The 136,072-nt window shown below is 41.8% G+C and overlaps 1 long non-coding RNA gene across 3 annotated transcripts; it reads right to left on the bottom strand.

The window, feature by feature from the left end:
- Positions 1-15,267: 15,267 nt before the first annotated feature.
- LOC133503764 (uncharacterized) lies at positions 15,268-80,787 on the bottom strand. 3 transcript variants are annotated; one of them, XR_009795831.1, is made up of 5 exons: positions 80,588-80,787; positions 77,513-77,545; positions 36,528-36,682; positions 35,967-35,995; positions 34,907-35,878 (listed from the first exon to the last, which is right to left on the bottom strand). It is a non-coding gene; the product is annotated as an uncharacterized LOC133503764 (long non-coding RNA). The 3 variants fall into 3 exon arrangements; XR_009795832.1 differs by lacking the exons at positions 34,907-35,878; positions 35,967-35,995 and adding an exon at positions 15,268-15,479; XR_009795830.1 differs by having other exon boundaries at positions 34,907-35,995.
- Between the last annotated feature and the right edge of the window lie 55,285 nt (positions 80,788-136,072).

The raw sequence follows: 136,072 nt of genomic DNA, 5'->3' as shown, positions 1-136,072 counted from the left end.
TATGCGTGTGTGTAAATTGACCAGTAAAATGAGAGTTTTGCCTTTTGACTTTGACGAACCCTAACCTTAACCTGCTCCAGTGAGAATTGGAGATAACGGCTTAATGAAGACAACAGAACCACCTCATCTACAAAAATCAGAGATGCAGTCCAGAGGCCACAATACTGGAGTCACTCTATGCCTCCACTGTGCCAAGAAATTTTGTCCATTAAAGTTAGGAATTGAATTGGTGGAAAGGGGAAGCCTTGGCAGAGTCCAACACTCATGAGAAACATGTTCAACTTACTGCTGGCAATCCAGACTAAACTCTGACACCTATAGGACAGGGACTGAACAGCCCAAATCAGGGGGTTCGGGACAAATTTTTATGTCTCTGATCAAACACACTAAGCCCCTGAGCAATCCCTTTGACCACTATGAGCATCATAAGACGTGTCATCCATTGAAGTTTTATCACTTATTAAAAGAATCAGATTACAGCATTTACATTCAGCATTGTCATCTTTTTCCATCCAAGCCTATCTCATCCATCCTCCTCTTTAACACCCACTGTCTTCATGTCCTCCCTCACTACATTCATCAACCTTTTCTTTGTCTTCCTCTCGCTCTTTTGCCTGGCAGCTCCATCTTCAGCACCCTTCTGCCACTATACTCAGTCTCTCGCCTCTGAACATGTCCAAACCATCGAAGTCTGCTCTCTCCAACCTTGTCTCCAAAACATCCAACTTTGGCTGTCCCTCTAATGAGTTCATTTCTAATCTTATCCAATCTGCTCACTCCAAGCGAGAACCTCAGCCTCTTCATTTGTGCTACTTCAAGTTCTGCTTCCTGTTGTTTCTTCAGTGCCACCGTCTTTAATCAGTACATCATGGCCAGCCTCGCCACAATAGACTTTGCCCTTCATCCTCGCGGAGACTCTTCTGTCACATAACACACCAGACACCTTCCGCCAGTTGTTCCAACCTACATGGACCCATTTTTTCACTTCCTTACTACACTCACTGTTGCTCTGTATTGTTGACCCCAAGTATTTGAAGTCGTCCACCCTCGCTATCTCTTCTCCTTGGAGTTTCACTCTTCCTCCTCCGCCCCTCTCATTCATAAACGTATATTTTGTTTTACTTTGGCTAATCTTCATTCCTCTCCTTTCCAGTGTGAACCTCCATCTTTCAAATTATTCCTCCGCCTACTCCCTGCTTTCACTGCAGATCAAAATATCTTCTGGGAACATCATGGTCCAAGGGGATTCCAGTCTAACCTCACCTGTGAGCCTAGCCATTACTACTGCAAACAGGAAGGGGCTCAGCGTGGATCCCTGATGCAGTCCCACCTCCACCTTAAATTCTTCTGACACACCTACGGCACATTTCACCACTGTTCTGCTGCCCCCATACACGTCCTGTATTATTCAAACATAATTCTGCGCCACACCAGACTTGTGCATGCAGTACCACAGTTCCTCTATTGGTATTCTGTCATAGCCTTTCTCTAGTTCTACAAAGATACAATGTAGCTCCTTCTGACCTTCTCTGTACTTTTCCACGAGCATCCACAAGGCAAATAATGCATCTCTGGTACTCTTTCTAGGCATGAAACCATACTTCTGCTCGCAGATACTTACTTCTGTCCTGAGTCTAGCCTCCACTACTCTTTCCCATAATTTCATTGTGTGGCTCATCATCTTTATTCCTCTGTAGTTTCCACAATTCCGAACATAGCCTTTGTTCTTAAAAATAGGGACTAGCGCACTTTTTCCTCCATTCTTCTGGCATCTTCTCTCCCACTGGTATCCTATTGAATAAGTCACCAAATTGCTTCCTTACGTCCACTGGTATGTCATCAGGACCAACTGTCTTTCCATTTTTCATCCTGTTCAGTGCCTTTTTAACTTGTCCCTGACGAATAATTGCCACTTCCCGGTCATTCACGCTTGCCTCTTCTACTCTACCTTCTCTCCCATTTTCTTCATTCATTAGCTTCTCAAAGTACTCTTTCCATCTAATTAGCATACTACTGGCACCAGTCAACATATTTCCATCACTATCCTTAATCAGCTTTACTTGCTGCACATCCTTCCCATCTCTATCCCTCTGTCTGGCCAACCTGTAGAGATCCTTTTCTCCTTCTTTTGTATCCAATCTGGTGTACATGTAGTCATATGCCTCTTGCTTAGTCTTCGCCACCTCTACCTTTTCCCTACAAGGCATCTCAATGTATTCCTTACACCTCTATTCAGTCCTCTCTGTGTCCCAATTCTTCTTTGCTAGTCTCTTTCCTTGGATGAATTCCTGTATTTTGGAGTTCCACAACCAAGTCTCCTTCTCCCCTTTCCGACCAGAAGACACACTAATACTCTCCTGCCTGCTTCTCTGAATACCTTGGCAGTAGTATTTCAGTCTTCTGGGAGCTCTTCCTGACCATGTAGAGCCTGTGTCACCTCTTTCCGAAAGGCCACACGACATTCTTCCTTTCTCAACTTCCACCACCTGCTTCTCTGCTCTACCTTTGTCTTCTTAATCTTCCTACCCGCTACCAGAGTCATCCTACACACCACCATCCTCTGCTGTCAAGCCACACCCTCCCCCACCACTATCTTACAGTTGGTAACCTCCTTCAGATTAAATCGTCTGCACAAAATATAATCCACCTGCCTGCTTCTACCTCCGCCCTTGCAGGTAACTCTATGTTCCTGTCTCTCCTGGAAATAAGTGTTCCCCACTGCCAATTCCATCCTTTTTGCAAAGTCCACCACCATCTGTCCCTCAAAGTTCCTTTGCTGAATGCGTACACAAAGGCTACTGTACCATATATTAACATTCGTTTTCTCAGGTGTTCAAATACTTATTTGCAGCTGTATCACAAATAAATTGTTAAAAAATCATACATTGTGATTTTCTGGATTTTTCTTTTTAGATTATCTCTCACAGTGGACATGCCCCTACGATGAAAATTTCAGACCCATCCATGCTTTCTAAATGGGAGAACTTTCTATATAGCAAGGTGTTCAAATACTTATTTTCTTCATTGTATTTAAGTATTTGGAAACTTACAATGAAAACATCAAACAACTTTTAACTACATAAAAATAGATTGCTAACAAAACCAAGACAACGTAATGTAAACGTAAAATTATTTATTTATTGGGATTAACAATCATATCCATGTCTATTTTTCTTGATGTAAAACTTAAATATGGCTTACACAATTTTTGGGTTTTTTTTGCAGTGCATACTGACAAATGAATGTTTCTTCCAAACTGTTTGATGTTGGAGTGCCCTGGGCGGTGATTCCTGTGAGGGGCATGGCCAGGCCACTTCCCTGTGCGGTGCCACCTCTGACAACTCTCACAGCTGTGTTGCATTTTGGACACTAATGGACCAAGTACTTAAGTGGTAAATGTGTGATAGGTATTGGCCAGTTACTTGCGCATTCTTCACTGCATTCTGGGATACTCAACTACTGTCCGAAAGTGGGTTAGGGTTAGGGTTAGAACTTGCTCAGGGTTCGATGTTTACCAATGTCAGCTCGTTCCTTTTCTCTCTGTCTTTGGCCTTCTCACACTTCTCTTGTTGCATTGTTGAAGCTTCGTGGTGGGAACAATGATGACACAAACCACCAGTTTGCTGCTCGAAAGGCTTGATTTCCTCCTTTGACTACTATTCCCCGGTCGCCATCACGAAACTTTTACTGTACTCACACCTACACGCGCTCCATTTCTCCTCACTTTATGTTTGCTGTACAAACCTGCACAGTCCCGTCTCACCCACATATAGACACACACACCAGGCTTGTTGTCACAATACCTGAAACAAGACCATACTCATTCGAAAAATAAAAAATCTCATCCAGTTTCACCGCTTTTTCTTCTATTCGCACATACTCAGACAGTCAATGTCAGCTACCTTTTGGGAAGGTGTGTCGGTTCAATTCAGCAGGTCTTCGAAGTATTTTCCCCACAGACTCAAAACATCCCAAGTCAAGATCAGCAGCACCCCATCTCCATTATACACAGTGTTGATGCTGCACTCCTTACCTCTCCCCAGACACCGGACGGTAGACCAGAATTTCCTCACAGCCACCCGTAAGTCGTCGTCCATGGCCTCACCGTTTTTTTTAAAACACTGTAAACAGTAAGTGTGACCAAAATGTTTTTTTTTTTTTTTCAGAGCGGACCGCTTTAGAAACAAAACTTTATATATGATTGCAAATTATAATTTTCTTAATTTGTTTGGATATTTGTTTTTGTTTGTTTGAACAATCATGGAAAAGCAAAGGTTTTGTGAAGTGGGGGGATTGAATGTAATTTTGATGTTTTGCTGTTGAATTTTGACAGGCCCCAAATTTTGTTTGCATTGGAAACACTTGACGAAAACAGATATTAACCAGTCTTAATAAATTAGTCATTTGAGTTCAGATTTTGTACATTGTTATTTTCCTCTGAGCAAGCCCGGGTTGAATTTTTTTAAATTAAACCAAGATATGTAGGACTATAGATTTACAGATACACATTCTCAACCTGTACCTATGTTGGATGAAAGGATTGTGTGCAGAAAGAAGGGTCAAGTACCGGCATGTGAAGTGAAGCGGTCCACATTACCACTGCCATAATCTGTATTTCCCAGTTTGGCCTGATCCAGATCCACGGTCGCTCAACTGACTGATAATAAAAGGCAGAGTGAAAGACCGTTTTGTGACAACAGTGTGGAACGTGGTTAAGGGGGAAAGTGCATGACTCAGCGAAATGTGCAGAAGCATTAAAATTAGATTTACAGCTGGTTTCAGACAAATCTATGCACTGGTGGTGTAAGTAGAGGTGGTTCTGTATTTAGAGGACATTACAAATTGACACTCTACGTCTTGGGACTACTGAATCATTTATTATCGCTACCACTACTTTATGCTGTCTACACAATGGCGGCTTTGGCAATGTGCTGTCCACATTTAATTTATTGGCATGAGTCGGCTGTCTTTCCTAACCATCATTTTAAGCATGCTCCTTAAATAAAAATCACAGCTCTTTCAACCACTATTTTAAAGGTTCACATGCATATGCAAGTTTAAAAACATTTTACAGTCAAAGTCCATTGTGTCTGTGTTTGTTTTCACTGGTTTTATAATTGTAAGTCATGGAGGTATTACATAAATATGACACTCATGAGTCCTAAGTGACCTGCAACCACTTATTGACAAAACGGAACACCCATCATTAACCGACAAGGACTGAAAATAGATTGAAATACTGTAGGTGGAGTTGATTCCTCCCTTTTGAGCTAAAAGCTCTGTTATCTTTATTCTTATCTTATTCTTCTGGAACCACCTATTGCAAAATGGTGAAGTGTGTCTTTGGATTATTATTATTATTATTGTTGTTGTTATTATTATTACTACTTCTTCTACTACTACTACTACTACTACTACTACTACTCCTACTATTATAAACGATCCAGAGTAAGATTTGTGCTCACTGATGTTGGATGAGAGGGCTTGGGTCACTGTTTTTTTTGTAGCTCATTAAAATACTTGACACTTAGCTACCTTGAATGTGGCTGATGGTATTCACATGTAGACTGTACTCTATGAACATTTACCATAATGCATTTTCTTTGTTCTTGTATGGTTACTGGGTTTACTCATATATATATATATATATATACACACATATATATACATATAGTGGTATGCAAACATTTACATGGATACCTCCTCTTGTTGTGACCAAATAACATGATCTTCGTCATATGATCACAGTATGTTTTTAAAAAATGTTTCTAGTTTTTCCAGATGTGCTCTTGCGAACCTCATGTGACATTCAGGGGAGGCTTTTTGCGCATCACTCTTTCAATGAGCTTTTCCTGGTGAAATTTACGTTGCATTGTGGAGCGATGAACAGCTACACCATCAGCAGCAATATGTTCTTGTAGTTCTCTGGAGGTGATCTCTGGCTTGTCAGTGACCATTCTAACCATCTTTTTTTCATGTCTTTCCTCTCTATTTTCAGCATACCTCATCTTGCCTATACAAGGACTGTTTTTGTAGCCTTCATTTCTGCACTACAGTTCTGACCTGGAGACAGAGCGATGTCCCGATAACCATATACATTCTTGTACCCTTCTCAGAATTTATAATAATGAATTATCTTTTTTTTTTTTTTGAGTAGAGTGTTCTTTAAAGATCCCATGTTGCCACTCTCTCAGAAGAACCTCGGACAAGCAAGTGATGATTACTTTTTTACGTCTTTGTAACTGACAATCTAACGAGCTAATCAAAGCAATTTTGTGCTGGAGCGTGTCAGCTATAAATCCCTACAGGTCTTGAAATGATTTGGACTAAAACAGTCCCCAAACTTTGTCAGAATCAGAATCAGAATCAGCCTTAAAGGCCAAGTATGTAACATCACACAAGGAATTTGGCTCCGGCAGTTGGTGTCATGGTATGACATTCATGTTGAGTACTGAGAACAACAAACTAACTTAAAAAAAAAAATAGACATTCAGAGATATCTGTCTTTCAATTCTTTCAAACAATTCTTTTTACTGTGAACTTCTGCTAGAAATTTAGAGCAAAGTATCATAAAATCTCAGAATGATTCTCAAACTTTTGCATACAACTTAATGTGTGTGCGTGTGTATACACAAAAATGTAGTGAAGACAACAGTCTCACCACAACTCCAAATGCGTGTTCTTGACTGTGGCTTGTTAAGTGACCACTTTTGAGAGGCATTTGTAGATACAAATATAGCTACTTTAAAAAGGGCATGATGCAGCTGAACAGTTATTAATGCTTCATCCTTTCTTTCCTCCTTTTCACATGACTCCACTAATTGAAATAATTGATAACATTTACACCCGGTGAAGCTGTTGTTTTTTTTGGGGGGGGTGTAGATGAAGTCTAAATGAGTTATCACGTTCATCTCTCCATTCTGTGATTACTGCCTTGTGCCCCATACAAAACATTGTTAGACAATCATGTAATTACTTTGGTTTACATGGTATCTTCGACAAGGAAAGTGATTACCATTATTGAACTCGAGGTCAAAAATAACACACCCACAAACACTTTCATTTTTAAAAGATAGTAGAGATATAGTTGATACAATTAACAATCTTTTTGACCCAAAGGACAACAAAATCAGACCCTGCTGCTCTGGCTGCATGCTTTCAGCATATTTTCGAGCAGAAGCAGTAATTACACCCAGTGCTATTATGTATCTGACTTTCTTATTTCGTTTTTTTTTTTTGTTTGTTTTTTTTAATGTTTTTTTTTAATGTTCAGCCCTCCTCCAACATGAAGTGTATGCAATGTCTAATTTCTAACACAAATTATCTTATCTAGACGAAAATAAATGTTCAACTGTACTATAAAATGCATAACATGTTAGATGTTTTTACCCAAAAATATAAGTTTATGAATTAAAGTCCACAAACTTTAACCTAATTTCCCTTACCTGCAAAACGACTAATGTCATGTGCCTGACTTCCGATGTCACTAGATGTAAACATCCTGTTGCGGGACTAGCATTAGCCTGGAACCTTTCGTATTAACGCCGAAGAAAAACCCATTCGTTTTGAGAATTCCTCAGGGATTGTATGCTAAAACCAGTCTGTAAAAATGGTGAGCACATGTGTGGTTCAGTTTTGTAGCAATTCGATTTATTCTGGTCACAGTTTGCATTATTTTCTCAAAGACCGAAGCCTCAGAAGACAGTGGGTAAGGTTTGTGCAAACGAAGAGGGCTAATTTTTCCAAACATGGTCAGCACTTTGTCATATTCAGTGAACATTTGATCGCAGACTCTATTATTGGTTGACTTGTGTCTGAGATGGGTTTTAAATGTAAAAATAATGTTAAAACCTGGATGACTGCCTGCCATATAGGCAGTTCCAACACCTCAACAGATCACTTTTGCTAAAGGCACAAAACCCGAACTTGGATCGGCCGCTGAACCTGGACACTCTTCGACAAACTCAGCATCTGAAAAGCGTTGGCCTCACAGTGCTGAGGACCAATGTTCAATCCCAGCCCTCCCTATGTGGAGTTTTCATGTTCTCCCCATTCCTGTGTGGGTTTTCTCCGTGCACGCCCCTTTCCTCACACATCCCCAAAACATGCAACATTAATTGGACACTCTAAATTGCCCCTAGGTGTGATTGTGAGTCCAGCTGTTTGTCTTGATGTGCCCTGTGATTGGCTGGCAACCAGTTCAGGGTGTACCCTGCCTCTTGCCCGTTGACAGCTGGGATAGGCTCCAGCACTCCTGCGACCCTGATGAGGATAAGGCGCTAAGAAAATGGATGGATGTATACAAACCATTTTTTTGTATTTGTGCAGGGTTTTTAATTTTAACAAAACTATAGAAGTAAATATGTGCCACTAGGATTTTAATTAAAAATGGCACTGAAAATGTTATGTTGTATTTTTGTATACATATTTTGACTACATTTTAAAATTCATATTGTTATTTCAAAATGATGACATTTTCAATAGCTGTATTTCAGTTTAACTTTTCAATGGTAACAAATTCAGCAAATAAAACAAAAAATCAACCATTCAAAATTCAAACGTAATATTTTCAGATTCCTGAGATTCAATTGCTCAAATTCGCTGTCTGAAATTCAACTGACATCGTGACGCCACGTGACTAAGAAAGTGTAACTGGATTGGCTGGGTGTTGACATCCTTTGAAAATGTCTGTGACTTGAAGTCACCCTGGCTGTTTTACAATGAATTTAGACGTTGAATTTCAAACAGCGAAAATGGAACACATATTTTTCCAACAGCAGAGAGAATACTGCAACATGTATTTCAACCTCAGGTGTTCTCAAAGTACTCGTATTGAAAGACCAAATAATGATTCTTTTGTTCAAAATATATGCATTTAGTTCAATAAAAATGCTATGATTCTAGTTCTGCGGTGTATGTTTACTTCATATACAAACATATACATAAAGTTTTACACAAAGAAAATAAATCGGGATGACGACCATTTAATTTCTGTGTACTCTTGGCCCTCTGGATTAGGAAAGATGTCACAAATCTTTGACTCATGAGGATGTAAGTGGCACGAGGTTATTTCTCCCAACAATTCCCCAACACCATCTCACAAGCTGTCTATAAGCAGTATGACGCATTAACCTGAAAATAAGAAAATATGACAATTTCCCAGAATGGGACTTTGTTTGAACAAGCATTGATTGGACAAATCCTGCTTTTGCAGGAACAATAACATTATAAACAATACTCTATTTTGAAAAATCTTAATTTAAATGGGGCGGCACGGAGGTGCAGCTGTAAAGTTGTAAATCTGGATCTTTGAAAGGAAGCTCAGCAGCTCCATTCATTTGAATGTAGAATGAATTTGAATGTAGATTCCCACCCATGACCCATCTTCAATGCTCTGACTGAGGGAAAGAGGTTCTTCCCCAAAATCTCACAATACATGGCCACAGGCATCATCTTTTTAATACAGTGCAGTCGTCCTGCCCCATGTGCAGAAAAACACCCCCAAAGCATGATGCTAACACCCCCATGTTTCTCAATAGGGATGGTGTTCTTGGGATGGAACTCATCAATCGTCTTCCTCCAAACACAGTTAGTGGAATTATTACCAAAAAGTTCAATTTTGGTCTCATCTGACCACAAAACGTTTTCCCATGACTCCTCTGTATCATCCAAATGGTCATTGGCAAACTTAAGGCAGGGCCTGACATGTGCTGGTTTAAGCACGGGAACCTTCCGTGGCATTCATGATTTCGACCCATGACGTCCCAGCTCTTTTCGGGTCATTGACCAAGTCTTGTCGTGTAGCCCTGGGCTGATTCCTCACCTTTTTAAGTATCATTGAGACCCCACGAGGTGACATTTTGCATTGGGCTCCACTCAGATTGAGATTAACCATCATGTTTAGCTTCTTCCATTTTCTACTGATTGCTCCAACAGTGGACCTTTATACACCAAGCTGCATGGCAATTTTTCCTTAGCCCTTTCCATCTGTGTGGAGTTCTACGATTTTGTCTCTGATGTCTTTGGACAAGTCTTTGGTCTTGGCCATGTTACACATTTGAGTGTTACTGATTGTATGGGCTGGACAGGTGTCTTAATGCAGCTAGCGACCTCACACAGGTGCATCTGATTCAGGATAATACATGGAGTGGAGGTGGACCTTTAAAGGCAGACTAACAGGTCTTTGAGGGTCCAAATTTTAGCAGATAGACAGGTCTTCCAATAATTATTTGCAGCTGTATCACACAAATAAATTGGTTAAAAAAAAATCATACATTGTGATTTCTGGATTTTTCTTTTTAGATTATCTCTGTCACAGTGGACATGTACCTATGATAAAAATTTCAGACCCCTCCATGATTTCTAAATGGGAGAACTTTCAATATAGTAGGGTGTTCAAATAATATGTGCACCATAGGAAGGATGTGACCTTGGGTTGAAAGAGAAATTCTGGAAAGAACTAGATGAAGTAGTCCTGAGCGTCCTAGATAGAGAGACAGTTGTGATTAGTCCAGATTGTAATGGACATGTTGGTGAAGGAAACGGGGGAGAAGTGATGGGTAAATACGGCATCCAGGAAATGAACTTTGAGGGACAGATGGTGGTGGACTTTGGGAAAAGGAGGGAAATGGCAGTTGTGAACAATTTATTTCCAGAACAGACAGGAACATAGAGTGACCTACAAGAGCAGAGGTTGAAACACGCAGGTGGATTATATTTTGTGCAGACGATATTATCTGAAGGACATTACTGACTGTAAGGTAGTGATAGGTTAGAGTGTAGCTCGACAGCATAGGTTGGTGATGTGTAGGACAATGCTGGTGGTGGGTAGGAAGATTAAGAAGACAAAGGTAGAGCAGAAAGCCATGTGGTGGAAGCTGAGAAAGGAAGAATGTTGTGCGGCCTTTCGGAAAGAGTTGAGATAGGCTCTCGATTGACAGCAGGATGACCCAGGAGACATGATACGACAGCCAAGGTGATTAGAGAGACAGCCAGGAGAGTACTTGGTGTTTCTTTTGGTAGGAAAGGGGAAAAGTAGACCAGGTGGTGGAAAATAAAAAACACAGGAAGTCATACAAGGAAGGAGATTAGTGAAGAAAAAGTGGGACATTGAGAGGACTGAGAGGCGAAAGGAATACATTGAGATGTAATGTAGGGAAAATGTAGTGGTGGCGAAGGCTAAACAAGAGGCATATTATGACATTCACACCAGGTTAGACATGAAAGAATGAGAAAAGGATCTCTACAAGTTGGTCAGACACAGAGCTAGAGATGGGAAGGATGTGCAGCAGGTAAGATTGATTAAGGATGGAGATGGAAATGTGTTGAGTGGTGCCACTAGTGTGCTAAATAGATGGAACAGGTACTCTGAGAAGTTGATGAAGGAAATGAGAGAAGAAAGAGTAGAAGAGTCAAATGTGGTGGATCAGGAGTTGACAATGATTAGTAAGGGGGAAGTTAGGAAGGCACTAAATATGATGAAAAATAGAAAGGCAGTTGGTCCTGATGACATACCTGTGGAGGTATGGAAGCATTTTGAAGAATTGGTTTTGAAATTTTTGACCAACTTGTTCAACGGAAGACTAACGAGTGAGAAGATGCCTGAAGAATGGAGGAAAAGTGTGCTCGTTTCCATTTTTTAGTACAACGGTAATATGGAGAGTTGTGGGCACTACAGATCAATAAAGTTGATCAGCCACACAAGGAAGTTATGGGAAAAAGGAGAGGAGGCTCGACTCAGGACAAAAGTATCTGTGAGCAACAGTATGGTTTCATGCCTAGAAAGAGTACCACAGATGCATGATTTGCCTTGAGAATAATAGTGCAGATGTATAAGGTCAGGTCAGAAGGAGCTACATTGTGTCTTTGTGGATATCTAAAAAGCCAATGACAGAGTACCAAGGGAGAAACTATGGTACTGCATGCGTAAGTCTGGTGTGGCAGAGAAATATGTTAGAACAATACAGGAGGTGTATGAGTGCCGCAAAACAGTGGTGAGGTGTGGTGTAGGTGTAACAGAAGAATTTAATGTGGAGGTGAGAATGCATCAGGGATCAGCTCTGAGCCCCTTGCTGTTTGTTGTAGTGATGGATAGGCTGACAGATAAGGTTGGAATGGAATCCCCTTGGATCATGATGTTCGCAGATGATATTTGATACTCAGTGAATGCACGGAGCATGTGGAGGAACAATTAGAAATCTGGAGGCATGCACTGGAAAGGAGAGGAATGAAGATTAACCAAAGTAAAACAGAATATAAGTGCGTGAATGAGAGAAGTGGAGGGGAATGAGTCAGGCTCCCGGGAGAAGAGATAGCACGGGTGGACAACTTCAAATACCTGCGGTCAACAATCCAGAGCGAGAGAGAGTGAGTGTGGTAAGAAAAGTGAAGAAACGAGTCCAAGCAGGTTGGAACAGCTGGCGGAAGGTGTCTGGTGTGTTATGTGACAGAAGAGTCTCTGCTAGGATGAAGGGGAACGTTTATAAAACAGTGGTGAGGCCAGCCATGATGTATGGAATAGAGATGGTGGCACTGAAGAGACAACAGGAAGCAGAACTGGAGTTGGCAGAAATGAAGATGTTGAGGTTCTCGCTAGGAGTGAGCAGGTTCGATAGGATTAGAAATGAGCTCATTAGAGCGACGGCCAAAGTTGTATGTTTTGGAGTCACGAGAGACCAGACTTCGATGGTTTGGACATGTTCAGAGGTGAGACCGTTTTGCTGAGGATGGAGCATCCAGGCAAAAGATGGAAAGGAAAACCAAAGAGAAGGTGGATGTATGTTGTGAGATCAGACATGAAGGCAGTTGGTGTTAGAGAGGAAGATGCAGAAGATAGGCTTAGATGGAAAAATATGACATGCTGTGGTGACCCCTAACGGGACAAGCCAAAAGGAAAAGAAGATAGAACTTGCTCTGATACAACACACCTGACACCTTCCACCACGTGTTCCCACCTGCTTGGACCATTTTTTTTCACTTCCTGATCACACGCACCACTGCTCTGGACTGTTGACCCCAAATATTTGAAGTGTCTTCTCCCTGGAGCCTCACTCTTTTCCCTCCCTCTTATTCATGCACATATAGTCTGTTTTACTCCAGCTAATCTTCATTCCTCTCCTTTCCAGTGCACAGTTCCATCTTCCTAATTGTTCCTCCACCTGTTCCCTGCTTTCACTCCAGGTCACAATGTCATCTTCAAACACCATGGTCAAAAGAAATTCCAGTCAAACCTCATCAGTCAAACTAACAATCACCACAGCAAACAGGAAATGGCACAATGCTAATCCCTGATGCAGTCCCAGCTCCACCTGAAACTGTTTTTGCACACCTATACAGCTCCTCACCACTATTGCACTTTGCTTATACATAACCTACATTTTTCTAAAATACTTCTGTATAGATACTGACCAGTCATGCCGGACTTCCACACACAGTACCACAGTTTCTCTCTGGGTACACCATCACTGGCTTTCTCAAGGTCTAAACAGACATGTGCGGCTCTTTCAGTACTTCTCTGTACTCAACATCCTAAAGGCAAATAATGCATTTGTGGTAGTCTTTCTAGGCATGTCAATACTTACTACTGTCCTGAGTCTAGCCTCCATTAGTCTTTTCCACGACACCATTGTGTGTCTCATTAACTTTATTCCTCTATAGTTCCCACAGAAAACGTAAAAATTTCAACACTGTTTCACCTGAACTTTTGGAGAGTGGAGGATGAGATTTTGAAACCACAAGCCAACATTGAGCTGAAGTCCAGAGCTCATGGGCATTTCTGGAGCTTACTCACAGAGGAAAAGTACCCCAACGTGAGGAAATGAACAACATCCTTGACTTCATTATTTGGCTCCACTTATTTATGTGAGTCAGCCTTTTCCCACATGAAAATCATCTCGTCCAGGTACCATTGCACCATGACTACTGAACATTTGGAAGTGTGTTTGAGGCAAGGCAAGCACACTGAGGCTGGCTGATTCACATCAGTGCAAGTCATCGGAGTAAACACACTTAATTATGCTGTGTTGTGCACGATTGGTGCATGGTAGAGAAAAATACATTGATTTTGAGCTTCATGTTGTTATACCAATCAACCACCAACCTTAAATGTCAATACTATTCATTTTTGTTCAGATTCACCTGATTTATATTTTTTAAATCTGGTAATTCATTTCTGACAGCAACAGGCATGTATTTGAAAATCAAGTTATATATCAAGATCCTGATACAGTCCTGATTTTGTTGGTGCAGTAGATCCCTGTCACCATGTCCCGCAAACAGATTAAAACACAAAGATTGATTTGTAAGTAGACTTTGACCCAGTGTATCCTTACAAGCTCGAGCCAATGCCACTCGCAAATGCCACACTCTGCTGTGAAAGAAAGAACAAGACAGCAGGTAAAAATAAATATTTAAAAATTGTGTTTATATAGAAAGTCCCTTTCTCATACAAGTGAGCAGTGTTGTGTAAACAAGTGTCCATTTCTCATTACGTTGAAGAGGTCAAAGCTTTCCCTTGGGGCTGACATCTAATATTAATAAAGCTTGTTTTGTAGTGCATGTAACTTAATAGGAGTCAGTGGCAGAGCAGTGGCACTGTCACACTTACTGACAATATGAGCTTTTTAACCACCCATGTCAATAGTTTGATTTATTTCAGCCAAAGAATAATACTATTGTTTTTGACAATCCAATTATACTATTAGACAATTTGTTTATCCATTCACGCATCCATTTTCTGAACCACTTATCATGACTACTTACGGATGTGCTGGCGCACTTTGAGTGGGAGGATAGGTACACCCTGAACTTGTTGCCAGTCAGTCACAGGGCACATACAAACAACAATTCACACTCATATTCCCACCAACAAATATTGTAGTATCTTAAATCAACCTACCATGATTGTTTTTCCAATGTGGAAGGCAATTGGAGAGAAAACAAAAACACGCAAGCATGGGGAGAACATGCAAGCTCCACACAGGCGAGGTCATATTTGAACCCGGAACCGTAGAATAGTAAGGCAAATGCTTTAAGGAATTGGACACCAAGCCGCTCACATTTTGTCTTTGAAGAAAAACAAAAAACACAAAAAACAAATGGTTAAACTCATAATCCATAATCCTTTATATGGAGGGCTGAGAACAAAGAGGTCGGGCACGCATATGTTTGTGAGTTCCTAAAGTTATGGAGTTATGAAAACAAACCAAAAAAAAATAAAAAATACAACGACCAGGAGATTTAAAAAAAGGCTCAAATTAATGTTTAACATATGTTGTCATGACCCACTTTTATAGAAGGCAAAAACCCTAAAAAATAATGCAGTGAAAAAATAGCCTTTGAAAACATACAGGAATTACATTCATTTATTCATTTCATATTTACAAGCCGCTTATCCTCAAAAGGGTTGCTGTGGTGCTGATGCCTATCCCAGCATTCATTGGGCAGGAGGCGGAGTGCACCATGAACTGGTTCCCAGCCAACTACAGGGCACATAGAGACAGACAACAGTTGCATTCACAATCACATCTAAGGTTTCAAATTAAAGCATGTTTTGGGGGATGTAGTAGGAAACCGTAGTGGCCGAAGAAAACCCATTCATGCATAGGAAGAACATGCAAACTCATCACGGGTGGACCCAGGATTTGAACCTGGAACTTAGAACTGTGAAACCAGCACTCTACCCATTTCTCCACTGTGTCGCCCAGTAATTGTATATCATATTTGAAAATATAACTACAGACTCTTATGTTAAAAGTGCCTTGAGAGAACCTTATCAAGAAACTAAAGACAAGTGAATGTACAATACAATAAATTATCCATCCATCCATTTTCCATACGGGTAATCCTTACTAGGGTCATGGACGTGCTGGAGCTTATCCCAGCTATCTTTGGGTGAGACGCGGAGTACACCCTCAATTGGTCACAAACAGGACACATATAACATAACACCTGTCAAAATCAAGTTACTTTAAAAAAAAAAAAGTATATAAACTAGTCTGACCTGGGATGCATTTTAAATATCCTGGTGGACACGGGGTCCTCAGTTTAATGTGGGGTTCTGCAAGTATGACGACAACAGAACCCAAATTTGTAGTCAGAAATTCTGTATTTATAAATGAAACTTTTTATCGAATCTGGTAAGGCAATTGAGAGCAGATTATCTTTTGCAATACCATCCTAGCTGCAAACTGCAGAGTAAAACAAGGGCAAAATGAAGGCAAATATAAATACATAGACAACAAACATGCCATTATCCTATAACTTATTATTACCAATCTGCACAAAGACAGCAGTTAAGTAAGGATTACAGTATATAATTGTATGAAAAAGGCTTCATAAGCCCATCCATCCATCCATCCATCCATCTATACATCTATCGATCTTCTACCTCTTTTCCAGGTCAAGTCGCAGGAGCAGTAAGTTTAGCAACGATACCCAGACTTCCCTTTCCCCAGCTACTTCATCAAACTGGAGGGATCCCGAGGCGTTCCCAGCCAAGAGACATAGTATCTCCAGCGTGTCCTGAGTCATCCTTGCGGTCTCTTTCTGGTGGCACATGCCCGGAACACCTCACCAGGGAGGTGAGACAGACACCTTTCGCCAGCTGTTCCAACCTACTTGGACCCGTTTCTTCACTTCCTTACCACACTCACCATTGTTCTGGATTGTTGACCCTAAATCTTTGAAGTCCTCCACCCTCGCTATCTCTTCTCCCTGTAGCCTCATTCTTCCCCCTCCACCTTTCTCATTCACACACATATTCTGTTTTACTTCGGCTAATCTTCATTCCTCTCCTTTCCAGTGCATGTCTCCATCTTTCTAATTGCTCCTCTGCATGCTCCCTGCTTTCACTGCATATCACAATATCATCTGCGAACATCATGGTCCAAGGGGATTCCAGTCTAACCTCATCTGTCAGCCTATCCATTACCACTGCAAACAAAAGGGGCTCAGAGCTGATCCCTGATGCAGTCCCACCTCCACCTTAAATTATTCTGTGACACCTAAGGCACACCCCACCATTGTTCTGCTGCCATCTTACATGTCCTGTACTATTTTAACATACTTTGGAAGCAAATATGAGCACAGAAATTGAAAATGCCCACACACTCCTGCAATGCCCCGAGCAATAATTCTCCTTGTGTGAGTTACCTTCACAAATCATTGTAAAGCTTTCCAGATCACATTTCCACATCCTGAGATTGTAGCCCAGTTGTTGGTCCAGTCTGACAACACTTCATAAAAATATAGCACTGTGGTGCCTCAAAATGCGAGTTTGATTTCAACTCATCTTTCCCATTAAAATGAATGGAAGTTATATAACTTCCATCCTTCTCGAAATTAATAGCAAGAATATTTTGATTAAGAAAAGTAGCAACCCATCATGTTTTTACTTCATAATAAAATACAGGGCAGGACGGTGGTGCAGCTGAAAAGTGTTGTGCCCTGTGATTGGCTGGCAACTAGTTCAGGGTCTACCCTGCCTCCTGCCCGTTGACAGCTGGGATAGGCTCCAGCACTCCCACGATCCTTGTGAGAATAAGTGGTGAAGAAAATGGATGGATGGTTGAATGTACAGATGGAACAGTGGAGGCTTGATACAGTTACAGTTTTGAGGACCAGTGTTCAAATTTGGCCTCACTTGTGTGGGATTTCCATGTTCTCCCTGTTCCTCTCTGGGTTTTCTCCAGATACTTTGATTTCAAACCCCCACCTCCACCCTATAAAAGAAAAAATGCATGGTAATTTAAGTGGAGACTCTAAATTGTCCATTGGGTATGAATGTGAGGTTTTTTTCAACACCGTATGTGTCCTGCTGGTGACCAGTCCATGGTGTACCCCGCCTCTTGTACAGAGACAGCTGGGATGGGCTCCAGCATGCTTGCGACCCTAGTTAGCATAAGCAGTACCGAAAATGGGTGAATGGATAAAAATATCGAGTGATTACATATTTAAATATATTTTTTTTTTAAACTTTGTTTCACACTGAATCAATTGAATGTTGCTTCTTTTAATGTGCACACTTTGACAACTTGGAGGCTTTGAATGACAGATAAATTGACATATTGTTCATTGGGGCATTATTTTGAATCTTTCTTAGGTTCTAGGAAATCCTGCCTGGAATCAGGAGCCAATCATATTGCAGCAGGGCATGTCCTGCCAAACAATCTACGTGGGATTCATAATTACACATTGAGTCACTTCAACTCCTTCCCCCATCTTATCAGTATTGCACCACTAGTCATTCTGAATGAGTGATTGTACAACTATGCAGAATGTTCTTCTTTTCCTTTCAACTTGTCCTGTTAGGAAACAGCGTATCACTCTCCTCTGGATGTGTCCAAACCATTGAAGTATGTGCTCTCTCACTTTGTCTCCATGACATCTAATTTTGGATTTGCTAATTTATGGATCTAATTTTGGATTATCTAGTTTCTAATCCTATCCCACCCGGTCATGCTGAGAGAGAACCTCAAAATCTTAATTTTCCCCTGCTCCAGCGCTCTGCATCCTGTTGTCTCTTCAGTGCCACTGTCTCTAATCCATACATCATTGCTAGCCTCACCACTGTTTTATAAACGTTCCCCTTCATCCTAGCAGAGACTCTTCTGTCAAACGAACACACCTGACACCTTCCGCCAGCCGTTCCACCCTGCTTGGACCAGTTTCTCCACTTCCTTGCCACACTCACCATTTCTCTGAATTGTTGACCCCGAGTATTTAAAGTTGTCCACCCGTGCTATCACTTCTCCCTGCAGCCTCACTCATCCCCCTCCACCCCTCTCATTCATGCACATCTACTCTGTCTTACTTTGGGTAATCTTCATTTCTCTCCTTTCCAGTGGATGCCTTCACTTTTGTAAATGTACACATGAACTGCTCCCTGCTTTCATTGCAGAGTACTATGTAATCTGCAAACATCATGGTCCAAGGGGATTCCAGTCTAAACTCATCTGTAACCATATTCATTACCAATGCAAACAGGAAGGGGAGTTGATCCCTGATGCAGTCCCATCTCCACCTTAAATTCTTCTGTCACACATATGGCATACCTCACCACACAATGTTGCTCGTTCTGACATTTTCTGGACTTTTACAACAAAATCCTCAAGGGAAATATTGCATCTGTGGTATTCTTTTTAGGCATGAAACCATACTTATGCTCGCAAATACTTACTGCTGTCCTGAGTCCAGCCTCCACTACTCATTCCCACGACATCCTTATGTGTCGTTGGTCTTAGAAATGGAAAGTAGCACACTTTTCCTCCATTCTTCAGGCATCTTCTCACTCATTAGTCTTCGTTGAACAAGTTGGTCAAAAATTCCACAGACACTTCTTCAAATTTCTTCTATACCTCCACAGGTATGTCTTCTGGACCAACTGCCTTTCCATTTTTCATCAACTTTAGTGCCTTCCTAACTTTACTAATCATTGTCAATTCCTGATCCACCACATTTCCCTCTTATACTCTTTCTTCTCTCATTTCCTTCATTGATGAACTTCTCAGAGTATTTTTTTCATCTATTTAGCACACAAGTGACAACAGTTAACACATTTACACCTATGTCTTTAATCACCCTAACCTGCTGCACATTCTATCTCTACCCCTCTCTAAAGGTTTTAGATGTCATTTTCTCCTTCTTCAATGTCCAACCTGGTGAATATACAGTGCCTTGTGAAAGTATTTGGCCCCCTTGAACTTTTCAACATTTCGCTACATTTCAGGCTTCAAACATATATATATATATATAACATTTTATTTTTTTGTCAAGAATCAACAACAAGTGGGACACAATCGTGAAGTGGAACAACATTTATTGGATATTTTAAACTTTTTTAACAAATAAAAACCTGAAAAGTGGTGGGTCCAATATTATTTGGCCCCATTGCATTAATACTTTGTAGTGCCAGCTTTTACAATCTGCACCAATCACAACTCTTTCTGTTTCTGAGATGATCAGAACCTCTGTATTTTCCATACAACAATACACGCAGGTAATTGGCCCTGGCCCCTCTATATAGCGTTTTTATTTTTGTCCATACACGAGCCACGCCAGACCATCCAGCAGATGTAGTGTATACAATGCCTTATCCGCAGGACTAATCGGGAGAAATGTCCTGACCGACTCTCCAGTTAAAGGGTTAAGCTACCCCTTTACCCCAGCCGACTCTAACGCCGTGCGTGCAAGAGGACGGGAGCTTCTTCAGTCGGTGTCGAGATGAATTCGCCTAGGTGTACTAACTGCCTTTAGTTTTGCAGAGCAAATCCGGTCTGCCATCACTTATCAGCCCTTGTCGAGTATCCTTACAGAGTAAAAGGGTGACAAAGTGATCACTCCGCTTTTACAGCAGCTTCATCTCTTATGAATCGATTGCACTTGTCATTGACCTAGTAAATTTAGCAATCCTTGTTAGGATCGTAGGGATTTGTTTTATCTTAAGATGGAGATTATCAATGTGTGACTGATTAAAATGGAATTTCACGACTAGATGATGTTTTTGTCGTTGAGGATCGATCTTTAATGAGGTTGAATGGGAATAATGAGACAACTCAATATAAGAATGACAAAGATAGATGAAAATGGAAATTTTAAGTATTTTATAAAATGATAAAAATTGTTCGGATAACATTCATTTCTTGACAGTCTTCCCTGCCAGACGCGCGGTATGATTGTGATGTTTAGGCAAAATTCGATGCTAATTGAACATAAATCAATAAAAGTAAAAATTGTTAAAATGATAATACTGATGGTAAGCAGGATGAGATAAATGATAAAAGTAGTAAAAAGTAATAAAAATGAAGTAAAATTAAAAGCATTCAAAAGCATTAGAAATTCGGGAAAATAGACATTTTTGAGTGAGCCTATGAGGGTTAGGGTTAGGGTTAGTTCTACGAAGCTCGAAGCCTAATTTAGTTATAAGGAATTTTAGGATTAAGGATAGATTGTCAAGCCAACTTGCCCTTCTTATGTAAGCACGTAATATCGCTGGTATTATCCTGCCATTACCTTATTATAGTAGTTGTTTTACTCGCACCCAATCTTAGAGGGAGTAGTCAAAAATAAGCATCCCAAGCTGCTTGAAGACTTCTCCCCGCCAGCTTGCCACACGGCTATTATTCCTACAGAAGGACCTGTCTCTTTGTCAGCAAGAAATAAACAAACAGCCTCGGACTTCCGTATCCAAGGTTTTTATAGCTTTTTGGTGGAACATTCTGGAAGGTTTTGGCTGTATCTACGCCCAGTGGGAAGGGCTCTCTTTGTTATCCTATTGGGCCCCTTTGGCCATCCCTGGGTTCACTTGTCATGCCCCTCTTAGCTCACTCAAATTATGGCCAGGCACCCCTAAACTCAACTGTCATTTCCCCCTTAACCAACAGGTGCATCCTTTAAACACGACCTCAAACTTGCGTTCAGTTTCACTCTAGTTCTTAAGCAATAGCATAAATGTATCAACATTTTTGTGAATACAATTGTCTCATGCATTCTCAGGCTTGTTCTCATTGGTTGCACATCCTGTGTTGCCTTGTCTGAGAGAGACAGTCATACACAGGTTATATTCTTTTCACAAAGCAGTTTCAAAGCATCATATTCTTTACTAAAGGTTCAATGGAAAAACAGTTAAAATCAGTTGTTTGCAAACATCCTGTTTGGTACCTCAAGGGTGTCACAGGCTTCCTGTTCAGCAACTCCGCAATTCTGCAAACATCCTGCTTGTCACTTACAGGCAGGTATGCGTCCCCATTGAAAAACCGTTGGAAACCGCAGGGTTTGAGCAGCTGCTGAAACGCATCCTGTTGATGTCTTAATGTCAAAAACAAGATGTGAATACAAAGATATGGCAATAATTGGCTTGTGGCCCAATCGGGATGCATATAAAGCTATGTACAGTCTAATGTATATATGGCTGTGAGTGATGTTATATTGTCTTTCTGTTGTAAATGAACCAATTGCATTCAAATCCATTGCTTAAAGGGATATGTCACCAACATTGATGGTAAGTAGCATTAGCTGTAAGATACCACATTGAACGGCTTCAATTTATTTAGATTTTAAATGAATATGGTGTAATTCTTATTTTTCATGTTTATCTTAAATGTAAAGTTAATCAGGTTGGATCAAAACATATTGAGGCCACTTTTTTGATTACTTTCTCTCTATTTTGCAAACTGCTGCTTATCTTAAAGCATGTTGAAATGAGTTCACTGCCTCTTGCTTCTCAAGTCTGTGTTCACAAGTCAAATATAAAGTTAAGTAACTTGTATCTCAAGGTACTACTATATTCCAGAGGTAAAAACATGAAAAACCACAACAGATTTACTTTAGGAGATGTCTTTCGAAAGCACTGAGCTGAATGTTTGCTTGCAGCTCGAGCACCCAGTGTAAGGTCATCGTAGACAGCTGTAATTTAAAACCTAAACAGTGACAAATATTCATTGATTAAGAATCAAGTTAGCTGTGTTTTCTAGCAAGGGAAAGTGATATTATTTGTATTGATTCTGTCAGATTATCGTTAAATAAAGGAAATTATGAGAATAGAATTCTGATCTATAACTTCAATTGTTTTCAAGCATATTACTGTAATGAAAGCAAGGCTGATTAGTATGATCGACTGTTTCCATGTGGACCTCTGTTTTTTTTTTTATCTTCTTTTACAATGTCATTGACAGATGAATTTAACACCAATTCCATGAAATTCCACACCAGCAAAAAAGGCAGAACTCTTTGGAGCTTTGCTTAAACGGTTCAGTACAAATAATGAGTGCATCAAATTAAGTTCAGAGCTTCTTCCACTTCCCTTTGTTCTACAAATTAGTCATTCTGTGAAATCTCTTCTCAAGAAAAAAAAAAAGCTGAATTGTTTCCCTTGTATTTCACGAGAATTGCAGGAACAGAATTTGCAGAACACATTTTTTTCAGTAAGTGATTCCACAAAGGCAGGAATATACAACACATCACTGTAATGTATGTTACTGACCAAATGAACATACCAATTTTTCTTCAGTTCTCAGAATCAGAAAATCTTCCATTCCTCCATCCATCCATTTTCTGAGCTATTTATCCTCACAAGGGTCGCGGGAGTACTGGTGCCTACCCCAGCTATCTTAGGACAGGAAGCAGGGTACGCCCTGATATAGCTGCCAGCAAATTGCAGGCCAGATAGAACAGGCAACAGTTGGACTCACAATCAGACCAAGGAGTCTATTTAGTCTCCAATTAATGCATGTTTTGAGGATGTGGGAAGAAACCAGAGCACTTAGAGAAAACCCACGCAGGCACAGGGAGAACATGCAAATTCCACATGGGGGCTGGGATTTGAACCACGGTCCCCAGAACTGTGACCCCTCCACCATCCAATAAGAACCCAAGTGATGTTCTGTTACTGGAGTTCTGTGCTTATCATGGATTGTCCATAACATTTTTCAAACATAAGGGTGTCCACCTGTGCGCTGAGCACCAGGACACCCTAGGTCATATTTCAATGATTGATTTTATGGTCATGTTATTGGTCTTGCGACCGCATTTGTTGGACGCCCGGGTGAAGAGGCTGGAAGAGTTGTCAATTGATTTCCACCTGGTGGTGAGTTGGTTCCAGCTGATGGGTACTGGCACACCAAGTGGGATGCAGCTTTGGTGGTCACCAAAGCAAAAATTCGGATATGGGAGGATTTCGGTGAGTTCATGGAGAAAGACTTTGAGATGGATTTGAGGAAATTCTGGTCCACCAGCCAGCGTCTCAGGAGGGGGAAGCATGCAGCACCAAAACTGTTTATAGAGAGAATGAGTTGATGCTGACTTTGACTCTGGACATTGTGAGTCAGTGGGGAGAATACTTCAAAAATCTCCTCAATTCCACCGACATGCCTTCCCATGAGCAAGCACAGTCTGGGTTCTTTGAGGCAGCTTCTACCAATGGGGTTGAGGTCACCAACTGACATAAACATATTGCTTATAGACAGCTTGTGAGATGGTGTTGGGGAGTTCTTGGCAGAAATTACAGTGTGCCACTTCCATCCCACTTTATGTCAAAGATTCGTGACACCTTTTCTAATCCAGACTGGAAAGAGTACACAGGATTTAAATGGTCTACATCCTGATTTTTTTTCTTTGTGTGAATGTTTATATATATGTTTGTATATGAAGTAGACATACACCAAAGAACTAGAATAACAGCATTTTTATTGAACTGTGTGCTTATATTTTGAATCAATATGTTACATAACATTATGACATAATTATTTGGTCTTTCAAAAAGAGTGTTTTGATAACACCTGAGGTTGAAATAATTATTACTGTATATTATCTACTGTCAAAAAATCTTGAAATATGTTGTGCTAAAGCTTGGGATTTGTCAGAATCAGCATCTGCTGGTTCAATGTCAACCTCTTGTGCAGAAGATGCTTCCTGCAACATTTGTAATTAAAATAAAAAAATAAGGCTCAAAGTTTACAAAATAAGAAAAAATGTACGGATAAAGTACAGGTTAATTTCATTCTATTTCATGGGGCACAAATTATTTCTGATAAGTTGCAAACAGGTCTCCTATTCTTTGAGTGACGGGTATTTAAATCGTGGTTGTTTAAATGTTAGGTACTATTTCATTAAAATACAAACCCATGCCCAAATAAATAACACGCTTGCATCCATTTATCCATTTTCTTAGCTGCTTATCCTCACAAGGGTCGCGGGAGTGCTTGAGCCTATCCCAGCTGTCAACGGGCAAGAGGCAGGGTACACCCTGAACTGGTTGCCAGCCAATCGCAGGGCACATAGAGACAAACAGCCCCACTCACAATCACACTTGGAGTCAATTTAGAGTGTCCAATTAATGTTGCATGTTTTTGGGATGTGGGAGGAAGCCGGAGTGGCCGGAGAAAACCCACGGGGAAAAGATGCAAACTCCACACAGGAAGGGCTGGGATTGAACATGGGTCCTCAGTACCGTGAGGCCAACGCTTTCCAGCTGCTCCACCATGCCGCTATTTGTACACCATGTTATTCTGTTTTTCTAGTTGAGAATGGTCAAATGATTTGTGGTAATAAAATATTTTTCGCTAAGAAACACATATGCTTCTTTCATTCAGTCATGTCAACAGTGTTCAAAGTTTTCAGGAAATTAAAGATTATTAGCATACCTCCACAACTTCGCAACAAAAGATCTTCGCAGTTTTGGTATTTCCTGTGTGTGCGTGGGGTGGGGGGGCTGAGCTTGTTGAACCTTGTCCAGGATTAGCGGCTGATCCAAGTTCGCATTTTTTCCCTTTCGCAACAATGATATGTTCAGGTGTCAGAACTGGCTGTATGGTAGGCACTGATCCGGGTATTAACATTTAAAACCCATGTCAGACATGAGTCCACCAGTAAAAGAGTTCCGGGTGAAATGTTCACTGCACATGACAGACTGCTGACCAGGTTTGGAAAAATTAGCCCTCTTCGTTTGCACAAACGTTACCCACAGTCTTCTGAGGCTTGGGTCTTTGGGAAAATAATGGAAACCATGACCAGAAAAATTCAAATTGCTACAAAACTGAACCACACACTTGTTCACCATTTTTACGGATTGGTTTTAGCTTACAATCACCGAGGAATTCTGGAAACATTATTTTTTCTTTGGCGTACACAAGCAAGGCTCCAGGCTAATGCATTAGATAAAACCTGAGTGATGAGAATTAAGGTCTGAGCTTAAAAAGTAAGGTAGATAAACTCCCTCAGCAATTCTACTTCAAAGGAACTCGAAGATCTACTTCAGGAATTCTATGGCCATCTGGGGCTTTTTACAGTTAACCACCTCACAGATGACCGCCTGGGGTTGTCACCTGGGGTTCTGGTTCCAGATATACATTCATTGATTGTTTGATGGATTGATTGAAAGAAAGGAAATTATTTGGAAAGAGAGGAAAGGGTCCAAGCCTCGTGAGTTGTCACCCCTTAGACTAGAGCTAAAATTCCTTTGTTATATCAAAGTGAGAGACAGACAGACAAAAAAAAAAAAAAAAAAAAACAAGATGTCTATATCCAGCTGTATACACGTCGAGCAGGTAAAAACAACATCACATGAGGAATAGCCTGACTGGGAGAACTCAAACTCACAACAGGATAAAACCTGTTAAAGTTGAAGGTAGACCTAATAGAACTAATATTCAGTAAATATGCCAAACAGAAACCTGCCACACTAGAAATTCAGATAACATTACCAATCTGGTGAAAGTATTATAGGTTATTTGGGATGCTTTTGGCCCATCCGCACAAGCCGGCTGGTCAGCGATTCCTGGTTACAAGATAGATTTTGCCCACGGGTGCAATGCTATTTCAACTGTTAGCAGTACTATTAGTGGCATTGTGTGTTATGTTTTGTTTTTGCACATTATCACATTTGCAACGGTCCTGATCCTTAGATATACAGTACTAGCATTTTAATGTTTGGAGACAAAGCACAGTTATCAGTGTTACAGAAGGATGACTTTGAGGATGAGGAAATATAAATTCAGACCATTGTACTCGATGCATTACAGTGAAGAAAATAAGTATTTGAACATCCTGCTGTATTGCAAGTTCTCCCACTTAGAAATCATGGAGGGGTCTGAAATTTTCATCACAGGTGCATGTCCACGGTGAGAGGGGTAATTTAAAAACAAAAATCTAAAAATCACAATGTTGTAGCGCCAGAGAAAAGTAGTCGGAGGCGGAGTGTCGGACACAGGAACAGAACTTGCTTTATTGTTCGACATCAAAACACTACTCGCATAACGGCGGGAACTCTGTTAACCTTTACTACGGAAGCACAACAAAAACAGTCCATGCAGAACCCCGCACCCCAACTTGAGGTCCCGCGGGTGAATTATGTAAACACCACACAAGCCCCCCCAGAATTCACCCATAGTCAAAATCCTTGTGTTGTGGAGGGATGACGACCCGACCCCGGCGGGTGTGCACTGTAGGGGCCGAGGGGGGCGGGGCCGCACTGTCCATTGAGTCACGGGACAAGGGCCCAGGCGGGGACAAGGGCACCCCGGCAGGCCCAGGGGCACAGGGCAAAGGGGAACGACCCCGGCGCGGGGGGAACCCAACCCCAAAGGCTGGGCAATGTCCAGGTGCGCGGGTTTGACCCTGTCCACGGAAACAGTCTCAGGTCTGCCGCCAATGTCCATGAGCAGGCTCTTATCCCCGTGCTCCAGGACCCTGAACGGCCCGTCGTATGGGGGGCGGAGAGATCCACGGTGGGCGTCATGATGAACAAACACAAAATCCGCAGAGCGCAGGTGACGGGGCAGCCGGGCAGATGGGGTGCCATGTTGCGACGTGGGAACCGGCGCAAACCCTTTTGTGGCCTCCAGCAGGGAGGACCGTTGCCTGGCTGCGGACCAGGGCGCTGTAGCGTCTGGGATGAATTCGCCGGGGACCCGCAGTGGCTGGCCGTAGACGAGTTCGGCGGATGAGGACAACAGGTCCTCCTTGGGGCCGCACCTGAGGCCAAGCATGACCCACGGGAGCTTATCCAACCAGTTGTCGTCCGTCAAGCTGGCACGCAGGGCTGCTTTCATGGAGCGGTGGAACCGCTCGCAAAGACCGTTCGTCTGGCGGTAGTGCGGTGCAGCTTGACCCCCAAACTCTCAGCGACTGCGTTCCAGAGTTCAGAGGTAAACTGAGGGCCACGATCTGAGGAAAGGTCGCACGGGGTCCCGAAGCGCGCAACCCATGTGCCGATGAACGCCCGGGCCACGTCTGACGACGTTGTTGAGGAGAGGGGAACGGCTTTGGGCCAGCGGGTCGTCCTGTCCACCATGGTGAGCAAGTAGGTGAAACCGTGCGAGGGGGGAAGTGGACCTACCAAGTCGACGTTGACGTGGTCAAACCTCCTCTCAGGGACAGCGAAGGGCTCCAAGGGGGCTTTTGTGTGGCGATGCACCTTAGCCCGCTGACAGGCCACACACGAGTCGACCCAGGCCTGCACATCTTTCTTGAGACCGCGCTACACGAACTTCTGAGCCACAAGCCTCACGGACGGCTTCCTTCCGGGGTGGTAGAGGTTGTGGACCGCCTCGAAAACAGCTTGCCGCCAGTTTGCCGGGACCAGCGGCCGAGGCTGGTCAGCCGAGAGGTCGCACAGCAACCTGACGCCCGAGTCACCAACCGCGACTTCCTCCAAGCGCAAACCCGTGTCAGAAGTCTTGAGGGGCCTGCACCCCATGGTCCGAGGCCTGGTCTGCGCTCATGCGGGAGTAGTCGAGACCCAGATGCACAGTGCCGACGATCGCCCTGGAGAGGCAGTCCGCGACCACATTGGATTTGCCGGCGATGTGTTGGATGTCCGTAGTGTACTCCGAGATGAACGACAGTTGGTGTTGCTGGCGGGCGGATCACGGCTCGGCCACCTTGGACATGGCGAAAGTGAGGGGTTTATGGTCCACATATGCCGTGAACTCACGGCCTTCCAATAGGGAGCGGAAGTGGCGAATCGCCAGCCAGAGGCCGAGGAGCTCTCTATCGAACGTGCTGTATTTGCGCTCCCTGGGGACCAGCTAACGGCTGAAAAAGGCAAGCAGTTGCCAGGCGCCAGCGACCCACTGTTCGAATACGGCTCCAACGGCGTAGTCTGATGCATCGGTAGTGAGAGCGACAGGGGCCCCGTGGGTCAGGTGGGCCAGCATAGCGGCACGACTCAGCGCGGCCTTCGTAGCCTCGAAGGCTTCCATCCTCTCGGCCATCCATTCAATGTCCCGGTTGGGGGCCTTGTCTTTAAGAGCCTCATAGAGCGGGCGCATGATGTGGGCCGCCCGGCGGATGAACCGGTGGTAGAAAGTCACCATCCCCAGGAACTCCTGGAGGCCCCGAGCCGAGCGAGGTCGGGGAAAAGCGGAGACGCCCTCCACCTTTGGGGGCGGCGCCGTTCTTGTCTATGAGGTGCCCGAGGAACTGGATAGAGGGCACCCCGAAAACACAGTTCGCCGGGTTGATGATCAGGCCATGCTGCTCAAGTCTTGTGAAGAGGTCGCGGAGGTGCATCAGATGTTCATCCTCCAAGGAGCTGGCGACGAGGATGTCATCCAAATAGACGAACACAAATGGCAAGCCCCTGAGCACAGAATCCATTAAACGCTGGAAAGATTGTGCTACGTTTTTAAGACCAAACGGCATCCTCAGAAACTCGAACAGTCCAAACGCAGTGATTACAGCTGTCTTGGGAACGTCTGAGGGGTGCACGGGAACCTGGTGATACCCGCGCACCAGGTCGACCTTGGAGAACAGGATTTTTCCCGCCAGGTGGGCTGAGAAGTCCTGAATGTGTGGAACAGGGTAGCGGTCGGGCGTAGTGGCGTCGTTAAGGTGGCGGTAGTCACCACACGGTCGCCACCCTCCACTCGGTTTAGGGACGATGTGTAGTGGCGAGGCCCACGGGCTATCCGAGCAGCGGACGATGCCCAGGCGCGCCATGTTGGCAAACTCAGACTTAGCGACTGCTAGCTTCTCGGGGTCAAGGCGTCGGGCCCTCGCATGAATCGGGGGGCCCTTGGTCTCAATGTGGTGCTCGACCCCATGTTTGGTCGTGGCAGAGGAGAAAGTGGGACGTGTCAAGCCAGGGAACTCACCAAGGAGGAGTTGGTACTTGGTGCCGTCCGAGAGCGAACTGGAGAGACCGCCATAAGTCACCTCATTGCGGACGCAGGCGACCGTGGAAAAAGTCAGTGCATCCACCAGACGGCCCCTCTTAACATCCACCAGCAGCCCGTGGGCACAAAAAAAAAATAGCACCGAGGAGAGGGAATGAGACATCGGCAGTGACAGAGTCCCATGTGAAGCGCTGACTCCCGAAACACAAGTCCACAGTCCTCATGCCATAAGAGCGGATAGGGGAGCCATTAGCAGACAGTAGGGGTGGCCCATGAGTCCCGCCAGCGGCGTCCTCTGCAGTGGCTGTCAGGACGCTCCACTGGGCGCCGGTGTCGCAAAGGAATTTGCGCCCGTAAAGGTTGTCTTTGACGAACAGCAGCCGGCTCTTCGTGCCCACGCTCACGGCCGCTGCGAAGCATGGGCTTTGGTGTTTCCCGACGCGTCGTAGTTGCAAGGGGCGCGGAACCTCTTCGCTTTCGCACTGAAACGGGCATTGAAGTAGCACAAGCCTGTGCCAGCTTGGCCGTCGGTGGCAATGGGGCCCCTGCTGGATGCCACCCCCGCGCCCGGAGGCGAGTAACTGCGAGTCGCGGCTAGCGTCTCAGGGGAGAAGTGCTGGGTTGCCAGGAAGAAACGGTCGGCCTCCTCGGCCAGGGCCCGAGGCTCAGTGACAGTACTGTTAGCGAGCGCCGTCTGAAGATGCGGTGGCATATGTCTGAGAAACAGTTCCATGAAAATGAAATTGGGCTCTTCCGTGCCTAGCAGGTTTAGAATCATTTCCATGAGTTCAGAAGGTTTGCTGTCCCCCAGTCCATTAATAGCCAACAGACGTCGGGCACGCTCCGGCCGTGAAAGCTCAAAAACCTTGAGAAGGTGAGCCTTGATCCCAGCATACTTATCTCGGGCCGGGGGAGAGGTGATGAAGTTCACTGCTCTGGCCGCCGTTGAGCTCCCAAGTGCTGAGACAACGTGGTAGTAACGCGTGGAATCATTTGAGATCCCGCGGAGGGCGAACTGAGCCTCCGTCTGTGTGAACCACGCTGCCGCGGACGTCTCCCAAAACTCCGGCAATTTGAGGATGGCGGTTGCCATGTTCGTTTCAGTCTCGAAAACACCGGGACTGACGTCGGGGCCACCAGTGTAGTGCCGGAGAAAAGGAGTAGTAGGCGGAGTGTCGGACACAGGAACAGAACTTGCTTTATTGTTCGACATATTGTTCGAACCCCGCACCCCAACTCGAGGTCCTGCGGGTGAATTATGTAAACACCACAATGTATGATTTCTTTTATTATTTATTCGTGGGATACAGCTGCAAATAAGTATTTGAACACCTGTCTGTCAGCTAGAATTCGGACCTGCAAAGACCTGTTAGCCCGCCTTTAAAAGGTCCACCTCCACTCCACGTATCATCCTGAATCAGATCTACCTGTGTGAAGGTTGTTAGCTGAATAAAGACACCTGTCCACCCCATACAATCAAACTCAAACTTTTAACATGGCCAAGACCAAAGAGCTGTCCAAAGACACCAGAGACAAAATTGTACAACTCCACACACCTGGAAAGGGCTACGGAGAAATTTCCAAGCAGCTTGGTGAAAAAAGGTCCACTGTTGGAGCAATCATTAGAAAATGGAAGAAGCTAAACATGACGATCAAGATCAATTGGGGTGGAGCCCCATGCAAGATATCACCTCGTGGGGTCTCAGTGATCTTTAGAAAGGTTAGGAATCACCCCAGTACTACATGACAGGATATGGTCAATGACCTGAAAAGAGCTGGGACGTCATGGGTCGAAATCATGAATGCCACGGAAGGTTCCCGTGCTTAAACCAGCACATGTCAGGCCCTGTCTTAAGTTTGCCAATGACCATTTGGATGATACAGAGGAGTCATGGGAGAGTGTGTTGTGGTCAGATGGGACCAAAATGAAACCTTTTGGTCATAATTCCACCAACCGTGTTTAGAGGAAGACGAATGATAAGTTCCATCCCAAGAACTCCATCCCTACTGTGAAGCATGTAGGTGGTAGCATCATGCTTTGGGGGTGTTTTTCTGCACATAGAACCGGATGACTGGACTGTATTTAAGGAGAGGATGACCGCAGCCATGTATTGTGAGATGTTGGGGAAGAACCTCTTTCCCTCAGTCAGAGCATTGAAGATGGGTCATGGGTGGGTCTTTCAACATGGCAATGACCTTAAGCACACAGCCAGGAAAACCTAGGGGTGGCTCCGTAAGAAGCATATCAAGGTTCTGGCGTGGCCTGGCCAGTCTCCAGACCTAAATCCAATAGAAAATCTTTTGAGGGAGCTGAAACTCCATGTTTCTCAGTCACAGCCCAAAATCCTCTCCGATCTAGAGAAGATCTGTGTGGAGGAGTGGGCCAAAATCCCTCTTGCAGTGTGTGCAAACCTTTAAACCGCTCAAATACAAGCTTCTTTATGATTAGGACTCAGAGTTTCTGTCGTTGTGAAGAATGAAGGGTTCGTTTGTGGTGAAAATGTAGTGGTCTAAAGTAAATCATTGACACAGTTAAAGAGCTCCTGTACTACGTGTTTCATAGACTGAAGTCTAACATTAATTAAAAGGGGTTTTAAAGTAGTATTCTAAGTGTTCCACTGTCCTTCTCAAGTTGGTAAGTTAATTAAGGGTTTCCTTATGTGTGATGTGGTAAGGTGGTATAATTTGATTGGGGAAAACAAAATTAATAATTTGAAGTGGAAGAAAAGTGGTCAGGGCAGATAAGATTCCAGCAAAATGTAAGTGACAGAAAGTTCTCTCATCATGATGTCTGGGTGTGGGGCTGGGGCTACTGCTCTTGCAAATGCTCCCTTTAATCTCGGGAAAGACTTGAACCACATAACGAAGCACAGTGCAACTGGGTAACATATTGTTTGTGAAAGTTTTCAGGAGGGAGTGGTTCAAGGACTGCAATGTCCATATTAGGTAGCTTGCTTGGGACAGAAGTCCAGGTTGAAGAGTCACCAACCAGGTCCTATCAATCCGACTATGTCATAGTGCCAGATAAAGAAGCCACACAAGAACTTGGACCTAAAAGGGATGGCCCTGGACCACGTCAGGTCACCGAGGAGGAGGAGAGAGAAGCACTAGATGGTCTTCAGCCACAGAGTGCAGGACCGACTGAGAGCAACGTTGCCTCTGCTCACCCTGTTGACCCTGCATGGTCAGGGTGCTGCCAGCGATGGCACAGCCTTTGATAGAGGGAGAAAAAGGTCCAGTAGCATCAACCTGCAACGTGCCCCTGTGGAACTCCGACAGGAACCTGCAGAGCACAGAGAGACCCGAGTCTGCAAGAGGAGTAATGACACAGTCAGTGGTCCAGTAACCCCAACTGAACACAACAAATTTTAGGAACCTCACTTTAACTGTCATGTTTGTGTCCATGACATAATCATATAATGTAAATTATATAAAAATGATATATAATAAAATATAAATATAAAAATGATATTTACTTGCTGTTCAATACCCTGAGAAGATTTGAGGTTAAAGGTGATTGTCCACTTTTTATGCAACAAATTCAAAATATGTATTGGGGACAAAAAACATGTTCATGTATAAGACAGAGGTGAAAGAATACAGGAGACTTCAACAAGTGGTTGAATCTCGATTACAAAACTTATATAATTGACCTGATAGAAGACAAAAATCAAAAATGGAAATCCTATAAAGGACAAACAGATAAACCACGTGTAACATCCACCAACGATAGAAAACAACAGGGCTCCATCAAAATTGAATGACAAAAGGACAACAACCGATTTGACCATTCAGTGGAAAATTATATGGCATCCCACCAAATAATTGTTATAACAGTGAGGAAATGGATGGGAGATATTTTCCTGGCCCAAATTCTCCCTGAAAATTGGTAAAAAGAATAACTTTAATAAAATGGCAAACTAAATTGAAAGCTTTTGGTTTTGACTCCTTGGCAATACAAAGTGATGTCCTTTGGGCAAATAGACATATGTAGTATCAGCTTTATTTAATGACTTAATTGTAAAAGGGAAAAGTACCCGTCAGACTCTCAGGTCTTAATGACTACAGGCATTTTGCTGGACCTGATATTCCTCTCTGCTTCCTTCTGTTCTGCCCAGGGCACCTACACTGTGGGGTGGGTGCAGGAGTGGAGGTCAGAGATTGTGCTGGCCTGCTGAGCAGACAACAGTCACTTTGCACTTCTGCAATCGGTAGTTTTATGTAAAAAAACCAACGTTTTGCAAATGTCAAGCAGAAATACTTTGGATTTGGTGCACAACTGGGTGTAAATGCGCGATGGAGACAAACAGACACACTCAGTTCCTGGACAAAAAAAAAAAAAAAAAAAAACAATAACCCCATTGTATATGGAGAGAGGAGCCGCTGCGCGTGCATGTAGTGCCATCTTGGTCATAACAGACTGAGGAACATTTTTTTCAGAAAGCCATCCATACCCTGACCTCTCATTTTTTCTCTAGCCGTTCTATTAATGTGAAGGCACGCTGAATTATTGTGCAATACATTTTATGCATTCCATTTTGCACATCCATCCACCCATCTATCCATTTTCTTGGCTTCTTATCCTAACAAGGGTTGAGAAAGAGCTGGAGCCTGTCCCAGCTGTCATTGAGCAGGAGGCAGGTTAAACCCTGAACTGGTTGCCAGCCAATCGCAGGGCACATAGAGACAAACAGCCGCCCTCAAAATCACACCTCGGGCAATTTAGCGTATCCAATTAATGTTACATGTTTTTATGATGTGGGAGGAAACCACAGTGCCCAGAGAAAACCCACGCAGGCATGGGTAGAACATGCAAACTCCACACAGGGAGGGCTCGGATTGAACCCGAGTCCTCAGAACTCTGAGGCCAACGCTTTACAGCTACTCCATCGCGCCACCCATTTTTTATTCATTTTTCATCCTTTTTTTTATTTATTTTCTCCTTGGTTTTATGTTTGTACTGAACAAGGACAAGTTCTCCTATCTCAGGGTACATGAGAATAAATGGCATTTAATTCAATATTTGGACATGGACATACAACATAGCTTCCTTGGTAAAGAAGGAAGAATAGTAATTTTATTTCAAGAGAATGGTCAAGAAGAGCAAACTGTTAGAACAACTGCTGATGTCATTCTATTGTGCAATTTAGAGTGCCTTCACCCATGTTATCCTTGTAAAGGGTCTAGAGAGAGGAGTTAAGACTGCACATAAAAATTCACACACAAATCCACACCTAGTTTCGCTTGAAGAAATTTTTGTCTGTAAGACCTGAAACATCCTAACATTCATTCCACCATGTACAGTACATCCATTGCTTGAAGAGTGGTCCTCAGCCAAATGGTACTGATCTATAAACGCTTACAACACAAAAAACTATAACAGTATCTGTACCAAAAAGTCATGTCTGGACTAAAATATACTTTAGCGAAATAGCATGTGGGATGATATAGAGTACAATCATGTGCATTACATTCACACATTTTGTAAATAACATTTGCTACCTTTATTACAATCTGTAAACAATCCATATTTGCATGCACACAATGTGCTTGTTCATTTGTTTACATACAACAGCTAGCAAGAGGCGTACTTTACCTTATTGTATAGGGTACATGAGGCAATATCTATTTTAAAGTAGAACTAGGGATATTTATTAAGATTAGTGTTCTGAAAATGTGGGTTTTATCATGTATTTGATCATCCAGCAGGAATATTTGAGTATTAAAAAGAGTACAATATTCTTTCATTCATTTTCTATTCTCATTAGACCATAGCCTATTTCAAAGAGCTGAAATATTTGTCAACCAGCTCAGTATACGTCTCTCATCATTTAAGAGCAGTATCGCTACGAACACAATTTTTAGCATTTAGCAATTTTCAGGGTGTGACGTTTTCATGCAGATACATATTCTTTATTCTGGTTAATACAAATTCACAGATATATTTTTGCTAAAAGGTTTGCCACTAATTTTTGCTGACTGAATTTTAAGTGGTCAGGAGAACAAGTAATGAAGAAGCAAAGAATGGAGGAAGGTGAAGGTAAGCAGTGTGAGAGGAACAGTCTATCCACAGGGGCTCCTGTTAATTGCCTCGCTCATGAGTTTGTGGAACATTTTAGTTGGCTCTGGATAAGGATCTAACTCTGCCGCCCCAGGAGTGTTGGCATCTTGGTTCACCAGACAACAGCGCCGTATGATATGGATCCCCCCAGCCCTCTCACAAGTCACCGTCGCTTTTCTTCCCTGGAGGTTTGCCCCATCATAAGTAGCTAAACCATGATGCCAAAAAGTAAACTCCACACAGGCGAGGCCAGATTTGAGCCCGGATTCTCAGAACTATGAGGAAGACATACTTACCAGATGAACACTGTGGCATGACTTAGCACCTAAAAGAAATAATTTGTGAATTCTCACTTGTTCCATCTATTTCAAGTCAAAACTAGCTTTAAAGAATCAAAACTTGTCAAAGATGAGTTCATTTTGACTTGATGAATTTTAGTTTTATTTGAATTTTGACTGGAAATATGACAAATATTCCCAGTAAGCATTTGAGTTTTTGCAGTGTGGCCTTCGAGAACAATTGCAGACTCTCACTCTGTTTAACATGGCATCAATGTATTAAATTCACTTTTGTAATTTTAAATGCTATTTGCCCATGCATCAGAATCTCATTTGTCTGGTTGTACCACCAGAGACTTGCTGTTGGACAAATGTGTAGGCAACTTAAAAAAAAAAAATCTGCTCAGGAAAAATAAATATCAGTCATGGCTCTGATTTTGACAACAGTTTAAGGGAAGTCAAACTCATTACCAGAGATTTAAAGTTAAAAGAAAAACTTTATGACCCATCATCCTCATTAAATATTTAGTTTAACAAGAACATAAATAGTTTCATTTGATCTGAAGACCCTATACTCACCTCACGCAATACTTTCTGCCAGTTTGACAATAAATAGCTGCTCTCCGCTAGCTAATTGTTAACGCTGTGATGATGCCCTCTGACTTTGCTCATTTCCATCCAGATGTCAGCATTGATTAATCACCTCAGTGCAAGCCCTTTGCCTGGTTCTGCATCTGTGAAGACCAGACATGCCGGTGGACTTTGAAAAAAGACTATTTCCACTTGCAGACACAAAGCTGAGAAATAGTAAGTGTGGGTATTAAACGATTGACATAAAATGGAAGTCTAACTTGAATTAGTCCTTTTATTTCCTCAATTTTATTGATTTTTCCGTCACATGTCATGTTGTAATAAACATTTATCTTTTTCTGATCAAAAGCAAATTGTAAAACAAATAACTTTCTTATATTCGGAAATTGCCTTGATTGTGTTTTCTTGACAGGTCACTGAAAAACTCATGGATCAAATTTACTGATGAAATAGTATACAAATAGTAGATGGTTAATCTGTGCAAAATGCCAGTCAAAATTATTTGTTTCTAAAATTGTCTTCTGTATTATTATGATGACTGCATCATATTGATCCCCAGGGTCCAAGTTGCTGAGGTGGTAAAAAAAAAAAAAAGCTCTCCTTTGTATTCAACTCAGGGATGGATGAGATCTGTCTGCAGTTCCTAAAGGCTCTAGATTTTGCGTTGCCATCTAGTTTGACTTGTTTGGTGAAAAGCTAGACTTTTTGGCTTAGGCATCTGGTTAGGGTGCCTCCTTGGTGAGCTCTTTGGGGTGTACCTGTAAGATTTAGGACACGTAAATAAAAAGTAATAAGCTATATGTGTCACTACGTGTAAGAACGGGTCACCAACCTTTTAAGACAGAGCTACTTTTTGGGTACTGATGAATGTGAAAGTCTACCAATTTGATACCTGCTTCTGAAATAATCCATTAATGCAATAGTTTTCTCTTGCGCAACATTAATCTTATTTTTCTTTCGGTTTGTCCCGTGAGGGGTCACCACAGCGTGTCATCTTTTTCCATCTAAGCCTATCTCGTGCATCCTCCTCTCTAAACACCCACTGTCCTCATGTCCTCCCTCACAACATTCATCAACCTTTTCTTTGGTCTTCCTCTCGCTCTTTGCCTTGCAGCACCATCCTCAGCACCCTTCTCCCAATATACTCACTCTCTCGGCTCTGAACATGTCCAAACCATCGAAGTCTGCTCTCTCTAACCTTGTCTCTAAAACATCCAACTTTGGCTGTCCCTCTAATGAGTTCTTTTCTAATCCTATCCAACCTGTTCACACCAAGCGAGAACCTCAGCATCTACTTTTCTGCAACCTCCAGTTGTGCTTCCTGTTGTTTCTTCAAAGCCACCGTCTGTAATCCGTACATCATTGCCGGCCTCACCAATGTTTTATAAACTTTGCCCTTCATCCAAGCGGATAGTCTTCTGTCACATAGAAGACCAGACAGCTCCCTCCGACTGCGACTGTTCCATCCTGCTTGGACACGTTTCTTCACTTCCCTACCACACTGACCATTGCTCTGTATTGTTGACCACAAGTATTTAAAGTCATCCACCCTCGCTATCTCTTCTCCCTGGAGCTTCACTTTCCTCCCTCCGCCCCTCTCATTCACACACATATATTCTGTTTTACTTCGGCTAATCTTCATTCCTCTCCTTTCCAGCGCGTACCTCCATCTTTCTAATTGTTCCTCTGTCTGTTCCCTGCTCTCACTGCAGATAACAATATTGTCTGCGAACATCATGGTCCACGGGGATTCCAGTCTATCCTCGTCTGTCAGCCTATCCATTACTACCACAAACAGGAAGGGGCTCAGCGTGGAACCTTGATGCAGACCCACCTCCACCTAAAATTCTTCTGACACACCTATGGCACAAGTCACCGCTGTTCTGCTGCCCTCATACATGTAATGTGCTATTCTAACATATTTCTCCACCAGACGAGACATTCGGATACAGTACCACAGTTCCTCTTTTGGTACTCTGTCATAGGCTTTCTCTCGGTCTACAAAGATACAATTCCCTGATGCAGTCCCACCTCCGCCTTAAATTCTTCTGTCACACCTAAGGCACACCTCACCATTGTTCTGCTGCCATCATACATGTCCTGTACTATTTTAACATACTTCTCTGCCACACCAGACTTGCGGATGCAGTACCACAGTTCCACTCTTGGTACTCTGTCATAGGCTTTTTCTAGATCCACAAAGACACAATGTAAATCCTTCTGACCTTCTCTGTACTTTTCCACTCGCATCCTCAAGGCTAATAATGTATCTCTGGTACTCTTTCTAGGCATGAAACCATATTGTTGCTTGCAGATACTTATTTCAGTCCTGAGTGTAGCATCCACTACCCTTTCTCATAACTTCATTGTGTGGCTCATCATCTTTATTCCTCTGTAGTTTCCACAGTTCTGAACATCGTCTTTGCTCTTAAAAATGGGGACTATCACACTTTTCCTCCATTCTTCTGGTATCTTCTCTCCCACAAGTATTCTATTGAATAAGTTGGTCAAAAACTCCACAACCACCTTACCAAATTGCTTCCATACATCCAGTGGTATGTCATCAGGAACAACAGTCTTTCCATTTTTCATCCTGTTCAGTGGCATTCTAACTTGCCCCTTACTAATCATTGCCATTTCCTAGTCGTTCACGGTTGTTTCTTCTACTCTACCTTCTCTCACATTTTCTTCATTCATTAACTTCTCAAAGTACTCTTTCCATCTACTTAGCGTACTACTGGCACCAGTCAAGATATTTCCATTGCTGTCCTTAATCACCTTTACTTGCTGCACATTTTTCCCATCTCTATCCCTTCGTCTGCCCAACCTGTAGAGCTCCTTTTCTCCTTCATTCGTATCCAACCTGGAGTACATGTCGTCATATGCCTCTTGTTTAGCCTCCGCCACCTCTACCTTTGCTCTGCGACACATCTCAATGTATTCCTTACGCCTCTCCTTAGTCCTCTCCGTGTCCCACTTCTTCTTCACTAATCTCTTACCTTGGATGACTTCTTGTATTTTGGGGTTCCACAGACAAGTCTCCTTCTCCCCTTTCCTACCAGAAGACACCCTGAGTACTCTCCTGCTTGTCTCTCTGAATATCTTGGCAGTAGTATTCCAGTCTTCTGGGAGCTCTTCCTGACCATCTATAGCCTGTCTCACCTCTTTTCAAAAGGTCACACAACATTCTTCCTTTCTCAACTTCCACCACCTGATTCTCTGCTCTACATTTGTCTTCTTAATCTTCCTACCCGCTACCAGAGTCATCCTACACACCACCATCTTATGTTGTCGAGCCACACTCTCCCCCACCACTACCTTAGAGTTGGTAACCTCCTTCAGTTTACATCGCCTGCACAAAATATAATCCACCTGCGTGCTTCTACCTCCGCTCTTATAGGTCACTCGATGTTCCTGTCTCTACTGGAATTAACTGTTCACTACTGCCAATTCCATCCTTTTTGGGAAGTCCACCACTATCTGCCCCTCAAAGTTCCTTTGCTGAGTGCCGTACTTACCCATCACTTCTTCATTGCCCCTGTTTCCTTCCTTCGTTGCTTCTAGAATTTCGAGGTCATAACCTACCGATGGGGCATAGCCGCTAACCACATTATACATAACACCTTCACTTTCAAGTTTCATCATCATCACTCAATCTGATACTCTTTTCACCTCCAAGACATTCTTAGCCAACTCTCTCTTTAAAATAACCCCTACTCCATTTCGCTTTCCATCTACTCCATGATAAAATAAACCCTGCACCTAAACATCTAGCCTTACTCCCCTTCCACTTGCTCTCTTTGATACACAATATATCAACCGTTCTCCTAATCATCATGTCAAGTAACTCCTGAGCTTTGCTTGTCATAGTCCCAACATTCAAAGTCCCTACACATAGCTGTATGGTCTGTGCATTTCTTTTCTTCTTCTGCCGACTCAGCCGCTTTCCTTCTCTTTTTTTTCTTTGACCTACATTATCTGAACTTCTAACCTGTGCATTACAGATTAACATTTCTGGGTGCGATGCATTAATGATCAATAAATTATCCATCCATCCATCCATCCATTTTCTTTTCTGCATATCCTCACAAGGTTCACGGGAGTACTTGAGCCAATCCCAGCACACAACAATCACATTCACAATCACACCTAGGGGTAATTTAGAGTGTCTAATTAATGCATGGTTTTGGGATGTGTGAGGAAACCGGAGTGCTAGGTTATTTTTGTAGTGTTGTCAGTTACAAATTTACACCAAAGCAAGTGTGTATCAAAAAAGATTAACAACAAAAAAGATGCAGCTGACTGGTAAGTGGTGCGCTTTTTCTTTTCGAATGGGGCCAAAAAAAAAAAAAAAAGAGAGAAACATCTCGCTGGCAGTAGTTTTTGAGAACACTGTGGGTTTATTATATGGCCCTTGGAGGGTACCTGGTACCTGCAGATCCCATGTTGGGGACCCCTGATCTCTATTAACATATGGACGCTCCAAACTGTGGACACATCTCTTACCCTGCCAGCTGATATTTACACATCATCTGATGTTCCCCGGGAGCAATGTAGAGGTCCAGTAAGACCATCTGCTCTTTACTAAATAGGATACAACTGACTCTCTCCTCACCCATTTTCAGTGAGAGATGAGGCAGCTCAGACTAAGAGCAAAGCAATGTGAAATGTGAAGTGATCATCATTCCTCTACACAAGTTTCCGATTGGTGACAACGTAACAGAAAAGTTACACAAATCTTACTTTCATTAAATTGCAGAATACACAGGCAAATCTAGATCCTATTAGATCTTTAAGATTACCGTGCTCCAATTGGCAGGCGACCAATTCAGGGTGTACTCTGTCTCCCATCCGAAGATAGTTGGGATAGGGTCCAGTACAGTGGCAACACTCATGAAGATAACGTTGAATGCATGAATGAATAAATGAATGAATGAATGAACGAACAAACGTTTGGAGTTAATACCTTTGCAGTTCGCATTTTAGTACTATTAACTAATTCTTTAATAATGATACAGCCATCCATTTGTTTTCCAAAATGCTTATCCTTAGCCTATCTTAACTGACATTCAGGCAGGATATACCCTGAACTGGTCACCAGACATTAGCAGGGCACATTCAGACAAGCAACCATTAACTCTCAGATTCATACGTGAGTGCAATTTAGATTCTTCATTTAACCTAACATGCCTATTTTAGGGACGTGAGAAGACATCAGAGTATTAGGAGAAAACTCATGCAGGCACGAGGAGAAGATCTAGAATCTACACAGGAGATGTCAGATTTGTAATTCGGACTGTGAGAAAGTCATCCAGCATGCCACCCTGATATCAACATACAGTAAAATGTCAATATAGAATAAAGTACTGAAAGACTGAAATCATGTCCTTTTCTGAGTTAAAAACTGGCATCAGACGACACAATAATTCACCGACTGTTTGAGCTTTTCACTCCGTACAATACATTGTCAGTAGATTTTTGTTGCGCTCTTTCTCTTCCACCTGAAGTTTCAGCCCAAATGGCAGAGGCTTTCGAGGTTTGTGGTACACAGCTAAAACACCAGAAGACAGTCTAAATCAAGGTAAACTGACATATACTCAAAGAAGGAAATATTGGATAACAATACCCTGCCATTGGTTTGAAAGTGAGTCTGTACAGTACATAAAAGAAGAAGCAAACACCTAACGGTGTCAAACTCTGTCGTACATGAGGCCAAAACTCAAAGCACACGAACAGAAAACAGGTGCTCAAACAGATATGTGCTACAAAAGATACACAGCATGTACAGCTTTAACACGTCATTGGCACTATTGAGTCACAGCACTAGAAGAAGTTTTTAAATTCTCAATTTTCAAACAAGAAATCAGAGATGTCTTATTTCCTCTTTTTTCTTTTTATAGCCATTAAGGCAAAAAAAAGAAAATAGACTAAATTCCCATTTGTTTTTTACATTCATCAAATCAAGAAAAGAAAAGTAGGTTTGTTTCCAGTTTTGTTTTGCCACAAAAAAAAAGGAAAAATGAATGTTTGCAAAGTACATGGACCTAACGTACCTACTGTAAATTGTAGCGATGAATATATTTTCCCAAACAACAAATGACCAGAACTTTTATTTTTTTTATGGGCTTTTAAGGGTACATGCTGTCTATGTATCATTGGTATGGAGACAAGTTCCTATCTACATGTATTGACCCAAGCAAAACGTAGTGAATTAAAGACTTTTTAAACATTGTTCCCGTCATATAGCTAGTGTGTCGATTGCGCATGAAGCTGATCTCCTCTGATCTTGGAAAGGACTGTAATAGTTCGGGGGCCAATACCACAAAAGGACAGGAAATATTAACCAGACAGAACCCAAGACATCCAAATCCTCTTTTAAATATGTGACCCCATGGGTTTTCAAGGATTAAGATGAATAACGTGGTGCAATTTTTTCAGGTTGAGAATCAGAATCATAATTGGCCAAGTACATTACATGCACACAAGGAATTTTTTTCAGGGAGTTGGTGCCCCCGAGTACAACGCACATGATGAGAATGAACAACAGTAAATTGACAGATTACTTTTTTTTTGCACATAAGAACTCGGAGTTGTGTATACAGCCAGGAAAACCAAGGAGTGGCTCCATAAGAAGCATATCAACATTCTGACGTGCCCTAGCCAGTCTCCAGACCTAAATCCAATAGAAAATCTTTGGAGGGAGCTGAAACTCTATGTTTCTCAGCGACATCTAGAGATGATCTGTGTGAAGGAGTGGGCCAAAATCCTTCCTGCAGTGTCTGCAAACCTCGTGAACAACTCCAGGACACATTTGACCTCTGTAATTGCAAACAAAGGCTATTTTACCAAATATTAACATTGTTTTTCTCAAGTGTTGAAATACTTATTTGCAGCTCTATCACACAAATAAATCATTAAAATATCACACATTGTGATTTCTGGATTTTTCTTTTTAGATTATTTCTCACAGTGGACATGCACTTATGATAAAAATTTCAGACTGCTCCATGATTTCAAAGTGGGAGAACTTGCAATATAGCAGGGTGTTCAAATACTTATTTTCTTCACTCTACAAGTGTATCCGTGTATTTTATGAAACACTGCAAGAGTACAATAAGTCTTTAAAAGCATTTAGAAAACGTTATGATGTTGCTAACAAAAGTACTTTTTACCATTAATGCAACTTCTTTGCTGATGGGTTTGTTTTGTGTTTCATACATCATTAAACTTCATGCAGCCTTTCAGACTTCCATCCATTATTCCTGAACGTAGGTTGGTCTCAATGTTTGTTTTAAATATGAGAAAGATTTTTCATATGCATAGGTTCTGTAGAACCAAACATTGTCAGTACAGCAATACGCACAATCCGCAGTTTGTGATTTGGGACAGGAAGTGAGTTCCAAGTTTTCACAATCAGCTGGTCTGCAGGTTTAATTTTTTTCATTTCTCCCAACTTGTGTCCACTCGCCAACAATGCTTGCCGATAGTAAAAAAAAAATTCCGGTGGTGGGTGGCACATAAGAACGCTGTCATTATAAACCACATTAATGGGCTGCGTAAGGACTATAACATTTATAATCATGAGTGTACCCCTTTAAGAGCAGAGGGGGGTGGTGCAAGGTAAACTAGGAAGAAGAGTGAATGGTAGTGGAGCAGGTCGTTGTTAGAGAAAGGTACATTTGCTGCCAAAATGTTCACGGTGTCACGCGGTCGACCCCACCCGTTGTATGCAGTATGTCATTATGAGGGGTCTGCGAGCCATAGGCAACCACCAAAAGAGCCAGGTATGGCTCATGAGCCATAAGTTCCTGACCTCTGGTTTATAGCATATGTTACGTGATAATTTTGAGTAATTACCCTTGGTCAATCCAGCAAAATATAACAAAGCACTTGTATTGCGTTTAAGACAATTTAATCACACACAATACAATACAATACAAGACATAACAATAACAAAATAGAGGTACAAAGACAGTTTAGCAGTGTGGAACACGAGCTCACTAGCCAAACGACGTATCGTCACTACTCAAACTCAAACAACTTGTCCGAAAGCAGCAATAATAAAAAAGCTCCATCCGTGTCCAACGACATAATCCTTCTCCGCCGTTAGCCGCCATTTCACCTGACGCAGAGCTGAGTCAGGCCAGGAGGCTGGCATGCCCGTGCTGGAAAGGAGCACTCCCCCCCACCAGCCACCGGTGTCTGGGCACCCCTGAAGTAATTACTTTGCCCAGCATAGGTCCTCTTGAGTACGCTACATACGCAAGACTCGTAAAAGAGTTAGGAAATCGAACAATTACAGGTCTATCATTTTGAATATTTCCTCAGGTTCCTCGTCCTTCTCGTCTAAGTATTGGGGAGTCTGTTGTTAGTTAGAAGTGATCCGCATATCATCTAAATATGGCTCGAAACGATAGAGTAATATGACACTTCACTTGCTTCTGAGAAGTTCTCTTCTTCAAGAAAGACCCTCAGTCTCAGAAGGGGCGTAAGAAAAATTTGAAAATATCTCTTGTTCATCTCCCATTACAGGTGGCACTGCATTTTTTCAATGGCGAGTGTGACATCTGCAAATGATGTTGCAGGCAATATGGCCGCCGCTGGGATTTCAAGGACACTTCCGCAACTTTGCACATTAATGACCCACTCTCCGCTTATTTTTTTTCATTTAGACATTGAAGTGAATGATATTATATTTAGTTTTCATAACAATATGTATTCCAAACTGTATATTTGGGCGTCAGTGGCACTTTAATAGTGTTTTCAGATTTTTTTTTTTTTTTTCAATATCCCCGGAAGGGTAAGATATGATTATGTGTGGCTTTCTGGAAAACAAATGTTTACGTTTAGACACCTCTGTGGTTGTCACTTTTTGTTCCAAACTGCACCCCTGGAATATGTATTTGGCCCTCACAGGAAAAAAAAGTTGGGGACCGTTGCATTAAAGGAACTAGTTATTTATGAGAACATTGACACATATTACATAGTTGAAGACTTATTGTACAAATGATGAGAGCAGAAACAAATAGTCAGTAATAATTTTAGGCTTGTTTTCTCATTAAATATTTGATTTTCAGACCAAGTTTGACCTCCCCTCATTTTGAACATGTCAGCTCATCACTTGCTTCGCCCATAAATTTTCCTCATTGAACTTCTATATACTGTATTCCGCTGTGAAATTTTTGCTTATGTATATTTATGTCTGGATGTTTTTGCAGACAAAAGAGTGAAAATAGTGATAGTGAAACATGTCAGAAAATTTGTTGTTTGAAAAATCGACTGTTGAAATGCCTCTTTGAGGAAACCAAGATAGCCACGTCAATCCATGTTAAATAATTCTTACAGATTCATTCAAACATACGTCAGCTTGTAGTGCTTGCATTACAAATGCCTCCAAGACATTTAAAAAACATTTCAATGGATGACAAAAGCATTTCTGAAGGGTGCATGGTAGAATTGTGTGACAGTCGCAGATTTTGAAGCACACACTTGGCTGTCACAAAAGGTCTCAAGGCCAAAAGCATTACATCGCTTAATGTCACAAAACCATGACAGACCATCCCCTAAATTTAGGGGAACATCTCTATTTATGTCCACTTTAACATTTGACAATAAAAGAACAATAATATTAATAAATCATGTACCATGAAATGAATCTTCCTCTCCATAGACCATCGTTTGAGAAAAAGGAAGACATCCATAAAGTGAACTGATAGGTGTAATATTTTCAGATCTTGAAGCTGCTGTGAGTAGAAATGGCCACTTAAATTTGTCTGTTGATTGGTGACAGAGTTGGAACGCTAAGCCAAGTATAGGTTTATAAATAAATAAATAAATTAAAAAAAAAAAAAATATATATATATATACACTATATAAATACTGTATATAATATATGTGTGGCATGGTGGCCCAGGTATAGAGCTCTGGCCTCACAGTTCTGAGGACTGTGGTTCAAATCCTGCCTGTATGGAATTTGCATGTTCTCCCCGTGCCGGTGTAGGTTTTCTTCGGGCGCTCAGGTTTCCTTTCACATCCTAGAAACATGCATTAATTGGAGACTCTAAATTGCCCCATAGGTGTGATTGTGAGTGCAACTGTTGTCTGTCTCCATGTGACGTGCAATTGGATGGCAAACAGTTCACGGTGTACCCCGTCTCCTGCTCGATGACAGTTGTGATACGCTCCAGGGATCCCGTTAGCCATGACCCTTGTGAGGATAAACTGTTCAGAAAATAGATGGATGGGTGGATAAATAAAAATACCCTTTCATCGTTGTGATTTCTGAACAACAGTAGTTGGCAATTATGGATCACTACCTATTTCAGATCAAATTTTGCTGATATCTTGTCTTTTGCTTCAACTGTGTGCAATTTATTTCCACAAATACTTTTTTTACTAGAAATCAGCTATTTGCTGTAACAGGTAGGAATACAAGCCCACGACTTACGAGAGGTCACACTTTGCCGATATTTTGCATTTTGGAGAAACCGGATTCAATTCATTGGCAAAAATATTCACTAGAAAATCAATTTAAAAAATGCCTTTTCTCATTCTGATTACTGTAGCAGCTGGCAATGTAAGGCCACAATTTACTTCAGGTCAAATTTTGCTGATATGTTGCATTTTGGAGAAAGTGGATGCAAATAATTGTTGGAAATACTTATTAAAATTCAATAACTGTCAGAAATATTTGCAAAAAATCAATGCAAACACTTTTTGTCACTCTGATTGCTGTAGTAGTTGGCAAGGCCAGTCCAACACATAGTTGAGGTCAAATTTTATGATATATACCTTGCATTTTGGTTCAACTGTGTGGAACTAATTATCAAAAGTTTTCACTAAAGGTTTTTGCGATGCTGACTACTTAACAGATTTGCCTCACAGTCCTGGGGACGAGGGTTCAAATACAGCCTCACTTGTGTGGAGTTTGCATGTTCTCCGTGTGCCTGGGTGTGTTTTTACCAGGTACTCTAGTTTCATCCCACATCCCAAAAATGTGCGTGCTAGGTTGATTGAAGACTCTAAATGCTCTAAAGGCGTGAATGTGAGTGCTTGTTTGTTTATATGTGCCCTGCAATAAGCATGCAATCAATTATGGGTGCAGTTAGATGGAAAAGTCTCTTCTGCGGCCCTCGTGAGGATAAGCGGCTCAGATAATGGATGGATGGATGGATGGATGAATCGATTAACCAAAAATCAATAAAATCACACTTTATTATTCTGATTGCTGTACTAGGTAGCAATGGGTCCCAATACTCACGACAAGTCCATTTTTGCTGAGTTTGGATTCGATTAAACTGTGTGCAGTTAATTGTGAGAAATGTCTCCTGTATTTCATCCATCTATTTTATGAGCTGCTTATCATCACAAAGGTTGCGGAAATCCTGGAGCCTATCCCAGTTATCATCAGGCAGGAGGTGGGGTAAACCCTGAACTGGTTGGCAGCCAATCACAGGGCACATAGACACATACAAAAGTCACACTCACAATCACGCCTAGGGGCAATTTCGATACTCCAATTAATGCATGTTTTAGGGACGTGCGTGTACCTGGAGAAACCCACGCAGGCACTGGGAGAACATGAAAACTCCACACAGGTGGTTCCGGGATTTGAACCCCGGTATTCAAAACTGCGAAGCCAACACTTTAACCAGTTACACTACTATGCAGCCATGCATGGAACCAGTGTTTACATTTGTTAAAATCAATCTGGATAAAACACTAAATTAAATAAATATTAAGTCCATCTTTTCTCATACACTTAGGATCAAAGATGGCAGCCCAAGAAGGATACTCAAAGAATTTGTAACTTTGAACTGGAGAGGGAACAGGAACTTTCTATCCTCAATAATAACAGATGTTTTTGGAGTGAAATCATAGATTTGTTGTAGTTACAAAAAATCCAAACAGTTTCAGCAATCATCCTCCACATTCCACAAGTGATATAGCCGAAAATGTAAAAGGCTTTGAGGCTGAGTACCAGCGTAAGAGGACTGTATCTTCATTCTTCTTTTCCTTTCAGCTTGTCCCGTTAGGGGTTGCCGCAGAGTGTCATCTTTTTCCATCTAAGCCTATCTCATGCAACTTCCTCTCTAAACACCCACTGTCCTCATATCCTCCCTCACAACATCCATCAACCTTTTCTTTGGTCTTTGTCTCGCTCTTTTGCCTGCCAACTCCATCCTCAGCACCCTTATACCAATATACTAAAATACCAATATACTCACTCTCTCGGCTCTGAACATGTCCAAACCATCGAAGTTTTCTCTCTCTAACCTTGTCTCTAAAACATCCAACTTTGGCTGTCCCTCTAATGAGTTATTTTCTAATCCTATCCAACCTGTTCACAACATCGAGAACCTCAGCATCTTCTTTTCTGCAACCTCCAGTTGTGCTTCCTGTTGTTTCTTCAAAGCCACCGTCTGTAATCTGTACATCATTGCCGGCCTCACCAATGTTTTATAAACTTTGCCCTTCATCCTAGCGGATACTCTTCGGTTACATAGAACAACAGACACCTCCCTCCAACTGCTCCATCCTGCTTGGACACGTTTCGTCACTTTCCTACCACACTCACCATTGCTCTGTATTGTTGACCCCAAGTATTTAAAGTCATCCACCCTCGCTATCTCTTCTCCCTGGAGCTTCACTTTCCTCCCTCCGCCCCTCTCATTCATGCACATATATTCTGTTTTACTTCAGCTAATCTTCATTCCTCTACTTTCCAGTGCGTACCTCCATCTTTCTAATAGTTCTTCCGCCTGTTCCCTCCTCTCACTGCAGATCACAATATCGTCTGCGAACACCATGGTCCAGGGGGATTCCAGTCTAACCTCATCTGTCAGCCTATCCATTACAACAGCAAAGAGGAAGGGGTTCAGAGTGGATCCCTGATGCAGTCCCACCTCCACCTAAAATTCTTCTGTCACACATACGGCAGATCTCACCACATTTCTGCTGCCCTCATACATGTCCTGTACTATTGTAACATATTTCTCTGCCACACCAGACTTGAACATGCAGGACCACAGTTCCACTCTTGGTACTCTGTCATTTCTCTAGGTCTACAAAGACACAATGTAGCTCCTTCTGACCTTCTCGGTACTTTTCCACGGGCATCCTCAAGGCAAATAATGCATCTGTGGTACTGTTTCAATGTGACAGGACTGTATGTCAGGCAAGTATCAACTTTCTCTTGCTCATTGGCCATCCACATTTGTAAAATTCAAATCGATGACAACCTGATAAATTAATTTTTCAATCTAATAATTAACAACATAATTTGGGGATGCTTGTGCTTGTCCATGTGACAGTGCAATGATATATGAGAGCAATATAGAGTATATATATATATATATATATATATATATATATATATATATATATATATATACAATACCAAATTGAACATTTTTTTTTTTTCGGAAAATCAAGGAAGCTGTCATTTTTTACATTTCCTGAAAAGATGTCATTTTGGATGTGAGGTCCTTCAATTTGACACCTATGGTGTATACAATTTCAGTTAATACTGCCACTTTATGATATTGTACATTCTTTTGTTCACAATAGCTATGCTTCAGTCATTTTTTTTCTTTTTATTATTATTCATTTCCTAAAAAAAGTTTTCATTTCGGAAGTGGGCAGATTCCACTCGGAAACATCAAAAATACAATTCATCAGGTCAAATGTCAGCACAAATCAGCAAAATGATACTTAATCTGAAGCCACTCAGGGAAAAATTTATTACCTTGTCAGAATTTGAAACAGTTTACCAAAAAACTGTAGAGAAAACAATTCAGCAGCTGTTACCATCAACAATCTGTATTGACTAATACCATCTGACTTTACTGCTAGCTGATTTGCAGCTGATTTGTAGCAAATAATCAATTACTCAGGTCTCTCTGGCGAGTATCCTCAAGCTCTTAATCTAGCTGCTGTTAAGCCTCTTAAAAAAAAGAAAAAAAAACAAGCATTGGACAATTCCATGTTGGCAAGTTCTAGATCAATCTCAAATCTCCCTTTCATAGCTAAGGTCTTGAGAAAGTTATTTTTAATCAACTCAGCAATTTCTTGAATTTAAATTTTCTTTTTGACAAATTGCAACGATTGGAACTGCTCAATCTCAAGAAATGGCTATGACCTATGGGGTCCCTCAAGGATCAGTTCTTGGACCACTCTGTACAGCCTGAATACGCTAAACTTGGGTCCAAAGGACACAGTTATATGGAGTAATCTCTACAGATGACTACAGTTCAATTGAGGTATTGTGCCACCGTCTAAAGCAAATCAATACCTGGATAAGCCAAAACATTCTTCAACTAAACCACAACAAAACTGAGACATTTTTTTGTACCAATAAAAAAAATTTCTGTTCATAAATACCTGGACTCACTATCTTTAAAAGCCAAACACCAAGTCTGAAACCTTGGTGTTCTGATTGATTCCAACTTGACTTTCAACATTCATATCAAATCAATCACAAAAATTGCATTTTACCATCTGAAGAACATATCTACAGTCAAGACTTGTATGTGTCAAGCAGACCAAGAAAGACTCATCCATGATTTTATCTCAAGTAGACTTGACAACTGTAATGGTCTTTTGACTGGACTCCCCAAAAAGAGCATTAAACAGCTGCAGCTCATTTAGAATGCTGCAGCTTGGGTTCTGACTAGAATACAGAGGTCATACCATATAACTCCAATTCTAAAGTCCTTACAGTGGCTTCCAGTCAGCTTTAGAATGTGTTTTAAAGTTCTGCTACTGGTCTATCGATCATTAAATGGTTTAGGGCCTGAATACATGAAAGAAATGCTTACGGAATACAAACCGAGTAGAGCTCTGAGATCAACTGATTCAGGTCATGTAGTGGTGCGCAGAGTCCAAGGCAAACATGGTGAAGCACCATTTAGCTGTTATGCTGCACACAAATGGAATAAGTTGCCAAAAGAGGTGACATCAGCCCCTAGTGTGAATGTTTTTTTAATCCAGGTTGAAAACTGATTTTTTTTCTCATGCTTTATAGAGTATTTCTACTTTTAATTATATTTCTTGCACTGTATGCTGCTTTGAATTGTACTTCTATGTTTTATTTTTTAAATATATGTACATATTTTTGTTGTCATTGTTATTGTTTTTTCCCCCATTTTAAATGTTTAATTTCTTAGTATTTAAATAATTTTAATCCTGTGAAGCAAGTTGAATTACATTGTGAATGAAATGTTACACAAATTTGCTTTGCTTTAAAACATAAAATATGACTACATATTGCCATTATGCAGTGAATTTGGTCTTCACTTCTGCCAATGCCCCGAAATGGTGGGGGTGTCAATTTTGGCAATGAAAAAGCAGTAATCCAAAGCCAGTTTGGTATTTACTAGTTGCTCCAAAATGGATTGATATTGTTGGAAATAGCTGCCTTTTTAATTTTTTTGAGCAAAATACATAAAATCACCTTTTAGGGAAATATAGAGCATTAAGACCCATAGATCCTTTAAAAAAAAACACTTGTCACTGTGATTCGTTGTAAATGACTAAATTAATATAATATAAAGATAATAAATAAGTACATAACTATATAAATAAATGGAGAACATAAAATCAATGTTTGATCATGAAATGTTTAATAGAAATCCCAAGTAATATTTTTTAATTTTTAAGATTTTATCCAAAGGCAATCCTCTTTTGCACATTTCTGTGTCATTTCCAAATAAAAGGTTTACTTGAATTTATTACATGGTTAGTCCACAAATAATTTTGAACTTAAATCATATCTTATGTTGGGTGCAAATAATTGAATAATATTTCAGTTTGAGCAGATGTTCTGGTCATCGTTTCTAGATGAAAACATGAAAATACATCCTTCGAGCTGAGAAGAGAATAGGACAAGGTGCTTTAACAGAGATTGGATCTAAATTGTTGGAATACTGGTGGTACATAATGGCAGAGGCATCCCACTGCTGCGCTGGTAGAATTCACTACATCCTCATATCAATCACTGGGCACGTAATGAGTTTATGGGTCTTCTCTTCATTATTTAGTCATTTAAAATGCTGCACCAAGAAAGAAAGGGCCATATTATCAGCCAGGGGGTTCTTGAGGTGATTCAGAATTGTCCGAGGGAATGTAAAAAGGGTGGACCTCCCTCAATGTCCCCCACACACAAATGGAACAAAGTCCTGCGGCATGACCTGCTGACAGAACCCCACAAGGGGAATGATGCTAGTTGTGCTTGTGTCATGGACAACCTAACTCAAAAGAGTAGTTTGATTACATTGCCACATTTCATCAGAAAAGAGTTGTGGACCTTCTCTTACGATGCCCACTTCTTGTCGAAGCCCACTGACGTGACTACAATGCAAATCAGTAAATTAATAATTTTTATGATAATATATAGTAATCTGTGCGGCATGGTGGATCAGCTGGAAAGCATTGGCCTCACCTGTGTGGAGTTTGCATGTTCTTCAAATGCCTCCGTGGGTTTTCTCCGGGCACTCTGGTTTCCTCCCACATCCCAAAATCAAGCAACATTAATTGGACACTCTAAATTGCCCCGAGGTGGGATTGTGAGTCAGACGCTTGTTTATCTCCATATGCCCAGCGATTGCCTGGCAACCAGTTCAAGGTGTACCCTGCCTCCTGCCCAGTGACAGCTGGCATAGGCTCCAGCCCTCCCGTGACCCTTGTGAGGATAAGCGGGTAATAAAATGGATTGATGGATATATAGTTAACTGCATTTCACTGAGTGTGGCATGCTAAATATGTACAGCATTGTTCTTATTGGGACCTACTACTTTTATGCCAGTGCACAACGTTGTACCTAAAAAACTGTTAACAAAAATACAATAACTACTTTGAGGGAACATGAATTAAACATTGTGTATTTCTCCCTGATGAACGTTATTAGTCATTATTCTTTTATCTGAACAGGTTTTGAGTGGCTGTTCATTTTCGTCCGGGAGTGCAAGGTTTCATTGTAGGAGAAAACCAGGCTAAATACACTTAAAGAATCTTCAAATGTCAGGGGATAATATTTTTTGGCAACCGGTTCAGTGCAGCCGCCATTCATCTTAACATTAAGCAGTCACGTCGAGGATATGTGGGGTTCACTCGGGGAAACTTTGGAAATGGGAGTGAATGTGTTCTTTGCTACTCTTATAATTCATAATTGTAAAATTCATTAAAAGGAAAATAATTTAAATAAATAAATAAAACATCTTGGTTTCAGAATGATTAAGTTAAAAGACTATCCCATCAACATGTCATATAGAAATTATTATGTTTCATAAACAAAGAATAGAACAATTTAAAATATTTATTTAAAGGGGCATTGTCATGGAATGCATGATTTTTAGTATGTTATTAATGAGAAAATGGCAGCCGGCATGGACCCATGCGTTTTTTTACCACAAAACATGATTTTTGACATATACAGCTTTTTGTAACTCCAACCATGATAATCCTCTCGAGGATTTGTTTTCGAGAAGAAGCAGGAAATGACGTACATGGCAGGACCGCCCTCAAGTGGACCCGTTTGTTTGTATTAGTTATATCTCCGGGAAGATAGCTCTTTGTTCTTTCATGTTAACCAAAATGCCAGTAGTTGCATTGCTGAACATTGCTTGAACACTCGGGAGGATGGATTTATCCTTCTTAAGACCCGGTTTGTCGTGAAAAATGGATTGCACGGGTGCAATGGACGAGAGCTTCATGGGTTCCAAATGACAGGTAGGTGTGTATACAGCTACTAAAAAAGTAATAGTTTGGGGCGGACCACATAATTGGTCTCTCATAACGTAACAAAAGATCAGCGTACGTATGAAAGGCGTGCTAAATGTGTTGATGTGTGGGTAAGACGGCGTTGGGCTCGCTGGCAAAGGCTGCTGCGTCGCCTCGTCAGCGAAGGCTGCTGCATCGGCTCGTGGACGGGAGCGGCTATGAACAACGCTCCCGACAATGTGACGACAATGCCATAAAGCAGCCCGGCTCAGCTCTATGATAAACCACCTCAGCGCAGAAAATGAGCCACCCCGGCCGGCCTTGTCGGCCAGGGTGGCTCGTCGCGGCGCCGGGCCATGATGTCTCATCTCCGCCGCGTAAGTGGATTGGATGGGGAGGTGGTTTGGCCGTGATCGCATATCATCTGAATATGGCTCGAAACAATAGGGCAGGGGTCGGGAACCTTTTCGACTGAGTGAGCCATAAATGGCAAATATTTTAAAACGTAATTTCAAAAGAGCCATGCAATATTTAAAAAACTAAATACATGTGTATTTGCGCATTTATGTAGACCTAACAATTTTAGAGTACAATAAAGTCTCTGAATTCTTTTAAATAACATTATGATGTTGCTAACCAATGATGACAAAAGCACTTCTTACCATTAATGCGACTTTTGCTTGATCGTCTGTTTTATACATTGTCAGATTAAGGTTCACGCAGGTGTTGAGATTTCCATCTGTTAATCGTGAACATAATTCAATTTGATTTTCCATCATGCGGGTAGGATGATGAACAGTTCTAGCCGACAAAGGCATGTCTTTTCTTTGTTTGATTATCTTGTCTTTATGCAAAGTTGGCAAAATGTTGATTGGCAACGTTGAGTATCAATGCTTTGGCATACTCCCCGTCAGTGAAATGTAAACACACAGCAGAACCCTCCATCTCCACAAAGGCTGTCCAGTCTTGTTGAAAACTTCGGGACTCCTCATATTTTTTTTCTTTGAGCGAGTTTTTCAAAAGCGTTTCCATAATTAGTTGTTCTGACACGATCAATGTTAGACCCTTGTGGACCTCTGGACATCGACTACCACGCAAAAACTACGCCAACCCACTAGACCAAACTGTCTCTACATCATTTGCGTTGCCTCCCACACCGAACGACGGAAACCCCACTAGGACAAACCTTCTCTGTACGACAGAAATTACATGTACAGTATGTCATTATTAGGGCTCCGTGAGCCATATGGAACCACAAAAAAGAGCCAGGTATGGCTCGCGAGCCATAGGTTCCCGAGCCCTGGAATAGGGTAATATTTCCCCGGTAACTTCACTCGGTTGTGTGATGTTCTCTTCTTCGAATAGAGCTTCCGTGTGAGAAGGGACGTGTTCGTCTCCCGTGGTAGGGGCCACCGCGTGTTTTCAATGGTGAATGTCCAGGGTGACGTCACGGACAGGGGATGCAGCAAATATGGCGACCACTTGGATGTCGTCGAATGACATTTCCGCAACTTTGCGCATGGATGACGTGTTCTCCGCTCATTTTTAGTTTTTCGTATAGACAATGAAGTGAATAATGTTATATGTAGTTTTCATTACAATATCTATTTTACAATGTTTATAGGGATGACACTTGACCTTTAATGGTGGTCAATGTCCAGGATTGAATGCAGCTTTCCCCATCGTTCCAGTCATACTGTGATGCAAATTGTGTAGTGTTATAATAGAAAATGTGTCATACACCTTGAGTAGTAGTGTATTTCAGCTGCATTTCATTTGGGAATGGTAAAATAAGTTCAAAATGTTTAATTAGGAATGATGAACTGACCTAGTTCACTTTAAAGTTTGTGAACTGAACTTTGAATATTTTGCATAGTAAATGAACACTTCCAACACTGCCGTTTCAGTTCAACAGGAATACTTCTACTGGATCATGTATTCTGTAATGCAGTTTGAAAAACTCGTGAAAAATTCTCGACTCTTAATTCAGGATGTAAATCATTCAATGGCAAACCTGGGTGCTGCTAATCTCTGACCAATTGCCATCATTTAAAAATGATGTCACCCATTTTTCTATTCAAAACCAGTTAGGCTAGCAAGCGAATATGAGTGGAAATGAGCTGAGTCATTTATAGAAAATCACTTATCAGCAAGTCTTTGAGCCATAAAGGAGTTACAAGTAATTACCCCTTTTACAGCACCATTTGAAGGTGTTTGATTCAAAATTATGATGAATTGATTGGTTAAACTTGGGGCCGGCATGGTAAGAAGAAACCAAATTAGAAAGGTTGTAATATGAGAGAGATGTATTGAACCTGGGTGTGCTTAAAAGAACCATGCATCCTCCTCCTAATCAGCCCTTGTTTGATTCACACTGGAGCTCGGAACACCTGTAGGTATTATTAATTGTTTTATCTGGCTGTATAAACAGTCATAAGCACAACCCTTTTGATCTAACATTGGAAAGATCAAGAAGAGTACTGGGGTGATTCCTTTAAGTACAGAGACACCTTATCAGACATAAGGCACAGAGTAGTGAGGCAACATGTGAATACGACTCATGCAAGATTGGTATAGTGTGCGTGTGACTTATTAAATTGTGCACCCTTGCGTACCTCATGTGAGATGCATAAGGCGCAGGTTTGCTTGACTGAAAAATGGACATCTTCCTTCTCATCAGTCCTAACTTACATCAGAGTGGAAAACATCATGCATGGACAAGTAAATATTAATAAGACTTACCTGTGCAACTCTGTAATTCAGCGGTAGTGAACCAAAATCTAGGACTTACAGATAGGAATAGGCATGGTTCCTTAAGTATCTCGCGCGTGTGTGATTTATAAGAATTGTGTGTGACTTCCTAAATTGCGCTTAGTAGCGTGCATGCCATAGAAAATAGCAATTTAAAAAAACACGAATTAATATCAATTCCCGTGTTCCACACAAAAAAGGTGACTTTCTTCTTTAAAGGTTCATCTACTTTGATGAGTGTAGGATCCTTTTTTTTTTTTTTTTTTTTACATCTCACAAGACTCAATGAAACACATGCAGAAAGTTCAGAGCAGGGCAGGGCCTCGCCTGCCTGGCCGCCAGCCGGACAACAGAGAGCCAGCTGTGCTAACCAGTTGTCAATGTGCCACCTAGATCCATTTTTGTACAAACATCAATAATGTATATATATTTTTGCAAAGCAGGTTTTATTCAAGTGCTTCATTGACTCATTTATGTGTTGCATGCTCCATCCATCCATCCATCATCCATCCATCCATCCATCCATCCATCCATCCATCCATTTTCTTAGCCGCTTATTCTCACAACGGTCACAGGAGTGCTGGAGCCTATGCCAGCTGTCACTGGGCAGGTACACTCTTAACTGGTTGCCAACCAATTGCAAGGCAATTGAAAAAATAAATAATATAAAAGTTGGGGTTGAAATGTCAGCCCAATAAATCCCATATCTTTATTTAAAATAGGTAGATGACCCTGATCATGGCCTCACAATGGAGGACTGGTTAGCACATCTGCCTCATAACACACAGTTGAAATTCCAGCCTCACCTGTGTGTAGTTTGGATGTTCTCCCAGTGTCTGTGTGGGTTTTCTGCGGGTGCTCCCATTTTCTACCAAATCCCAAAAATCTGAGTAGTAGGTTAACTGAAGAATCTAAATTGCCCGTGAAGGTGAATGTGAGTGAGAACTGGCAAAGGACAGATTGAGCCGCAAGGCAATATATACATGGAGTAATAAACACAGAAATGTGGACGAAGCAGGGGAATGACTCAACCAAACCATGACAGTTCCAGAAACTGTTGTATTCCATGGCATAAACCTGACTCGCTGTCATTAAATAAATCAAGGCTGAGATTCCCCATATGGCAAAAGAGCGTATCTCAATCAGTGGTCCATGGACCGCAAGTGGTGCATACAGTAGAAATAGAAACTGAGACTTTACATTATTAAACTGCAAAGATGATTTTACTATTTCATATGCATAATTTTCTGAGGTGCTTATCATGACAAGAGTCGTGGGAGTGCTTGAGGTTATCCCAGCTATCTTTGGGCAGGAGGCGGGGTGCACCCTGAACTGCCTGCCAGCTAATCGCAGGGCACATAGAAAAAAACAACCATTCACACTCACAATCAGATCAATCGGAAATTTAGAGTCTCCAATTCATGCATGTTTTGGGAGGTGGGAGGAAACCGGAGCAGCCACAGAAAAGCAAACCAGACAGAGGGAAAACATGTATGCGGCTGTTTGTCTCAATGTGCCCTGCGATTGGCTGGCAAACAGTTCAGGGTGTACCCTGCCTCCTGCCCATTGACAGTTGGGATAGGTGCTAGCACTCCCGTGACCCTAGGATAAGGGGCCATAAAATGGATGGATGTAATTAAAAATATACCTAAATACCTGTTTCTGTCTCAAATGTGCAAATTCTTCTTCTTTTCCTTTTGGCTTGTCCCGTTAGGGGTCGCCAAAGTGTGTCATCTTTTGCCATCTGAGCCTATCTTCTGCATCTTCCTCTCTAACCCCAACTGCCCTCATGTCTTCCTCACCACATCCATCATCCTTCTCTTTGGTCTTCCTCTCGCTCTTTTGCCTGGCAGCTCCATCCTCAGCACCCTTCCACCAATATACTCACTCTCTCACCTCTGAACATGTCCAAACCATCAAAGTCTGCTATCTCGACTCTTGTCTCAAAAACATCCAACGTTGGCTGTCCCTCTAATGAGCTCATTTCTAATCCTATCCAACGTGCTCACTCTGAGCGAGAACCTCAACATCTTCATTTCTGCTACCTCCAGTTCTGCTTCCTGTTGTTTCTTCAGTGCCACTGTCTCTAATCCATATATCATGGCCTCACCACCGTTTTGTAAACTTTGCCCTTCATCCAAGCAAAGATTCTTCTGTCACATAACACACCAGACACCTTCCGCCAGCTGTTCCAACCTGCTTGGACCCGTTTCTCCACTTCCTTACCACACTCACCATTGTTCTGGATAGTTGACCCTAAATATTTGAAGTCCTCCAACCTCGCGATCTCTTCTCCCTGTAGCCTTACTCATTCCCCTCCACCTTTCTCATTCACGCACATATATTCTGTTTTACTTCGGCTATTTTCATTCCTCTCCTTTCCAGTGCATGTCTCCATCTTTTTAATTGTTCCTCTGCATGCTCCCTGCTTTCACTGCATATCACAATACCATCTGCGAACATCATGGTCCAAGGGGATTCCAGTCTAACCTCATCTGTCAGCCTATCCATTACCACTGCAAACAGGAAGGGGCTCAGAGCTGTTCCCTGATGCAGTCCCACCTCCGCCTTAAATTCTTCTGTCACACCTAAGGCACACCTCACCATTGTTCTGCTGCCATCATACATGTCCTGTACTATTTTAACATACTTCTCTGCCACACCAGACTTGTGGATGCAGTACCACAGTTCCACTCTTGGTACTCTGTCATAGGCTTTTTCTAGATCCACAAAGACACAATGTAAATCCTTCTGACCTTCTCTGTACTTTTCCACAACCATCCTCAAGGCAAATAATGCATCTGTGGTACTCTTTCTAGGCATGAAACCATACTGTTGCTCGCAGAAACTTACTTCTGTCCTGAGTCTAGCCTCCTCTACCCTTTCCAATAACTTCATTGTGTGGCTCATCAACTTTATTCCTCTATAATTCCCACAGCTCTGAACATCTCCTTTGTTCTTAAAAATGGGAACTAGTACACTTTTCCTCCATTCTTCAGGCACCTTTTTGTCTGCTAGTATTCTGTTGAGTAAATTGGTCAAAAACTCCACAGCCATCTCTCCAAATTGCTTTCATACCTCTACCGGTATGTCATCAGGACCAACTGCCTTTCTATTTTTCATCCTTTGTAGTGCCTTTCTGACTTCCCCCTTACTAATCATTGCCATTTCCTGGTCCTTCACACTTGCCTCTTCAACTCTTCCTTCTCTCTCATTTTCTTCATTCATCAACTTCTCAAAGTATTCTTTCCATCTATATGGCACACTACTGGCACCAGTCAATACATTTCCATCTCTATCCTTAATCACCCTTACCTGCTGCACATCCTTCCCATCTCTATCCTTCTGTCTGGCCAACCTGTAGAGATCATTTTCTCTTTCTTTCGTGTCCAACCTGGTGTACATGTCTTCATATGCCTCTTGTTTAGCCTTTGCCACCTATACCTTTGCCCTACGTCGCATCTCCATGTACTCCTTTCGCCACTCCTCAGTCCTCTCAGTGTCCCACTTCTTCTTCGATAATCTCTTTCCTTGTATGACTCCCTGTATTTTGGGGTTCCACCACCAAGTCTCCTTCTCCCCTTTCTTTCCAAAAGACACACCAAGTACTCTCCTGCCTGTCTCTCTGATTACCTTGGCTGTCGTAGTCCAGTCTTCCGGGAGCTTCTGTTGTCCATTGAGAGCCTGTCTTACCTCTTTTCGAAAGGCCACACAACAATCTTCCTGTCTCAGCTTCCACCACATGGTTTTCTGCACTACCTTTGTCTTCTTAATCTTCCTACCCACCACCAGAGTCATCCTACACACCACCATCCTATGCTGTAGGGCTACACTCTCCCCTACCACTACTTTACAGTCAGTAATCTCCTTCAGATTACATCGTCTGCACAAAATATAAACCACCTGTGTGCTTCTCCCTCCGCTCTTGTAGGTCACTATATGTTCCTGCTTCTTCTGTTAAAAAAAGTGTTTACTACTGCCATTTCCATCCTTTTTGCAAAGTCCACCACCATCTGTCCCTCAAAGTTTCTTTCCTGGATGCCGTACTTACCCATCACTTCTTCATCGCCCCTGTTTCCTTTACCAATATGTCCATTACAATCTGCACCAATCACAACTCTCTCGCTGTCTGGGATGCTGAGAACTACTTCATTTAGTTCCTTCCAGAATTTCTCTTTCAACTCTAGGTCACATCCTACCTGTGGGCCATAGCCACTAACCATATTAAACATAACACCCTCAATTTCAAATTTTAGTCGCATCACTCGATCTGATACTCTTTTCACCTCCAAGACATTCTTAGCCAGCTCTTCCTTTAAAATAACCCCTACTCCATTTCTCTTCCCATCTACTCCATGGTAGAATAATTTAAACCCTGCTCCTAAACTTCTTGCCTTACCACCTTTCCACCTGCTCTCTTGGATGCACAGAATATCAACCTTTCTCCTAATCATCATGTCAACCAACTCCTGAGCTTTTCCTGCCATAGTCCCAACGTTCAAAGTCCCTACACTCAGTTGTAGGCTATGTGCATTCCTCTTTTTCGTCTGACGATGGATCCGGTTTCCTCCTCATCTTTGTCTTTAACCCACAGTAGCTGAATTTCCACCGACGCCCTGCAGATTAGCAGTGCCGGGGGCGGGCATTGTTAACCCGGGCCACGACCGATTCGGTATGGGATTCTTTAGATGAACGCTCATATTTGTTTGGCACAGTTTTTACGCTGGATGCCCTTCCTGACGCAACCCTCTGCATTTATCTGGGCTTGGGGCCGGTCTAGAGATTGCACTGGTTTGTGCCCCCATAGGGCTGCATTTCAAATATGCAAATTGTAACTACTAATTACATATTTTAAATATTTTGGTACCCCCCTACAGTAAATATACATCAACCGCTACTTTACAGTTTTTCACTTTTCACAGGTGGTTCTGGTCCATTTAACTGCAAAATTGTTTTTACAAACTGAATAAAATAAGTATTTGAACACGTTGCTAAATTGCAAGTTCTCCCAATTAGAAATCATGGAGGGGGTTTGAAATTTTCATCATAGGTGCATGTCCACTGTGCAGGTGCATGTCCTCCACTGATTTTTTTTAAGGATTTATTTGTGTGATACAGCGGCAATTAAGTATTAGAACACCTGAGAAAAACATTGTTAATATTTAAACCAGTAGCTTTTATTTGCAATGACAGAGGTCAAACATTTCCTGTAGTTGTTCACCAGATTTGCATAACCTGCAGGAGGGATTTTGGCCGACTCCTCCACACAGATTTTCTCTAGATCAGACAGGTTTCTGGGCTGTTGCGGAGAAACACGGAGTTTCAGCTCCCTCCAAAGATTTTCTATTGAGTTTATGTCTTGAGACTGGCTCGGCCACGCCAGAACCTTGATATGCTTCTTAGGTAGTCACTCCTTGGTTTTCCTGGCTGTGTGCTTCGGGTCAGTGTCATGTTGAAAGACCCAGCCAGGACCCATCTTCAATGCTCTGACGGAGGGAAAGAGCCTGTTCCCCAAAATCTCACAAAACACGGCTGCGATCATCCTCTCCCTTATACAGTGCAGTCGTCCTGTCCCATGTGTAGAAAAACACCCCCAAAGCATGATGCTACCACACCCATGCTTCACAGTAGGGATGGTGTTCTTGGGACGGAACTCATCATTTGTCTTCCTCCAAACACGGTTAGTGGAATTATGACCAAAAAGTTCCATTCTGGTCTCATCTGACTGCAAAACTTTCTCCAATGAGTCCTCTGTATCTTCCAAATGGTTATTTGCAAATTTAAGACGGGGCTTGACATGTGCTGGTTTAAGCAGGGGAACCTTCAATGACTTGTATGATTTCAAACTGTGACGTCTTAGTGTATTACCAACAGCGGTGGTCCTTGCTCTTTTCAGGTGATTGGCCAAGTCCTGTCATGTAGTCCTGGGCTGATTCCTCACCTTTCCAAGGATCATTAAGACCCCACGAGGTGATATCTTGCATGGGGTTCCACTTTGATTGAGAATGACTGACATGTTTTGCTTCTTCCATTTTCTAATGATTGCTCCAACAGTGGACCAAGCTGCTTGGCAATTTCTCCACAGCCCTTTCCAGCTGTGTGGAGTTGTACAATTTTGTCTCTTGTGTCTTTGGACAGCTCTTTGATCTTGGCCATGTTACAGGTTTGAGTCTTACTGATTGTATGGGGTGGACAAGTGACTTTATGCAGCTAATGACCTCACATAGGTGCATCTGATTCAAGATACTATATGGAGCGGAGGTGGAATTTTAAAAGCGGAATAACAGGTCTTTGAGGGTCAGAATTCTAGTTGATAGGTGTTTAAATACTTATTTGCAGCTGTATGACACAAATAAATAATTAAAAAATCATACATTGTGATTGCTGGATTTTTCTTTTTAGATTATCTCTCTCACAGTGGACATGCACCTAAGATGAAAGTTTCAGACCCCTCCATGATTTCTAAGTGGGAGAACTTTCAATATAGCCGCGTGTTCAAATACTCATTTTCTTCACTATAGATTTTAAATGAGCAACAGTAGAAAAAATACTTGCGTTTATTGCATAGTTTGTTTTAAGTAGGGTCACGCTTACTTTTGACCAACTATTTATTTTTCACTTGTCCGTATTTATTGCGGCCCGCACACTGGAACAACTGGTTAGAACGTGGGCCTCACAGTTCGAAGGACTGGCCCCACCTGTGTGGAGTTTGCATGTTCTCTCCGTGCCTGAGTGGGTTTTTTGTGTACTCCGGTTTCCTCCCACATCCCAAAGACAGGCAACATTCACTGGAGACAACATTCACTGGAGACTCTAAATTGCCCTTAGGTGTGATTGTGAGTGTGACTGTTATCTGTATCTGTGTGCCCTGTGATTGGCTCGTAACCAGTTCAGAGTAGACCCCGCCTGCTAGCCAATGATAGCTGAGATGGGCTCCAGCACTCCCTTGACCCTTGTGATAAGTGGCTCAGAAAAAGGATGCATAGAGGTAGTTTATGGTTTATTTTAGAATATGTATGTTTTTAATATTCTGTTTCATGGCAAGCCTTTGTTTTCTTACTTTCCTGTATTTTGATTTTCACCTTACCTTGTGATGTCACTTACTCTCTTTTTTCACACTCTGAATATCATGTTTCGAGGAAACACAGTGTGTGACTGGTTATCTTCCCCACAGTTTAGACATTCTGAGTTAAAATTCGGGCTCTGCCCTTTCTGTTTGAAGTTTGCATTTTCTCCTACTGCCAATGTGGGTTTTCTCCAGGCATTCCAGTTTCCTCCCACATTCCAAAACCGTGCATAGTAGGTTAATTGAAGATGTTAAATTCCCTGTAGCTGTGAATTTAAGTGTGAATACTGTAGTTTGTATGGTTCCCAAAAGATCCCACAAATTGCAATTACACAAGTAGAAGTATACAAAATTTGAGTTTCAGTAATGACAAACACAGCTCTTTTTACAGAACCAACAATTTTGGATCAGCTAACTACAAAGATCCGGCTATATTTTGTTACTTAAATAAAAAAAATGTCACGTAAAAATAATGAAAGATGAGGCATTCTAATGTAAAATTCCATTATCCATCCATCCATTTTCTTTTCCGCTTATCCTCACAAGGGTCATGGGGAGTGCTGGAGCCTATCCCAGCTGTCAACAGGCAGGAGGCAGGGGACACCCTGAAATGGTTGCCAGCTAATCGCAGGGCACATGGAGACAAACAGCGCACGGTAGGTTGATAAAAGACTCTAAATTGCCTGGAAGTGTGATTGTAAGTGCAGATGGTCGTTGACGTCTGTACCCTGTGATTGGTTGGCAGCTGATTCAGGTATTACCTTACATTTCAAGATATCTTGGATAGGTTCCACCATCCCTGTGGCCCGATTAAGGAGAAGCGGTACAGGAAATGGATGGATAAAATATGACTTTATTTCCTAATGCTACTTGGTGCCACAGTAAAACAACATGTAAAAACAAATTATTTTAAGTTCAACTATAAATATTAAGGATTTAATTTTTTTCTATTTGACTAATTTTATGTGAAACAAATAAGAACCACTGCAAAACACCCAACACAACAAAATCCAAATTAAAATATGAAAAAAACAAAAATATTGCCATTCAAATAACTTAGATATATTTATTATTGGCATTGAGGAAACAATTGCTAAGCTTTGAGGAGTTGGTGTAGTTTCATCTGTTATACATTATTTGTTGTCACCAGTTTTGGAGAAAGTTTTCTCAGAACTGCTACAATGTACAATAGTACCCCAGTCTTCCAATCCAGAGGCACGGACCCCGATGTCCATGCGATAGTGCAAAAGCAGTTCAAGGTCTGCAGCACTCCATCCTTACTATACACATAGTTGATGGTAGATTGCTTCCCCATCCTGAGATGCTTGATATTGGACCAGAATTTCCCTGAAGACGTATGGAAGTCTTCCTGGCTTCACTGAACTGCTCCCATGCCCTTTTTTTTTTTTTTTTTTTTGCTTCAGCAACCACCAAAGCTGCATTTCGGTTGGCCAGCCAGTATCCGTCAGCTGCCTCAGGGGTCTCACAGATTAAAAATGCCTGATAGGACTCCTTCTTCTGCTTGAGGGCATCCCTCACTGGTGGTATCCAACAATGGATTCAGGAATTGCCGCCACAACAGGCACCAACCACCTTAAGGCCACACCTCCGGTCGGCCGACTCAGCAATAGAGGCGTGGAACATGTTGTATGATGTCCTCTGTCTTCCCCAGAACATGAGCAATGTTTTTTTGGAGGTGGGAGTTGAAGCACCTTCTGCCAGACGTTCCAAGCAGACTCTCACAATACATTTGGACCTGGCACGTTGGACTGGCATCTTCCCCACCATCAGCGCAACTCACCAAGAAGTGGTGATCTGTTGACAGCTCCGCCCCCCTCTTCTCCAGAGTGTCCAAGACATGGTCGCAAATCCAATGACATGACCTCAAAGTCTATCATTGAACTGTGATATAGGTTATCTAAGGTGCCAATTGCACATGTGGACACCCTTACGCTTGAAAATGTTGTTCATTCTGGACAATGCATGATGAGAACAGAAGTCCAAAAACAGACCACCGCTTAGGTTCTGATTTCAATGGGGGGGGGGGGGGGTAGTTACGCCCAACTAGGTGTCACTATCATTGCTAAAGTGAGCATTAAAATCCCCCATTGCCTTATGTTTCACGTTTTGTACTGTTTCCTTTTTGGACTGGGTACCAAAGTACCGACCTCTGCCTGGTATTAAACCTCCATCTAAACCACATCCGTGCCTTGGAGTCTTGCATTTAGGTCCTACAATTTCGCCTTACCCATGACAGAACAAACTATCCTGACATGGACCCTGTAGACTCAGACCCGTGCATAAAGCACTTCAAACACTGGAAAAATGCATCAGTCACCTGGAGGAATAACTTATTGTCCTCCTCCTGTCTTTTAAAGAACAGTGTGGCACTATTGTTAGATAGGTGGTCTAACAATTGGAAAATTACGTCAATACAACTCAGACTCAGGGAATAGCTGGGTAACTCACCATGCCACAACTTTTCACATCATCTGGCCACTGCTCTCTTCTCAAGAGAGGGACTTAGAAGACTCCAGGAAGATCAAGCCATTCATCACGCAATGCAAACTCCATTTTTGGCTCGTTTATTAAGACAATTGAGCAGATGTTCCAATACTCCATGCCCGAGCATTCCACAGCTAATAGATCAATCACGTTACAGCAAGGCAAGTGCAAGGACTCAGTGAAACAGCAGGCCGCTACTTAATGTTTTTTTTTCAGGGGTATGCACCACCGTCAAGAATCACTTGGTTCCATTGGTTCTTCCGACAGACTTGGACACGCTTATTACTCTCAACATTAAGATCGACAAGGGGCTAATTGATTGCGAGACACAGACTGGCAGAAAGACATGTCACAAGGTACAGGCAAAACAAGGTTCAGTGACCAGCTGAACCAAGGTAGAACAGCTGTTACCAGCCTTGACCCACAGGCCTGCTCGACCACAGAGGAACTCATACAACTGGCCAGGATCAGTGCCTTCCCTGAGGTACCTGAATGCTGGCAGAGGGAGGTACGGTGCTACTATTGCGGGCAGTTAAGTCATTTTGGGAGTAACTGTCATGTCAAGGCAACCGATGCCATTAACGTAAGCAACGGAATGGTGACTCTACATTACAAAAGGAAATACCCTACATCATTGCAATGTCTATGCTGCAAACAGCAGTGTTTTGGGTAATATTACTCATTGCACCCAAACGCTCACACTCATATTTCCAAATTCCCACGAGGAGAATATTAGTTTCTATGGTTTTGATGCCATGAGTTGTGACTTAATTTTGGAAAAACCTTGGTTGAGAGTACATAACCTCCATACTGACTGATCTTTGGGGAATGTTATTTAATGGGGCAGCACTTGCGTGCAGACCTTTTTTAATCCACCATGTGACGTTAAGGCTTTTGGCGCTAAGCAAGGGCCCCTGATCCCTTGGGGGACATTGATTTATCTTGAGTGCTGCCTCTTACCATGATGTCAAAGACGTGTTCTCTCAGTCCAAGGCCATGTCCACTCCTACACCTGGTCAGTTGCTCCACCACTTAGGTTCAACCTCTACTTCAAACCTCTCAAAATCCCATTGAGTAGCAGCAGCATGAAGCCACATGCATGAATGTCTTTTTCAAATTTCTCGACACTTTCTTGTTTTGTTTTGACGGACAAAACAACTTTCCTCTTCTTCTCACTGGCACTGGCGATCAATTTCTTGGGGCCCATGGTAAAAAATATGGATAAATTCATGAAAATGTTGTACAGTACGAGTGTGCATCAATGTATGACAATGGATTCGGTGACGAAGATACAGGAAGTGTGTCACGGGTAAATATTGACGTACCCCCACAAAAAAAAATGACATTGCTCCAAGCCAATGGAGGGATGTGATGCTACATGATAGCCAATAGCTTTATTGCACCACACATACAAGGAGACAGGATGTGCGTCATGGCTGAAGACAGACATATCTCCTAGTCATTGTGATGCCAGTAAGATGCTCTGGCGGTGGCCAATGGGACATCAGTCTATTGTGTCATTTTCAAACTAAGATACATCCATCCATCCATCCATCCATTTTCTTAGCTGCTTATCCTTACAAGGGTCACGGGAGTGCTGAGCGTAAACCAGCTGTCAATGGGCAAGAGGCAGGGTCCACCCTGAACTGGTTGGCAGCCAATCGCAGGGCACATACAGATAAACAGCCGCACTCACAATCACACCTGGGGGCAATTTAGAGTGTCCAATAATGTTGCATGTTTTTGGGATGTGGTAGGAAACTCGAGTGCCCAGAGAAAACCCATGCAGGCACGGGGAGAACATGCAAGCTCCACACAGGGAGGGCCGGGATTGAACCCTGGACCTCGGAACTGTGAGGCCAACACTTTACAACTCTTCCACCCTGCGGCATTAATATTAATTTTGTTGAAAAATGAATGACTGAAGACTTTAAAGAGGTCCTTGTCCCCAAAAGTTAAAGAAAAAAAAATCAATTTTAAGAGTCGGTAATGCTTTGGCTGATTAGAATATACCCGACCATTGACACATGGATATTTAACATTTGCATGTACCATAATTTCTTGACTATGATGTGTCCTGAAGTATAATGCACACCCCCAAAGTAAATGCTCAATGATGGCACAACATTTTATTAATACTGTTGATAACACATATTACAGTCTTAAAAATATAAACTAACACTGTTTAACTTAACATTTTTTTGCATTAAATATTAGTGCATAAAACGTTTATGCATAGTGGAGTTTGCCCACTATATTACACATCCTTGGCCAAGCCTTCAAAAGAAGCATCTGACTCATCTCCAATCTGAAAAAGAGCCACAGTAGCTTCCTTTGGTCCATCGCTGTGGAACTCATAATCGACGACTTGATACAGTTCCGGTGCTTCCTCCATTGAATCATGAACAATGATCCTATTTTGCTCTTACAGTATGTCGTCCACTGTGGTCACCCATGACGTTTGTGAGGAAACATTTTTTTTAATTCCAAGAGTTTGGGTTGCGCAGCGTAGCCTCTCCCCATCCATTCAGCTCCAATCTGTAGCAGCTTTCACTATGGCGTCAGATGGCTATCTAACCAACGTGAGCTCAAACTACGTAAAAACAAGCGTAATTGTGCCATTTAAAAAACAGCGAGCATTTTAATTGCGTGCACTCTACTGTTTTTTTTTTTTTTTTATGTGCCCATGACACTCGTACTACGTAATTTGAGCTCGCAATGTTTTGCTACCCACCTGACGTCATTGACCTATTGTTGTTTCAGACTGTCACGCTACTTCTGGGTTGGTGGTGTCATCGGCATGAGTGATGACACTTTTCTTTTGCAAGCAGCTGCACAACTAGGCATTGTAGTCGACATTTTTTGTCTTAGTTTAAGTGAAAACAAACTCATGGGGAGTTGTTTCTGATCTCTGGTGTGGTATCAGCAACATGCTATGCTAACAATCGTAAAATGCAAGCTCCCCGAGGAGGTCCGAAAGCTCAGGTTGGGGGCACACATTACCATAATATACAGTGCCTCGTGAAAGTATTCGGTCCCCTTGAACTTTTCAACCTTTCACCACATTTCAGTCTTCAAATATAAAGATATAAAATAATAAAATAATAAAAGATATCAAAAACAAGTAGGACACAATCGTGAAGTGGAACAAAATTTATTGGATATTTTATAATTTTTTTAACAAATAAAAACCTGAAAAGTTGGGCGTGCAATATTATTTGGCCCCTTTACTTTCATTGCAGGAAACTCCAGAAGTTCAGTGAGGATCTTTGAATGATCCAATGTTGACTGATGATGATAAATAGAATCCATCTGTGTGTAATCAAGTCACCATATAAATGAACCTGCTCTGTGATAGTCTCAGGGTTCTGTTTAAAGTGCAGAAAGCATCATGAAGACCAAGGAACACACCAGGCTGATCCGAGATACTGTTGTGGAGAAGTTTAAAAGCGGATTTGGATTTAAAAAAAAAAAAAAGATTTCCAAGTTTTAAACATTTCAAAGAGCACTGTGCAAGCAATCATATTGAAATGGAAGGGAGTATCAGACCACTGCAAATCTACCAAGACCCGGCCGTCCCACTAAACTTTCACCCCAAACAAGGAGAAGACTGATCAGAGATGCAGCCAAGAGGCCCATGATCACTCTGGATGAACTGCAGAGATCTGCAGCTGAGGTGGGAGAGTCTGTCCATAGGACAACAATCAGTCGTACACTGCACAAATCTGGCATTTATGGAAGAGTGTCTAGAAGAAAGCCATTTCTCAAAGATATCCATAAAAAGTTTAAAGTTTGCCACAAGCCACCTGGGAGACACACCAAACATGTGGAAGAAGGTGCTCTGGTCAGTTGAAACCAAAATAGAACTTTTTTCGCCACAATCCAAAACGATATGTTTGGCGTTAAAGCAAAACAGCCCATCACACTGAACACACCATCCCCACTGTCAAACACGATGGTGGCAGCATCATGTTTTGGGCCTGTTTTTCTTCAGCAGGGTCAGGGAAGATGGTTAAATTTGATGGGAAGATGAATGGAGTCAAATACAGGACCATTCTAGAAGAAAACCTCTTGGAGTCTCTAAAGGACCTGTGATTGGGACGGAGATTTATCTTCCAACAGGACAATGATCCAAAAGATAAAGCTTAATCTACAATGGAATGGTTCACAAATAAACATATCCAGGTGTTAGAATGGCCAAGTGAAAGTCCAGACCTGAATCCAATTGAGAATCTGTGGGCAGAGTTGAAGACTGCTGTTCACAAAGAGCTGTTTTGCAAGGAAGAATGGTTAAGAATTTCAGTCTCTCAATGTACAAAACTGAAAGAGACATACCCCAAGTTACTTGCAGCTGTAATTGCAGCAAAAGGTGGCGCTACAAAGTATTAATGCAAGGGGGCCTAAAAATATGGCAACCCCCACTTTTCAGGTTTTTATTTGTTAAAACAATATAAAATATCCAATACATTTTGTTCCACTTCACGATTGTGTCCCACTTGTTGTTGATCATTGACAATTTTTTTTTATTTTATATCTTTATGTTTGAAACGTGGTGTCAGGTTGAAAAGTACTTTCACAAGCCACTGTATATAAATGTATAACATAGGACATTGAATATCATATTAAAATGTATATGTAAACATTTTTTTGTCACTCAATGTACCTGTATACAACTACACAATGTGATTGTATTTTTTCCATCCATTTTCTACCACTTTTCTTGTTCGGGTCAGAGGAGAAGTAGCTTGAACAGGGATACCCAGACTTCCCTTTCCCAAGCCACTTCTTCCAGTTCTTCCAGAGGGATCCCAAGGCGTTCCCAAGCCAGTCAAGAGACAGTCTCTCCAGCATGTCCTGGGTTGTCCCTGGGGTGTCTTTCCGGTGAGATATGCCTGGAACATCTCACCAGGGAGGCGTCCGGGAGGCATCCGAATCAGATGCCCCAGCCACCTCATCTGGCGCCTCTCAATGCGGAGGAGCAGCAGCTTAACACTGAGCCCCTCCCAGATGACTGAGCTTCTCACCTTATCTCTAAGAAGGAGCTCTGACACCCTCATTTCAACGACTTGTATCCGGGATCTTGTTCTTTCGGTCACGACCCACAGCTCGTGCCCATAGGTGAGGGTAGGAACATAGGTCGATTGGTAAATTGAGAGCTTCACCATTCGACTTAGCTCCCTCTTTACCATTTTTTATTTTTCATTCATACCTATGCTCTAGTAAAAATATTTTGGGAAAAATGTGTCCATTAATTTCAAGAAATTACAGTAATTACAATTTTCATTCAGCAGAGAAGAAATAATGATAAAATCTCACAATTATGTTGACCAAAGTGATCACTTTGACCAGTATGTATTAGAGTGATATTACTAAAATTTTGCAAATAAATAGATTCAATCAAACAATCAGTTTCCCATTGTATTGTTTGAGATGAGTAATTGTAACCTGCACCTGAATTTTTATAAAAGGATGTCGATATATTTTTGAGGCTACTAAAAAATGTATCATATTTGCTGCAAAGAATTTCCTTTTCATTGAAAATAATATTGGGCACAATTTTTTTGTATGATTCAAACAGTGATATGATAGAACTACTGTAGAATTTCAAGCTGAACTTTGGGCTGATAAATATGAAGAGTTTGTTTTCAAAACGCGACATAGGCATTTTTTTCAGATTTACGAAACTCGCGCCAAAATTATTATTATTATTATTATTATTATTATTATTAATTTTGGCGCGAGTTTCGTAAATCTGAAAAAAATGCCTATGTCGTGTTTTGAAAACAAACTCTTCATATATAAACCTCATGTTCATTTCAAGTCTCTCCAATTCCAATTAGCTTCAATTCAATTTTTAAGGACTTTTTGTTCACCAAATCAGTTTACAAACAACAACCCTTTCTGCTTCAGTTTCAAGTTGTCCAGTGTTCAGTAGCTTATAAGGGACAGCTTCATTGGAGGGCTAATTTCCTGTTTTCCGCAGAGTATCGAAATAAATGCAGACTGATACCATCTATAATTTTCTTTATGGAACCACCTTCTTTTTCATGCAAAATATGCTGCGCACAAAGAATTGGTTCCTTTAATTTCAGAATTGTCATAATTCCAACCAAAGCGGCCCAGTAGTGACATGGTGAAATTTACTTTATAAATATACTGCAGGCTAAACTGTTGGGGATGGAAATTGCTAAATTAGTCAGGAAAGGAGGAAGGAAAGAGATTGGTGAAGAAGAAGTGGGACATTGAGAGGACTGAGGAGAGGCGAAAGGAGTACATTGAGATGCGACGTAGGGTAAAGGTAGAGGTGGCAAAGACTAAACAAAAGACATATGACAACATGTACACCAGGTTGGACACAAAAGAAGGAGAAAAGGATCTCTACAGGTTGGCCAGACAGAGGGATAGAGATGGGCAGGATGTGGAGCAGGTAAGGGTGATTTAGGATGGAAAGAATACTTCGAGAAGTTGATGAATGAAGAAAATGAGAGAGAAAGAAGAGTAGAAGAGGCAAGTGTGAAGGACCAAGAAGTGGCAATGATAAGTAAGGGGGAAGTTAGGCACTACAAAGGATGAAAAATGGAAAAGCAGTTGGTCCTGATGACATACTGGTGGAGGTATGGAAGCAATTTGGAGAGATGGCTGTGGAGTTTTTGACACACTTATTCAACAGAATACTAGCTGCCGAAAAGATGCCTGAAGATTGGAGGAAAAGTGTACTAGTTCCCATTTTTAAGAACAAAGGCGATGTTCAGAGCTGTGGGAATTATAGAGGAATAAAGATGATGAGCCACACAATGAAGTTATGGGAAAGGGTAGAGGAGGCTAGACTCAGGACAGAAGTAAGTATCAGCGAGCAACAGTATGGTTTCATGCCTAGAAAGCGTACCACAGATGCATTATTTGCCTTGATGATGCTAGTGGAAAAGTACAGGGAAGGTCAAAAGGAGCTACGTTGTGTCTTTGTTGATCTAGAGAAAGCCTATGACAGAGTACCAAGAGAGGAACTTTGGTACTGCATGTGTAAGTCTGGTGTGGCAGAGAAATATGTTAGAATAGTACATGACATGTATGATGGCAGCAGAACTATGGTGAGGTGTGCCTTAGTTGTGACAGAAGAATTTAAGGTGGAGGTGGGACTGCATTAGGGATCAGCTCTGAGCCCCTTCGTTTTTGCAGTGGTAATGGATAGGCTGACAGATGAGGTTAGACTGGAATCCCCTTGGACCATGATGTTCGCAGATGATATTGTGATATGCAGTGAAAGCAGGGAACAGGCGGAGGAACAAATAGAAAGATGGAGACATGCACCGGAAAGGAGAGGAATGAAGATTAGCCGAAGTAAAAAAGAATATATGTGCGTGAATGAGAAAGGTGGAGGGGGAAGAGTAAGGCTACATGGAGAAGAGAGAGCACGGGTGGACGACTTCAAATATTTAGGGTCAACAATCCAGAGCAATGGTAAGTGTGGTAAGCAAGTGAAGAAACGGGTCCAAGCAGGGTAGAACAGCTGGCGGAAGGTGTCTGGTGTGTTATGTGACAGAAGAATCTTTGCTAGGATGAAGGGCAAAGTTTACAAAACGGTGGTGAGGCCATGATATATGGATTAGAGACAGTGGCACTGAAGAAACAACAGGAAGCAGAACTGGAGGTAGCAGAAATGAAGATGTTGAGGTTCTCGCTCAGAGTGAGCAGGTTGGATAGGATTAGAAATTAGCTCATTAGAGGGACAGACAAAGTTGGATGTTTTGGAGACAGGGTTTGAGAGCAGACTTTGATAGTTTGGACATGTTCAGAGGCGAGAGAGTGAGTTTGTTGGTAGAAGGGTGCTGAGGATGGAGCTGCCAGGCAAAAGAGCGAGAGAAAGACCAAAGAGAAGGTTGATGGATGTGGTGAGGGAAGACATGAGTTCAGATGGCAAAAGATGACATACTTTGGCGACCCCTAATGGGACCAGCCGAAAGGAAAAGAAGAAGTCACTGGTCACTTTCTAATACATTTACTAGAGCATCAGTATACTTAGTACAGTACAGTAGTCCTCTATATAATCTATCCATCCAAACATATGTTTTCTGAACTGCTTATCCTCACAAGTGTTGTGGGACTACTGGAGCCTATCCCATCTGTCATCGAGCAGGAGGTGGGGTACACCTTGAACTGGTTACCAGCCATTCGGAGAGCACATAGAGACAGAAAACATACAGTCACAATCACACCTTGGGGCAAATGAGTGACCAGTCAATACATGTTTTTGGAATGTGGGAGGAAACAGGAGTTCCCAGAGAAAACCCACGCAGGCACGATGAGAACATGCACACTCCACACAGGCGGGACCAGGATTTGAACCCCAGTTCTCAAAACAGTGAGGCCAACAAAATCAGTTGGCCCACCATGACGCCTGTAAAACTCTAGTCCAATCAAAATGTTCCAACCTTTGCACAGCTGGTCTTGCTATCCATCCATCCATTCATCCATCCATTTCCTGAGCCACTTATCCTCACGAGGGTCGCGGGAGTGCTAGAGCAAATCCCAGCTGTCATCGGGCAGGAGGCAGGCACACCCTGAACTTGTTGCCAGCCAATCACAGGGCACATGGAGACCGATAACATTCGCACTCACAATCACAACTAGGGGCAATTTAGTCTCCAATTAATGCATGTTTTTGGGATGTGCCAACCTGGTCTCGTTATTCCTCATAAAAATGTATATATTAATATTGATATGACAATGCTTTTTGTCTTTTTGCACTGGAAAATATTGGCTTTTATGTACTTCCATGGTTCAAATCAGGTTCCTCTCAGGGAACACATTATTATCCCCATATACTCTCGAATATAATAGCCGACCTAAGAATGTGGGATTTGGAGTGTCAGCAAAGCAACCAGATTTTTATAGCAAGCAGTAAGTATACTGGAGCAGTGTAAAGAACGAGTGAACTGTGCTCTTCTCTGTAGTCCATAAAGATATGCAAACCATCTTTAAAATTTCCAATACTTATTATGGTGATGATGACACAGTGGAGTGCAGTAAACCATCAGGCTTCAGAATTTTAATAGAATTTTAGCACTGGACCTTAATGGTGTAAAATACTGCATATTTTTGGTTTCCAACTGACACCATGTAAATAAAGAGCCAGTATTTATTTATTTTTTTTCCCACACACCTCACAGTATTTAGGAAAAGAGACAATGGGTAATTTTGAGGTCCAGTTTTAGATAGTGTTGTTTTTTTTAATGCAATGCCGAGGCCACCAAAACCGGCCCCCTCTATGCCTCGGCTGCACCTAGACATTCTGTCCATAAAAATTATGAACAAAATCGGTGACAAAGGGCAGCCTTGGCGGAGTCCAACTCTCACCGGAAACGAGTCTGACTTACTGCCACCAATGCAGACCAAACTCTGACACTGTTTGTCCAGGAATTGAACACTTTGTCCAAAATTCATATGTGCCTTAAACCCTACAATTTGAAGTAATATTGTTATTACATATATTTTGGACATTAATTGGGAAAAAAATAAATAAAGAACATTTTTGAAATCCACGCATTATGTGGATATGTGCCAACTTTCACAGCCAGACCCAGACAAAACATCCTTGACCCTGCCCCGTGATGTTGCCGGTGTTTAGCATGACAGACCATTCGTTCTAGCTAGGCCAATAAGCCGAAGTGTTGTGCACCAAACTGCAACAAAACTGAGAAAACGCACCCAAATTTGTCATTCTTTAACCACCCGTCAGGTCAACCTGACAGGATAAAACTGTGGCTGTCACGGTTGAGGTTCGTTCATCAGCCAAGGAAATTTGCAAGACTTTAACCATTACTGGTTATTAGCCGTATAGCTAGAGCTTCCCGTGCCGATACTGTAGAAGCAACAACATACATTGAGGTGGCACGGTGGAGCAGCTGTAAGGTATTGGCCTCACAGTGTGCCGGTGTAAGCAACAAGATACTTTCTGAGGAGGCATGGTGCACAGCTGTAAAGCCACAAAATGTCAGATAGTGGAAGTTCCTTGTTCGGTGAAACGTATCAATGAGCAATGGGGGGTCAGAACATGAAGCACTGCAGGCATAGGCAAACGCTGATTGGCTGTCAGTTTTCAGCGGGGTCATTGGAATGTCTGAGCAAGAGAGGAATTTCGATAATACTTTTCCAATTTAGAGATGCTTCTCGGTAAAATCTGTGGATAATTTTGGCATTAAAAGACCCTCATCTACTAACTTCTTATCTGTGCTCCTGTTCTTATGATTTTCAACAAAGTCCTCCTTTAAGTCCATATGGGTGAATCACACTGAGTTTAAGCTCTGATATGGCGATTTTGTGGAATAACTTTCTCAAAAAGGCATAACATTTTTTTGTTCTTGTGGCCTGCAATGGAGTGGCCTGTACTCTCCCTGTCCCTTCAGGAAATTGGGTTAGGCTCTTGGTTCTTCTGTGACCTCAACCAAGATTTTCAGTCTAGAAATCAGGCTGATTGCATAATTACATGCATAAACTAACCTTGAGGCACTATCCTTAAAATATTTGTTTACTCACCATTATTATCTGCCTCTGGAAATTACATAATGATTAATACATAATCATGCTGCATGATTAAACAATAACTCTGACCACATGACGAGGTAAATGTTATTTTTCTTATTCCCATTCGGTGATTTATTGTATAGCACGCAGAAAACACAACCACATGCAAACATTTTCCAACTAGATGAATAGATCACAAAATATCATACTGCTGTGATGATACACAAACTTATTTACCACTAGAAATATTGGTTTAAAATGTTCCCTAGAGCATCTGCACACATTTCCATCAGGTTTGATTGTTTCTTTTTTTGTCTTTTCATGCAGTATAATGTAACCTCTAAAGTCAAACATAATTTTAAATTTCTTTTTCTATCAGATAATATAACTTGAATAATTAAGCTCTACGCACCACATCCTGTCATCATAACTCCTTTGATTATGCCTGAAAGACACAAAATGCAGACAGAACAAAGATGTTTACAGAGCAGTACTATCACATAATTTTATCAGAATTGCCTGAATCAATACGCCTGTAGAAAATATTGTGGAGTTGAGGAAGCACCCTTCACCCAGCTGCCCCTCACGCTGTCCAACTGTCTTGTGTCAACTGTTGAGACCTTTGAGTTCTTGGGAATTACAGTCCAACAGGACCTAAACCGGGAGATGAACATCAATTCCATCCTAAAAAACGCCCAGCAAAGAGTATACTTCTTGCGCCGTCTGAGGAAGCACGGCGTGTCACAAGGGCTGCGGAGACAGTTCTACATCCAACCATTACTGTGTACCTCCATCACAGTCTGGTTTGTGGCTGCCACAAAAAAGGACAAACTCTGATTGCAATGGATAATCAAAACCGCTATATGGATTGTCGGCACCACCCTACCCACCCGTGAAGACTTGCGCGCCACTCAAACTAGGACCAGAGCGGGCAAGATCATTTCGGACCCTCCACATCCTGGCCACTAGCTATTCCAGCTCCTTCCGTTGGGTGACCGATCAATTCAAATCAAAACTAGCAGCCATTCAAACAGTTTCTTTCCTCTGGCAATTAAGTCATGAAATTTTTTCTCAGCAAACCCGCTATTTTCTGTCTTGTGTCATTGTTGGGACACATCCTCACACCCTGCTGGACTAATCAGTATTCATATTAGTAGTATATGCTGAAGGGGTGGCACGGTGGAACAGCTGTAGAGTTGATCTCACAGTTCTGACGACTGGGGTTCAAATCTAGCCCTTGCTTGTGTGGAGTTTGCATGTTCTCCCCGTGCCTTCATGGGTTTTCTCTGGGCACTCTGGTTTCCTCCCACAGCCCAAAGGGACGCATTAATTGGAGACTTTAAATTTTTCTTACGTGTGGTTGTGAGTGTGACTGTTGCCTGTCTCTATGTGCCCTCTGATTGACTGGCAACGAGTTCAGGGTGTACCCTGTCTCCTGCTCGATGACAGCTGTGATAGGCTCCAGCACTCCCATGACCCTCATGAGGATAAGCGGCTCAGAAAATGGATGGATGTATACTGTAGAGTCTACAGTCTACAGTGTACAGTGTAGACAATCGGATGATTTGTCACTTTGTCACTTTAAGCTATACCCTTTGCACAATTGTAATTGCACTGGTCTATAGCGGTGACCCGCGAATGGGTAAGGGCACTCTGAATAAACATAACATAATGTGTCCCTACATTGACACAAACTCGCTGGTGTAAATGCTAGAAGACTGCATCTTTGCACAACTGACTCTTTAAAGAAATAGTTCCCTATTAATTGAATGCCTATTGTTTTGTTCATTCTTGTTAGTTTATTTGTTCTTTTTCCCACTACTCACCATGAATGTCGTACGAGAGGAGCACCAACTGTCGGAGAAAAATTCCTTTTATGCTGTATATACTTGAACATTAAAGCTTATTCTAATTCTGATTCTCTTGCATTTCTGTATTCAGGCAGCATTTGCATACATTTTGTCGTTTTGATCGAAACGAAAATCCAATGTTTTTAGATGTGGCAAGAGACATTTTCAGCACAATAACGTAGCACTTATTGGGGATTTTATTCAGTCATTGTCATGCTAATCATTGACATGCTTTTGGTGTTGTTATGGTGGGGGGAATGTGGATGCAATTGTACAGCCAGGACAGAGATGTGTACCCGATTCCTTTGTTAGTACACACGCCTGACTTTGGTTTTCATCGTGGGATTGATTTCCACTCTGTAATGGTGTTGACATTCGCCCAATAGCGACCAGTTCAGAGTGTAGTCCGCCTTTCGCCCAAAGCTGTCTGGGATAGGCTCCGGCTCTCCAGTGATCCTTGTGAGGTTAAGCAGCTTGGACAATGCCTGGATGAATGTTTACAACACAGTTTGATTCAAGTAGGGTTGGAGTTACTCGAAAGGCTCCATCCAAATCAAATGCTGAAGAACGACTGAGAACATTGAAGTACATGCTGACTTGAACTATATCAAATAAATAGAATTATGGAATAGAAATCAGTGTATGCATTTTATTTGCAGAAGACAGAATTGAAGGCAGCGAGAGGTGGATGCAATGGATCCCTGGCAAAACAACTTCAGAAGCCGAATCCTCATTAAGCGTGTGGGCCAAGTAAATTAAAAAAAAAGACCAAAATAAATGTAGAAGGAATTTGGCTCCAGTAGTTGGAGTCTCTAATGCTTTGGAAAGACACTGTAAGTATACATACATGTCATATACATTTACCACATATTCACATATTCACGAAATACTGGGAGTCATTAACACTGTTGCCACATTTACCTTGAAAAGGTAACTTTAAGTACTTTACTGATTACTTAATTTAAACACTAAGTTAGAAAGAAAAAAATAAGTTACTTTCAGCAGCTGCCAAGTGGCAGTAATATCACGGGTACACAGTTTATAAAAGCATTAGCTTAACTGTACCCATTACTTGGTAATGTACGCCACACAAGTTATAGACACGTTATCAACATGAATCAGTAACTTAAATATTAGTGTAATTGGAACCACATTAAATCATCCACTTAGTGCAGACTTGACATGCCCACACAATTAAATACAATAAATTCCTAAATGTAAATAACCACACTATTTTCTGTATACTGCTGATTGTGGCCCATGAAAGCAACAGTGGCACACACGCATACAGTTTTTCTATAAATATCCACAGGCTTAGCTTGCAATAGTCTCTACAGTGGTGACTTTTATAGTTGAAAAAAATAGGCTACCTATTTTTTTAAGCCACCAAAAATAAACACAACTTTTTCCTGCTAAAAAAAACATTATTCATCATTTCATTAAACATAATTTCAGTGGCTGGTGTGGGCTTATGTGCTCAGTAGTAAAATTAGCTCCATCTGCTTGGTGTAATTTAATAATGAAAAGTGTTCATAGTTACCCCATGCCCCTATTTCCTAAAGCCGCGCCCCCCAGTTTGAAAACTCCTCATAGAAAGCACACTCATGGCAAGAATGTAAATAAGCATTCAAACTCACTCGAAAGCAGCTAGATTCCCAGGCAACGATCCACCCTATGCTGTCTACATAAATCACAATTTGAAGCCAGAGGCCTGCCATCTGTTCGGCCCTTTCCTTTGGTTCCTTGGGTGAAGAACACAAGAGACACATTGAATCAACACCTTGCCTTAGAACTGCAAAGATCTGATAGTTTTTGCTTTGTCAAAGTGAAGGGCAATGAACACACTAATGCTATGTAGCTGCTAAGGTCACAAAGACTCTAATCTCTGTCTCTCATTCTGCTGTGATCCCCCCCACCTCCTACGTATTCCTCACTTTTCTGTCATAGTTTTTTATGAATACGTGTCTATTAAAGCCTTGATTACAGTGAATTTTAGCCAGTAAACTTTACAGAAACAACATACAGTAAATTGTATGTATTTTTATCCTTACTGCTTCCAGGAGCAAAACGCTCTCAAAGCCTGCACAGTTTAAAATAGACATTTTGTTTTTTACTCTCCCTGGGGTTCCCTCTTGGCCTTGTATAAATTTTGCGCACGTGTGTGTGTGCGTTTGCATGCATGTGTGTACCTGTGTAGATTTTTGTCTGTAAATCATTGGTGTATGCGGCTTGCTGGATGTAAGGCACGATCAACCAGTTGATCATGAAAGTAGTTCTGGTAGATTATATGACATTGTGTGACATTTAAAAAAATGAAAACCTCAGCCCGTCATCCATCATGTCGCTTGATTGATATAGGGTTAATCAATATATAAAGAATGACAGAATTTTGAATTTTTCTGACACTTATGTCACCCACATGATCAAACAACGGCGCTAAATATGTCAGGACTAACACGCTAGTCATTGAGTTACCTCCAATTTGTATCCTTGTGTTTTCTCTTATTCTTAAGAAAGAGTATAAAAATTAGTGTGGGAGCTGGGCCAAGTAAGAAGAGAAAAATTTATCACATTCACACGGGATGGAAGGACAAGTCATTTTCATGATAACATTTTTGAAATCCATATCCCTCATCAGCCAGTCTGCCATTGCATTACCAAAGAAGGAAAATATAGACTGGCATTTTAGGATTGCATGGAAAATACGACACTGGCTTCCCACCAAAAGTGAGGTAAGAGAAAGGTGACCAAGAAAAATGGTAGCTCACGAGAGCTTGGCTGCTTGAAAAGTAGATCTTAGGGAAAACAAGTTTGGCCACCTCTTATGTTAGGTATGATAGTAGAAGTCATGAGCACAAAAAAGCTCTTGACCCTATTCTGTCGTCTCTTTGGTTATTGTGATGCAAACTTTAAAAATGTCTGGTTTAAAGGTCAACAAAATGAATAAATAACCACTGACTGTTTACATATTGAAATCTAATAAATTTGTATCTGCTTTTGCATCTCTTCTATAACAAACTCATGTATTTTTGTGGATTCAGATATTCCTCTTTATTTTTAGAAACACCACTCTGACCACTTTCCCAAAAATTCAACACAAATTTGAGTGCTACTTTCAAACAGTGTTTATTAGCATGGCTGGTGGCAATTATCTTCATTCACCGAGCTGCAGTGTTCATATTAAAAAGAAACCCCATGAACCATATCTTGTGAAGAGAGGCACTTACCCAAACAAGGTGATGATGCTTATTAATAAATTCACTTTTGATGAACAGGGTGTATGAAATTGTCAAGACCCATCGGAACGGGAGTAGGACTCAAATGCAGGACTCGGACGACGCAAGGTAGTTCGGGGAGAAACGTTTATTATTTTGTGGTTGGGGATCGGGCAGGCAGTCAGGTGCAGCAGCGGTAGTTGGGACGTCGGGCGAAGAGTGCAGGTGAGCGGGCAGGCAGGAGTCGGTACACAGGAGCACAATCAAAGCAGGCAGAAGTCTCAAAGGAGTCAGGCTTACGGGGTTGGTCGGAGAACAGGCGAAGGTCGGTACACACGGGTTGTCGATCAGGGATACGGGAGTACTCAAACGGGGCATGAAGCTCAACGAACTGGCGCGGACCAGTCGTCATCGGGGTCATATAAATACACAGACTAATCAGCAGGTCTGCGCCTTCCAATCAGCGCAACCGCGCTGGCACCCGCACAGCCCGGGCTGGAGCGGCAGGATCATGACAGAAATAACCATAAAGGTCACATAATGCACAACAGAAATGCCAGAAGTTCAATTTCACAAATGTTCCTGTTAACACTCTGTTTAAAAATAACAGTATGAAATAAAAATGTTAAAATCACCAAGGTTCATCCAACATTGAAAACACGTTAGACCAGAGTATACCTATTTTTTTCCCAAAACGTAACTAATCCTTGACACAGGATCCATTTGGCTCCAGATAACTACACCTATGAGTTCACTTGGGGCTCACTCTGTTTTACTGTGCTGTGAAATTGCACACACAACCTTGAAATGATTCCCACGATCGCTGGTGGTCTCAGCCATGAAAAAAAATTAGACATGTCCATTTCAAGCAGAGTGACGGAAAAGTGAGGTTGAGTGAAAAAGTGGAGAAGTGATCTTGCTGAGGGAACAATGGGATTTCATCTCATTTCCCCTATAGCATTTAAAAAAATACAATATACAAAAAAATTGTGCGTACAAATACAATTAGATTAATGTATGGATTAAGCATGTGTATATTCACATTATGTGAGAAGTATGCAATGTTCTATGATAGAGTAGAAATACTTGTTTAGACAATGCAAATCAGATAATCCCAAATATATGGCTGGACATTCTAAAATAATACACTAAATATGGGCTTGCCTTAATCAGCAATAAGCAAAGTGAAAACATGCTGATTCAATTGAAAAAAGCAGGGACTCATTCTCGTGGAAACCCACATTATTAGTGACTGTACAGTGATTTATGAGGTAAATTCAAATGGAACCATTTTCCCATTAAAGAGGACAATGCTGAACCAACCTCTTCTCTTTCAGTTCTAAGACCACAAAGTGAATTGATTGATGTCGATGCTTATGTGCTTGCAGCATATTCCTATTCCATATTGCAAATCATGTGAGAGTATGTGGCAAACATGGCTGCATTCAAAGTGAAATATTTATAGTTGTGTATTATTGATATTTAATAATTACACATAATCACCATAAGAATTATTTGCTGTATTTCTTTGTTTTTTTCAATTTGAGATAGAATTCTAAACTTAAAAAGAAATATAACACTGTATTTGACCTGATCACTGAGTTTACTGTCAAATGAAACAAAACGTAACATTGGCTAAATGATTCCTTGAACCAGTCAAGTTTGAATTCCCACCAAAATGTTGTCGTAAATAATGGACTAAGTTTTACGGTTATGGGTCAAGTTTATGCGAGTTGATTCTAAATTATGTTGAAAAGGTATCTATAGCAGAAAAAAATGTTCTTTATTAATAAAACCTTTAATTATAATGATTAAAAAAGAGAAAAACCTTAACTGTATGTTTTCATATTTATTGTATTGTTTGGGGGGGAAATGTAGTGGGAGAAGACAAGTCGTAACATGGTAAGTGTACGGAAAGGTAATACTAGGCAAACAGCTCCCACAAAGACCTATTACCTGACTTTGGCCAGAGTCTTTTGCCTAAAGGTTTAATAACCAGAGTTATACTGTGAAGAAAATGTGTATAGTTCTCCCGCTTAAAAATCATGGAGGGGTCTGAAATTTTCATCGTAGGTGCTTGTCAACTGTGAGAGAGATAATCTAAAAAAAAAAATATCCAGAAATCACAATGTATGATTTTTTTTTAACAATTTATTTGTGTGATACAGCTGCAAATAAGTATTTGAACACCTGTCTATCAGCTAGAATTCTGACTCTCAAAAACCTTTAAAAGTCCACCTCCACTCCATGTATTATTCTAAAGCAGATGCACCTGTGTGAGGTTGTAAACTGCATAAAGACACATGTCCACCCCTTACAATCTGTAAGACTCAAACTTCTAACATGGCCAAGACCGAAGAGCTGTCCAAAGACACCAGAGACAAAATTCTCCACACGGCTGGAAAGGGCTACAGAGAAATTACCAAGCAGCTAGGTGAAAAAAGGTCCACTGTTGGAACAATCGTTAGAAAATGGAAGTCAATGTCAATCTCAATAGGAGTGGAGCCCCATGCAAGATATCACCTCGTGGAGTCTCAATGATCCTCAGAAAGGTGAGGAATCAGCCCAGGACGACACGACAAAAGAGACACCTGAAAAGAGCTGGAACCACCGTTTCCAAGGTGACTCTTGCTAATACACGAAGACGTCACAGTTTGAAATCATGCATGGCACGGAAGGTTCCCCTGCTTAAACCAGCACATGTCAAGGCCCGTCTTAAGTTTGCCAATGACCTTTTGGATGATACAGAGGAGTCATTGGAGAAAGCTTTGTGGTTAGATGAGACCAAAAAGTTCCATTTTGGTCATAATTCCACTAACTATGTTTGGAGGAAGACAAATGATGAGTTCCATCCCAAGAACACCATCCATACTGTGAAGCATGTTGGTGGTAGCATCATACTTTCAGGGTGTTTTTCTGCACATGGGACAGGACGACTGCACTGTATTAAGGAGAGGAGACCGCAACCATGTATTGTGAGATTTTGGGGAACAACATCTTTCCCTCATTCAGAGCATTGAAGATGGTTTGGGGTTGGGTCTTTCAACGTGACAATGACTCGAAGCACAGTCAGGAAAACCAAGTAGTGGCTCTGTAAGAAGCATATCAAGATTCTGGCGTGGCCTAGCCTGTCTCCAGACCTAAACCCAATAGAAAATCTTTGGAGGGAGCTGAAACTCTATGTTTCTCAGCGACAGCCTAGAAACCTGTCTGATCTAGAGAAGATCTGTGTGGAGGAGTGGGCCAAAATACCTCTTGCAGTGTGTGCAAACCTGGTGAACAACTCCAGGAAACATTTGACCTCTGTAATTGCAAACAATGGCTACTGTACAAAATATTAACATTGGTTTTCTCAGGAGTTCCAATACTTATTTGCAGCTGTATCACATAAATAAATCATTTTTAAAAATCATATATTGTGATTTCTGGATTTTTTTTTTTAGGTTATTTCTCTCACACTGGACATGCACCTACGATGAAAATTTCAAACCCCTCCATTTGTAAGTGGGAGAACTTGCAATATAGTAAGGTGCTCAAATACTCATTTTCTTCACTGTAGATCACCCAGAGTGGGGAATAATTCAAACAGATATTTAAAGAGCCAAGTAAATATTTTTTTTTTCTCCTAAACACATCAAATATGGTATGTTTGAAGGTAAGTCCTGAAAACATGCACCAAAAAAAACCCAGAGAAGATAAAGTACATAATTGTCAATATAAATCTGAAAACTGATTCGCCATCTCAGCTCGCTGGATTTTTTGGGTGGGGCTCATAACTAGCTTTGTGATGAAAAGCAAGCTGGTGTGTCAACATTCTGGCATCCCCCTCATTCCATGTAATGGCCATTCGTCAGAATTGCCCCTTCCTTATTCATAATAACTTGACCCACTTATATCACTCTAAGGCTTCCTCATATATGCATGGGGGCTGACAGCGCTGATGTCACTGCGGGTAGCTCAAATGCAATTTCCCTTTACAGCAGGGGTTGGGAACTTATGGCTCGCGGGCCATACCTGCTTCTTTTGGTGGTTGCATATGGCTCGCGGAGCCCTCATAACGACATTCTGTACATGTGATTTTTGTTGTGCAGAGAAGATTTGTCCTAGTGAGGTGTGGGAGCCAACAGAAATGACGCAGAGACAGTTTTGTCTAGTGCAGTTGCTGTAGTTTTTGCATTGGTAGTCGATGTCCAGAGGTGCTAACGCCGATCGTGTCGGAACAAGTATGGAAAGTATGGAAACGTTTTTGACAAAGGCTGCTCAAAGAAAAAAATATGAGGAGTACCAAAGTTTTCAACAAGAATGGACAGCCTTTGTGGAGATGTAGGGTTCTACTGTGTTTTTAAATTCACAGATTGGGAGTATGCCAAAGCATTCCGACTCGATTTTGCCAATAAACATGCCAACTTTGCAAAAAAGACAAGATAATCAAATGAATAAAAGACATGCCTTTGTTGGCAAGAACTGTTCACCATTGTACCATCATGATGGCAAATCAAATTTAATCACATTCTTAATGAACAGATGGAAGTCTCAACGCCTGTGTAAAGCTTAATCTGACAATGTATGAACTCCAAAGTCACCAGCAAAACCGTGCAGCACTCGCTGGTGCATTAATGGTAAGAAGTACTTTTGTCATCATTGGTGAGCAACAGTGTAACAATGTTATTTAAATAATTTAGAGACTTATTGTACTCTAAAAGTGTTGGTTTTACGTAAAAGTGCAAATATACCTGTACTTAGTTTTTAAAATACTGTATGGCTCTTTTGAAATTACATTTTTCAATATTTGGCCTTTGTGGCTCTCTCAGTCGAAAAGGTTCCTGACACCTGCTTTACACTCTTGTCTCGCGGAACCCACACACAGTGTTCTGAAAAAGTGCTGCAGTTTCCTTCAAAGTCAGGGGGGTTGCTCTTGCTGGTATAGGCTAGGACACAACATGGTAGTATTTCCTTTGCATGTTATGTCCATTTCGGGTCCCTGTTTTTACTTTCCTTTCTGGAACGAGGAACAAAGCAACAACATGATCCAACGTAATCCGATGTGGATGTTGTCCACCTCACAAGTGCGGGAGTACAAAGAGGCTTATAGCCTGCAGTTCACCTTCAACCGTTGCCTACAAAAAAAGAAAAGATCCACCTAGCTAGGAATGCAATATATTTTGTGTTAGTTGGGATACAATGTATCTGCTGCAGTGTGACCCAACTCACAGTGTGTAACGAGGGACCACTGAAGGTGATGGCTACGCCATCCTGACAGCCCCTGGCCAGCTCGTCATGATGAATGAGCGATGAATGCCATATATTGTTATCATACAAACTGTACAATGAAATTGAAGAGCGTCTTCCCTTCAATGTATCCATAAAAGTAAAATTAAAAAAAAAAATCAAAATAGGAATACAAATAAATAATAATATATATGTAAAATGGAATGCATAAAAACTATTGCTTAAGATATTGAAATCAGTATGTCTTTGCATTAATCATGTGGCTCTAGGAAAGATTACAATTCAGAGTGGTGATGGCTCTCAAAAAAAAAAAAACTGTTCCTTTGTCTGTTGGTCTTTATTTTTGCCCATCTGTACTGCCTTCCAGATGCCAGGAGGTCAAACAGTTGATTACCAAGTTGTCCTTAATAATGTTCTGAGCTCTCCTGAGGCACCGAGAGGATAAATGTCTGCCACGGAGGGCAGAGGGCAGACAATGATCTTCTGTCCTGCTTTGATTGTCCTCTGAAGCCTTGCTCTGTCTGCGTCAGTACAAACACAGTATTGTCAGCAGGCTTTTGATGGATGAACGGTAGAAGGCCAGTTGCAACTTTGTGTACAGGTTAGTTTTCCTGAGGACTCTCAAGAAGTGGAGACGCTGTTGAACCTTCTTGATGACTGCTGAGATGTTGTCTCTCCAGGAGAGGTCCTCAGAAATCAGGACTCTCAGGAACATGAATGTGTGAAGTCTCCACTTAATCACCATTGATCATGAGTGAAGCTGGTTCAGTTCTGTTCTCCTGAAGTCCCCAGTGATCTTCATTGTTTTTATAGTGTTCAGTTCCAGGTGATTGTCTGTACAACAGGTTGTGAGCTTCTGGACCTCGTCTCTGTAGGGTGCCTTGCCTTCCTTTGAGATGAGACCGTCCACTAATGTGTAATCAGCGAATTTGACAATGATGTTATTTTTGTGGACTGGGCTTCCGTCAAAGGTTTAGAGACAGTACAGGAGATGGCTTAGCCCTATAGTGAGCCGATGCTCAGTGTACGGGTGGAGGAAAGGTAGGAGCAGATTCTCACAGTCTGAGGTCTGTCAGTCAGGAAGTCCTTGATCTAGGTGCATCTGAGAGGAGGGAGGCCAAAGATGACCAGTTTTATCATCAGAATGTCTGTGTTAAAGGCCAAGCTATAATCCACAAAGTGAATCCTAGCAGGTGTTCCACGTGAGTCAACACAGAATGCAGAGCTATGCTGATAGCATCCTCTGTTCATCTAAGTTGGGGAGGAGGCAGTTTTTCATGTACTTGAGAACCAACCTCTCAAGGCAATATATAAAGACAAGTGTGAGGACACCAGGGTAATAGTCATTGAGCCCAGTTAAGGAATTATTTTTTGGGATGGGAATAATTGTCATAGACTTCAAGCAAGTGGGGAGGACTGCTTGGGCCAGTGAAAGGTTTATTTATTCAAAAGAATCATCCGGAAAGTTACTTTCTGTTTACTTTACTGTTACTTAGGTACTGACTTTGATGTCGCACATTTCCATAAGATTATTAAAAGCCGCCAAAGTCAAACATCATTGGATTGGTGCTTCGGGAAACATTGAAAGTTGATGTTGATGTAGTTTATGGAATTTATCAATTTTAGCGGAATTAAGTTGCGTGAGTGCCTCTGCCTCTGATGAGGCTACGATGCCTTTTTGCTCTCCACGCACTCAATGCCAAAGGTAAATTAATTTTTTTTTATTATTGTTTGAATCTGGTACACTTTAAGTGCTTATTTTTAAGGTAAATGAACATAATTTTCTATTATTCTTTACATTATGCACACTTTAAATGCTTATCTTTGGGGGTGTGGGCTTGGAACAGATTCGGCTATTTACATGTAAAATGTGTTTGTACTTAAAGTTTCATGTTATGAAAGGACTTCCGGAGCAGATTAATTTCCTCAGTAGATGTACCAACGTCCTGTACATATGATCAAAAGTGTTTCCACCCCTTTTTGGACATTTCATATGCTGGTTGAACTTCAGGAGTACAGTTTTCAGATTTGCCTTGTTAAAGTCCCCACTTATAATGTGAATGCCTTTAGGATAAGTCAACTGCTGTTCATTTATGATGTTCAGCAATAGAGAGAGCACAACTTTAGCGTTAACATCCGGTGGGATGTAAATAGCCATGACATGATATATGACTACAGGGAGCTTCCCCGGAACTTAAAAGGGCTGGCATTTAATAGACATCTACTCTACATCAAGTGAACAGTGTCTCTTTGTTCATCACGCTGTTGTTGCACCAGTCGTTTTTGCATGTTAACCGAGCCCCCCATCTCTGCTTTTGCCAGAGTTTTCAGTCTGATCACAGCATTGCAGGGTGCGGCCTCCAAGCTGCCCGCTAGCATTGGGAATGCTCGGGCAGAGCCCGGTCTCCATTATAATGAAGACGCAGCCAGTCATGAACACATCGATTAACCACAAGCTGTAATTCCAGCTTGTCCATTTTGTTGCCGATAGATCTGGCTTTGATGAGATGCAGTCTTGGAAGAGTTGGTCTGTGTAGTTTGTTCTTTAGTCCCAGCAGGCGGCCAGACTAACGACCCTGCTTTGGCATCCTCTCCCTCCTCATCCTGCGCCGCCTCACTGGCCCAACAACAATCCACGGTGAGTCCAGCATTGTAACTAGCTCATCTAGAATCTATTATTTGCGGTGAAAGTGACTTGAAACTGCTACTTTGTGTTGGTATCTGAAGTCCAAAAATTCCTTGCAGGTGTTGCAGAATGGCGATGCATACACGAGAAAAGTGCACAAAAAAATAAAGACAAAACACGAATACAAGCACTGATATCGAGAGCCATAAGATGCTGCATCCATGCGTGATGACATCGATCACCAGAATAAATAGTTGCCAGTTGCTAAAGTCGGCACAAGAACTCCAGCAGAACAGCGTTGAGACTATCTGCATTACAATTGCAGACTATGGCATTGTGGGGTGAGGAGGATAAAAAAAATCATCTCGGCAGACCACTGTGTCTTGCAATTATGTGGCCGCATGTGGTGGACCTTTTGGAGGCTACAGCAGTGCACCTGATGTCCATAGAATATCAACTGAGAAGTGCCATTCTGCAGCCCATGTGAAGTTGTGCAATCTGCGTCGCTGGGTCTTCACATATTTGATCGAAAACTGAAAGTTCCAAAGGTTCGGGCATTCCAAGCATTCAGGGGACGTCCATAGTGTTTGGAAGCTGAAAAAAGTAACTTTCTTTCGGCTTGTCCCTTTCGGGGTCGCCACAGCGTGTCATCTCAGATGAACACACATATGTTTGGCACAATTTTTACACCGGATGCCCTTCCTGACGCAACCCTTCTCAGGGAGTGGAGGCCCCAGTGGGATACGAACCCACAACCCCTGGTTTATCAAACCAGTGCTCTAACCACTGAGCTACAGGGCTGGAAGCTGAAAGAACGTCTTAATTCTTGACTATTTTGGAACCTGATTTTACATACTTTGCCATTTTTTTCTTCATTCATTTTTTTTTCCAGGTTATTAACGATACTCTTGTCAGTGGAGTGTCAAATTTACAATATCTAAAGGTTGGATTTAAATTAAATAATCCAAGAAATTTGAAGTATTGGAAACACCTATATTTTATGAAATATAGGTCCCACTGTGGTAATCAGGCATGTTTCAGCATTTTTCACCCTTCAAACTCTGGCAGCAGAAGTTTTTGGCAGACATGGGAGCATGCAGGACACATAACAATCCACAGCACACATTAGCATTATCTCATTAAAGGATGATTAAATGTGTAAACCACCTCAGCATTTGTGCATCAGCAGCACTGCTCTTGCAGTCGATATGCTGCTGCAGAATTCACAGTCGTGAGTCATTACAGTAATCTAACAAGGTCACTCTGAAGTTTCCGCTGTGCACTGTCAGTGATGATTTGTTGGGAGTTTTAACAAAAAATTCAATTACATAGAACCAGTCAGGCATGTTTGCTCTGACACACTCACAGTTACATATAACTCGACCACAGTAATCACTGGGGTCGAAAATACAGTTCCACTTAAATGTTGTTTTGTAAACAAAGAGCACCCATAAATTACTGAACCAATGTTAAAGCTGAAATGTGCCTTGATTCCCCCATCCACATTTCCAGTACTTTTAGTTACTCTCTATTCTCTCTCCTAGTTATTTCAAATCATTTCCTCTTCTCCTTACCCAACGTTCTTTGAATCTTTTATTCTGCACAGGTTTCACAGATGGAGTGACTCGGGGCTGTGGCAGTTATGCAAAATGTAGCTTTAATGAACGCAGGGCTACCATGATGAATGTCATAAAAGCAAAAAAAAATGAGACCCTTGTGGAGGTAGAGAAGTACATTTTCCATTTCATTATAATAATAGCATAGAGATCTTTTTTTCTGCATGGCTACAATGAAATAAGTCGACCTTAAACAAACTTGGATGCTCACCATCATCTTTATTTTAATCATATGTCAATTCAGGATGAATTAATACAAATTAACTTCCTTCACGCAATATATCCATCAAATAATTGTTAGAAGCAAAGCAGTAGTCTTTGTATGTTTTTGTTTAAAACCAACAGGTTGTGCTGACTGCCTGCTGCGGTGGGAAGGAAATACTTGTCCAATACAAATATAAGACACAAATAGGTGTAGCGTGAGGAATCACTGCATTCATTGTTTGGCTCAACCCATGTTTGTTTGAGGCTGTCTCTGCCCAAAGTTTCTTATAATTAAATTTCGACTGTCTGAAAGGTGTCTTGAAATACCTGATCTTATTATTTATAAATAAAATTACTGATAGGTTAAAGCATTATGAGCTCAACACATAATAAAATTAATAATTTAGTCTGTTCATGGCATTGTTGATTGATTTTTTCTATCAATGTGTTAATTATGACAGCATACAGCTCAAAATGTGTGTTTGCTGTTGTGTGCTACTCCATGCAATGATATACCAAAAGGAAGAGTCTCCAGAAAGCATAACTTTATTCCACTCAATGAGACAAATTTAAGGCCAACTTCAAGGTATAGAGTAAGGACACATAGTATTAGTATTTCGAGTTACTGTCATGATCTGTACCTCCTTGAGCCATCACCTTATTGTGGTGGAGGGATTTGTGTGTCCCAATTATCCTAGGATCTAAGCGTTCTGGGGCGTCATGCCCCTTGCAAGGTCACCGATTACAAACAGGTCCTAGGTGAGGGACCAGACAAACCACATATCCATAAACCCCTATGATGAGGAAAAATGGATTTAGGTTTCAATGGTTCAGACAAGGGTTACCAGGGCCTGCCTCTGGAGCCAGGCCTAGAGGTGGGGCCTGGTGGCCAGGTCAGCAACTATGGGGCTCACCCAGGCACAGCCTGAAAGGGTAACATGGGTCCCCCTTCCAATGGGCTCACCGCCTATGGGAGGGGCCATAGAGGTTGGGTGGAGTGTGAGCTGGGTGGTAGCCAAAGGCGGGGACCTTGGTGATCTGATCCCCGGCTCCAGAAGGCATATAGGGGTCTGGTTTGGTAGCCTCTGTATTGCATCTTTGCTTTTTGCAGATGTGGTTCTGTTGACGTCATCAAGCTTTTATCTCCAACTCTCACAGGAGCGATTCACAACCAAGTGTGAAGTGACTGGGATGCGTATGAGCACCTCCAAATCTGAGACCATGATCTTCAGTTGGGAAAAGGTGGCATGCCTTCTCAAGGTCGGGGATGAGATCTTGCCCCCAGTTGAGAAGTTCAAGTATCTTCTGGTTTTGTTCACAAGTGCGGGAAGAATGGAGCGAAAGATCAACAGGTGGATCGTGCAGTATCTGGAGTGTGCAGATTTTGTATTGCTTCGTTGTGGTAAAGAGGTAGTAAAGTCAAAAGGCGAAGCCCTCAATTTACCAGTCTATCTACATTCCTACCCTAAGGTATGGTCACGAGCTCTGGGTCAAGACCAAAACAACAAGATCCCAGATACAAGCGACTGAAATGAGGGTGTACGAACTCCCGCTGAGAGATAGGGTGAGAAGCTTAGTAATTTCGGAGGAGTTGAGCTGCTTCTCCTACGCATTGAGACAAGCCCGATGGGGTGGATGGGCCCTCTGATTCAAATGCCTTCTGAATGCCTAACCGGTGAGGTCTTCATAGCACATCCCACTGGGACGAGACCCCGGGGACAACTCAGGACACACAGACGAGAATATGCCTGCAATATGCAAGTGGCCTGGGAATGTCTTGGGATTTCCCTAGAAGAACTGGATAAAGTGGCTGGAGAAAGGAACATCTGGGCATTCCTGATAAAGACACTCTGCCTCTGCATCTTTTCTTTTGTCGCTCGACTCTCCTTACAAATGTAAAAAAAGATGGTAATAGTTTTGGTTCATACATGAACACTGGACAATAAATACCAGCATACAGTAGATGTGAAGGTGTTTTTTTATTTTTTTTTACTTTTTCATATTTCGTGACACTTCCAGATGAACCAAAAACATACAAAATGACATTAGCTGGGGGGGTCTAACAAGCAACAATTTACAGCCAGAAATGAAAATGAATACGATACTACACACTAGCTGTGTTTGTGATGTCGCTTGTCCCAATATACAGCAATTGCACTGAATAAAACCAATTAAGCAGATGAATAAATGGAAGAATGATCTATGGCCTGCAGTTTCTCCTTTGGAGCTTGGGTGGTGCTTTACGTCCTCTCTCTCTCTCTCTCTCTCTCTCTCATCCAGATGGTCCTCCTCACATCGGAAATCATGACCTCAACCAACTTGCAATAACCATTCAAAATCTATCTCCTCTGCCTCAGTCTGCTCTTGGGTCCAATCATATTCACATTCGACTTTGCACGGTGAAATTTACAAGTACCCAAACTCACGGGTTTTCCATTTACTAGTGGTCACATCTTCTTCTTCTTTTCATTTGGACTTGTCCCGTTAGGGGTCGCTAGAGCGTGTCGTCTTTTTCCACCCAAGCCTATCTCCTGTATCTTCCTCTTTAACACCAAGTGCCCTCAAGTCTTCCCTCACAACATTCATCCACCTCTTTGGTGTTCCTCTTGTTTTTTTGCCCGGCAGCTCCATCCTCAGCACCCTTCTACCAATGTTCTACCAATGTTCTACCAATATACTCACTCTCGTCTCTGGACATGTCCAAACAATCGAAGTCTGCTCTCTCAAACCTTGTCTCCAAAACATCCAACTTTGGCTGCCCCACTCATGAGCTAATTTCTAATCCTATCCAACCTGCTCACTCCTAGAAAGAACCTCAACATCTTCATTTCTGCTCCCTCGAGTTCTGCTTCGTGTTGTTTCTTCAGTGCCACCATCTCTAATCCGTACATCATGGCTGGCCTCACCACTGTTTTATAAACTTTGCCCTTCATGCTAGCAGAGACTCTTCTGTCACATAACCACCAGACACCTTCCGCCAACTGTTCCAACCTGCCAGGACCCATTTCTTCACTTCCTTACCACACTCACCATTGCTCTGTATTGTTGACCCCAAGTATATGAAGTCGTCAACCCTTGCTATCTCTTCTTCTTCGCCACCTCTACCTTTGTCCTACGTTGCATGTCAAAGTATTCCTTTTGCCTCTCCTCAGTCCTCTCAGTATCCCACTTCTTCTTTGCTAACCTCTTTCTTTGTATGACTTCCTGTATTTTGGAGTTCCACCACCGAGTCTCCTTTTTCCCTTTCTTGTCAGAAGACACACCAAGTACTCTCCTGGCTGTCTCTCTGATCACCTTGGCTGTGGTAGTCCAGTCTTCTGGGAGCTCCTCCTGTCCATCGAGAGCCTTTCTCACCTCTTTCCAAAAGGCTGCACAACATATCATCTTCCTTCCTCAGCTTCAACCACATGGTTCTCTTCTCTACTTTGTCTTCTTAATCTTCCTACCCAACACCAGAGGCATTTTACACACTACCATCCTATGCTGTTGAGCTACACCCTACCTACCCTACCACTACCTTGCAGTCAGTAATCTTGTTCAGATTACATCATCTGCACAAAATATAATCCACCTGCGTGCTTCTATCTCCGCTCTTGTTGGTCACTCTATGTTCCTGCCTCTTCTTGAAAAAGTGTTCACTCCAGCCATTTCCATCCTCTTTCCAAAATTCAGCACCATCTGTCCCTCAAAGTTCTTTTCCTGGATGCCGTACTTACCCAACACTTCTTCATCGCCCCTGTTTCCTTCATCAACATGTCCACAATCTGCACCAATCAAAACTCTTTCTTTGTCTGGGATGTTGAGAACTACTTCATCTAGTTCCTTCCAGAATTTCTCTTTCACCTCTAGGTCACATCCTACCTGTGGGGCATAGCTGCTAATCATATTATACATAACACCCTCAATTTCAAATTTCAGCCTCATCACTCGAGCTGATATTCATTTCACCTACAAGACATTCTTAGCCAGCTCTTCCTTTTAAAATAACCCCTACTCCATTTATTTTCCCATCTACCCCATGGCAGAATAATTTAAAGCCTGCACCTAAACCTCTAGCCTTACTACCTTTCCACCTGGTCTCTTGGATGAAAGTATATCAACCTTTCTCCTAATCATCATGTCAACCAACTCCTGAGGTTTTCCTGTCATAGTCCCAACATTCAAAGTCCCTACCCTTAGTTGCATTCCACTTATTCTTCTGCCGACGAATCTGGTTTGCTCCTCCTTTTTTGTCTTCGACCCACAGTAGCTGAATTTCCACCAACGACGTGCAGGTTAGCGGTGCCGGGGGCGGCGTTTTTAACTCGGGCCACGACCGATCCAGTATGGTATTCTTTAGATGAACGCTCATATTTGTATGGCACAGTTCTGTGCCAGATGCCCTTCCTGACGCAACCCTCTGCATTTATACAGGCTTGGGACAAGACTACAGATTGCACTGGCTTCTGCCCCCAAAACGCATTTGGATACTTAGTACTAAAACATTCCTTAGCTGCATTACTACAATAAATTCCTCCATTACCTTGTCATGCATTTATTATTTCATTGCTTCAGGTCCCCGTGTGATTCTTCTGGAAAAAAAATACTACTCAGATGGAGTGTTTCTATTCAAATAAAGATATGATTAACAAAACAACTCTTTAAAGAAAAAAAAAACATGTATGGGGCCTCGTGTGTGTTCGCGTGTTAGCATGTGTGTGACTGTGTGGTTTTTTTTTTTTTTGTGTGACTCATTATCCACTAAAAGTGCAGGTTCTCTCTTGGTGCTATGCAAAAAGAACAGTAGGGCGGGTTTATCTTTCCACAAATAAAAAAGGACATGACACATTTTTTTCTGGGATTGATAAATTTTCATTGTTGTGATAACACCCTGTGCACCACTTACAATGCAGTGAGCCACACTGGTTTAACGGCTTTTGCTCGGTTGATGCAAACGGTGAGGACATTTTAAGGAAAGTTAACTATTTATTACATTCGCTAGTTTGCAAACCAACAACCTAAGTGTGCCCTGTCTGTGAGGAGTTTGCATGTTCTCCCCATGCATCTGTGGGTTTTCTCTGGGCAGTCCATTTTCCTCTCACATCCCCAAAACATGCATAGCAGGTTTATTGGAGACTCTAAATTACCCTTAGCTGTGATTGTGAGTGTGAATGGTTGTTTGTTTCTTTGTGCCCTGTGATTGAGTGGCAACCAGTTCAGGATGTGCCCCGCCTCTTGCCCGTAGATAGCTGGGAAACGCTTCGGCACTCCTGCGACTCTTGGGAGAAGTGGCTCAGGTAAAATAATGACGGATATTCATCCATCCATTATCTGATTTATTATCTGATCTTACCTTTTATCATAATCAGGGATCTAGGATCATAATCTTTTATCTTATCTTTACTCCTTTCACCTGGGGAAGACAAGGCCGATATTTACCCTCTTTTGAGTGCCCCACTGCTTAAGTTACTTTTTTCGCTTTCTCGTCAATGGCAAAAAAGTCTCCATTACATATCGTGAGTTACATTACTGTAATAGTGAATATTTGCATGGGTATGGTAATAAGAGGATCTTCCCATCTGGTGTCTCAATCTAACATCACTTATTCGGAATTTGGTGCTGCTTGTCCCAAAGGGCGGCTATAGTTTCAAGATGGCACACTGTCACAGCACTAACCTACTGGGTCATCACTCTTATGTAATATTTTTCATTTAAAAGAATGTATTAGATTATAATTACAGTTCATAAATGACCAATTACAAAACATATATAGACAGACATATTAAAATGCTACACACTGTTCCTTTAATATTCATGACATCTTGAGAGATGTTCCATATTAATGGGTCTTTATAACAGAAAGAAAGTCTTATTTTCTGCAAACAACCTTATATTGATCAACATTGCTTGGAAGAAAAACAGATGTTGCACCCATAACAAGTTGGCAAGGTGTTAGTTTATCATTGCCTTATCGATGCAAGCAATCAATCGTCAATGTTTGGCTGCCTCATCTGTACTAAACAGAAAGCATGGTGTGCTTGAGGTGAAGACAAATCATGTACATAACATTTGCCTAATACATTATGTAAATGAGGCATGTGTTGTTTTTTCTTGAATGGGGTCAGATAACTATCATGAGACACATATGTACAGTAGCCAAAAATAGCTCTCCAATAAGAGTTCTCTTGAGAATAATATGACACGAGTAAAAAGGAGTTACTTGGATGGCTTCTTTTTATTTATTTATTGCATAAGTCACATTAAATAATTCAGTGGAAACAATCCTCAAATACTTAGAAACTGGTGTGAAGTTCAGATTTATTTTTTAATCAGAGCATGAACATCAACTAGACAAAAATACAAGATAAGAATGTTGTCACCAGGCAGATATATTTAACAGAGCTCCAACAGTACTGATTGTGTCGGAAAAATTGTTAATTCCATTCATGTGCTGGAGATGACCTCAGGGGCAAGTCTTGGTCAAGTATTTTGGGTGGCCTGAGCCCATGACCCATTTCCATTTGGAATGTCCCTAGTATAGGTCACTACAGCTCTTATAATCCATCCATCCATTTTCTTAGCCACGTACCCTCATGAGGGTCGCGGGAGTGATGGAGCCTATCCCAGCTGTCAACCGTCAGGAAGCTGGGTGCACCCTGAACTCGTTACCAGCCAATCCCAGGCACATATCTCTGTCTGTCTGCCTCTCTCTCTCTCTCTCTCTCTCTCTCTCTCTCTCTCTCTATATATATATATATATATATATATATATATATATATAATATATATATATATATATTATATATATATATATATATATATATATATATATATATATATATAATATATATATATATATATACAGTGAAGAAAATAAGTATTTGAACACCTATAATAATCTATAATAAAAACCAGTAATCTAAAAATCTAAATCTAAAATCTAAAAACAAATATCCAGAAATCACAAAGTATAATTTTTTTACCAATTTATTTGTGTGATACAGCTGCAAATACGTATTTCAACACCTGAGAAAAGCAATGTTAATATTTGGTACAGTAGCCTATGTTTGCAATTATTGAGGTCAAACGTTTCCTGTAGTTGTTCACCAGGTTTGCACACACTGCAGGAGGGATTTTGGCCCACTCCTCCACACAAAACTTCTCTAAATCAGACAGGTTTCTGGACTGTCACTGAGAAACGTGGAGTTTCAGCTCCCTCCTAAAATTTTCTATTGGGTTTAGGTCTGGAGACTGGCTCGGCCATGCCAGACCCTTGATATGTTTCTGACGGAGCCACTCCTTGGTTTTCCTGGCAGTGTGCTTCAGGTCACTGGCATGTTGAAAGACCCAGCCACGACCCATCTTCAATGTTTTGACTGAGGGAAAGAGGTTGTTCCCCAAAATCTCACAATACATGGCTGCGGTCTCCTCTCCTTAATACACTGCAGTCTTCCTGTCCCATGTGCAGAATAACACCCCCAAAGCATGATGCTACCACCCTCAAGCTTTAGAGTCAGGATGGTGTTCTTGGGATGGAACTCGTCATTCGTCTTCCTCCAAACACGGTTAGTAGAATTATGACCAAAAAGTTCCATTTTGGTCTCATCCAACCAGAAAACATTTTCCCATGACTCCTCTGTATCATCCAACTGGTCATTGGCAAACATAAGACGGGCCTTGACATGTGCAGGTTTAAGCAAAAGAACCTTCCTTGCCATGCATGATTTCAAACCATGACGTCTTAGTGTATTACCAACAGTCACCTTGGAAACGGCGGTCCGGTTCTTTTCAGGTCATTGACCAAGTCCTGTTGTGTAGGTCTGGGCTGATTCCTCACCTTTCTACGGATCATTAAGACCCCACAAGGTGACATCTTGCATGGGTCTCCACTCCGATTGAGATTGACCGTCATGTTTAGCTTCTTCCATTTTCTAATGATTGCTCCATCAGTGGTCTTTATGCAGCTCACAAACACACACAGGTATAGCTGATTCAGGATAATACATGGAGTGGAGGTGGATTTTTAAAGGCGGACTAACAGGTCTTTGACGGTCAGAATTCTAGCTGATAGAGAGGTGTTAAAATACTTATGTACAGCTGTATCACACAAATAGATCGTTAAAAAATCATACATTGTGATTTCTGGATTTTTTTTTTAGATTGTCTGTCTCACAGTGGACATGACCCTACAATGAAAATTTCAGACCCCTCCATGATTTCTAAGTGGGAGAGCTTCCAATATAGCAGGGTGTTCAAATACTTATTTTCTTCACTATATATATATATATATATATATATATATATATATATATATATATATATATGCATGATAAAAACAACGCCGCCCATGAGCGACAACGACGTCGTGGCCAAACCGTCGCCCCATCCGATCCAACTCCGCGTGGCAGAGATGAACCACCGCAGCCCTGCACCGCAACAAGCCACCCAAGCTCAGTACCTCGATGACCCACACCAGCCCGGCGTTGGAATGAGCCACCCCGGCTGAAGTTGTGATCCCAGCGGATCAGGTACAGCTTCGGTGGCAGCTCATTCAAAGCTGTGCTCGGCACCGACGGGTCCATCGACACATTTAGCACCCCTGACTTAGGTGCGCTGATCTTTTGTTACAATGTGAGAGGATTAGGTCCCCCCCAAAAAGTATTATTTGCCAGGGGGAACCTCCTTTCTCCTCCCGCACACGGCCAAACCAACTCCGCATCGGGGCTGACGTGGAAGCCTTCGCCGAGGAGCCCGACGCAGAAGCCATCTGACGCCCACATCGACGCATTTCACCCCCCTGTCATACATACTCTGATCTTTTGTTACGTTACGAGAGACGGATTACGTGGTCCCCCCAAACTATTATTTTTTTAGTTGCTGTATATACACCTACCTGTCATTTGGAACCCACAAAGCTCTCGTCCTTTACATTCGTGCAATCCATTTTTCACGATGAATCAGGTCTTTATGAAAAGTATGACGCATTAATCCATCCTCCCGAGTGTTTGAGCAATATCCAGCAGTTTGTCTAACACGAAGGAACAACAAGGTACCTTCCAGCAGGTAAAACTAGTATAAATGGACAAGACCGCTTGAGTGTGCTACTGCCCTGTACGTCACTTCCTGCTTCTTCTTAAAAAATAAATCCCTCGAGAGGATTTTCATGGCGGGAGTGACCAAAAGCCATATACGTCAAAGTCATGTTGTGTGGTGAAAAAACGGATGGGTCCATTCTGGCTGCCTTTTTTCATGAATCACATACTAAAAATCATGCATTTAATGACAGTGGTACTTTAAGTAATGAGTGATAAACACCAGGTTGCAGGACAGACATATCTGACTTGGTAAGATACTTTCACTCCCAAGTTACTATTTAAAAGTGTAGTTATTAACATTATATGCTGGTTAACTTTTGCATGATTTCATACTCAGACAGTAAGAGAGAATTGATGAAAATTTCTCAGAGCCTACAGATCATCCAGAATCCGTAACCGAAAACCTATTCAAATTCAAGTGAATCTGAAAAAACTGACATTATGGAATGAATTAGAAATTCAAGGCCCTTAACTAGTAGTCTTTTTTTAGGTTCATTAAATGAGTTACATTCACTATTTTCCTAGATTTAGCTACAGTAGAATAATTGGGAGTGAATTTGCATATTCTGCCTCTTTGCATAACATTTGGAACGGCAGAGGCGATATGTCAAAGTGGGATTTTGTCTTGTCTTGTAAGGTTGTTTTACAGCAATATATTTCCATCAATACTTTTACATTTAAAGCTGTCTCTGTGCGGCATAACACGACCACTGTTCTGTCAAGACAGTAAATGAATACAAATCCTCAGGCCCGAGCCTGCTTGCCTGCTAATATTATGGGGAAATTCTCGAGGGAACACTGAAGAGTCTTAGTTATTTGGTCACAAACTTAAAATATTTTGTTGTTGCTTTTGTCTAAACTTGTCTTAATTAGTAAAGAGAGTCAGAACTTTACAATGCTAAAACATTCCCAGATTTTCATTAGCATTTTTAAATACTCATCTAAATTTCATCCATCCATTTTCTGAGGTGATTATCCTCACAAGGGTTATGGGTGTCCTGAACCAGTTATCTTCAGGCAGAAAGCGGGGTACACCATGAATTTGTTGCCAGCCAATCACAGGACAATCAAAACAAACAACCATTCGCACTCACATTCACACCTGCGGGCAATTTAAAGTCGTCAATTATCCTACCATGCATGTTTTTGGTATGTGGGAGGAAACTCGAGTGTCTGGAGAAAACCCACACAAGCACAGAAATGACATGCAAAAACCAACAGGCGGGGCCAGTATTTGGAGCCTACTCCACAGAACTGTGAGGCAGACACTCTCATGAGCATGCTGCTTCAGTGGAGGTGGGAACTCCGGTACTCATCTAAATTGTAATGTTATTTATGTCAAAAGTGCATCTGGCGTACATTGGGGCCTACAGACCCTTCTCTGCTGCCCTAAACATGATCAAAAGCAATAATCAGCATTTATCCAACCATTCATCCATTTTCATAGCAACTTATCCTCACAAGGGCCGCGGGAGTACTTGAGCCTATCCCAGCTGTTAACGGGCACGAGGCGGGGTATACCCTGAACTGGTTGCCAGCCAATCGCAGGGCACATGGAAACAGACAACAGTCTGACTTAAAATCACACCTAGGAGCAATTTAGAGTCTCTAAGTATCGCATGTTTTGGGGGATGTGGGAGGAAAACGGAGTGGCCGGAGAAAACCCACACAGGCATGGGGAGAACGTGCAAACTCCACACAGGCAGGGCCAGAATTGAACCCTGGACCTGAGAACTGTGAGGTCAACGCTTTACTGCTGCTCCACTACGCCCTGCTCAGCATTTGCTTTCATAAAATTGTATTTAATTATTTTCAAAATTCTTCTTTTCATTGTGTGGGTAATGGTTGAGCAGCTTCCAGTGGTTTGTGGGGTATTTTTAGTGTTTTGTAGATTTAGATTATATCTTCAATGTCAGGACTGGTGAGTGATGAAGAAGAAATGTCAGGGTTTTTTTTAACCATTCAGAATTTATACGAAGTTCAGATTAAAGGTCAGAATTCTACCGCATGTCACTGGATCAATCACACTACCATATTTTCCGGATGACAGTGCACACAGGTTAAAATGCCGCACCCACTCTGTGTAGCATTTTTCTTTCCCATACATGAGTTGCACCGGACCATATGCCGCCCACCAAACGTGACAGTACATTGTGAACTTAATAGGTACACACACATACACACCTCCTGTAGACTGAAACAACTAAAGTGCCTCAGAATGTCTCAGTCACACACCATTTCAGTCTCTCTGTCGCTCTCGTCATTTTCATCTTGAAGCACAGTTACTGCTGAAGTTGTGTTTTTCTGGTAGCAATGCAGCCTTTCTAAAGCTGTTGGTGATAGTAGATTCTTTCACACTGCTCCACACATTTAAAATCCTCTGGCAGACCTCAAAGAAGGATGATCTTCGCATGCAACCAGATTTTTTGGCGGTCCTCATCCAAGCCCCACATTCACCTCGGAGTACTGCTTTAAAAGCATGCTGATGTCCAGTGGCTGTAAAAACTGTGTTTTACCTCTAGGAATCCCAGCTGGAAGACAGTTAGGTCACCTTGTGGCCATTTTACAGAATCTATTGCATGGGCACTCATAGTGTTCAAATCATTCAATGCTATTTTCAGTGAAAAAAATCCTCCCAGGCGCCAAATGTACCAGTCCGTCAGCCATTCAGTCATCAAACTCTCCACCATCCAGGCATTTTTCTTAACTATACAGTAACAACTATGCGTTTTGGGAGTTTTTCTTTGGTATTGTGATCCACTTAAAAATCACCATTGGTGGAAGCTTTTGTCGGTACAAACAAAACATACGTGATACTGCATTCTCTCGTGCCCATTTGTTTTCACCAAAGTGGATGATGTTCCAGTCTTGTTCACAGTTCAAATTAGAGGCATGGTGTCCGTTCACCTCATCCATATTTATGATGTCGTCTGGTCAGATGGAATCCTCAGCTCTTTTTGTTGCAATGAATTTCCGGAAGTTTGCAACTTTTCCTCATTCTCAGGAAGGAGTTGTAATCCGCACCCTGATAGACAATCCTATTCGTTGAAAACCTTCCACACACATTTCGCTGGCGCTTTTTTTTTTTTTTTTTTTTTTTTTTAGCTTTTAGTCAGATCTGCTCAGTGGACACATCTCACTCATCTATTATCTGTGTGTTCACACAGACAAGAATGTTTTTAAGTTCATGCCATTTGCTCTTATGACCTCTAAAAGCCTTTGTTGTCTTTTGTCACTTTGCGCTGACGGCTCCAATGCCTCCCCATTAATTCGTTGATGCCAAGTTTCTGTGCAGCAGCCCGATTTCTATCCTGGATAGACAGATCGATGGCTTTCAACTTAAAAGCTGCCTCTTACTGTTTTCTTCTTGGATCCTCCATGATGATTGGATAAAAGATAAAAAAAAACATCTTGCATTCACTACATGTCCTACGGCAATTTTCTTCCTGTGTGCCCAAAACTAGAACCGTCTTATTTATGATGATTTTATACACCCTTGAGGGAGCTTCTTATTCTTTTACACACTTAAAGGGAGATTGATCTTCTTCAACACATGCCGGGGATAGATCTGTCTTCTTCAATGCACGCCGGAGGTAGAGTCTTCTTCTACAGGCTTGAAGCATCTTTGCACAACCATAATCTTATAGGGAACGGCCATGTTAAAGCATTAAAGGGAAAATCCAGTGCTTTGCATGAACAGTGTATCAATAGGTCATGTAATATGTACCCTATTTTGACAATGTGATGTTAAATCCTCTCTCATTTAATAGTGTTTTGTGAAGATTTTTATTGACAATGACGAATTTTCAGCGGCACTGCCATTTTCGCGAGTTACATGATCTTCGGGGGCGTATGTGATGTGTACCATGCTGTTCCAAACACTGGACTACATGGGACACCATTTTGCCCTGATTTCTTGGATTTATCCTCATCTGATGAAGAAATAGCAGTATCGGTTGATCGGGAAGACGGAGGAATACTTCCATAAAAATTTGAACCTGTGGCTGTAATTAATGTTGAATATTCGGATGGTTCTTCGGGCGTAATGACGCGGAGTCTGACTACTCGGAGGCCTACGCAAGATATAAGTGCATAAACAAAGGCCCCCGGGAGCTATGGGCCGGCAGCTGCGGATGGTTCTTCGGATGGGAATGACACAGAGTCTGACGAGCGAGCTCCTGCAGGGGCTGCGAGCCGAGATTCCAGGCGGTGGAGGCCATTAGCCCCGGACGCCGAAGCTAGGCTAAAGGCTTCTGCCACCATCGAAGGCAGGCCACAAGCTCCGACCGCGAGCGAGCTTCCAGGCGGTGGAGGCCGTTAGCCCCGGACGCCCAAGCTAGGCAAAAGGCCTCCACCACCACCGAAGGTGGGCCACAAGCTCCGGCGGGCGCAAGTGAGCTTCTAGGCGATGGAGGCCGTTAAGCCCGGATGCCCAAGCTAGGCTAAAGGCCTTCGCCGCCACCGCTCCGGAGCTCCGGCGGCCACTGTGAGCCGAGCTTCGACGTCCGGGGAAGCCTTTAGCTAAGCTTCGGTGGCGGCGGAGGGCTTTAGCCTAGCTTGGGTGTCCGAGGCTAACAAAGCGAGTGGAGGCCGTTAGCTCGGCTAAAGGTCTCCGTCACCTGAAAGCTTGGCTTCCGGCACGCCGTCGGTGCTCACTTGTCAGACTCCGCATAAACATGAACCCATCCATTGATCCATCCATTTTCTTCCACTTATCTGAGCTTTGGTGATGAGGCCAGAAGCTTTTGCAAGGAAGCCCATACTTCCTTCTCCCCAATCACTGCCGCTCTTCCAGGAAGTCCACGAGGCATTCCCTGCCCAGCCAGGAAACATAGTCTCTCCAGCGTGTCCTGGGTTGTACCTGAGGTCTAGTCCCTGCTGGGGCATGACAACACAACACCTCACCAGGCAAGCATCCAAGAGGCATCCTAATCAGATGAACGTGCCAACTCATCTGGCTCATCTTAATGTGGAGGAGCAGCTGAAACCTCGGATGAGCCCTGCAGAAGAAATACATTTTGGCTGCTCTTTCGGTCATGACCCACAGCTCGTGACCATATGTGATGGTAGAAATGTAGACCAACCCGTAAACTGAGATCTTTGCTTTTGGCATAGGCCCTTCTTCATCATAATGGACTGATACAAAGTCTGGATCGCAGCAGACGCTGCACCGATTCACTTGTCTAACTCCCGTTTCATTCTTCCTTCACTTGTAAACTAGAACTCCGCCACCTGGGGCAGAATCCCCTCAGCAACCTGGAGAGGGGAAACTAAACTTTTCAGATTGAGGAGCATTTATCAGATTTGGAGGTGGTGATTTTCATTCTCACCGATTCACATTCAACTGCAACCCACTCCGGTGGAAATTGGAGGTCACGGCTTGATGAAGCCAACAAAACCACATCAACTGCAAAAAGAAGAGATGCAATATTAAGGCCACAAATGCGGACCCATTCTAAGTCTTTGCTGCATCTGTATATTCTGTCAATAAAAGTTCTTAACAGAATCAGTGAAAAGGGAAACCTTGGTAGAGCTTAAATCTGGAAAGAAATTGGACCTACTGCTAGCAATGGAGACAAAACTCTGACACTAGTCATACAGGGACCAAACCGCCCTGATTAGGAGGTTTCGTACCCAATACTCCTCGTCATTGATAGGCGTCTTGGTTAATTGAGAACGTCTTTGAAGTATCCTACCCACCAACTCACAATGTCCTAAGTCGAGGTCAGCAGATTTCATAGATTTGGTGACATTCAGGACCACTCAAGCAACAAAAAAGTGACAACAGTGCCTCTCATTTTAGCAACATTACCATTTGCATACATAGATGAGATAACAAGGGAATTCTCCAGGTAAAGATTTGCAAGTAAAAACAAGAGTGTGTAGTATGAGTTTGAATGTTTTCTATTAGTGGGCCAACAATCCAACTCTTGGTGTAGTTTGCGTCACATTCATTGTAAGACCCCACATCAAAATAATATTACTATGAATGCTTGGACACCAGAAGTCACAAAATACCATGATATTGGCAAGGACAAATCAGAGAAAAACTGTTTTGATTATTTGAATTATGAATAAAAATGATCCAGTGCGAGGAACGTTCATCCATTCATTCATCTTCCATACGTCTTATCCTCTCTGGAGCCATGGAGCATGCTGGAGCCTCTCCCAGCTCTCTTTGGGGAAGATCTGGGATACACCCTGAACTGATCAGCAGCCAATCACAGGGCACATATAAATATACCTATAGCTTTGACACCTGTGGTTAGGAGTGCTTTGCTCATAATGCACCACGTCATGACTTTCCCTGTTTGATACACACCAGTCTGCCTACAGAGCTAACAGGCGTACAGAGGACACTATAACCACGACCCTAAATGCTGTCCTATCCCACCTCAAACACCCGGGGAGCTATGCATGGATGCTCTTTACAGACTTCAACCCTGCTTTTAATACCATCCTCCACAACATACCGGTGAACAAGCTGTTGGACAAAGGAATATCACACTCTAATTGCCTCTGGATTAAGGTCTTCCTGACAAAACACATTCAGAGGGTGAGAGTGGCAACCCACCCAACACTTGGTCTACTTATGGCTGCACCTTCACTCACCACAATATCACCATCAAGTTCACGGATGACACCACATTGGAGGGGTTCATCTCAAGGGAAGATGAGTAAGCCTGTAGGGACCAGGTGCAGTGACTGTCGGCATTGTGCCGTAATAACAACCTGCTCATGAAAATCAACCAGACTAAGGAGATGATTTGTTGACTTTAGGAGAGAGAAAAAAAAACACCCAGCCACTTAATATCAACGGGATTCGGATGGAGAGGGGGCTCAGGTTTTTGCTTCCTTGGAGTCAATGTCACCAAGGACCTGGCCTGGTGTCTGCATCCTGCAGAGCTGGTGAAGATGGCTTGGAAGAGACTCTCCTTCCTGAAAGTCCTCAGGAATAACATCTCTCAAATACATCTGCTGTCCTTCCACAGCAGCACTGTATTGAGTGTCCTGAGCGACTGTCTCTGTGCATGGTTTCCCAGTTGCATAGTACCACAAGGGAAAGACCTCCAGAGAATTATATGGACTGCCCACTATATAGTCAGTGAACTTCTCCTTCCATTGGAGGAGCTGCTCAGTTCCCGCTGACTCACGAGTGCTGCTAGGACCTTTCCGGAACCGTTCCATGCTGGACATGAATTATTCCAACATCAGCCCTCAGGCAGACACTTTAAGATGCAATAAATTGAGCACTAACAGACTCGAAAAAAGCTTCTACCAATTAACTTCTCAATGCTGCAAAAATGTAATACTGTAATTCGTTTTCTCGCCTCTCTGTTGCAATATTCCATCTATCAATCTTCTACCACTTCTCCGGGAGCTTTAGCAATTATACCCAGACTTCCCTTTCCCCTGCCACTTCCTCCAGCTCTTCCAGATGGATCCCGAGGCGTTCCCAGCCAGCCGAAAGACATAGTCTTTCCAGTGTGTCCTGGGTTGTCCCCGGGGTCTCTTCTCAGTGGGACATGCCCAGAACACATCACCAGGGAGACGTCCAGAAGGCAACTGGATCAGACGCTCCATCCATTTTATCTGGCTCCTTCCAATGCGGAGGAGCAGTGGCTCGACACTGAGACCCTCCTGGATGACCGAGCTTCTCACCCAATCACTAAGGGACAGACCGGACACCTTGTTGAGGAAATTAATTTCGGTCGCTTGTATTCGGGATCTTGTTCTTTCGATCACGACCCACAGCTCATGAGCTTTGATGAGAGTAGGAATATAGATCAACTGGTAAATTGAGCGCTTTGGCTATCAATTTAGCTTTCACTTGACCACAACGGAATGATACAAACTATGCATCACTGCAGATGGTCCACCGCCTCCGAATCCATTCTTCCCTCACTCGTGAGCAAGACCCCAATATACTTCAACTCTTCCACTTAGGGCAAGGACTCATCTCCGACCCAGAGAGGGCACGCCACCCTTTTCCAACTGAGGACCATTGTCTCACATTTGGAGGCACTGAGTCTCATCAAAGCCAATCCACACTCGGCTGCGAACCTCTCCAGTGAGCATTGGAAATCACGACTTGATGAAGCCAACAGAACTGCATCATCTGCAAAAAGCAGAGACACAATGCTGAGGCCATCAAACCAGACACCCTCTACGCCTCAGCTGTGCCTAGAAATTTTGTAAAAGTCATGAACAAAATCGGTGACAAGGGACAGCCGTGGCGGGGACCAACTCTCACTGGAAACGAGTCTGACTTATTGCCGGCAACACGGACCAAACTCTGACACCGTTTGTACGGTGACCGAACATTCCGGATCAGGGGGTTCAGTACCACATACTCCCGATGAACTCCCCACGGGACTCCTCAAGGGACACGGTTGAACCCCTTCTCCAATTCCAGAAAACACATGTCGACTGGTTGGGGAACTCCCATGCACCCTTGAGTAAATTGCTGAGAGTGTAGAACTGGTCCACTGTTACAGGGCTAGGAAGAAAACCACATTGCTGCTCCTTAATCTGAAATTTGACTTCCAGATGGACCCTCTTCTCCAGCACCCCTGAATAAACCTTACCAGGGAGGCTGAGGAATTGGAACACACCCTCCTCTTCCCCTTCTTATAAAGGGGGACCACCATCCCAGTCTCCCAATCCAGAGGCACTGTCCCCGATGTCCATGCAATGTTGCAGAGGCGTGTCAACCAGGACATCCCCACAACATCCAGAGACTTTATGAACTCTAGGTAAATCCCATCCATCACTGGAGCCCTACCCCCAGGGATCTTTTTAACCACCTCGGTAATCTCAACCCCAGAGTTAGAAGAACCCACCTCAGAGAACCCAGACTCTGCTTCCTCATGGGAAGCCGTGTCAGTGTTGCAATATTTCTCTTGTATAATATTCTTTTGGTGCAGGTGTATTATTTTTCTGATGTCATATTTTGTTTCTTCTGTCATGGTTGTTAATCTGCTTCATGTCAGTGTGCCGAAACAAATATCAATGGACGTTAATTTAATTGCCGTTAGTGTAGAACAAAATGTCTGTAAAGTCCGGCCTTGTCTTTCCGTGGTAACGTGACTGAAGTTCACTGGGTAGAAGGGTGTCATGCTGTCTTCATCATCTCTTTAGATCTCCTCTTCCTGAGTATTTCCATTCACCCAGCTCTGTATTTGTACATAAGTTGTGCCTTGCTCGCAGTTGTTGTGACCTCCATGTTCTTCTTCCTATTTAGTTCTCCTTCCGTGTTACCCACCTAGCTGACTTCTTGGTGGCAGTATGTGGTGGTGTGTGAGATGATGCCAAACTAAGTGGTATTTTTTTTTTAAATGGACTTTCAGAGTACCTCAAAGATGAGCTTGCATTCCAAGACGAGGCCTCCTCACTCGAAGACCTTATTTGTTCCATCTGCCTGGACGTACAGCTTTGAGAAAGATGATGAGAGATGCGGTTTAGAGAGCGTAAAATTGCATCTTCCATGGGCATTGCGTGGTCAGGACCTCCGCACGCCTTCTGAACTTCAAAGCTCTTCCTCATAATCCCCCACCTCACCAGATGAGCATAGCAAGACAAGAGTAGACCCCTGGCAATGTTACTGCCAACTCACCCAGCGACTCTGTATTTATTACTGTTAATCAGTGTTTTATCTCCAGATGCCCTCTGAGACAACCAGAAGACCAGATAATGATCCAAAAGTGCTGTGGTAAGCTAAACCAACACTTACCCAAGCTCTTCCTCCTATACGACCATTCCAGGATGTATTCTTTGTCCCATTCACAACAGCCTCTAAATGCCCTCATGGACTCCAGCACAGATGATAATTTAATTCAAGAGGGATTGGCACATCAGTGCCAACTCCCACTCAAACCACTCCAGTCACCCAAAAAAAGGCACTGCCCTGACTAGCTGACTTTTATGCCCTGTCACCCACCAAACATTTCCGTTTATCTTGCTTATCTCAATAAATCACAATCTATCAATGAGGACATTCCATTATTTATTATCCCTTCCCCTGTTGTCTCATTGGTCTTTTGAATTCCCTGGCTAAGAGATCACATCCACCACATTGTGTTGGAGTCCTCAGATATTTGCACTGTCTGCTGTCTGCCATGTCACTCTTCACCAAACTTCAACCAAATTCCGCACCAGTTGACCTGGAAGAAGAATATTTCCCCAGTTTTCAGGAAGGATCATGCCATTTCTCTACCTTCTCACCCACCATGGGCCTCATGACTGTGCGTTCAATCTTCTCCTAGGAGTCCCTCTCCTCTCCAGCTGTCTTTGACCACCCCCCGAGAAACAGGTGATGGAAGACTATATCCATGACTTCTGGACGCATTTGCCTTTCTTCCCCTGTGGGGCCTGGCGTCTTCTTCATTGAGACAAAAGACAACAATCTCCACCCCTGTATTGACCAATGTGGACTCAATGACATCACTATAATAAACAAATCTCCACCAACGTTCATTGACCCCTCATTTGAACCACATTGCGATGCCCAGATATTTACCAAATTGGATTTATACCATTCCATCTCATCTGTATCAAAGAAGGAGATGAATGGAAAACTGCTTTCAATACCCCCCTCGGACACTTCGAATACCTGCTCATGCTGTAAATAAAATTGCTATGCTTTGATTTGCGTTGGTTCAACCAGCTGAAGACCCTGTTCACCAGGGCACTCGCCCGACGACACCTTGATACCACCCTCCAGTTTGTGGTGGAGGTTGGCGCCTCAGTCACTGGGGCAGGGCCGTTCTCTCTGAGCGGGACCCCACATACCAGAACCTACATCCCTGTCTCTTTTTCTCTCCCCACCAAAATGTGATTATGATGTTCGCCACCAAGAGTTGCTGGCATCATCTGGCTCACATCACCTTGGACTTTATTGGCCTCCCTCCATCTGAAGGTAAAGTTATCATTCTTTCTATTAATGCTCAATTTTCCAAATATTACAATTATATAACACTCTCCAAGCTACCTTCTGCCTTTAAAATCATTAACCTCCTTGTTATTATGTCAACCTTCACAGAATCCCCATCAACATTGTCTCTGACATCCTCCGTTTTCCTCCTTTGTATGTAAGATGTTCTGAAAAGCAAAGGGTGCAGCAGCCACCCTTTCCTCTGGATACCATCCACAGTCCAACGGCCAGTCAGAGTGGGAAAATTGGTCCCTGGAATCAACACATTCTTGCATTGCCTCACACAATCCCAGCTCCTGGAGTACATTGTTAGATTATGGCCACAACTCCATCACCAGCTCTGCCACTGGCATGTCCCCTTACATGGCCTGTAATAGTTTTTAACTTCCGTTGTTTATGCAGGAAGAGCATGTGATGGCGGTTCCCACAGTGAGGGATCACCTGTGCAGGGTCCAGTCCGTTTGGAAAGACATCAGGGCAGCTTTAACACATCTGCTGAGAGGAATAAAAAGCTTGCGGACCTTCGTTGGTCCCATATGTCTGAGTACAAAGTGAGTCAGATGGTGTGGCTTTCCTCCACTGACCCCCAACTCTCGACCAAATCCTGTAAAATTATACGTTTTCTTGATCCCTTCCTGAAAATAAAAAAAAAAAAAACATATATTAATTCCATATCAGTTCAACTAAAACTTCCACAATCTCATCAGAATCATACGACGTTTCATGTGTCACCACTCAAGCCTGTCACCACCTACGCTTTTAGCCATTTGATTGTACCCCCGCTGCCTCCCTTATTCTAGGCCCAGTTTAAATTGATAAACTTGGATCATGACAACCATTGAAGTAATCGTTTTGGTGTGACCTTCAATAACCATTCAAATTTCCCATGTGGTCCCAATGGGAAGAAAAAACTGACCCACCCCTATCCTATACCATTCCTACTCTTAGTGTTTGTGGACCATTATTGGATGGTGGTTCTTATGGAGGGCACGATGAGCAACTGGTTAGCATGTCTGCCTCACAGTTCTGAGGACCAGAGTTCAAATCTTAGCCCCACCTGTGTGGAGTTTGCTTGTTCTCCCCATGCTTGTTTGGTTTTCTGTGACTGGTAATCTTGTGAGGATAAGCGGCTCAGAAAATATAGGGATGGATGGATTCTGGTGAAGTGTCCCAAAGGAAAGGGGAACTTAAATTCCTAGCAAGGCAGCTGAGAGCATATTTCTTCTCACAGCTCTGTTTAAACCTAGAGACAAACAAGTTGTGAGTTGAAATGTATAGGTTTGGAGGAATCAGGATATACAGTACACACTTAAACACTACAGACCTATAACCAAATACAAAATCAAACTTACACAACGTATTTTGTTGTGATTTACGAGTGACCATCCGGGATCTTGGCTGACGTGACCGTGACCTTCATGCATATAGAATGGAAATGTACCAAGGATATAGTTGGAGCTGTGAGGATTATGCCTGACATCAGTGATATCTCATTGCATAATACCTATGTTTTCACAATGTGATGTTTAATGCATCCTTACTTCACTCGTTATCATCACGGTTACTGTTCAGTTGTGGCAAAAAATAAAATAAATTACATATAAAATAAAAGTAACAGACATTACACATGTAAATGTACATGATCAATATATTTGCCAAGACAAACAGTTGTGTAATATCAGAAGTTTGTTTAACCTGTTGTTTGAAAATGGCCAGTATCATTGTTGAGCAAGTAGTCATATTGTTCCATAACACTTGGAAAAAAAGTCAGAACTGCTTGACAGAAATAGGGTGCCAACAAAAGACTTAATTTCACACTTGATAAGTGGGTAAGCACTCCTAAGTTCCAACTGTTTGTCTAGAAGAAATTAAAAAAAGGCAATTTTTATAACTCATCCCTATAATACTAATAATGGATATAAAAGAGCAATGAAAAAAGCATAGACAAGTCGTTTTAAGTCCAAGTGTCCTTGCAATTATTCTCACTACACCGTACAGAAATAAGGTCTTCAAGCTGGTGGCAGTTTAAACAGAAGGCTCTGACCATCTCGATCATAATTTAATAAATTCTGGTGATTTTGTACCGAACATTGTGAATACTCGACGTGGGACAGTCCTGGCAATTACTTCAGTGGACTAAAACCACCATCTGTGCAACCTTAGTGCCAAAATTTGAGTCGTATCGTTTGCGTCGAAACAGCTCGACCTAAGTTAGCCTTCTTGGGACAACTATCAACAAAAGCCTCTGTTTTCCAATATTTACTGAGGTGGAAAACATCAAACTCTAGTATCGACACATCCTGCAAAACCTATGTAACGTATACAACGAGGATAGTGAGTACCAATGAGAAGTTGGGAGAGTGGAAACGCCAACTTAATCTTGCTTCTCGGCCGAGTATTCCTTAGCTTAGCTTGCTAACAACGAGACACATTTGTGATCTAATCGTGGATGTTGAAGAAACATCGAACATAAGTAACTTCATAACTTGTCTTTTCTTAGTACCCAAATTGGTTCCGTATCGTTTGCGTTGCAGGTGCTCGGCCCAAGTTAGCCTAGTGTGCTGACATTATTACCTACAAAGAGTATACAACGAGCATCAAACATCAATCACCGATTCGACCATTGAACTACTAGTGAGGGCCCTCGTGGTTTGAATCCCCTCCATCCACGTATCCTTTAAATCTCCATATCCTTTATATTTTTAATACAGGTAGTATGTGATTTGTGTAGCTTATGTGCTGACTTTGTTTATTTGATTGCTTCTTCTTTTTGACTATCTGCAGTCCGTTGGGCATCACAATATTGTGCTACCTGTCGCCTAGTCCCAAGCCAGGATAAATGCAGAGGGTTGTGTCAGGAAGGGCATCCGGCATAAAACAGTGCCAAACATATATGTGCGTTCATCATACGAATTTCATCACCATTAGGTCGTGGCCAGGGCTTCCTACGCCCACCCATGGAATTGTTAATCTGCAAGGCGTAGGTAGAATTTCAGATAATGTAGGTTGAAGACCAAAGCGAGGAGGAACGGGGCTTAGTCAGAAGAAGAAGAAGAGGAATGCACAAACCCTACAGCTGTGTGTAGGGACTTTGAATGTTGGGACTATGACAGGCAAAGCTCAGGAGTTGGTTGACATGATGATTAGGTGAAAGGTTGATATATTGTGCATCCAAGGGTGCAAGTGAAAAGGGAGTAAGGCTAAAGGTTTAGGTGCAGGGTTGAAATTATTTTATCATCGAGTAGATGGGAAGAGAAATGGATTAGGGGTTATTTTAAAAGAAGAGCTGGCTAAGAATGTCTTGGAGGTGAAAAGAGTATTAGATCGAGTGATAAGGTTGAAATTTGAAATTGAGGGTGTATAATGTGACTACCGGCAATGCCTGAAAGGGAGGATGTGACCTCGAGTTGAAAGAGAAATTCTGGATGGAACTACACAAAGTAGTCCTGAGCATCCCAGAGAGAGAGAGAGAGAGAAGAGAGAGAGAGAGAGAGAGAGAGAGAGAGAGAGAGAGAGAGAGAGAAGAGAGAGAGTTGTGATTGGTGCAGATTTCAATGGACATATGAGCGAAGGAAACAGGGGCGATGAAGAAGTGATGGCTAAGTACGGCATTCAGCCAAGGAACTTTGAGGGGCAGATGGTGGTGGACTTCACAGAAAGGATGGATTTGGCAGTGGTGAACACTTATTTTCAGAAGAGATTTGAACATTGAGTGACCTACAAGAACGTAGGTAGAACCATGCAGGTGGATTATATTTTGTGCAAACGGTGTAATCTGAAGGAAGTTACCGACTGTAAGGTCGTGGTGGGGGAGAGTGTAGCTCGACAGCATAGGATGGTGATATGTAGGATGACTCTGGTAGTGGATAGAAGACTAAGAAGACAAAGGTAGAGCAGAGAATCGGGTGGTGGAAGTTGAGAAAGGAAGAATGTTGTGTGGCCTTCCGGAAAGAGGTGAGGCAGGCTATAGATGGACAGGAAGAGCTCCCAGAAGACTGGAATACTACTGCCAAGGTATTCAGAGAGGCAGGCAGGAGAGTACTTGGTGTGTCTTCTGGTAGGAAAGGGGAGAAGAAGACTTGGTGGTGGAACCCCAAAATACAAGAAGGTAAGAGGTTAGTGAAGAAGAAGTGGGACACGGAGAGGACTGAGGAGAGGCGTAAGGAATACATTGAGATGTGTCGCAGAGCAACGGTAGAGGTGGCGCAGGCTAAACAAGAGGCATATGACGACATGTACTCCAGGTTGGATACGAAAGAAGGAGAAAATGAGCTCTACAGGTTGGGCAGACAAAGGGATAGAGATTGGAAAAATGTGCAGCAAGTAAAGGTGATTAATGATAGCGATGGAAATATGTTGACTGGTGCGAGTAGTGTGCCAAGTAGATGGAAAGAATACTTTGAGAAGTTAATGAATGACGAAAATGGGAGAGAAGATAGAGTAGAAGAGGCAAGCATGAATGACCGGGAAGTGGCTTTGAATAGCAAGGGAGAAGTTAGAAAGGCACTGAACAGAATGAAAAATGGAAAGACAGTTGGTCCCAATGTCATACCAGTGGAGGTATGGAAGCAATTTGGTGAGGTGGCTGTGGAGTTTTTGACCAACTTATTCAATAGAATACTACCGGGAGAGAAAAGTGGAGGAAAAGTGTCCTAGTCCCCATTTTTAAGAACAAAGGCGATGTTCAGAACTGTGGAAACTACAGAGGAATAAAGATGATGAGCCACACAATGAAGTTATGGGAAAGAGTAGTGGAGGCTTGACTCAGGACAGAAGTAAGTATCTGCAAGCAACAGTATGGATTCATGCCTAGAAAGAGTATCACAAATGCATTATTTGCTTTGAGGATGCTCGTGTAAAAGTACAGAGAAGGTCAGAAGGAGCTACATTGTGTCTTTGTAGACCTAGAGAAAGCCTATGACAGAGTACCAAGAGAGGAACTGTGGTACTTCATGCGCAAGTCTGATGTGGCGGAGAAATATGCTCGAATAGTTCACGACATGTATGAGGGCAGCATAACAGCAGTGAGTTCTGCTGTTGGTGTGTCACAAGAATTTATGGTAGAGGTGGGACTGCATCAGGGTTCCGCGCTGAGCCCCTTCCTGTTTGAGGTAGTAATGGATAGGCTGACAGATGAGGTGAGACTGGATTCCGCTTGGACTGTGATGTTCGCAGATGATATTGTGATCTGCAGTGAAAGCAGAGAAGAGGCGGAGGAACAGTTAGGAAGATGGAGGTATGCACTGGAAAGGAGAGGAATCAAGATTAAGGATAAGAGACGGTGGCTCTGAATAGACAACAGGAAGTAGAACTTGAGGTTGCAGAAATGAAGATGCTGAGGTTCTCTCTTGGAGTGAGCAGGCTGGATAGGATTAGAAATGAGTTCATTAGAGGGACAGCCAAAGTGGGATGTTTTGGAGACAAGGTTAGAGAGAGAAGACTTTGATGGTTTGGACAGGTTGAGAGAGTGAGTATATTGGCAGAAGGGTCCTGAGGATGGAGCTGCCAGACAAAAGAGCAAGATGAAGACCAAAGAAAAGGTTGATGGATGTGGTGAGGGAAGACATGAAGACTGTTGGTGTTAATGAGGAAGATGCACGAGATAGGCTTTGATGGAAAAAGATGACACGCTGTGGTGAACCCTCACAGGACAAGCCGAAAGAAAAAGAATAAGACACCCTACAGAAATAAACTATTGGCACTCAATAAATGAAGGACTAAATAAATAGATCTACAGAGAGCTATTGGTGATAAGTAATTCATATTGATATTTTGATGCATGGAAATAAAGGTGATGAATAAATCAATACAAACAGAGCAAATTTGATCCTTTATCTTAGGGTATGCGTTGTGGACCATAAATTTAATTGAGTTGGGACCTATTATGCACATTTACATAGAGACATAATGTTGATCGCAGGACTGCGGAGTGACTGAATGTCGCAACAGGGACATTCAAAGAGAGAGACAAAGCACTAAAGAGTTCACAACCACATCTGCATGAGATCATAAATCTTTCTCAAATGAATAAGCACACTTTTTATTTCTCTTCCACATCCATAACACTTCCCCCACTGTGTCTCCTTCCCAGCTCATTGTGGCTTTCTTTTCCTCTCTTAAATGCTTTCTCCAATTGTACACTCATACTTTTTAGTGTCTGCATTCGAAAATGAGACTGAAGATAGTAAAAGTTTCATTCTCAGTCTCTTTCTATTTCAAACATTATCAAATTATGGTTGTTTTTTGGCGAGCCAAATGGAGGAAGAAGGCATGAAAAAATGTCATAAAAAACCCACATAGTAAACGCTGTCAGGTATTCTAGCCATGTTTTTCACAGCAGATTTAAAGGTCAAGTGTCATCTCTATAAACATTCTAAAATAGATATTGTAATGAAAAATACATGTAACATTATTCACTTCAATGTCTATATGAAAAAATAAATGTGAGTGGAGAGCACGTCATCCATGCGCAAAGTTGCAGAAGTGTCACTCTACGACATCCAAGTGGTTGCCATATTGGCTGCATCCTCTGTCCATGACGTCACCCGGACATTCGGCAATGAAAACACATGGTGCACCCAACTATGGCCCTTCTGACACAAAAGCTCTTTTTGAAGACAAGAACATCACACAACCGAGTGAAGTTACCGGGGCAATATTACACTATTGTTTCGAGCCATATTCAGATGGTATGCGTTCACGGCCAAACCGGCCCCCCCGTCCAATCCACTTCCGCGGCGGAGATGAGCCATCGCTGTTCATCGCAGCCGGCCGGTGTAGCTCATTTTCAGCGCCAAGGTGGCTTATCACAGAGCCGAGTCGTGCTGCTTTAGGGGGTTGTTCATAGCCGCCGCAGTACACAATGAACAACACCGTCGAGTCGGGGCGCTTTACTGCGTTGTCGTCGCACGCGGCTGAGTGTGGCATTGTCGGCTGCGTTCTTCAGAGTCACCGCCGTTCGCAAGCCCAACGTGCAGCCTTCACTGAAGCTGTGACCGCTGAACGCGGCGCCTCACCCAGTGTGGCTTATAATGGAGCCAAGCCTTGCTGTTATGGGGGTTCTTCAAAGCAGCCGCAGTACGCAATGAACAAAACCGTTGAGCCGGGGCACTTTACTGCATTGTCATCGCACTGAGTGAGGCATTGTCGGCTGCGTTCTTCAGCACCGCCGCAGTCCGTGAACCCGAAGTGCAGCCTTCGCTGGCGAAGAGACGCAGCAGCCCCACGCCGTCCGATGCGCACATCAACATATTTTGTACGTGGATCTTTTGTTACATTATGAGAGACTGATTACGTGGTCCGCCCCAAACTATCATTTTTTTGTAGCAGTATACACACCTACTTGTCATTTGGAACCCACAAAGCTCTCATCCTCTGCACCCGTGCAATCCATTTTTCACAACGAAGGGGTAAATCCATTCTCTCGAGTGTTCAAGCAATGCCCAGCAATGCAACGAGCCGGCATTTTGGCTAACACAAAGGAACAACGAGCTACTGTCCCAGAGGTAAAACTAATGGAAACAAATGAGTCCACTTGGGGGTGCTTCTATCCTTTACGTCACTTCCTGCTTCTTCTCGAAAACAAATACCTCAAGAGGATTTTCATGGCGGGAGTTACAAAAAGTTGTATACGTCAAAATCATGTTTTGCGTTGTAAAAACGTATGGGCCCATATTGGCTGCCGTTTTTTCAGCAATAACCACCTAAACATCCTCCATTTCATGACAGTGGCCTTTTAATCTAGCCTGTAACTTGTCACGTGCACTGTTCATTACTGTCTATTATAAAACATAAATAGCTATTTAAATCTTTTAACACAGAATTGAGATAACTATTTTTTGCAGTTGATGTTCTCCAAGTCTTGGTGACCTTGGAATGTCTTGGTAGAATTTGATGTTTTGCTTTGTTAATGTAACCATCCATCAGAGGCTGAACTCTAATTTGTCAACTAAATGTTGCCTTAAAATATGTCAAACAAATGGTCCTCAGCCAAATATGTATTCATTTTTCTGCCCTAATTAAATGTTGAAGCACCCTGGGGAAGAATGATTTTCCCATTTACTAGAGCACTTAGTGACCAGATTAAATTACGTGACAGATACGCACCGAGCACAAATATGAAATATGGGGATCAGTGCAATTATATTTAGTAAAAGAAATGTTAATTAATTAATTTCAAAGAGGTATAAATCATGTCCCATGGTGGAGTAAGGTTCGTCATGCTTAGTGCAAAATTGCCTCTCTAATGTTGCAATAACATTTGCCACGTCTGCTTGATGACAGCGACATCCCAGTTCACGCATGTCTGGTGACAAATTGTCTACTTCCACCAGACTGCCTCTGATCAAACAGATCAATTCTGAAAATATCACAGCAGTCTCAGCATTTCCAAAATTGAGAAAAGTCGCAAACCAATGCTGAGAGAGGCAAGAAAACAAAAGAACACAGGCACCTGGTGGTGACAAGAAAAAAATTACATCGATATTCTAACCCCTGGAGGGGCGACTGTCATATATGTTCGATATCAAATAACAATCACCTTTACAAGCTTCCCAGGGGCTTATGATAGAATTACATATGTAGGCAGAAACAACATGAAGTATTACTGATCCAGGGTTAGGGATGTTGTCTTCTTGTTTTGTGGTCAGTTTGCAGAACTAATGGTGTTTGCAGTCCAATACTTGATAAGATGAAATGTCATTGTCTAATATGTGTACTTTTAGTTTCTCACCTGTTCAGTACTGCACATTCTTGGACTTAGAACACACTACCATTTTGGTTTCAGGCACACTTGTTTTAAATTTAAGTGGTACCTTAGGACTATGATTGCAGCTTGAATCAGTTTAACTACAATTCACACTTAGCTAAATCTAGCCATGATCAAATAAGTACCGTAATTTCTCGAAAATAAAATTTTTCTAAAAATATTTTGAAAAAGTTAATAGAACGCATTATATTTAGGTATGGATGAAAAATTAAAAATACAATCACATTGTATGGTCGTATACAGGTACATAGAGTGGTAAAAAAAAAGGTATACATATACATTTTGATATGCTATTTGATGTCTTATGTTACACATTTACATATATTACAGTAATGTGCACCGCTAACCTGAGTTCTATGACCTCCTCGGTGATCTTTGCATTTTACAATCGTTAGCATAGCATGTATGTTGCTCCCGCACTAAAGATCAGGACAACTGCCCGTGAGTTGGTTTTTAACTTAAACTAAGACAAAAAATCTCGACTATAATGACTAGTTGTGCAGCCACTTTTAAAAGAAATGTGTCATCGTTGATGCGATCAACCCGGAAGCAGTGCGGCAGTCAAAACAATGAGAGGTCAATGGCTTCAGGTCGTTATCAAAACAATGTGAGCTCAAACTACATAGTAAGGGCGTAATGAGTGCATGAAAGAAAAAAAACAGGAGACTGCACACAATTGAAATGCTCGCTTTTTCCAAATGTGCCCACTACGCTCGTTTCTACGTAGCCACCTGACGCCACAGTGCAAGATGCTACAGATTGGAGCCGAATGTAGGGGGAGAGGGTGCACTGCACAATCCAAACTCTTGAGATTAAAAAAATGTTTCCTCACAAACGCCATGGATGGCAAAGAGACATGCGGACGAAGCAAAATGGGATGTTCATGATGCAATGCAAGAGGCACCTATACCAAGTCATCAATAATGAGTTTGAAAATGATGCACCAACGGTAGCTACGATGGATATTTTTCAGAGAGGTGAAGATGGAGATGAATCAGATGCTTCTTTTGAAGTCTTGGTCAAGGATGTGAGGATAAACTGCAGTATGCACAAACGTTTTATGCACACATACTTAATGCAAAAAAGTTTGTTCAACAGTGTGAAATAGTTATTTTATTTAAGACTGTAATATGTGTTATCAACAGTATCAATAAAATGTTATGCCATTCTTGAGCATTTATTTTAGTAGGTTGAGGGATTCTGTTCGGACAATTACAGGGACCAGGACAAGTGTGTTGTGTGGCCTGTCCTGAGTTATACATTACCACTACATCAGCGCATGCACAATGATTATTATTAATGATTTTTGTACAGAATTTTTTGAAAAACAATACAAATACAAACCGAACAAATATGAATACAGATAATTCCCAATATTTTTAGCATATGGATAGCAGCAGATTGGTGGTGCACATTGTACAATGGTAGAAGGATTTTTCTGATTTTTTTTAGGTCAAGTTTGGGTGTGCGCATTATCCTTGAGAAATTACGGTATTGTGTGAATATAACGGCCCGTAGTTCTTGTCTAGCCACACACAACTGCCCAGGATTTGGTTGGAATCCTTATTTTTGTGAATTTGTCAGCCCTGTGATTGACAGGTGACATAGGTGCACCCACCTGTGATGGCACCACTCTGTAATAGGCTGTAGCATGCACATAACCCACATCAGAATAAGCAGCATATTACGTTGATGAATGGTTGTGTAATCTTGAATCTCTCGTGTGTTCCTTATATCAAGTCAACCTGGACACTGAGAAAAAGGGATCGTATCACTGAATAATAGCTACTGGAAGCAGTTTGTTGCGTTTTACCACTCATTTTGACATTATGTATTAGCAACCAATGCAAATAGCCTGAAATGAGAATCATTCTTCCTAAAATGTGTTCTTGCAACAAGCTGACAGGTTGACTGGTATTTATGGCAGATAATGTTTTACATACATGTGACAACCTGACACAAGTTGGACACAAAATGAGGAAGCAATAGATAGAAAACAAAAAAGCTGAAAAGGATTTAAAAAAAAAAGTGATGTCCATCCGCAGTTATAGGCGCAGTACAATGTTATTAACCTACAATAACAGCCAACCAATTCAGGTTCACTTTTTGTGGCAGCCTTTGTTTTTAAGTGCACTTTTCTTTCAGTTATCCTCTCGCTTATTTAGTCAAAAAAAAAAGAAGAACAAGCTATGGATTTTGCATTTCATTTCATAACGTGAATTTTTCGTAAGTAGAAACACTTTTTTATGTGTAAATAGTATAATCCATTCCAAGCCCCCTGCCAAAAATAATCGTTAAAAGTACATAATGTCTATCCATCCATTTTCTGAGGCACTTATCTTCACAAGGGTCGTAGGAGTACTGGAGGCGATCCGAGCTACCATCGAGCAGCATGTGGGATCCACCCAGAACTGATTGCCAGCCAATCGTCGCACTAATAATCACACCAAAGGACAATTTAGAGTCTCTAATGAATGGATGTTTTTGGGATGTGGGAGGGAACCGGAGTGCCCGGAGAAAATCCACACAGGGGACGAGCACAGGGAGTACATGCAAACTCCACACAGGCAGGGCTGGGATCTGAATCCCGGTCCTCAGAACTATGAGGCCAACACTGTAACCAATTTACACCATCATTCCACCAGTACATAATGTGAAGAAAAATAAAAATTACGTTCATTTACCATTGGCTTTGGGTGACTATGCAAAGAGAAGGGTGAGTGAGAAGTGAAAGGCATTGTCGGGGACGGAGGAGAAGGCAAACGTTTGACAGCGGAGAGTAAACATACGTATGAATGTATGCATGCACACAACTTAATTCCACTAAAGTTTCTTGGTGAAGAAAGATGAATAAACTTGCAAAAATCCACAAAATTGTTGTACTTTTCCAATGTTCACTAGCTTGCGACAGTGTGTGCAAGCATGTGATTCGGTGACACTTGAGTGTCCAAGGTAAACAAAAAGCATCATGGGTAAAGTTTGACGTCCCTCCTAGCCAATGGGATGTCAGAAAGTTGCTATTGCGATAGCCAATCGGAGAGTCGCTCGAACCCACCACACAAACAAAATACAGTATGTTTACATTTGGGAAACGCCTATTTTTTTCCTTTCGTATCCTTAATTTTCTTTTGTAATAGAGGTGTTTTGTAACCTATATTTTTCATTACTAGAGACGTTTGTAAGTAAAGGTACCACTGTATTTTGATGTGAAGAGTTTTCATTATAAAATGCTTTCTTTCCAATTAAACTATTAAGGGATATTCTGAAACTGCATCCTGTTCTTTTCTTAACTCACTTTTGACAGCAAAATGCTACCTCCTAAAGAAAGAATACTTGGCCAAGGACAAGCACAAAAGCTGTTTGGGTGAAGCAACTGTGTCCACTGAAGCATCATATTACCAAGACTGAGTATTAAATCGATATTGACACTGGACTGCCACTGGTCAGCTCAAACAAAACATGTTCAAACGCCTGCTGAAGCTGAACAAGGTCGTCCGTGACTCGCAAAGCCTCACAATAGGACTCATTTAGTGTCTTTCTCTTGTCCACCTTTAGAGATTTTAAATACCTGTCAATGAAAACCATGAGTTCTGGCTAGGTTTTTTAAGGCTTGAATTCTCTCAAAATATTTTGCAGTGGTCAAATCTTTGGTGGTACATGGGCCACATTGTGGGCTTAGATGCAGAACTATATTCATTTGTCAAGAACAGTATTTCTTTTCCTTTGTTTTCAAAAAGAACAGTCTGCGATAGTCAGTGTTTAATATTCTGAGGTCTATAGCTGAGAAAGTTCAACAAAAAGAGAATTTACAATGAAATCAGGAGTAACGTTCATATCTTATGCAAAAACCTTTTTTTTTTTTTTACTGGACTGCAGTGTGATTGGTCATGATCTCCCACAGATAATTCTTTCACCCAAGGCTCCTTCAAATAGTATAATCAGGGCATTAGAATCAAGGTAGTCAGCAGATTTTCTGAGACTGAGAAAAGCTCCTGGTACTCAGCAACTTCCCAGTACACTGACAGACAGACCTGTTGTGGTTTACATCAAACCCCTTTTAAAGTTAGATAGTATTCCAAAATATAGTTTGTAAGTCGGGTCAACTCAAATAAACAGAAGATACTGAAACTTATAGTAAATAATGATTACCTAGAATAACATTATCATATCATTAGAGCAGACACTGCAATCAATGTTAACACGTTTTCAATCAATGTGTCCCATTTGTCTGTATGGAAAATGCCACACAATAATAAAACAGTATATTTTGTATTGTATGATTTGTTAGAATTTTTGAACATATTTTGAACTGTTGTAGGATAATATAAAAAGACTTCTGCATTTCTTATAAGCATAGATGTTTCAATTGAAGGCAGCGGCGGGCAATTCTTTTTTCCAAGAGGCTATGTGTGAATATTAAAAGGCTGTCTAGGGACTCTAATCATGTATTTCATGAAAAATATTAATATATTTATGTAATACAGTAAATTGGATTATTTTGATAGATTTCTACTTGTATAGAAATGGTAGGTTTTTATAATTAATAAATGAAAATGTACACAATTGTTAGCAGTCATTAAAATTACATCTACCATAATTTCTTGTATATAATGGGCACATTTTTTCCAAAAATATTTTCAAAGAGTCAAATGAGCGCATTATATTTAGGTATGTATGAAAAATAAAAAATGCAATCACATTGTATAGTCATATACAGGTACATAGAGCGGTTAAAAAAATATACATTTCGATATGATATTCACTGTCTTATGTTATACGATTATATATATATATATATATATTACGGTAATTTGCACCACCAACCTGAGCTCTCTGACCTCCTCGGGGAAGCTTGGCATTTTACGATTGTTAGCGTCACATATTTGTTGCTACTGCACTAAACATCAGAAACGACTGCCCGTGAGTTTGTTTTAACTTAAATGAAGACAAATAAAATGTCGACTACAAGGGCTAGTTGTGCAGCCGCTTTTAAAAGAAATTTGTCAACGCCCCTGCCGATGACATGGCCAACCCGGTCGCAGCCCAGCAGTTCAAAACGTGAGGTCAAACTACGTAGTACAAGCGTAATGGCCACATCTAAAAAAAAATTAAAAAAAAATACAGAGGGTGCACATAATATAAATGCAAATATTTAATGCAAAAAATGTTTAAGTTGAACTGTTAAATAGTTCATTTATTTAAGACTAATATTTGTTATCAACAGTACTAATAAAATTATATGCAGTCGTTGAGTATTTATTTTAGTTGGTTGAGGGATTCTGTTCTGACAATTACAGGGAGCATATGGCCTGTCCCGAGATATATATTACCGCTGCATCAGTACATGCACAAAGATTATTATTAATGATTGTTATACAAAGAAATTTTTGAAAAACAATACAAGTACAAACAATAAAAGTACAAACCTAACAAAATAGAAATACAGATAATTCCTAATATTTTGAGCATAGCAGCACATTGGTTGTGCGCATTGTACATTGGTAGAAGGGTTTTCATGATTTTTTAGGTCAACTTTGGGGGTGCACATTGTACTTCAGGATGCATTATACACGAGAAATTACGGTACATAGCATGTACACATAGTATTTCATGATTATTTCATTAATATTAATAGTCGCCAGAGGGGCCAGAAAATTCAATACAGCAAAAAAGTTAAGTCACTAAATTAGAAACAGTGAAGACACCCCTTCTTACTGTACATTCATCAAAATAAAAGAACTACTTTCAAAATGAAGACCACATCTATGTTTACAACATTTTATTTTTGACTTCAAAAGAGTTTTGCGAGTTTGAGACTGCGGACCGGCTGGGTATAGCCCATGGTCTGCTTCAAGCCAAGGTTTGTAAGCTAGCAGAAGGTGAGCACACACAAGCAGTCATTTGATTTACATTCATACAATGTACTCTATGCGATCTTTGAGACATAAATTTGTATTGAGATCATATTTTTGTATTTCTTACAATTGCACAGAAATACACATTGGTTATGACTCATGATCATTAAGGATGATGTGTTCACAGAACCTGGAAAAATCTCACCATGTCCACAGCAAGGTCAAAAACCATCAATGAATGCCCGTGACCTTCACTCCCTAAGATGGCAATGCATTAAAATTCAACATCATCGTGGCCTCAGGAACACCTTAGAAACCCATTATTAGTTAACAGAGTTTACCTCTACATCTACATGCAAGTTAAAAATCTCCCATGTAAAGTAAAAGCCGTATGTCAACAACAGCCAGAAAGGCTGCCATCATGCTCTAAAGTTATAATGTCGTTGGTCCAGGACTTTTATTAAGTCAATAGCCAGTTCTCACATTATGGGCCATTTACCTATTAAAAAAGGGCAAAAATATCACATTTTGGACTGTTATTATGTTATGGGCTTCTACATACAGTATCTCTGATAGCACATTACATTATACTGTGTCCATCCATCCACAAAACACATTTTGTCATCACATCACATGAGAGTCACACTACAACATGAACACTTGCACAATTGAAACATATATATCACAAAACTGTATCAAAAGTAACTGAAGAGTTGTACAACAAATGAAGTGTACCTAGATTGTTTTTGTGCATCACAACAGATAAACAACAAATGACAATACAGTAGATTTAGGTGATAATTTTTGGTCAAAAGCCAGCTATTATAAAAATATTTTGTAAGAGCCGGTGAACTTGACAGAATCTTTCACAAAGTTGAATTTAAAAAAAAAATGACAATATTTCACCTTAAGTAAAGATTATTGATGCAACTGTTCCCTATTTCTGGCTTCGTTTGACTCACAATTTGCATGCCATTCATTCCAAGTTTTTATTTTTACTGTAAGTAGGACAATCTCAAACCTCAATACTTACCCAAAACAAGTGTGCTGGGTCAAAAATGCTCTAATGTCATGCAAAAAAGGATCAAATTGATCACATAGCTTGATAGATATGAGTACTTCAGCATTCATGAATAAAATATGTAGAAGTGATGATGAATGGCAAGAAGTATGCTACCTCTTTCCTTCACATAGGTCAAAAATATGTTGTGTATGTATATATATATATATATATATATATATATATATATATATATATATACAATTTGTGAACCGAAAAGTAGCAGTTACTTGAATTCACTTGTGACAATTTTGAATTTCGATTCAGTCCCTCGCTTCCGAAAGCGAAACTGTGTTTGAGCCTCAGTTCAAGCAAGACTCATTCGAAACGCAGCACATCCTAATAATCATGTAAATAAAAGGCACAAACGTTTGGTCTGTCAATGAGTATGCGCTTACCATTTGAGGGGGGGACATTGCTCCCATTCGGCCAAACTTTCCGCACATGCACCTTAATTTTCTGCCAACCAAAAACAGTGGGGACAGAAATCAGTCAAATGAAACTGATGTGGACATCAGGTGGAGGATCCACTTACAGCTCGTCTCGCCTGAGCTCCCTTTGACTACTGGTGCACTCTGACATGCTTCTATGCCTCTGCTAGACAGCTCTATATCCCTGGTCCCCTGAAGGTGTTCAGGAGTGACTAAACACTCCCAAATGACCTGATCAATTGTTTTATTATTTCAGCGTAGGAGGGCATGTTGGTTGACAAGGTGGTAGACAGATTTTTCGCTCAGAGATTAAGTGTGAATATTAACTTGCCCCGTGGGAGGTTTGCTGCTTTGTAATTACTCCAAAGTCAGTCATTTTCCTGACTCATAAGTGAGGGAACACGAGATGTTTTGATGGGGACTTCTACAGTTACCTTGATTTTTAAAGGTCATTCTTTTATCCGTGTTCCTCTTTGTTCTTTCATCACTCACTGTACCTTCTATTTTGAATGAATGAATAATAATGACTGCAGTGCAACGGGGATGAAAGATATCTACACAAATGCTTTCATGTATCATGAGTCATGCGTATGGATATGACACAAGGCAAGGTTTTCAACTTGCCGGGAACATACATTTTTTAATTTACCATGAAATAATTGTCTGCATTGCGTGGGTGTGGGTGCAGCTAAGCGCTAAGAGCAATAATCTCTACATGAGAGCTCAGTGTACACTGGTGGCTGCGAAATGTATTGTAGCTGTATTTGGGCCACAAAAATTATACTGCATCTCTTTCATTTTAGATATAGTGTGCAGTGCAGACAATGGAAAAAAACTGTATACTGTGGCTCCAATAAACTTCTGGGAGTGTGATAAGATGACTGAACCTAAAATGAATCCCATACACAATAGATATTAATCAAAAGACACAATATTTGTGAAACAAAAACTACGCTGTGGGTAAAGTTAAACTGTTAGGTCAAAGGCAATGACAAGCTATTTGTTTTCCCAGTTTCTAGTTGACTACTTGCTCTAGCTATGATTTTAACACTAAATAATAATAAGATATTATAATTGAGGCTTTGACATCATAAACCATGTTTCAATCCAGTACAAATATGTGACAAAAGTATATGTTTTCCAATATGTTCAAAGAAAAGTCTTGTATATGCAGTTTTGAGCAAGCTTCTTGGAGAAAGTGGTGCATACAAGTTCTTCTTCATTAAATTAAGCTATTCACCAGAGAAACATACCAAGCTAAGTTATATTAAATGAAAAAAAAAGTATCTTAACACTAAAGCTACAAAAGAAAACCCATATTTTGCAGTTTTGTGGTTCAGGGTTTGAATTTGGTCTATAGCTTTAATATACAGTCTGTATATTTATCCTGTGCTTGGATGGGTTTTCTCCAGGAACTCCAGTTTCCCCACACATTCGAAATAAATCATTATTAGGTGAACTGAATACAATTTTTTTTAGTGTTAGTGAGAATGGTAATTGTTTTCTACAGCTACCCTGCAATTACCAATTATCTGTCAGTTTAAGATGTCCCGCCACCTCTCACCCAAAATCAAGTGGGATAGGTGCGAGTTAACCCACACCACAGTTATCCGCAGTAATTACAAGTGATATAAAAAATGGATGGGTATGAATGGACATTGAATTTAAAATTTGTGGATAATCATACTTATCATACTACCACCATCAATAACCGGGACTAGTGCTGTCAAAGTCATTTTTGTCAAGGGCTGTTATGACTGTGCATTCATCCTTCCATGCATCCATCCATTCATTTTCTTAGCCGCTTATCCTCACAAGGATTGTGGGAGTGCTGGAGGATTTCCCAACTGTCAATGGGCAGTTGGCGGGGTATTCCCTGAACTGGTTGCCAGCCAAATTTTGGTTTAGATTTTAACAAAAATCATGGAGTTGATAAACATGATTTGCCTTTGCTGGCCTCATAAAATCATGCAGTGGGCAGATCTGGCCCTTGGGCCTTGAGTCTGACACCTATGTGACATAGACAAATGCAATAACTGGATCATTAACATAACTGAACAGTGTGTACAAAGCAAATAATGTTGGCCTACTATTGTTGCTGATGGGGTCATCGCTCGCCTCTTTTGAATTAAGTTACTTCTTATCAACAAACACCAAACGAATTACTTAGCAGTTCTATTATGTCGAAAAATTAACCTGCAGAAATATTTTGAGTAAATGACACATTTCAGCTCTATGTCTTCTAACCTGCAGAAATATTTTGAGTAAATGACACATTTCAGCTCTATGTCTTCTAACCTGCAGAAATATTTTGAGTAAATGACACATTTCAGCTCTATGTCTTCTCGTGTTCCCTACCTCTTCCTGTCCAAATTTACTGTGCACATACAAGCATGCACTCACACACAAACACCCACGTAGTTTTGATGCATTGCTACTAAAATAAAAAACCACACATGGTCGGCTAATGCTTTAATGTAGCTGTGGATGTTGACTAGTTTAGCTTGCAATTGTATTGTTAATTTTGTGAAACGCCCTAATGTGTGTCGTCAAATTTGTGTTGAACATCTTGGATATCAACAGGAGTTTCCTGTTGGAGTTGCACGGTAAAAAAACAAAACAAAAAACAGAACATCTAATTCTGTATCAAAATCCCTAACACAGTACAATAACAAAATAAAAGTCTTCCCCTTCTCTGCCATTGTCTCCAGGCAGCTGCTCACTTACTCTGCTGGTTTATCAGAAAATTCACAAAAAAAATGTATACACTGCTTACAGTACTAGACCTTAAACAGAAGGGTTGCATTTAAGGGTTACAACTTACTAGGGAAATTTAGCTTTTGTGGACACTCACACGTTATGTGATCATGAAAGCAGCTTCAAACCTGAAAAACAATTTGATATTGAAAACAGCAATGCTACGACCACATACTGAAAAAATGTGTAGTTAAACTAGTAACGCCTGTACACGTAAAGCTGATACTGCTCAACACTGTATAGATGTCAGTTCTTACACAATGTTGCCGTTAAAACAAATAAAAAAATGCAATTCTGCGGTCCCTGGACAAGGAATTTATTTATTAGACTAATTACAACCCCTTAAGGGGAAATCCAAACTCATACTGCTGTGTATTTTTTTTTTGTGTGTGTGTGTGTGTTGCTCAGAGAACCAAATCACACACATGAAAGCATGCAAGATGTTACATTAAAAAGGGATCACATACGAGCATCTCTCCAACATCAAGTTGCTCCTATTTTCCAGACTTTAACAGTGACTCCATGACTCTAAAATCCTTACAGATAGACTCAAATCAAATGCAAATGCATCACGTCATATAGTCTATAGAGATCGTGCACTTGACGTCACTGTTTTTACCGCACCATATTGCCGGTCAACCAAAGCTGCTCTGCAGTGCTGGAGTCGTTGAAGCAGATTTTTCAAATTTCCTGAGACCTGTTGTGCTGTTGGTTGTCAAAATAGATGAGACAGTTCTTTAAAGATATCATTCTATAGAATACCATCTGAAAAAAGCAGAAAAGGTCAATGGCGTTCGGCAATTAAACGGAATGGATGGTGCACAACGGAATACACACGCCTGGGTAGCAATCATTTCAAGTAGGAATTATTCTTCTCAATCTCAAGTTATCAAGAAATATTTGTAATGCTAAATTGACTCCTTTGAGAACAATGCATCTTTAAAAAAATTAATAAACCGTCTGTCACAGAGAAATTTATAGAGGTAAGCGTGTGGCAGTAATATGCTTCCATTTACGGAGGCTATCCAATCATAGTTAATGAATGTGAGTTTGTGTAAAACCAGGGGCAATTTATTTAAATATTGGTATTTGTATTGAAAAAAATCCGAGTGGGTCCATCACTATGAGGGATTTATTCCCGATTGACAACAGATCCAGCAACGAAATATTTGGATGCATCCAGACTTTTATACACTTTCAAACACTTCTGTGTAAATCTCAACAACTTATTCACCAGATACATGTGTATATCCAGATGTCCAAGGCAGGGAAGCAAATTAACATTTCAATTTCATATTGGCGAAAACATAGACGTCGGCATTAAATATGGGTCTTCTATGCCAAGTGTCTCTAATTTTTCCACGTACCTTTGTTTATTGTAACCTTGTAATTGTTTAACGGTATTGGACAAAACTCTGGGTGTCGTGCTATAAGGCATATTTTTGTTTCATCTCAATGGAATTAACTTTGAACAATGGTTTGTTTGAAGGGCAATATTGCAACGTAAACAAAAATTACATGGTTTTATGACATAGGTGCACGATTGCTATATAGTACTGTATACAGGGAATGACACATTATGTCGACCTCCGAGACCCATCTCAGAATGGCCGCCCAGCATCATTAATTGCCCTATGCCAGTCTTCACTGAGCTCTCAAGAGTTTACAATTCTGAACAGGATGAAATTATTCTAATTATTGTTGTTGTTGTTATTATGTATTCAACAGATGCTGTTTTTTAACTGTGCTGTAACATCTATGTTTGTTTCTCACATATGCAGCCATTTATAGTTCTTTCCCAAAGGTTTTTAAACTACACACTGTCCTAAATGTGAATTATGAAAATATATGAAGTCTGTGCACTATGAATTATCAATTTTATATGATCAAACTAAGTGAAGGACTATGTTTGCATACGCCATAGACACCAATGCCTTTTACAAAATATGTAGAAGCTGATTTTATTTGCTTTTTTTTTTTTTTTAGAATGTTATATATTCTGTTTTAACCCAACTAGTAGTGACTTTGCACATTTAAAATAGACTTTACTGAAACAATTACACTTACCAAGTTACCTAAGTATATTGTTGTGTCAAGGATTGTAAAACACTTGGCGGAAGAAGTGATTAGTTGCTTTCCCGTTGGTCTTGTTAAGTGTCGGAAGGCTGAATTAAAAGTACACATTGCGTAAAAAACAGTATAAGACACAATTGTTGCACTTTGGTGGCCACTCATCTCAAAGATAAAGATAGCCACTTGTACAGCCGAATAAAAAATATTGTTGCATGTCTTCTTTTCAAAACAATTGATTTATCAACTTAATACCACACATTGTGCACAGAAAGTTCTACAAATTGCAGACCAGAAAAACAAGACCATGTATTTTCATTCTTTCTTCTATCTCCAATCTGTGTACAGTATTAGCAACTTTCATAATACTCCATCTTTCCTGACTGCTACAGAAGCTTGATTTGAATTGGATTCGAAATGTTGAGAGAAAAGGCCACACAACCAAAGCTTTTCTTCTGTGTCTACCACCAAGTCTGATCCAACAAGCACAATATGTGAGGAGTCTTGCCCAGACATATGTTTCTGTGTGAGAGGAAAAATGCCAGACAATGAATCCAGCAGAGAGTAAATCAATGTATTGTATTCTTGTGTACAACTGTTGCTGTTTAATTTATTTGTTTTTTTTTTTTTATTATTAGCCAGGTCAACTATACATGCTGCTGGTTGTAAAATGTTTTAACTCAAGAATTACTTTTTTTGTTCCCCCAAAGCATAATTGTTTAATTAAGTTTTAATCATTTTTGGTAAACAACAAGAAAAAAACACACACAACAAAGCCAAATAACGGGAAGAGTTCAGTTGCTTCAAGTTTACCATTTACAAATGACAGTCTCCACAGATCTAAAGAAGAACCACAATTTTAGCAAGTGCTTTGATATTTTTTGAGATTGGTATTGTGACAGTAAATTCCAAATGACTTTTGCAATTATCCACTCAGACTGAAGTTACGAGTCATTGTACAATGTGTGCTTTAGTTGTTGCTCCTTTTTTTTCTACTCAGTTCTGGGAGAAAACAATGTGTATTTCTTGCCATGGGGTTTTATTACAATTTAGAATTCAAACAGGTAATGTGGACTTGAATCAGACACTCAAATTCAGCATTATTATATTTAGTGGACGAATCACTTATGGACCTCTGGTTTCATTATAAGATTTACATTTTCTAGAAAAAAAAACAACGTGCAGTACTCGATTTTTTTTGCTATGGGAGGTTGTTAACCCCAAATAATGGCATCTAGGAGCAGGTGCTCTAATTGTTTCACACAAAAAGGTGTTCCATTCCATTATTGATATTAGTAGTAGAAGTAGTAAATGGACTGCACTTATATAGCACTTTATCGTCACCATTTGTGTGCCTAAGTGCTTTACAAAGACTCACATTCACCGATTCACACACACATACACTTGTACATTTGGGTTTCATGTCTTCCCCAAGAACACTTTAACATGCGAACAGTGGAGCCGGGATTCGAGCCGATGACCCTTCACTGTACCCGTCAAAGGACAACCCATTCTACCAACCGACCCACAGCAAAGGTAGTAGTAGTAGGAAGAGGAGGAGGAGGAGGAGCAGCAGTGTCATGATCCTGGATTCCAGCCAGGGCTGGGCGTGGCCGTCTAATCGGAAGGGTCACACCTGCGCCTCATGACCTCCGATTAAACCCAGTACATATAGGACCCTGGGGACGACAGAGACTCTGCTAGATCGTTGCCTCTCATGCCTCGTTCCCGCACTACCGTACTCCTGACGTCTACCTCCCGTGTACCGACCAACGCCTGTCTCCCAACCTACCCCGTAAACCTGCCGTTACTGATCTTGCTGCTTGTTTGGACTGACTCCCTGGTAACCGACATTGGAACGAATAAAGGCTTATTCCGCACCGCTTACCTCTCACCTGAGTCGTGCATTTGGGTCCACCCCCGAGTCTCGTCCGTGACAGAACGATCTAGCCAAGAACATGGACCCTGCCGACTCTGAAGCCATTCGCCGTGCGCTGCAAGTGCAGGGCAAACGCCTGGGTGAGCAAGAGGCTGCTCTCCAGGGTATGACTCACCAGATCCAGGAGCTTTGCACCCAGCTGCAACCGTGGCTAGCCTCCCAAGCTAGCGCGGCCGCTCCTGTGCCTCCCCGTGCCACCATCACTCCGCTCTCTCGACCAGAGCGGTTCTCAGGCGACTCCGGTAACGGCAAGCCCTTCCTGGCGCAGTGTGATCTCCACTTTGAGCTGCTAGCTTCCGCTTTTCCCACGGACCGCTCCCGGATCGCCTTCGTCGTTTCCCACATGACAGGGAGGGCGGAGGCATGGGCCACCGCCGAGTGGAGCCGTAACTCGGAGACCTGCCGCTCATCGGCGAGCTTCGTCTGCGCGCTCACCCAGGTGTTCCAGTATGCGGCTCCGGAACGCCAGGCGGCGTCGTCACTCATGACAATTCGCCAGGGGCGTCGCCGCGTGTCCGACTACTCCATCGAGTTCCGGATTCGGGTTGCCGAGAGCCGCTGGAATGAGGAAGCCCTCCATGACGCGTTTTACGAGGGACTGTCCCCACAGATCCGTGGTCACCTCGTGGCCATGGATCTTCCGCCTTCGCTTAACTCCCTCATCGCATTGGCCCTCAAGGTGGACCAGCGCCTCACCGTGCAGAGACAGATGGAGGGCCTGAGGGAGGAGGAGAGGGAGAGTCGCAGTCCGGTTGTTTCCGCTTCCCGGCCACCTGTGTTGTCAGCTTCACCAGAAGCCATGCAAGTGGAGGGGCTTGGCAGCTCAGCGGAGGAGCGCTTACGTCGGCGACGAGAGGGACGCTGTTTTTACTGCGGGCGTTTGGGACACTTGATCGCCCGTTGCCCGACTCGACCAGGGCATTCTGACATCAGGATCGCTATTCCGGTGAGTGTGCGGTACACCGCGACGGGGTCAGGGAGGTCCCTTCTTCACCTCACCTTGGGAACGGACTCCCGTTCATGCTCTGTGACGGCTTTCATAGATTCTGGGTCGGAAGCAAACCTGATAAATCGCCGCGTGGTCGAGGAGCTGGGGGCGGCAACCTTCCCCACGCAACGGTTTCGTCACGCCTATGCCGCCAACGGCAAGTTCCTTTGTCGGATTACACATCGTACTCAGACGCTACGTATGAGCTTTCCGGACGCTCACTCGGAGCGAATTAGCTTTCATGTCTTCGACGCACGTAGTAGCGACATCATCTTGGGCAGTCCGTGGCTCAAAGAACATAATCCGCACATAGATTGGACCACGGGTCAGATCAAGACTTGGGGTGAGGACTGTCTCA

The sequence above is a fragment of the Syngnathoides biaculeatus genome, chromosome 7 (assembly GCF_019802595.1).
Source record: "Syngnathoides biaculeatus isolate LvHL_M chromosome 7, ASM1980259v1, whole genome shotgun sequence".
Taxonomy (NCBI): domain Eukaryota; kingdom Metazoa; phylum Chordata; class Actinopteri; order Syngnathiformes; family Syngnathidae; genus Syngnathoides; species Syngnathoides biaculeatus.
This window is presented reverse-complemented; position numbering and strand designations above follow the sequence as displayed.